This window comes from Schistocerca gregaria, chromosome 3, assembly GCF_023897955.1.
Source record: "Schistocerca gregaria isolate iqSchGreg1 chromosome 3, iqSchGreg1.2, whole genome shotgun sequence".
NCBI classification, from domain to species: domain Eukaryota; kingdom Metazoa; phylum Arthropoda; class Insecta; order Orthoptera; family Acrididae; genus Schistocerca; species Schistocerca gregaria.
The window spans coordinates 773,343,515-773,487,693 of record NC_064922.1 but is presented as its reverse complement, the minus strand read 5'-3'; the positions used below and the strand labels follow the sequence as shown (position 1 = coordinate 773,487,693).

General features: G+C 42.9%; 1 protein-coding gene across 1 annotated transcript; it reads right to left on the bottom strand.

Moving 5' to 3' along the window:
• Positions 1-24,640: 24,640 nt before the first annotated feature.
• LOC126354136 (keratin, type I cytoskeletal 9-like) lies at positions 24,641-140,564 on the bottom strand. The gene is made up of 10 exons (XM_050003533.1): positions 140,487-140,564; positions 115,075-115,226; positions 80,613-80,846; positions 77,082-77,180; positions 70,443-70,523; positions 66,397-66,489; positions 39,078-39,152; positions 36,140-36,256; positions 29,417-29,497; positions 24,641-26,109 (listed from the first exon to the last, which is right to left on the bottom strand). The coding sequence occupies exons 2-10, from the start codon at positions 115,219-115,221 to the stop codon at positions 25,909-25,911; spliced, it is 1,128 nt and encodes a 375-aa protein (XP_049859490.1). The 5' UTR covers positions 115,222-115,226; positions 140,487-140,564; the 3' UTR covers positions 24,641-25,908.
• Positions 140,565-144,179: the final 3,615 nt, after the last annotated feature.

Here is a 144,179-nt window from a genome sequence, read left to right as displayed (position 1 = left end):
GTGAAAATACGATAAGTAATGCTTCAGATTTCGACGTAGAATGGGATAGGAATGATGATGGAAATAGGATCACATTTGAGGAAGTGGAGAAAAAGGTCAATAGATTGCAGTGAAATGAAGCAGCTGGGGTGGATGAAATTAAGTCGGAACTCATCAAATACAATGGAATGACAGGTCTTAAATGGCTACACAGGATAATTGAAGTGGCCTGGGAGTCGGTACAGGTTCCATCAGACTGGACAAAAGCAGTAATCACATCAATCTTTAAACATGGAAACAGAAAAGATTGTAACAACTACAGAGGTACCTGTATCTCTTTAATCATCGTTGTGGGTAAAATCTTCTAAGATATTGTTGAAAGGAAAGTGCGAGTATTAGTTGAGGACAAATTGGATGAAAATCAGTGTGGGTTTAGGCCTCCTAGAGGTTGTCAGGACCAGATATTTAGCTTACGGCAATTAATGGAGAAGTGTTATGAATGGAACAGGGAATTGTATCTATGCTTTATAGATCTAGAAAAGGCATATGACCGGGTTAGCTTACGGCAAATAATGGAGAAGTGTTATGAATGGAACAGGGAATTGTATCTATGCTTTATATTTTGATGAGTTGCTCAATGTAGGTGAAAATACGATAAGTAATGCTTCAGATTTCGACGTAGAATGGGATAGGAATGATGATGGAAATAGGATCACATTTGAGGAAGTGGAGAAAAAGGTCAATAGATTGCAGTGAAATGAAGCAGCTGGGGTGGATGAAATTAAGTCGGAAATCATCAAATACAGTGGAATGTCAGGTCTTAAATGGCTACACAGGATAATTGAAGTGGCCTGGGAGTCGGTACAGGTTCCATCCGACTGGACAAAAGCAGTAATCACATCAATCTTTAAACATGGAAACAGAAAAGATTGTAACAACTACAGAGGTACCTGTATCTCTTTAATCATCGTTGTGGGTAAAATCTTCTAAGATATTGTTGAAAGGAAAGTGCGAGTATTAGTTGAGGACAAATTGGATGAAAATCAGTGTGGGTTTAGGCCTCCTAGAGGTTGTCAGGACCAGATATTTAGCTTACGGCAATTAATGGAGAAGTGTTATGAATGGAACAGGGAATTGTATCTATGCTTTATAGATCTAGAAAAGGCATATGACCGGGTTAGCTTACGGCAAATAATGGAGAAGTGTTATGAATGGAACAGGGAATTGTATCTATGCTTTATATTTTGATGAGTTGCTCAATGTAGGTGAAAATACGATAAGTAATGCTTCAGATTTCGACGTAGAATGGGATAGGAATGATGATGGAAATAGGATCACATTTGAGGAAGTGGAGAAAAAGGTCAATAGATTGCAGTGAAATGAAGCAGCTGGGGTGGATGAAATTAAGTCGGAAATCATCAAATACAGTGGAATGTCAGGTCTTAAATGGCTACACAGGATAATTGAAGTGGCCTGGGAGTCGGTACAGGTTCCATCCGACTGGACAAAAGCAGTAATCACATCAATCTTTAAACATGGAAACAGAAAAGATTGTAACAACTACAGAGGTACCTGTATCTCTTTAATCATCGTTGTGGGTAAAATCTTCTAAGATATTGTTGAAAGGAAAGTGAGAGTATTAGTTGAGGACAAATTGGATGAAAATCAGTGTGGGTTTAGGCCTCCTAGAGGTTGTCAGGACCAGATATTTAGCTTACGGCAAATAATGGAGAAGTGTTATGAATGGAACAGGGAATTGTATCTATGCTTTATAGATCTAGAAAAGGCATATGACCGGGTTCCTAGGAGGAAGTTATTGTCTGCTCTACGAGATTATGGAATAGGAGGGAAACTTTTTCAAGCAATTAAAGGTCTTTACATGGATAGTCAGGCAGCAGGTAGAGTTGACAGTAAATTGAGTTCATGGTTCAGAATAGTTTCAGGGGTAAGACAAGGCTGCAACCTGTCTCCACTGTTGTACATATTATTTATGGATCATATGTTGAAAACAATAGATTGGCTGGATGAGATTAAGATATGTGAACACAAAATAAGCAGTCTTGCATATACGGGAGACTTAGTTGTAATGGCAGATTCGATTGAAAGTTTGCAAAATAATGTCTCAGAGCTAGATTAGAAATGTAAGGACTATGGTATGAAGATTAGCATCTCCAAAACGAAAGTAATGTCAGTGTTAAAGAAATATAAACGGATTGAGTGCCAAATAGGAGGAACAAAGTTAGAACTGGAAGACGGTTTCAAGTACTGAGGATGCATATTCTCACAGGATGGCAACATAGTGAAAGAACCGGAAGCGAGGTGTAGCAAAGCTAATGCAGTGAGCGCTCAGCTACGATCTACTCTCTTCTGCAAGAAGGTAGTCAGTACCAAGACTAAGTTATCTGTGCACCGTTCAATCTTTAGACCAACATTGTTGTATGGGTCGAAAGCTGGGTGGATTCCGGTTACCTTATCAACAAGGTTGAGGTTGCGGATATGAAAGTAGCTAGGATGATTGCAGGTACTATTAGATGGGAACAATGGCAGGAGGGTGTCCACAATGAGGAAATCAAAGAAAAACTGGGAATGAACTCTATAGATGTAGCAGTCAGGGCGAACAGGCTTAGATGATGGGGTCATGTTATATGCATGGGAGAAGCAAGGTTACCCAAGAGACTCATGGGTTCAGCAGTAGAGGGTAGGAGGAGACGGGGCAGACCAAGTAGAAGGTACCTGGATTCGATTATGAATGATTTTGAAGTAATAGGTTAAACATCAGAAAAGTCACCAATGTTAGCACTGAATAGGGGGTCATGAAGGAATCTTATAAGGGAGGCTATGCTCCAGACTGAACGCTGAAAGGCATAATCAGTCTTAAATGATGATGATTCACTACCTGAATAATTTCTTTTATCTCATCGTACATTTCATCAATTTCTTCATCATCTGCAGAGTTAGTTGCCACATAAACTTGTACTACTGTAATAGGCGTGGTCTTCGTGTCTATCTTGGCCACAATAAAGCGTTCACAATGCTGTTTGTAGTAGCTTACCCGCACTCCTATATTTTTTAATCATTATTAAAGCTACTCCTGCATTACCCGTATTTGATTTTGTATTTATAGCCCTGTATTCACCAGACCAAAAGTCTTGTTCCTCCTGCCACCGAACTTCACTAATTCCCACTATATCTAGCTTTAACGTATCCATTTTCCTTTTTAAATTTTCTGACCTACCTGCCCGATTAAGGGATCTGACATTCCACTCTCCGATCCGAAGAACGCCAGTTTTCTTTCTCCTGATAACGACGTCCTCCTGAGTAGTCCCCGCCCAGAGATCCGAAAGAGGGACTATTTTACGTCTGTAATATTTTACCCAAGAGGACGCCATCATCATTTATCCACACAGTAAAGCTGCATGCCCTCGGGAAAAATTACGGCTGTAGTTTCCCCTTGCTTTCAGCCGTTCTTAGTACCAGCACAGCAAGGCCGTTTTGGTTAGTGTTACAAGGCCAGATCAGTCAATCATCCACACTGTTGCCACTGCAACTATTGAAAAAGCTGCTGCCCCTCTTCAGGAACCCACGTTTGTCTGGCCTCTCAACAGATACCCCTCCTTTGTGGTTGCACCTACGGTACGGGCATCTGTATCGTTGAGGCACGCAAGCCTCCTCACCAACGGCAAGGTGTATGGTTCATGAGGGGTGGGAGGCGTGACAATTGCCTTTTGGGCAAAGAGTTGAATCATTACGGTAACGGCTAAGTTTATAAGATGTTAGTGCGCTGACGTGGTTAAAGTATAGCGTCCATCGCATCACAGTCCTTAGATGACAGGGGCGAACGACGGCTGCAGAGATGTGTACGGGCGAATAATCGTGCAACTGTTGAGCAACTTACCGCCCAGATGAACCAAGGGGCTACCAACAATACACTATGTGAGCAAAAGTATCCGGACACCTGGCTGAAAATGACTTACAAATTCGTGGAGCCATCCGTCGGTAATGCTGGAATTCAATATATTGTCGGCCCACCCCCTGATGACAGCTTCCACTCTCGCAGGAATACATTCAATTAGGTCCTGGAAGGTTCGTGGGAAATGTCAGCCCATTCTTCACGGAGTGCTGCACTGAGGAAAGTTGTCGATGTCGGTCGGTGAGGCCTGTGCACGATGTCGACGTTCCAAAACATCGCAAAGGTGTTCTATAGGATTCAGGTCAGGTCTCTGTGCAGGCCAGTGCCTTACAGGGATGTTATTGTCATATAAGCACTCCACCGCAGGCCGTTCATTATGAAAAGGTGCTCGATCGTGTTGAAAGATGCAATCGCCATCTCCGAACTGCTCCTCAACAGTGGGACACAGGAAGGTGCTTAAAACATCAAGATGTCTGCCTCTTACACATTACAACCCCCTTCAACTGTTGACGGTCTCTGTCGGGTCTACAGACGAGGTCGGCCAGTATCGTTTGTGATGTACGCGTCCCTTCACGTTTCCACTTCACTATCACATCGGAAACAGTGGACGTATGACCCAAGTAAAACACCATCACCTGACCACATTCGAAGTCCGTGAGTTCCGCGGAGAGCCCAGTTCCGCTCTCCCACGGTGTCTAATGATTACAGAGGTCGCTGATATGGAGTACCTGGCAGTAGATGGCAGCCCAATGCACCTATTACGAAAAACTTATGTTTTTGTGTGTCTCCAGATACTTTTGATCACATACTGTATCTTCTCTCATATAGCCCGGCTGCAGGTGCCTGGGTTGTGCACCATGCTGACTGTTATTCATTGGCGACGAAGGCAGAATTCTGCATACCAGTAACACAAGTAGACGTCCACTGAGTGGTGACAGGTGTACTTTCCATATTAATCAGTTTTATGCTCCATCAGACAGAAGGTAGTCGACGTGTACGCCGTGAAATGTGTGAAAGGATGGTCCCCAGCCAGAGAATTGAGCGTTGTGGTCTGGGGGATGTTTACTTTGCATTCTCTGAGTCATTCAGAAACGCACAGTATATCAACTCAAGCATGCGTCTATCCTTGGGGTCCGTGTCCATCACTATTTTCAGTCTGTTTTTCTTTGGCACGATGGCACACAGCTCGCAGTGTACGTGCATGGTTCGAAGAGCACCACGATGAGTTATTTGTACTTCCCTGCTCACCAGTGTCCCTGGATTTAAAACCAAACCAGAGTATGTGGGGCCACCTCAGTCGAGCTGTTCGCGCCATGGATCCTCAGCTGATATACGCGCTTATCTGGCCGCGACTCTGATGTCGGCATGGCTTTGCATACACCACTTGGTACCTTCTAGAACCTCACTGATACTCTTCTTGCACGTCCCGCAGTGGTGTGAGTAGACACGCTATAATCGATAGTGAACTTGAGCGCGTTCTTTTCGTTTTGTGCACAGTATTTCGTCAACGCGTCCATCCGTCTTCTTTAGCACCGCTAGTTTTGCTGTTACGTGTACACGCTGCCTGGTCTCCAACCAAACTGTGAGTGTCGATCCTTTGACTCCGCCATTTACAGCCGAACTCGATTCCCGACGCCCACTGTGCTCTTGGGCGACCTTTTGTTTTTCTGAGCACGCAATGATATTCCGTGAAGCGCAAATTCACTCGGCGTTTTCCAACTCTCATGGATATAATAGCCGGTGAGATTTTAATAAATTGCCGGCCGCGGTGGTCTCGCGGTTCTAGGCGCGCAGTCCGGAACCGTGCGACTGCTACGGTCGCAGGTTCGAATCCTGCCTCGGGCATGGATGTGTGTGATGTCCTTAGGTTAGTTAGGTTTAAGTAGTTCTAAGTTCTAGGGGACTGATGACCACAGCAGTTGAGTCCCATAGTGCTCAGAGCCATTTGAACCATTTTAATAAATTGATGGTCGGACCCAAATTCTATTTAAAGTGTAACCCCCTCCCCACTGATTATTAGTGTTTTTGATATCTTAGTTTCGATAGAGTCCTTAATTATGCTATCCCACAAAGTTGGCGTTTGCTCCGCCATACTGGGCTCATCGTATTTCATTTCATTTCGTGATTACGGTGCTCGACGACAGCTTGTTTATTTGGCTGTTTTAGTGAGGTGAGTCGCTGATGTTCCTTGGACAATACTTACTTAAGACATGCCACTGTCGCATGGACTGAGGTACGTACACAGCTTTCGGTGATCTAGATTGCCTTTAACACTATTAGAAATACTTTTTATCTCAGTTGAAGGGAGCAAAATACACTGAATGCCATTTCCGTAGGAGTGTACCAATCTTCCTGGATACTGGGCCAGCATAAGTAAGATAAGCAACCTGAGATAAGCGATCTGAGCACCCATTCATTTGGAACACTAATTCTACGTGTTGTAATTTTTCGGCTAGGCTTTCCTGCTCTGAAAGTGTTCCAGCTCTTTGGCACTGACGGTCGCAGGTTCTAATCCTGCCTCGGGCAGGGATGTGTGTGATGTCCTTAGGTTAGTTAGGTTTAAGTAGTCCTAAGTTCTAGGGGTCTGATGACCTCAGAATTTAAATCCCATAGTGCTCAGAGCCATTCGAACCATTTTAATCTTTGGCACTGAGTTTATTTGTGACAGATGGTGTTGATTCGAGGCAAGAAATTGGAGTGCGTAGGATTTGTATATACACAGTGACTTAATAAACAGTGTCTGCTATTTCAATGTAAATAACGGTTGGTGTCCGGTTCTCACTTTACTATAGTCTCGCTGGCCATCACACCCACCAGAGTTGGAAAACGACGAGAGAATTCACGTTTCACGGAATATCAGTGAAAGCTCTGAACAACAACAGAGCATCGAAGGGCGTAGTGAACCTCGGGAATCGAACTTGGCTATAAATAGTGGCGGGAGACCAACAATAGCGCACAGTCTTGTTGGTGTCCAGGAAACGAAAATACGTTAACAGCAAACTTCGCAGCACCCGAAGGTAACGGCTGGGTAGGTCGACGAAATATTGTACGTAAAATGGAAACAATAACTTGGCAGAATATCCGGAAGCACATTATCAATCAACCGCGCACAGAAAACCTGAAACATCGCAAGGTATAACCTGTTTCGTAACCACAGTTCTCCAAAAAATCGATTCGTGTGAGCGATTCTACACTGTTCTGATGAAATACATTGGCAGAACGTTCCCTATATTGTCTTAATGCCAGGGGCACATACTCCTAGAATCACTTCTGTTTCAAACAATCCTGCTGGATGAACATTCGCAACTGAGCATTATAGCACAGGTTCTTTTTATTTTTCAGTAAATGGACCACGACCGGATTCGGGCTGTTATATGCCAATCGTAACTTTGTGCTACGACCCCGAGTGCAGCGGTGGACGAGTGCAAGACGCAGTGTATCATCAGTGAAGCAGTCTTTTCAGCCTCTACTCCTATTTCTGTTTCCCCCTACAAGATACCCCTTTATCCCCAATCTCATCTCACACTACGCAGAAACTCTATTCCCCTGCCTCACTACCCTCCATAAGTAGAGAGAGACAGCATTTAAGGATTAAGCTTTCATTTATCACCCATCTTTACCTTCATGTCAACAGACCATTGAAAAGTAGAAGCCTATTATCAGCAGTTCAAAATAACTTGAGACACTCTGTGCACATGTAATGGAGGACACTAACTATTGCCCCACTGCTGTTAGCCTGAGTTAATTTAACGTGGGAGAGGTATACTCTCAGGAAGTAACGGGCAATCAATAAATCAGGCTTCCTATTAGTTCATAAATTTACAACGATTTTTTACAACTTTTGTAATACACCTATGTTTTTCAGTTGTATGACAATCGCATGCTATTAGACGTTGACACAGTTATTAGATTGTACAACATTATAAATAATAATATAATAATTATATGTAATATATATATAATTATATAATATATAATTATATATATTTATAAATAATAATATAATAATTCCAATCCCAAAGAAAGCAGGTGTTGACAGATTTGAAAATTACCGAACTATTAGTTTAATAAGCCACAGCTCCAAAATACTAACGCAAATTCTTTACAGACGAATAGAAAAACTGGTAGAAGCCGACCTCGGCGAAGATCAGTTTGGATTCCGTAGAAATATTGGAACACGTGAGGCAATACTGATCCTACGACTTATCTTAAAAGCTAGATTAACGAAAGACAAACCTACGTTTCTAGCACTTGTAGACTTAGAGAAAGCTTTTGACAATGCTGAGTGAAATACTCTCTTTCAAATTCTGAAGATGTCAGTTGTAAAATACAGGGAGCGAAAGGCTATTTACAATTTGTACAGAAACCAGATGGCAGTTACAAGAGTCGAGGGACATGAAAGGGAAGCAGTGGTTGGGAAGGGAGGGAGACAGGGTTGTAGTCTCTCCTCGATGTTATTCAATCTGTATATTGAGCAAGCAGTGAAGGAAACAAAAGAAAAATTCGGATTTGGAATTAAACTCCATGGAGAAGAAATAAAAACATTGATGTTTGCCGATGACATTGTATTTCTGTCAGTGACAGCAAAGGACTAGGAAGAGCAGTTGAACGGAATGGACAGTGTCTTGAAAGGAGGATAAGAGATAAACATCAACAAAAGCAAAACAAGGATAATGGACTGTAGTCTAATTAAGTCGGGTGATGTTCAGGGAACCAGGTTGGGAAATGAGACACTTAAAGTAGTAAAGAAGTTTTGCTATTTGGGGAGCAAAATAACTGATGATGGTCGAAGTAGACAAGATATAGAATGTATACTTCATCAACACACACAACAATCCCAGCTCGCCTCCAACAACCCACTTCATTTTTCTGTCCCACAGTTCCATCCCATGAGTCTTTTAATGCCGTACTAGAGAACTGATGCAATGAAGGCCACCTCTACTAGAATTGCAGCAGCTCAAACACCAAAGTCGTCGGTAGCTTTACAACACCAACTGCATCACTACTGCTAACAACCGCGACCATTTCAAGGTCAGTCTGTTCAACAGATGAAGTTCTCTGCTTTTAGCCTTCTTCAATATTTTTATGTTACATTTACTGTACTCATTACCTGTATGGCTCAAGTGCAAATACTTAGCTGCAAGGAATAACAATAAACATAAAAATGTGGCAGCGTAGCGAAGATCTTGGGCATCAGACAGGAGCAGGCTTCACATACCCACTCACTAAATGTGGCAGTCACTTTTCTAATGTAAGGACTCGGCAATTACCTCCAATATTCTTTTAAAGTCTTCTATCTAATGCCATGACTGTCAAGAGGTCTTTTTTCGTTCCTTTTACTGTAACTTGGAACTAGTAAGCCTACATAAAACAATTCTTATTTAACTATGGTTTTATGTCCATCGTATACTAATATGTCTACTCAGTTGGAAAAAGTATGTAGTTTCATAACGGAAATATGAATTTTAATTGTTTTTCAGGAGCTAAAGCAAACGTTTAAAAGAATTGCCACAGAAAGAAACTCTTAGCTTGCTTTGAAATTTATGCTAAACATTAGATGGGTAGATCACATAATTAATGAGCAGGTATTGAATAGAATTGGGGAGAAGAGAAATTTGTGGCACAGCTTGATTAGAAGAAGCGATCGGTTGGTATGACATGTTCAGGGGCATCAAGGGATCACCAATTTAGTATTGGAGAGCAGCGTGGAGGATAAAAATCGTAGAGGGAGACCAAGAGATGAATACACTGAACAGATTCAAAAGTATGTAGGTTGCAGTAGGTACTGGGAGATGAAGAAGCTTGCACAGGATAGAGTAGCATGGAGAGCTGCATTTCTTTTTCGAACACCAGCTTCCCTACCCTAGACTGCTAAAGCATGTCTGTGCACTGAAACTCGACTCGTGGGTAACTGTTTAGAATCCTGAAGGTAGAAGACACTTCCATTGGTAGTATAGAGACAGGGCTGTAATATGCTCGTACTGCTTAAAGAGCAGAGCACTAGCTTGAGATAAAAGAAGGTGAGCGACACCCGCATCCAAACCGGATACACTGATGGCGCCGGCCGGAGTGGCCAAACGGTTCTAGGCACTACAGTCTAGAACAGCGTGACCGCTACGGTCGCAGGCTTGAATCCTGCCTCGGTCATGGATGTGTGTGCTGTCCTATAGTGCTCAGAGCCATTTGAACCAAGACGGCTGGCAGTTGATCTGGGACACCAGCCAATTCAGTCTAGTTTTTGGTCGGTTTAGGAAAATAATCAAAAACCGGGCTCGTCTCCAATCAGCTTCAGAAAATACGACACACAAACAGTTAACATATTGTGAGAAACACAAAAATTGCTGACATGATTCGCAGAGCGATTACGCATATCATTTCTCATGCCTATGTTAGCTGACTGTTGTGGCAACAGAAAAGGCATCTGGCCACAAGGTTAAATCAAATAAATATGCCAATTTTATTATTAAGCATTTCCTGCTCACCATAAAAAATGTTCAAGTGTGTGAGAATTTCTAAGAGACCAAACTGCTAAGGTCATCGGTCTCTAAACTTACACGCTACTTAAACTAATTTACGCTTAGTGTTAGTATAGACTGCACAGACACCCATGCCCGAGGGAGGACTCGAACCTCCGGCAGGAGGGGCTGTGCAACCTGCTCACTATACTTTGCACCCATATCCCACGTTAACTCCAAACTTCGCAGACGAATTCAGCGAGAACAGTCCATACGCCACTACTGTAATTTAATAGCTCGTATGTCGGATAGGGTAGCAAAGCTGAGAGTTTCCCTTGGTGCTACTCGAGATAAGAGGGCTACGTGCTAGCACCGGGTCTCAACCTAGTGTCTTATAAACACTACTCTGCAGAGCACCAGCATTCGTCACAATCATCTACGCAACACAGATACACACATGACGCTTCATAACAAGTCAAGAGGAAGTAACGATGACCGTTCGCCACTGGGATGTTATCTAGAGAAGCAATGGAAGATTTCGACTTCTGCCTCAAACGATCATTTTCGAGTACTGAACTGTCTTAACTTAGCTATAAGTCATGTTGCCCACGTTGCGGCGGTATAAAATGAAAAGGATTAATTTCAACTTCAAGTGATAACACATACAAGCTGAAACTTATAAGGGTAAGTAAATGTTATCTAACTTTAGAAAGTCTTAGCATTCCAAAAATTTTCATGAACCTTTTCCCCTCTGACAAGATTCTCACTTTCAAAGTACTAAATTCGTAAATGCCCATGTAAAACATCGTAAACATTATGTAGGTCGGTATCGCGCAAGGCCGCGCGGCGTAGCCCCTTGCCAAGATACATGCGGCTCCTCCCATCGGAAGGTCGATTCCTCCCCCGGGCATGGGTGTGTATGTTGTCCTTCGAATAAGTTTCTTTAAGTTAGAGTTCGTAGTATGTAAGCCTAAGGACATGCCCTCAATCCTTTGGTCCCATAGAACTTACCACAAATTTCCAATTTGTATCGCACAAGGACTGGAGTATTAAATCCCTTCTTTGAGATCTAAACGAGATGTCACTAACGTCACGTGTAAACAAAAGCATTTCATGCATTTTATGAATTATCAGAAGTGCTGTCACAAGTTATTACTGACTCAACAGATTCTATGGAACACAGTTTTCATAAACACAACATTTTTGAGAAGACGTATAACCTCACCATTTTATATCATTTATGCCGCTAAAATTGTTGATATTTTCAAACATTCTGCTTATGGGTAGTCCCAGGTTCAAGTGAAAATTTTGCATCTAACATGAAACTCCTAAGCGCAATAAAGTGATACATCAATACAAAGTGGCAATCGAATAAAATTTTGGTAGGTGGAGAGTGAAAGTTTTAGTTCCAGTGCTGAGATATTAATTTCAGAAGCTCAGATACTATTAGTAACTAACAAATTATAGCATTCATGGTACATAAGGCCTCTTTTTGAAATGACAGCCCTTCTTACGATTCACTGATGGTGACACATATAAGTCGCGTTGAACAAAACGGAAAAATATCTTTCGATACAGTTAACATCACTCCTCTTTTGTATTATATTCACACGATATCGCTTTAACCCTGCTAAAATTATTAAAAAAATTCATCGCTGTCACAAATTTACTGAAGAAGATGAAGAAGGACATATGTCTGGGATTCTGAGAAGATGCCATTAGAGGAATATACAATTCAAGTTGCTCTCATTTCCATTGAGTTTCAAGCCAATGAAAATCGTCGACCTATAAAATCTCGTGAAGAACCAGTCACTCAGTTTTTATACGGCAGACATGAATTTCTCTTAAAGCAGTCTCAGCAAAACATTAGGAAACGTTACATAGTCCGCCTCTAACTGTAAGTCAAACCACGTTATATATTGGTGACAGAAAATTTGAAAGAATAAGTGGTGTGCTGGAACTTATCTCCTTCCGTACTTAAAGGCGATTGATAAAGCAAAAAGTCTTCGTTCCCTTTCGGGCTATGCTAACCCAGCCGGGCAGAGATGGACTTCACGTGCAAGATATTTCAAAAAATACAATACAGCAACCCAACCGATGTAGCATACTGTGTAAAACCTTTGTAACCCGCAAGCAGTACCGCACATAACATCAGGACATTATTTCAGAACAAAGACTGTGCCGCATTATTAAATAATTATTATGAAGAACGATATCAAAGAATTACACAAAGTCAGTAAGAAGTGAATTACTGGTAAACAGAAGTAGAAACATTCATCTATATTTGCCTGTCACGGATACGACCATTCAGGTCGCCTCCATGGCTAAAGAAGCATCGGACGTTTCGTTCACTTTTTCGTAAATTTCTGTGCAATTTTTTGCTAATTCAGTACCTTTTAAGTATTGTACAAGTGATTAGCCAATTCTTTGAAAGCAAAAGTGGCTATGGTTCATGTTTTAGTCACGACTATGGCAATTTCAACGTATTTTAATGGCTTTTGTAGACAATCTACGTAAATAAGAGAAACAAGCCATCCTCAGGCTCCTCGACTCAGCCACTCTTGGGTCGTGGTTGTCGACATCTTGGCGCCTTAAACACTTTACTGAGCTGTTTGACTCCGTCGGCAAGTCACAGGGAGACTGAGATGCACGGATCTTTCTGCTCACGGTAGTTGTTGAGTTGTGCCATCACGTCTTACACAGGAACATGATAATTTGTGATTTGCGGGACATCTCTTCAGGTTTGTCATCAACTGACATTGCCACAAAATGTGCAAATGATAAAGTCATAACACAGTTATTCGTTATATTTTTTGCGGCCGCATGGAACATGTCGCACAGCACCTTCCAAATCAAACTGAGAAATGCACTGAATAATATGACATAGTCTGCCGGCACTGCTGGAAGCTGTAAGAAAATGTTAATTATTATTATGTTACCTCGCTTTATAGGCGAGGTGACTGCGATGCCTGAAATAAATATTTTTAAATGTGCCTCGTCTGCGTCCGTTACCCTCGCAGATTGGTTCAGCGGCTTCCGCTAAATTAAATGCTGAAAATGTCTAAATTATTTACGGGACGAATGGCTGGCAACTTTACAAATTATTTTAAAAACATATTTGGTCAAACTCTATATATTCAAACAAAAATGCATTAATTTTACACACCTTTTTACAACAACTCGCCTAATGCCGGATCTCAAGCTTCATGAAGAAGACATACTGCTAGCATACACATTTTCTTAACATGCGAGTGTTACTAGTAACGAACCCCAAAGAGGACAAAGAGATTATTACAATGCTTTTTACTATTTATACATGTACTGAATTGTCCTTTTTATCTGAGGCACAGATCATAATCACTAATTCATTTAACAAGATTTTCAAAGATAATAATATGTCATAGAATTAAAGTTAAAACATGCATAAGACATGAAATAATTATGAATGTTCTACGTAGACACATAGTACATTCGTGAAATGTTTACACAGTCTTGCTTTATTGCTTCACTTGGTCATGTTCATTCTTGTTTAAATAATTTCTCCTTCTCCGTGTGCGTTGCACAATATCGATACATGTTAACTGGCCTTACACACACGGAAAAAATTCTACCAGACGCTTTTTATGACGACTGGCCAGGAGACGCTTCAAGTGCTTGTTTAGTTACAGTTTTCTTAATGTTGACATTCACTTAAAGTTTCAATTGAATTAGAGGCGTAGCACTTAATAATGTTATTTGAGGGACAACGTCGTTAGAATGCGAACAATTGGAGAGTCAGAGCTCTTGCTGCGTCATCGCACCTGCTGCGCAAATAGGGACGGAGAGATGGCGTTGCGAGTTTTCACTCAGGTGATTCAGTACTTGCTACAACGGGAAACCATCTAAATATTTCTTCAAATGGTTCAAATGGCTCTGAGCACTATGGGACTCAACTGCTGTGGTCATTAGTCCCCTAGAACTTAGAACTGCTTAAACCTAACTAACATAAGGACATCACACACATCCATGCCCGAGGCAGGATTCGAACCTGCGACCGTAGCAGTCGCACGCTTCCGGACTGCGCGCCTAGAACCGCGAGACCACCGCGGCCGGTCTAAATATTGCACGTCCTGAGCAACTGTCAGGTACTAATTTTTATAACTAAACACGTACCTTTTCCTACACTCATTTAATAACTAACTGAAGAAGAAAGCTACATGGAAAAATTGAATAAAGTTATTATGTGAGTTAAGAAACACTGACAAGGAAATTCTAGAAAAGCCAACACAAATCAGTTATCTGAAGCTCTCACTTAAACGCCCCGGAATGTGTTACGCCTTTCACTGCCAGCTACACAACTATAATTTACTTTCTTGCGTCCAACGAACGAAATCTACTTCACGCTTGTTACTTAAATTTCTCTTTCGTAAATCGCATTCTGCCAGCCTAGATAGCCTCTACAGCATCAGCTAACCTGCTTCTCCCAGTTCTTCGACTTTACCTTATTCCATCACCCTCTTTTCTTATTTCCCTTTGTACAAATCCGTTACGTAACAACCTCACTATTGCAACACGATTCACGTTCGTTCACAAATAGCAAACTGTTGTCGTACTTCGTCCCAAAACTTCCACTTTTCGTTTACCAGGCGGGACGTTACACTACATGACAGTATTTATTGTATTTAGTTTTTTGTACCTGAGATTCACTGTGTCATCTCGCCGCCTTTGCAGCAAACGAAGGACAGTAGGATGTCTGACACTTGCAACATTCTCCTCTCTAAATGAACTTCTGAACTCTCCTCTGTTCTTTTTCGCTGTTCTAGCTGCACAAACCCTCTCTCAAATTGCAAGCAGTGAAAGGTGATGCCCCTTCGCAATTGAAATACCAAGTGCACCTTCACTAGACACTCAAAACACTAGAGATAGTGTAAATCTGCGAGAACACGATGGCGTTAGCTCAACTGAAAAATTGCTCAGCTATTTTATTCTTGCGGTACTGAAACATTCAATAAAAAAACCGTTATATGAGTACTAACTTTATAAGATGCTCTGCATTTATAAACGAATGAAGCGTCAATAAATGTGCAGGTGGACTTCTCGTTTTGTTTGAGAGATTCGTTTTTCATTAGTTAGTCCTATGTTCGATATCAAACGCTGATAGATACTTCTGAGAAAAAGAATATACGATGTTTAATTTTAAGTCAACATCGGTATCATTAAAATGAAGCATCATCTATGTTGTGCAGAAATAAAAAATGGAAACGTCCATGTCTTTGAAGAAGGAACTATCCAAACGTCTTGCTGAAGTTTTGTAGAAACACAACTTGAACTACAAATTAGAGTAGCTTGGTGTGAATTCGAGCACCACTACATGTCAAAAACAACGACGTTAAATCTGACTGTAAAGTAAAATCTTACTGTATTTTTCTTTCCTGAGTACGGAGGAAGATTCCTGAAAGTTGGCATCATTGTTATAAGCTTTAAAGCACTAGATTCAAAAGATTGTCTGTCACCACTACTGCCTGAAAACCACAGCCGTCTACAACCGCAGCAACACTGAGATGTTGCCATAGAAGTAGACAGTATCACATTCTGTGGCTAGTTAGTCGTCGTGGACGGACAAAGCAGCTACGCGGAGACATGTTTAACTCTCAGGGTTTTTCTCTCGCTGTGTGGACTAGGGGGTTCTATGTTCTGTTCTTAAAAGACTAAGTCTAATTTATAATGGCAACATGAAGAATTTTGGGAGTGGCATACAGATGGAGTTAAAATCAATTAGTAAGGAAAATATTAACTTCGTCAGTAGAATATTTTGTCGATTCATCTTTCTAAACCTGTCGCTAGTCAACCTTCGACAAATTACGACAGATGTAACCGGCCTGTTATTAAATGTTATCTACGGTTGCATTAGTAACTGGTGTAAACTATGGTGCTTGTAAACTATGCTGTTTATTGAAAATATGTCGTGATTTACTAAGATGTTATGGTATACCTGAGAGTACAACTTATTTTGTTGCTAGAGAAACAAGTAGCGGTTATATTCCTGTTTCTTACAACTGTTTGGCGGTTTCTTGTATTTGAAACGATTTCTGAGGTTAAGGTTAGGCAGGAATCTAAAAGCACAGCTTAAATTGTTGCTAGTGAAACGATTATTTATTAGAGAACTAATTGAAACACTGCCGTTTTCTGTAATTATTTTGCTGCTTTTATAATGAGGTACGTTTTTCTAGGATGCGGTTAGCCAGAAACCTAAGTGTACAGATCAACTTTCAGCGAATGAAACGAGTAGTGATCTTATTAATAATATTGTGTCTTACAAGTATTTGGCTGGTTTCTTCGTATGTGACATCGCAGAGACGCGGGGTATGTGAAATGGCTTGTTTTATAGCGGCCATGATGATGTTAGTGGTGTCTCACTGTTTTGGAGGAATCTGTATTTGTGATATGGTTTGTAGTACTTGTTCAGTCGATCTGGTCGAGTATTTACTAGTTATTGGTTATTCATTTGAATTTGGTTTTTGAGTTATTAGTTTTCGTTTGCAATTTGCTGGTATTTTTAAATTGAATGTTTACGTTCGTTGTCTGCATTATGATTTATGTGTGTGTGTGTGTGTGTGTGTGTGTGTGTGCGTTTGTCTGTCTGTGTCTGGGTGATGTTTTGCTGCCAGCTTTGATTAAGTTTTATTTAGAGAGGGATATCATTCGTAAGGTTGTTTTCACGACCTTTTTTTGTTTATTTTTTGATTCTCTTTGAAACAAAGATTTCAAATTGGGGTTGGGTGAGTTTCGTTTGGAAAAGGGGGGGGGGGGGGGTTATACCGATGTTAGTGTTTCACCTGTATATGGCTGTTTAAAATCGCAATCCTGATTTTTATCGTTCTGTGTGGAGTTTCTGGTATCGCTGTCTTCGTTAGAGCTGTACAGGGTAAGTCAGAAGACAAGGTAGATGCTTTGAGGGATATAGTAATAGTGATTCTGAACAAAAAACGTCATATGAACATATGTAATGCTCTTTACAATTTCTGAGAAACCTACGAAATCAATGCGGAACGGGAGAAATGCAGATCATAGAAAATGAAACATCGTGAGCTAATGTTTTGTTTAATTGCGTACATCTCCTCACAAAAGATTTGCAAAAATTCTAACGTCGATTGCAATGCATTTTTCAGCTTTTCTAAACAGCTGCTCTGTTGCTCATCTGAGCTCATTGCTACGGTTCTTTACTGGAGCACATGCACGTAAAATATGACCCAGTAGTTCCTCCTTTGTGTTCACTCTGCACTCGTAGACTTCGCTCTTAACTTTCGTAATACCACCTTTTGAAAAAATTGTAATCTCGTCCGTTTTCCTTAAACGATAAAAAGTTTTTTTTAGAAAAAGATATTTGTTTCTAATGAAATGTTGTACCAGGTTTCATAAAGTTCCGTCCGACTGGATAGGTGGGTGGTAACGCGCTGGCCCGGGCTACATTCTCGGCCGGCTTGGAGATTTTCTCCGCTCGGGGACTGTGTGTTGTGTTGTCCTCATCATCATTCCATTCTCATCACCAGCACACAAGTCGCCCAATGTGGCGTCGCCTGAAATAAGACTTGCACTTGGCGGCCGAGCTTCCCCAGTTGAGGCATCCCGGACAACGTTGCCAAGCGCTCATTTCCATTTTTCTAGTAAAGTTGTAAATTTTGTAGTGGCAGTCACAAAGTTGTTATTGAAAGTGCTTTGTTATTGCTAAGAGTGCGCTAAAAGGTATTTTCAAGTTCTGGACCGTAATTACGCATCTGTACCCCTTTAAAAAGTATGTTGTTAATATAAGTCTACAACAATTAAAGAATTTTTATTTTCTGAGGATGGGCCAAAGTAGCTCACCTCATCCCCGTTGGTAATGAGCGTTCTGTAAATTGCCTTGTGCTGCTGGGGTTAAGGCAACCCTGCCAACAGTAATCTAACGCAAAACGATCGTGTGGCCCCGGTGGCTAGGAAATTACTCCACTGCGATCGATCCAAAACCCAAGACACGTTTCAGTAAGGTACAGTGTCACGATGAGCTCTCATCTGCTGAAAGTATATACGACTTCAAATTGCCAATGAAATATCCTCCAAATATTCCGGTAACACATCAGGAAGGACATGAAGATAACGTACTCAAGACGATTATGTGAAACTATTGGACTGGTTTGTTGATCATCAGTAATATGGTAAATAAGGGCAACACTAAGTAGCCTAAGGTCACTTTAGTTATATTTGGGTGTGAATGCTGTAGAAGATGGACATGAGGCACATGTCCTTGATTTTCAAACAGTTGTACGTCGGATACCTTTAAGCGAAAGGTATTTCTTATCTTATTCAAACGTGTCGCTGCTTCAGCGTGCTCGTATCACACTTACTGTAGTCACACTCTTAGATACGAGTATATTTACAACGAAATCCCGAGAGTAAATAAATACACAGAAAAATAGATAAATATGTTCATTGGAAGTTTCTTGTTCAGAGCCACCAACACTATCACCCCTCGAACCACGTATCTTTCCTCCTCACTCACCCAGTATAGATTTAACAAAATATACGATTCTAATTTTGTATTTCTTGTATCTTTTGGTAGCTCTGGAATGATTTTAGTTTTAACTTCACTTGTTTAGTTCGTCCTCGCCCAAAAGCCCCCTAATTACAACGGCTATCCCGTTAGTTTCAATTCATTCGTTGTTTCAAATATTTCGCGTATTTTGATGTTTGTTTTTGATCATAATTGTCTGTCTTGGCGTCAGCATCTTGAAAGATGACTTTGAACAGTTCTTAAGTGTTGTCTATTGCTGTCTTAGTAACTCTTGTGAACTACTACGCTCACTCCAAATGAGACGCAATGTATCAAAGCAGAAGGGTGAATCGGGCCTTTTTTCTAACTCCTTAAAGCAGCATTTCGTTCCAATGGATAAGCTGAAATACCACACTGTTTAAAAATACTACGAACGCCTTAAAAAAAACAACAACAGAGCAAATTTCATCCACAGTTGGAGAATTCTAATAAGGACTCTGATCCTCCATATTTCACATTTAAGAAATAGATTGCTGTATTCAAAACTACAACCTAAAACACAGCAAGAAAGCGCACATCATGATAATGCATGGAGATTAAAGGCGTTTAGATTAGCTGATGTCGCAGGAAGAAGAAGTAGGGTACATTCTAAATGAAGAATTAACTATTGTCGAGTTTTGTGCAAGGTGAGTGCCACACTTTTGTATTCTAAACAAATGCGGGAACCATATTCGACAACTTTTCGAGCATTTTAATGTAATCCAACAGTGAGTATTCCATTATGTTACTACGGACAGTATATTAGTTTGTTGCTTCACCCCAGAAATGCAACAGTTGACTCAATGGTGTGAGGAAACCAGTAATCCTATACCACAAACGACGAAATAATTTTATGATTCGGGAGACATTTTCTCAGATATTTAAGAGAGAATCTTCTAGATAACTATCGAAAAGTACAAAAGTTTTCTAGATCAACTAGACAAAAAGCACACAAGATGTAGCCATGATGGCAGAAAACTGTCGTTTCTGCCATCTGTTTCTTTTTCCAATTATAGAATTTTCCAATTAATTCCATATACTGTTGTGCACCAGACTCATTTTAAAAATCATCTATCCCACTTGCTATCAAATACTTGGCTCCAATAGATACAGCATATTAGAGAAAAATGTTTCAGCAGTTCACACGTCGCTCTGATATCATCTTTTTTTTAAAATCATTTTATCGAGACAACAGAATTTTTCCCAAAGTTCTAATGTTTAATGGACCTTAAACCTCTTTAAACTGTTTCATAAATCTTATCATTATTTGATAACCTTAAATAGATTTTAGAGCCAAAAACCAAGTCCATTCAATTTAATAATGTTTTAAATCCTCTTTATCGTCTGCCTTCTACGTATTAACATATGCGAACCACAGCATATGCACGTGTTACATTTTCGATTTTGCTCTCCTTTTAGTGCAAGCTACTCGTCCTTTATGATCTGTTTTTGTATTTTCTGTTCAAGGTTTTTTCCTTAAGTTTAGTGTCCTTTATTCTCACCGATGTATCCAATGCTAATGAGGGATCTTCTTCATTTTTTCAAAGTCAAGCTACTTAACGATGACTTCTTTTCAGGTTTTATTTTAGTGGCCCGATTTCGTATTTAAGTAAAATCTGACAATAGTTTAACGTATCTCGTGATTGCTCTTGGTTGTATCTTATCGTACTCAAGTGTATGAGAAAAATGCTCTACTAAGAGCTTGATTGTAGATGATGTATTTTACGGATTTCGAATAAACGGGCAATCAGATATTTAAGTCATGGAAATACTTCATTAATTCAGAACATATACATCACACAGTCCTTCTCGCAGTAAAATTCTCGTTGTTTTGTAAAACTTGAGTCGTGATTATCGATAACCGAATCTGTTTCTTATATATAAGACAAATACTGAAACTTCCTGAGATACTGTAAATGTGTGCTCGATAGGGACAGGAAGATGGGATATTTGCCTTTCGTTTACGTGTGTTCTGCTGAATAAGCTTTAATTTTTTGTTTTTAGGTATCCATCCTTCTGCTCTCTAGCGTTTGTCGGCGAGATGCTCCTCTACATTTTCCATACAGAAAGCTTCGCATACGTACTGTCAGTATTTTTTCTTTAAATTATTTGTTCTTTCCTTTAGATATTGAATTAAGAATGAAAAGGAGCACTTCTTCTGTTACCGAAATGCAGCATATCTCGACAAAAATAAAATCCTTCACCTTGTTAACTTAAAACTCTATCTAAAGGTGAATTTCATTAAAACAAACAATATCTTCTAAATCGGGATAAATTTAAAGGGAAAGAAAATGTAAAATTAACGTCCTTTTGGCAGGCTGAGATATTTATCTAAACTTTTTGTTAGAAACTTAGTGTAATTGTTTAAAACGTAAGATAATGGAAAATGTAGATGTTGATTGGGTTTTTCTAGTGTGTTTATGAAGCTGAACTCTCACTAATTTCTGATTTTAAGTTGTTAACCTAGTGCTTTAGTAAGGATTGCGTATGTACTGGAGGAGAAACCCGGTATTTCTTTATAGCTGCGCGTCGATGCCCTCACCACGCTTAATGTTTATAACGTATCTCTTGAAGTATGTGTCGTACAATCATATGATATAGTATTGTAGGTGGATTCAGCTGCACGTGTGGACACTGTCTGTGACGTTTATAGTTAATAGAGTTAACAGCAAAGAAGTAATAGGTTTAACCGTCATGCGTTATGCGGCAGTTTTTCATGCATCTCAGTGCATAAAACTTCGTATCTCCTGAACAATGTGTCGTATGATAATGTTATTGTATATGTACAGTACAGTATATAATATAATAAAAATGCAAATAAAAATCATGTAGATATTGTCAGTAAACTGTATCGCTAACACGGTTAGCTAGTAAAGAAGTAATAAATCATAGCATCATGCCTCATGTGGTACTCTCAGTGCATGGACAGTGGAAAAGTAGCAAATCAGAAAAATTTTTCCTTTCATCACTTTTAGGAATAGTCAGAGAGAAAAAAATTCGGAAAGGTTGAAATTAAATGTAAAGTTTGTTGCAAGTGCTCCCATTATTGGATTAATAAATTCCGGGAATTCATGCGTCATGGGCTACGCTTCTACCTGGTTCTCACCCCCACAACGAGAGTCGCCTGACAGTAATGTACATGTGTAGCACGATTGGTTGAAATCGGCCCAGTGGTTTGGATGTGGCGCGCGAACGCGTACGTGGACGTGCGTACACACACACACACACACACACACACACACACACACACACACATTTTTATAACCTAGGTCGATTAATGATGAAACTTATTTTAGAAATTACATGAGAGACGTTGCTTTAGAATGTCAGGATTACGACTGATATTTGTCTTTCTTCTTGGACCTATCTCACTGTGTATATGTATATTTTGTTCCAGTTTCAGTTTTACTACTATTTTATACATCAATTCGGTGGCCGAATTACTTGACATTGACTGTATGAGGTATATATTTATTACTCAAAGCTTTACTATCCAACAGTGACATACGATGACATACGAAAAACTGTTAGCAGTTTCCATCTGTCTTTCCTTAGGTGCCCTAGAAACATATGCGCCTTGTTACATTATTGATTGTTACATAAGATTTGTAATTACAATCTAACCATGTTAATATTATCAGTTTTGTTAACGAAAATGCTGTAATGTTTTAGTAAATCAGCTTCCTATTCGTTACGTCTTGTTGTTGGTGAAATATCATATTTGCGCTCTGTTGCTCTGCTACTATCTTTGACTTGACTGTGGACTTAGGGCTCGTTAGTTGTAACCACTGCACGACAAGAAATAATTATTAATAAATAAGAAAAATTAAACGACAGATAATATATTGGTTTGGACCTGTTGTTGCTAATCAATTTTCTGTTGAAGTGTTTTATTATAGGATCATCACTGTGGTGCCCAATAATATGGCCCTCTGCTATTGCGAGGTTTTATATTCTTATACTAGGATGTCAGAGGTAATTAAGGAAGAAGAGACCTGCAGCTTATTCTTCGGAACAACAATTTATAGATCACCCAAAAGTCAGTATGGCTATAAGGAATACTATTATTAAAAAAATAAGATATAAAATTAATTTGAGCTACTGAGGTCTATAAATACTGATTAGCATGAAAAACGTAACTCACCTCTCCTATTTGTTTCAGCATTATCTGTACGTGATTTGACATTTCCAAAAACGTGAGAAAGTCACTTTGAATATATTTAATGCTGATGAACTGTAATGACTGTTTGTTTGCTATAAAGTTGTATGTCTGTAGTAATAGATCAGCACAGAACAAGATGGAAAGAGTGAATGGCATCCATTTCTTGAGCAGGCACAGCTTTTCTCTGAGTATTGGTTATGATAATACCTTGTGCACTATGACTTCCCTTGCCATTATCACACACATAATTGTGATGAATACCCACCCTCCTCTTCCTCTTAAGGTGCACATCACCTTGATAAACATGCTTTGGTATGTATATATCAGTTATTTTAGGTTTTCATATTGCTTCCAGGAAGTAAAATTGCAGTGATTCATCATATTTCAGGGGAAAATTTTCTATACGAGAAAACGTTTGACTGTATCCAGAAGTGTTACTGTTAACAAAGTAACCACCTTCAAGAATTTACATAAATGAGGGCAACTTGCTACATTTGTAATAATGGTAATCAGTATGATATACATACCTCATATTTGCTCTTTAAAATAAGTTTTATAGTCAATAACTGGAACTATTTGTTTTCTATTTCGCTCCTGCTTTATAATTTTTTGAGTATGTGATTTAATATCGGAGTCTTGAGTGCAGTGTTACTTTCAGCTCATCATACATCAAACTTTTTATAAATGATTTTGTCAGCTGCACATAAATGCAAATGCTATTCTATGAAGCAATATCAGAGAATGTATTCAGTTTATGATGTGTAGATTTGAAATTTTTGATGTCAGTTTCACAATAGGTAAATATGCCTATAGTGTGATGTATTGAGATTAAAGTGTATCAAACGGCTCACTTAAATTTGTCTAGTTGATTACTGGAATGAGACTAGCTTAAGGAACATTGACATATTTTCTTTTCATTGAAAGATAATGAGGAATCCGTTTTTATATGTTCATTACCATGATAGGAGCAAGAAGCTATGATTTCTTTTACAAAATTAGCAACGCCATTTTGCTATTTGCAGACGATGGAACCAAATTTTCGCTGTATAGTGTTGTACTCTCCTAATATAGAAATGTATATTATTGTAGGCTGTTTCATAATCTGTCCCCATTTCAAAATGTACTTCACAATGTTGTTAAAATGTTTCACCTATCATTGTTTTTATGTCATTAAAAACAGATCAGTCTATTCACTTTAGCTCTATAGAGTAATGGAAAATATGTTAAATTGACACTATGTACTGCTCGTGACTTAACATCTGTGAATTACAATTTTGTGAATTTCATGAACCCTTCAGCAATCTATTTCTTTACTACTTTCACTGTGGAAGTATGCACACTGCTTACAAAGAAAAAAAGCAAATTTAGAAATATTCAGTTATAAACTCAGTGAGAAACTTTGTTATAAAGAAGCACATTAAAAATATTGATTTTTAGGTTAACTGCAATACTTTGGTGTGTATACATTTCGTACGATTTATGTATGTATCTCAGATATATGGCAGATTTAGGAACCAGTAGTCAGATGAAAATCATTATTTTTGAAGATTCATGTAAGGTACGATATGGTATAAATGAAATAAAGGAGATAATATCACAATTTACATTTATTGACACTTTATGAATTTTAATACAAATCTTAAGTCTGCATCTCTCACAAGTAAGCGATATGTTTCAGAGTTTGTTAATAACAACAGTGAAACCCTTCAGGTAACTCACATTAAAATTTATAAAAAAAATCTGTCTCTAAAAAACCGAATGGTACTAGTCTGCAAATATAAAGACATACACTTACATGGAAAATCATAGAATTCAATACATGAAAAAAATGACAAAAATATCTTACAATATCATACAAAAATATGATTCTATTATACAAAGGGAACGAGATTATCACATACTGAGCCAGTTAATCACTGAGCAATATGTTTTAGAATCATGCACAGTTATTCAAAAATCAAGTGTCGGTCTGTTAGAACCAAGAAAGTGATTTGTATGTGAAAAACTTGCTTTTAGTAAGAAACCAGTGAGCAGCAAGTTAACAGACCAACACTCAATACATGAAACATATCATCTGTGCACAGACTACTTGAATCTGGAGGTGTATAGAGTGTGCGACAAACACACATGCTAATGCACCACTAACATCAATTTGTTATAACATGAGTGACATTAGTTTCGAGCTTATCCTTTGTCAAACAGGGGACACTAATAATCCTTTATGAAAAGAAAAATACCTCACAATGACAGATAAACCCTTCGTGGCCCAAACAAATCGTTTTCTAGCCAATAAAACAAATCTATGATTTCGTTGAGATTTAAGTGAGATATTCAGAGCTAGAATAAATGGTAACATAAATAACGCAAGGTATGAACTCGTCTTCATATGGGAAGTCTTCAGCCCATCCAGACGTCTGTAGATAAGCGCCTGTATGAAGATAAGCATGAGATGGAGAAATAAAATTTTAACAGAAAAGCTGTTTTATAGCTAGTATTAAACATCTGATAAACATCATGTTCATGAACATTATTGTAAAAATGATTCGATTTGTAGTGTAAGCACTCTTTTCTGCAAATGTGAAATAGATTTTGACCATTGAAAGCTGAATGTGATAAACTAAAGGAAATGAATGCGTTTAGTGTGATTTAGCCAGTCTGTAGAAGAGATGAATTTCAAGTAAAACAAGTACGAGGGTGTAAAGCAGTGCATGATGGTGATAGGTGAAACTGTGGTACGAAATAATGTCTAAAGGGCCGTGCAAGTTATCGGTGATCAGTGAAATTTGTAGACTGTCAAGGCAAGATGCCAATGGCGATGTGACGGCGCACTTTGTGCAGCCCTGAGGGATCCCTCTGCTTAGGGGTAGCCGCCACCGTCCAGAGAGATGCTGCCTCCAGCTGTGGCGCCTGCGCCCCCTGCTGACCCGCCGATACTTGCACCAGCGCTGGCGCCAGCACCACCGCCACCGCCGCCGCCCCCGCTGCTGGAACCGCTGATACCGCCCAGCAGTCCGCCCAACAGGTTCGACACGAGAGTCTTGAAGACCGAAAACTTTGCCTGCAATAAGAAGAGAAGGGCATATGGGACTCACGAAAGATTAAGGGGCACAAACACTGTAACTAACCGAATACCATTAATGCGACAATTACTTCTTCAGATATTCTATGACATTAGTAAATAGGCGTATCACTGTGGCTGCATTGAGTTCCCTACACGATCAAGTTCACGAGATGATTCTAATCGCGAATCTAATGCAGGGTGAAGAAAGAAAATTTGATAACGTCAGAAAGGGCTAGGGAACATCGAATCACAATCTGTTCCTCATAGTCGTAGGTGCGGGCATGAAACGACAGCCAGTTAATGACAGGCACGTTGAAGTCTGTCCGAAAAGCGAAAGTGTTTCGATGTGTCTAGCAGCGCGGTTACGTCTGACTAAGTCGCTTCTTTTAGAATGCAAGTTCATTCATGCTCTCCATGTATTAGCAAAAGTTAAACAGGTTTAACCAGCCATGGATATTAATTTAAAGTTTGCCTAGCTTTGACTGTTCAACTGAAATTATTTCTACAGCTAGTCTGATTAGTAACAGCACTTTATAGCATATCAGGTTGAAATTTCCTCATCTTTTAGTCTAATTATGAATTAATGCCTTCTTACGACCAACTTATACTTCTAGTGGAAGCGGAATGAACTCTACCTAGTTAACAACCAAATTGTAGTAATTCAAGATTAATGAGTGTAACGCTCGTTTCTGTCACAGAGCAACAAGTAAAACTAAATCGGACTGATACCAGAAGAGCGACTGCAATGCTCATTGCTTTCACAAAATAATGAGTCAATTATACTTGAACAATGGCCGCAAGTACATCGCCGACACAGTGAAGTTAAGCAGTCGGCTGTGCGACAGTTTATATTTATTTTTAGTGCGTCGCCTAATCAGGAAAAGTTGTCTTGACGAGTTAAAGAGTTTGTAATTTTACTCAAGGTTGCGTATAACAGGAGTTTATTAGCTTCATACGCTTCATAAACGAACAAAGAGCAAAATTATCTGAATATTCAACTAAACTCAAGAAGAACGGTGTTAACGCTGGGTAAGGTACCAAAACTCACCTGTAAGACTGCATGGATCTCACGAATTCGAAGCTAATGACTCCAAAATTACAGTTTACAATATATGAAATTTTCAACACGACCTGCGTATTAGAAATACAAATAAGGGAGCTGTTCTGCATAAGTATCACACTACCGCAGATTCTGAACTTACATTTCCTAAGGAGAACAAAGTCTGCCAAACAGCACCAGGTAGTCACTAGCAAGTGATCCCTCTCGAGCCTCTCCAGAAACTAGCCATCTGCCATTCCCTAACATTCTTACTCCTTCCCAATTCCACGTTTCTAAAACTCTGAATGTAGGGGGTGACTCTATGCTGTTGGCAACGTGCGATTGAAATTGTGGCGTCATCGTCTCGTAGCAACGTTTCGATGGAATGCGTCTCCATTATCTTAATCTTCGCCTGACAAGACGACGACGCTACTCGGCTGACAACCCGTGAAGACTTCATACATTCGCCGAGAAATCCTGCGCTCACATAACACATGTAACTTCTCTCCTTTTTTGAACAAGACGCTCATTTTAAGACCCGCATCTTCACGATGGGCTAGCCATCCACAACAAGGGTGCTGTCTAGAGCGATGCAATTCTACTGGCTGAACCAGATTTTTAGAGCGAATGCAACTGACCATCCCATGCTGGTTGGATGGTGCCACAGTGTTTTTCTTTAAGATATTCGCGATATTCACGCAGAAAGGCAAAAATGCATACTCAGTTATTCACTGGGGACTGTAGGGTGGCTGTGACTTTCATTGATCGCAAGGAGTGCAGGCACCAGCCGGCTTTCAAAAGGCGCGGAGCAAATCACAACCTGAGTCCTGTGAAAGCTGTCCATAGCCCCAAAGGAGGTGTTCTTCACCTGATGTGATTCATAGAATAGGCCACAGAGACGTTTCTAGCGACACACCATACCAACATGGAGTGTATGGAGACCTTTACAAACACACAATGGTTGTAATCTCACTAAACTAACTACGTCATAGCAATCAGAAAATAAATTAATAATGCTTAGTAGCACGTAACAGTAACGTCGCAAGACATTAGCTGGGGCATGTTACAAGGCATGCATCTTCACGCCCTCGTCACTGACTTGCTGTCGTTTTATGGTCATATTTCCGACCGTTGACTATCTACAAAATTTTGAACAATTCAGCTTCCGTTACCCAAATCTGACATTTTTTCTCTAACATATGTATCACGTTTCTGTCTGTTTATGAAATATGCCGCACATAGCAAAGATATTACAGATCTTTATAACAGTTAAATGTGTTTTGGAAAGAGTACAGTTTTTACTTATTTCGTACATGGTCCTACTAAATTAAGTTCCTATAATTTTTTTTTCCTTTATACAAAACTTTTACAATACAAAAATAAAATTCATTAGCACCACTATCTGAACCACAGAACATAAATTTTAATGTGACCCTTGGACAACTAGGGAAGTCGAACATGCTTTTATCTCCAATAGCAACTAATATCAAGCACATGGTGGTGTCACTTTACTATAATGGGAAAACAAAATACAGTATCTCAAGACTACTGACTTTTTATCATCAAGTTCATTTAATTTTTTCTCTTGAAAAATTCTGAAGTTTCTTTCAGAGGTGGAATCTAATCCTACTTTCCCCACACGTCTCTTTATAAACTGCACTTTGCTCAGTGACAGTTAATATAAATTGAGAATAGAATCTACAAAATATGTTTATCAAAATTATAGTGAAGAATGTAACGTTACATATGCTCTGGTTTTGTATAAGGAGAACCTTTAAAGGTGGAAAAATTTCCAGAACAGTACACTTCTGTACATTGTTCCTTTGAAATGATAACTATACTGCACAGGTATCATATTTTCCCTGGGTGGCATCTAGAGTCTGGGACAACAGCCACCATACTTCTCGGATCCACATTGTTAGACCTCCTACATCATTTCGTGCATTTTTGTTTTATAGTTACTTTAAGCACCAAATATTGATCTGAATATTTATTTTCGAGTAAAACCTAGCAAATAGGAACTAGAACAAAAACGTCTTGCCAACGAATTAGATTGCAGTCAGTATCAACAGAATACTCTTTCCATACAACTGCCTCAGCGTCCTAGGTTGTTAATTCTGTGTACCTCTCTACTCCGACACTTCACTCCCAGCCTGTCCTTTCTAAAATCCTCATTTCATTCTTTGACTGTCCGTTTAAGTTTCAACATTCAACATTACCCCTGCACATGAGAGAGATGAATTACAGTGTAAGGGCCTTACTTACCCTAAGTGCTCCAGACACGGAGTTGCTCAGGACATAGACGGGGTCATAGCCGCTGATACCCCTACCAATCAGGTCCTCGTACTGAAATCAGTATCACAATAAATGTTACAAACCGTGTTTACAGATTAAATTGTTAATAAAAATGGATACAATATAATTAACAACAAGAAAAAATACACAGACACACACACACACACACACACACACACACACACACACACACACACACACACATACACACACACCAAATGCAATTCCGTCAGTAGGTGAGACCGTTAGTAAACGAATTTCTCTATTTTTTCAGTGTCGTATAGTTATAGAGGGCTACGACAATAGCACAAAATAACTGCTTATCAGTTCTGACTAATGTTTCGTTAAGGTATGAGTCATTCAGACCTCTATATTACAACGTACCGATGGGAGGCATTCTTAAGTAAATCTTACCAAATATGCAGTGACGGCAATCAATTGCTTAGCGAGATGTCTTACTTTCCACAATATGTTTATACATCTGAGACTGATTTTTCCCTTAAGAAAACTGTATCTTGTCTTACGTATTACTTGAACTTCTTTGTTAAGAAAGAACGAGAGAAACAATCTCAAGAATCTGGTACTCTTGTCACAAAGTGAAGGAATTTGCTAAGAGTCGAAAGAAAACGTTGACCGATGGCGAGAAATATGAAAGCAGAGGTAGCCCATACTTGATTTCGCATTTGATACACAAGATGTAGACTGACGAGAGGTTTAACAGCCGTAGCGACACGTCCCCTTTCAAAAGTGATTTCACAAACTTTCTCCGCATATCTTTCTCTGCTCTCTTCCTGCTCGGTGCGCATGAGCAAGTTTGAGGGCCACTTTCGTCGGTTGTAAATTTCCACACGCAACGTCTGCGTTATTTTTTGAGCGATCTGTTAAAGAGGGAACCCGCGATAGTCAAATACTCTCTCCTCGTGGCCAATGCAATCGCTAAGAACTAAATTTAAAATGTGTCTTTGACCTCCCGTAATCTCGTCACCTCTACCGTTGCAAGTATAATCGTTAACAAAATACATCAAGCCCTTCTTTTTTCCATATGTTTGCAGCCTGTTACTGCTTTCTCGCAAAAATGCAACTGCTTTGATTATCACATGTAACATTTCGTTGACAGATTGCAGCAGGCGACTCTAGTGAGACTGGAGCTGTTTTGATTAAAATGGAGTTTAATATCGCGTAGACATCGAGCTGAATACCACGACTTTCGTTGGATGGGAGTGTGGAAGGAAATCGTTTGTGGCTTTCTTAAAGGCAATAGCCCTCGTTGAGAACTTCAAACATCCGTTTCTTCGGGTTTAAATGTTTTCTGGGATGTCTGGTTTATTGCAGTGTTCATCCGAAATTCACCGGAAAATCCCTTATCGAGTATCAGAGTCATTTCCGAAAACAATTCTCCGGAATACCTACCACAAAAACTCCCTGCAACCTTGTGGCTAGCATGGGACGACGAAGCGGAGCGTAAATTGCTTCCTGTAGTGAGAACACGCACTATTAAGAACCATGTGCAGTCATGTGAGATGTACAGGGGTACCATTATAAATCGTAGTAACTTCAGTGTGATTGTGGTATTTTAATAAAAGTATCATTTCTGTTTTTCTCACTGCGAATTCCTTTCTGCTACCTCCTATACTATACTTTATTATGCTCCACTACAGCAGCTAAGTTTAGTCCTAGTGACATTGACATATGTTACTTGAAAACAATTTATTTCCTCCTTACATTTTTCACACCTTTTTAGTATGCAGTAGCTACGCAGAGCTGAAAAGACTAGCACTGTACAAATTAGCGTGGAGAACTGCGTGGAATCAATGTACCGTCTGAATGCCACAACAGCGCCGTCAGTTATAAGCCTTACGCTTTAATGTGTCAGACACAAACGTAAACAAACGAGAACTTTCGACAGCCTGAGAGAAGGTGAGTGGTGAAGGAGACCAATGTCCGCCGTCTTCTCACAGAGCTGGCAGTCTGCTTCTGTGACTCGTGCTTCGGCGACAGGAGAAATGACGCACCATCACAGGGGTCGCCGATGCCTTTTGGTGTCATGGGAGGAAGGGTTGCATAATCCAAACTCGATATGATGGTCTAGCATTAGTCTCTTCACTCTTTCCAAAATCAGAAAGTAAAGAATTAACCACGCAAAGTGTAGCGAAGTACCCAAATCGTTCGGTAACGGCTAAGGCTCAAATGTTCGCTGAGCTTGACGATGTCACGATAAACGAGGCAGATCTCTACCGGTGCCTTGTCCAACCCCGTAATTCCCCCCCCCCCCCCCCCCCACCCGCCCCCTGTTAAAACCTCCAGGTTAGAGTGCCTCCACTACACAAGGACGAACTTGACTATACAGCTGTGGCTCTAGGCAATAGTCGATATTGAGTTCAAAGCGGAAAGCTGGCAACGGTCGCACTGCCGCGAGAAAACGTCTAATCTACTTTCTCCCGGAGGCAGCGACCACCGTGGATTGAGTCCGACGCATAGTGAAGGCCGGCTCACAATACGGAAAGTCCTCTCACTTCGACATAAGTGGCTCTCTTAAACTGTGACAGCGGACCGTCCGCGCCGGAACGTGTGGCTGGACTTACACTGGGCTCGCCTTTCTCCACAATCACTTCTCTTAGCTCACGGTGGAGAAAATTCTGACAGAGGGCAATTGTGGTGCCTCCCTTATTACCTATCATTTACAGCCAGCGCTCTTAGATATAAGGCGTTCGTCTGTTTCGCCATGAAGGCCACGATTTATTGAAGACACAACACATACCTTTGGCCCCACTGAGCTGTATGAAACAACTTCGGAAATTTTTTATGCACATACTAAAAAGGACAAAATTTCTGTGAAGAAAACTGCAAAACACATTGGTCTCTTGTCCTTAACATAGGCAACAAAGAAGCAGTTAAGAAAATGAAAGCCAGCCAGTGTGACCAAGCAGTTCTAGGCGCTTCAGTCTGGAACCGCGCGACCGCTGGGTTGCAATTTCGAATCTTGCCTCGGGAATGGCTGGATGTGATGTCCTTAGGTTAGTTAGGTTTAAGTAGTTCTGAGTTCTAGGGGACTGATGACCTCAGATGTTAAGTCCTATAGCGCTCAGAGCCTTTTTGAAGAAAATGGAAGAAATGTCCAGAATACAGATAAGCATGCGGCGTAGTTTTGTGACCGAAATTAAGAAACGTTTAGAATTGTCTAATAAATGATCAATGTGCTGGGCATACGATTTACGTCGAGGGTAAATGCAGCAAACAGAAAGCAAAGAAAGGTAGCGAAAAGACAGAGTAATCACTATGTGGAAACATCGTGTTATCAATTCACAATAAGTATGTGAAACAATTTTGATATTTATGAAGCATTTTTAACTGAACGTGCAGATATGAGACGCAGTCTTGAGTACGAGCAAAAGTCTCCATACAACATAACTGCTGCAGCGCAACCAAGTACTAAGAAGAAACTTGGGAGATATTTGCGCCAAATGAGTACACTATTACGTGCTAATTAAACGTGAGAAAAAAAGACGGGTAACTTTTAAAATATATTTTAGACAGTTACATTGAAAATTAAGGAGATAGTTAAAGCGCTAAATGAAGAGGTATTACAATAATACAGAGAAGACATAACCCCCTACCACATAATGTATCTTCTATGAGGTTTTTGCTAACAAATGAAGAACAGTTAAAATGCTACCAGAAGTAGCAGTAACGAGCAAAACTGGATATTTAGACAAAAATTACAATATCTAAACTGATCTTGAGGATTGTTGTGTGTAATAGATATGCAGACATGAAAGAGTACCACTAGAATCGGAGATATGGGGTCAATATAATACTAGCTAAAAGGTAAAGATGAAAGCTTCAAAATTTTCACAACCTTACGCGAAGTCAGGTAAAGGTTACGTAATGAAAGTTATAAGTGTTATATCAACGGCAGCAGAATGTGAATGTTTCTAATCTGTCAAAGTCCAACATTTACCGTACGCCGTAAAAATTTCGATTTAACTACCTTTTCTCTTTTAGGTATTGGGTTTAAAAACAGTTATGCAATATAAAACCATGTGTAGGATTTCTGGATTCCTAAAACCATTTTGTATATCAGATTTTGTGTTGTGGAATTGAGAAAAATAATTGTATTTTATTTGCTATTACTGAATGTCACACTGGCAGAAAAATCATAACTTAAAAAATGAAAGACGCTTTCCTAACAACAGTAATTAAAATGAAAATTTTCCCTAAATTATCAGTAGAAGAAGAAGCTTCACAGTATATTTGCTGTGGAATGGCTAATACTAAACAAACCTCACTCGTTGCTTCTTGGCACTCTTCGTACGAGGAAAGTAGCGGGAAAAACTATGGAAACGATACATTCTCAAGCTGTGATTTGCGTCGTCTTTGTTATCTTTTTATAGTAGTCCTGTTGTTAACCCTCAGGCTTAATACGAAAGAGACTGGATTCATTTATTGGTAAGATAATGACGAATCCAATTAACATCAGAATTCTTAAGTTTCAGTTTCACACAGTGTAATGGACACTACTATTGCGTTTAGAAATTATGTGAGAGTAAAATACGTCGATTTATGGTGGACAGAGTAAATATGGAAGATTAGGCTGCGTTATAAGTTGTTTGGTGGTAAAACACATGAAAGTGGTAACACAGTGTAGGCTCGCTGATACTGACGTATTAAGTTATCTTCCCGAAAAAACGTTCGTTCTTCTCCCCAGTTGACATCCTAGTTTCACGGGTTGTTGTGTCTTAAGTGTAATTAACTTAGACGGAGTGGACAAAAATAAGGAAACACAAATCAATACCATGCCTGATCCGGTGTCGGAAAAGGCCATTCAAAACAGTTATCAGTCTTCTCGGAATGCATAAATACAGGCCCTGTATGGTTTTCAAAGGAATAGTAAAACTTTCTTCCTGCAAAATAGTGGCAAGATCAGGTAGCGATGCTGGAGGTGGATAGCGACCTCGCACCGTTCTCTCCGAAGTAGATCTAGTGTTTAGGAGATCTTCATGTGTCATTAGATAGTCATTAAGTTCGACTCTTGGCAATTGATTTTCAGCGGTTTTCGTTCTCACCCATTCTTTTGACGACGCTTTCGTTTGTAACCATGTCAGTCCACTCTATTTTGACCGTTCTTCTACAACATAACATCTCGAAAGAATTTAATTCCTTCTCTTCCTCAGCCCTCAAAGTCTCAGTTTCGCAGCCACAACATGTCACACTCCAGAAATAGTCTCTGAGTAGAGCTTTTCTTGTTTTCAAGACTGGTGGTTTTTAGAGACCTTCGTATTCTTGATAGGTACAGTTTTTGATTGAGCAGTTCTGCATATGACTTCTCCTTTATTCTGTGCATTGTTGCTGAACTTAGTTCATAAATAATGCAACAAATTAACTCCCTCAAGCAGTTCGTTATCACTCTATATTCGGACTTTGGCTTCCTTTTCATTTTACATCCTTTTATATTATATCCGTCATTTTCGTATTATATCCTTGATGGCTTCAAAATCTGCAGCACTTTCAGGTAGGTAAGCTACATTATCAGCATTTCTATTCTTTAGTCATGTATTAGTACAACTCTGTGTGAGGCTTCTCTGACTCTTAAGTGCCTCTTTTATACATAGACTAAAAACAATGGCTGATAATGCACAATAATGTCGACTGCCTTTCCGTATCTGCACTACTTCTTGGTTTGTCTTCCATCAACAGCTCTTGCATTTTTGCAAAGGTTGCATGTTATTCTTCGATCTTTGTAGTCGATTCCGACATTTTCAAGACGAAATATTTTGTCCCATTTGACATTATCAACAGTTTTATCTTTGTCTGTGAAAGCTAGATATGTTCTTAGATTCCATTCCTCTTACTTTTCTACAGCTAATTTCAAAGATAACGTTACTTCGCTACCCCTGTTTTTTGGAATCCAAACTGATCCTCTGAGAGTATAGCTTCAACATTCTGCTAGATGCGATTTTCGAGAATTGTAATTATCGTTTTACATTCATGGAGAATTAGACTTAAGGACTTGTAGATATCACATATTATGCCATTTTTCTTCATGGGATTGCGATTCTTCAGACACGACATAATGAATCGAATGGCATTGTTGGCTGGGAGATCCATAGGGCTTGTTTGGCCACATGTTTGTAAACGATTTTGTTCTTCAGGACACAATGGCTGCTTCTCATACGATGTATGATTGATGGGAGTTAAGTGAATGTGTAGTGTGGCGTCATGTTTGTGTTGTATGATGAGGAACCACAGACGGTTGAACTCACTGCCGGCGCATAAACTATCTTTGTGGAATAGAACCAAGGGGACAACAAGGCTCTAGGTTTCCATCAGACAAACGTATCATCATCAACAGCGTCACATTTCCTCACTGCAATGAACACTGCAGAGAAATTTGGAATTCGATACAGAACTTTGATCGAGCGTTTGGTGATCAGCAACTTTATACTATCACCTCTTCTCCCTTGACGGCGAGATACTTTTGGCGAAAACTGCCTCCACCACCAGGATTTGAACTGACTACCCCGAGTGTAGCGCTGACGCACGGGTGTGCGTTGATGGGCTCGACCGCGAATGCGGTTTTCCAAATACCTGTGCCATGTTTTCGTCCCTCTCTCAGTCATGGTACTAGCGAAGGCGGATGTTTCAGTTAAAGTTGTCGACCATAACGTGAGTGGAGTGAAATGATGTTGCACGTACCGTTCCTGGAGCTGGAGGGGGTCCAGCTTGGGCCACGCCACCTCCAGAGCTGCTGCCGAACAGGCTGGACAGGAAGCTTCCGGAACCCGCTCCAGAGCCGCCTCCGCTGCTGTCACCCTGAAGACACAAAAACAAGGCACTGTACACATCTTTCAACTTTGTCAACACTTACTTTCTATGTTATGCTGAGGGGACTCTGATGCCGCAAAAGGGAAGACTCTTCGCCCGATTTTACCACAGCTTAACACACAAAAGATTCTGAAACTTCTTGACAGATTGAAAATGTTTGTTGGACCGACAGTAGAACTCGGGACCTTTGCCAGTCGCGGTAAGTGCTCTATCCTGCTGAGCTACCCAGGCTCAGAACTTGTCCGGGAAGTTTAATATCAACGCGCACTCCGCTGCAAAGTGAATACCTCATTCGGTAAACCAGATTCTAATTCTAAAGCAGGAGCTTGACGGTGCGAGATCAGTCCTTTATTACTTAGTTGAGAAAGTGTTAGAAGGAAAGGAAGATCACGTGATTATGTCTCCGATGGCAGGAGACGCAGGAGGGACTCGCTTTTTGAGCCATAGGTGTCTCGAGTTACAGTGAGTGCTCCCAGTGAGGGCCGAAAGAGGGCAACAACCCTCTGGTCGAAATGCTGTACATCACGCCTAGTTCCTGGAAGTAGTGAGAGATTCCTTTCACATTAGAGCGAAAATCTACGGTGAAACACCTCCCGGTGCTATTCAGCTACTAATAACGGCTAAACTTCTACCTAACTTTCTTTGTGTGATTGGCAAGTGGTTACTGAGCCAAAGCGCTAAATCATTGGTTTTGATATTGAAGTTACTTTTTATTGAACATCTGTTATGCGTTTTTAATTTTCCACATCGTTTTCCTTTCCGATCACCACACTATACAAGACATCTGAATGTAGAGAGTACGAAAACAATAGCGCTACTTTTAGAGAACTCCATCCCACGCCGAAACTTTGACGTTCGCCTTATGAGGCAGACAACATGGAGTCGGGTGTAAACCGTAATCTTCGGGCACATAACAGATATCTTGCTACTTGAGCCAACATCAGTGGCCACCTTGAAGTCTCATTCCAGGAAACATTGAGATCTTTTGTGTAATATTTGATACTTTCCCCCTCAACGAAAACCTTACCCACCTTCTGTACACTGAAATCACGTTTCTCAACAAAATATTAGAGGACACTGTCATAAAACATCAAAACTAAGTAAGTTTATAATCCATTTCCGTGACAGTTTAACTGATCATAGAAAGTAATCCCGCTTCAACAGCAATCATTTCACTGTACTGTTTAAGACTTCCCTGACGTAATAAATGTTACAGATGTTGTCGTGCGTTACATCAGAAGGTAAAGCTAAGATTCTGAGATATCTCTGCATAGCACCTTTACCCGTCATGCCATGTCAGGCGATGACGTCAGCTGTTGGTGGAAGTCTCTAGAAAATGTGTCACGGCGACAAGAAACGAACCTACGGTCTTTAGCTCTGGCTACCTGTCGATAGCAAAGATTATAGAAACACTGTGAAACAGAGCAATCGTTTGGGTTGCACAATCCAAAGTAGCGTGCGTCTCAATGCCTTTACTGGACCACCCTGTACAGTCTTCGTCGACTAGCTCGGCTTCTGGAGCCACGCTGAAAGTGTGTTCCACTTCTATGTTAACCAAGCAGTCATTTGTGCTGTTAAGGATAGCCACCAACAGTGAGGATCTTCATGAAACGATGTAATTTGACGAACTGTCACATAATCACAACATCAAAGATTTTGTTGATTTTTGTGCGCCATTATTAGTCGCTGTGCCTATGATAAGTAACAGCAAAATCACTTTTACTAAGTTCTTTGCCAGGATTCAGCGGTCTTCTCAATTATTATGTGATCTTTGTAAGAAATTTTAGTTGCTACTCAGCAGAACCTCAATATGAATGTTGTAGTAGACTACAAGTGTATTAAAGAAAGTTGCTTTTCTATTTTGTTTACATTTCCTCTCCGAAGTTGCTTCTTCCGATTTAATACGTCATCCATCGCTCCTGTCCTTCATTACTTATCTCCTGTGTTCTGCAGGCTTTATCGTTTGTACAAGTACGTCGCACGGATGTCATCCCGACTAATGGCTTCTTTATAGTGTAACACGCTAGCAAACTGGAGTTCATGTAAATGTTTAATATTATAGGGTACGTATGAACTATATTTTTCGGTTTACTCAAATTATTCTCCTAATGATCTCACATTCCGTAATTCGACAATTGATTTCTTGTTATTCAAGAATTCGGCATTATTGTTACAAGCATTGCCCCTCCTTTCCTCTCATTCATTTTTCTTATTAATAATTGTTTCGAGGGACAACAGTAAGACTCAGTTTTTAGCCTCTGCTTGCATTATTTCTCGCTTAATCATTTTCTTCTAAAGACCTGCTCCTTCTTTACTCTTGGTTAATTCTCCTCCTTTTCCAAATCTAGGTTAATGTATATTGGGTTCCTGTTTAATGAAACTGTTACACTCTCATTCTCTCTATGTTTCAACCAAGAGCTTACACATGATTTGAGCTAGGTGTGTGAAAAGGAGGAGGAACTTCAAATTAGTTCCGCGCTGTTTGTCAGCATTCAGTACAAGACCTGGTTTTATTTCAGCTAATTTTGTACTGATACGTCAGTCTGTCTGGCAGGGCAGAATGCAAGTTCCGTTCCATAAGTTTATTTTATTTTTTATTATTTATTTTTTATAGGAAGGGAAATGAGGCAGCTTCGGTTTCAGTAGTTTTACTGCTTCTTGAAACAATAGACATACGCATTTATTCTTTCTAATCGGTATTACTAAGGCTTCTACACCACATCTGTAACATATTATGACGTGTGCTTGAAAGTCAGTGTTGGCGTAGCTGTTGGGAGAACCTGAATCCGTCTGAACGCGTCGTACTCACCCCTGAGCTGGCTCCCAGAAGGCCAGATACAAGGCCCAGGATGTTGGAGCCACCGCCGCCGTCCTCAGAGTCGCCCTGCAACCGATCAGTTCTAAGAACGTGTCATAGTATTCTGGAGCAGCCGGGCAAAGGGCTAGAGGGATAAATGGAAGTGAAAAACACATGGTTTTTCGGTGGGGAAACAATGAAAAACCGATGTTGCAGCAGCTGAGGTGCTATAAGTGCTTTAGTGCAAAGCCATACATGATTGACGTCTATTAGTCATAACTATAGAAGTATTAGTCTGCGCTTAGAAACGAGGATTATAACAACAAGGTCTGCACAGTGTTTACAGAATTAAACAGGTTTCGACTCTGAGTACGAAATGCAAACGAATACATTTCCTCACATCTGTTTATTTGCCAGCTGTACTCAAAACGTTCTTGTAAATGTTTTCAAACGAAATTCAACTAATAAAAATTACCATACGAACTTGCAGTCAAGTGTATAAGGAAAGGGGCTAATACTGATACACATTAATGAATGTTGAGCTCAGTAGCGAGAAGGACACTAGTCTGATAAAGTTGAAGGCAATGAAAGAATGATACATGACACGGGTAAAAGTGTCATTAACTGAAAAGCCGACATCAAAGTTCTAGACGAAAAACTAAACAATTTATAGTCCTCTTTTTGTTAGAATATTGATGTTTTTTTTAATACTAATGCCTCTTACATTGCGCCCTCGGTACTTTCAGCAGAATAAAATTAATATTAAAAATATAAAAAAATAAAATTGAAAAGCAGTGATACATTTTCAGATTGTAGTCTTTATTAAAGTGTTCCGATAAATCATCAGTATCTACTGTTCCTGGTTTCATTACCAAATATTAGAGTTAAAGTTTGTGGACGACAAGCATCGTTATATACGAAATTATTCTACTAACAGACCTATCACGCAGCACTGCATATCCTCAGCCTGACAAAAATCGCGTAATATCTAGAATTTGAATACAACCTATTATTTTAAATGTACGGTTCATTGCACTACAATGCCACTTCCTTATATTCAACTATACCTGTAATTTCTGAACGTTATTCTATAAGCTAGATGAAAAGAATATCAAACGGATAACAAGAAAATATAGGTATTACTCTTTATATACATATGAACGAATAGGAGTTCCTTTAATTTGAGACAATAAATCCCTTCTTCGAAAAGCCTTTCCTTCTTTCGCATTCTCCAACATGACCAGGAACAACTACAAATAGTGTATGAATTGGAACTATAGGAATAAGCTTAACGAAACAAATGAAAATAAGGGAACAGAAAGATCGCAAGCTTTGGCGAAGTGACAGCACATGAAGTGTACAGACTACAGCTTCCAAGAAATAGTTTATGGTGAGCCGGAATCGAGTGCTTACAGTCGACGAAATTGTCTAAAATGACTTCAGAGCTATCATTCCTCCAACAACCGAATCTGAATATATACAGCCCAATTCTATTACTTACCTGGCCAGATACTGTTAGAATATATAAGACGTGTTATGCATGTATTAGCGACGTATTGTCTCGAATCCCACAACCAAAGCAGCTGACACCTCACATGCAAGACAGAATAACAAGTAACAGATTTCCTTCTCGCTTTATCGATAGGTTACTGACCTTCTTTGTAGTCGAGGCAAATGGAGACGAATTGTGTGATTTGTCTTTGTTACGTACCTGTGTCGATGGTTCTAAGTCTCACAGATGACACCCCACGTAGAACTCTGGAACAAGTTAGTATTGAAGTAGGTATTCGTTCAAAGCTAAAAAAGTTTCATCCACATAAATCATGCCTTAAACGTTACAATATTGAATCGGCGTGAAATCGGCCATGTTAAGTGCATTCCTGGCATGTCAATATCAGAAGATGAGAAGACCTAATCCAAATCAGTGCAAGAAAAAAAAAAAAAATTAAAAGCGTATCAGTGATCGTGAAAGGTGTGTAACACACTCGCAGCGCGCTGCACGGTGACGTCTGTGAGGTTGGAAACACTGGAAGTGCCAGAGCATCCGACCAGTGAAAGCGTCGGTGTCGCGGTGCTGTGATGGGTTCAATAATATTGTTTTTACCCTAGAGAGCGCCCCGATTAGTCCTGGTAACAGTCCCACGAGCGCTGGTCCGCTACCGCCTCCTCCGTCTCCGTCGCCGCCGCCGCTGCCCTGCTCCACAAACATCTGTTAGCTACTGGCTCAAGCAAAGACCAAATGTAGATCTCACCTGCCGTGCCGCCGCCACAAACCTTCGCCGCCATAACGTCACCTTATGCAAGGAAAACTGAACAAGAATCAAGTTGATTCAGTTGAAACGTCCCCTTACAAAAATTGTACAACACTGTGCTTAAACTGATATACAACAATTTTTTGCGCAACGCAATCTGACTTTCAGAAATCCCTACAAAAGAATGGCCCTGACTAACATTTACCTATACCTCACCAAAAATCTTCGGTACTCGAACTACTGCAATACATCGAGCACCACTACTGCCAGCTAAATAAAAGATTCAACCTACTGAAGGCACTAACTACTGATAGGCATAGTTAGCAAATTAAAGATTTTAATAGAGAACAAACAATGTATTTACCTTAATAGTCATAATATATATAGCAGTTCATGACATCCAGTCTTACAAATTTCAAAATTCCGCCATCTCTCTGCCCACGTCCACCAGTGCTGGCGGCTCACCTCCAACTGCGCAACGCTACGCACTGTTAACATCCAGCCGTCCAACACTACAATGGCGAGTATTACAACAATGCCAACCGGCCACTGACTGCACACGGCACAGCCTGTGATTTTCATACAGAGCACTACGTGGCGGCGGCTTTACCAATAAAAAAAACCTAAACAGCCTACTTACACAGTCTTTCCTCAAGTGACGTACACCTCCATTCACTAGAAGCACTGTTGCTGTTGTTAATATAATGGCCAACTCAGAGGGAGAAGCAGAATTGGCCCTAAAAGCTGCTGTTTAGTGACGGAAGAAATGCTTGCAAATATTGCAAGCGCCCCCCCCCCCTCCCCCATTTTGTTATCTCCAATCGTTCGCGAAATGGGAACCACAGTAAAAATCAAAAATGTTTTATTTGCAACATTTAGCTACACCTTCCAACCACTTCTTCATACATAGTCGCTGCTCAACTTAGACGTTTGTTGTAGCGTGTTGAGAACTTTCCGAATATTCTCTTCATGTAAAGCAGGCACCTGAGCTTCCCCCAATTCCCCAAGCTGATGTCCTACCCGCCAAAATCCTGTCCTCATAGCCAGCAGTTCGTGCGAACTAAGAGATGAAAATCAGAGGGAGCCAAGTCCTGGCTATCCGGTGGGTGATCAAACACTACGCAGCGAAAACGTGCAGCAGTTCCGTGGTTGCACCAGCAGTGTGTGGCTGAGCGTTGTAATGAAGGAGTAAACGCGTGACATTTACGGTTCGTTATGCTGGTTGTATGATATCAGGCTGAACCCGTCGGCAGGCAATTCAGATTTGGCGGTAGACTATTGTGTAAGCGTCTTTAAGTTTTCACTGTGCGCCAAGCACCGGAAAGTGTGAAATTACAAGAGAGGTACTGTGTAATTTTGAGAAAACACTTTCCGGAAAGAGTTGGACGACATATTACTTGCTACCACATAGATCTCGCTAAAGGACCAGAACAATAAAATACGAGAAATTAGAGCTAATACAGAATCTTACCGACCATCAGTCTTCCACACACCCTTTGCGAGCGGAACAGTGGTGCCAAAGTACTTTCCACCACATATCTTAAGTGTCTCGAGGAGTATGATGTGGGTACAGACACATACACACTGCTAACTATTTGTAAGTAAAAGGCGACGTACTTGCATTGTATCAAGTAATAATGCTTCTCCCCTTCCAATTCATAGATAACACGCGGGAATAATGATTGGTTAAATTACTTTCCGCGCCTTGTAATTACTTTAATCTTGTCACCGTGAGCCCTACACGATCGATACAGTAATTAAGTCACTCAAAATTTATTCTTGAATCTTTGTAAGTAGACTCGCGTGGGATCGCTGGTGTATCTCTTCATGTGTCTGCCTGTTCAGGTTGTTCAGCATATCTTTGACGCTCTCGCATGAGCGCAACAACCTGTGACAAATCGCGTTGCCACCCGTTGTATGTTCTAAATGAGGAAGTTCACTGTTATGGCATCCATTTATTGAGATCCATACTTGGTATATGAACTAGTGTTTAAAAAATAAAAGTCATATGCCAAGATTCTAGTTCTATCCCACGAACGGCATAACTGACATGGCCCATTTGAATGGACACTGCTTGTGTGTTAATGAGAGAATGATGTATTACTTCCTTCGAATCTCCGTGGTGCATTCCAAATTGTCTGCACAGCTCGCTCGGTACACTTACAAAAGTATTCAACTTCCTTGTTTATCTCTGAGGACGGAAATCGCACTTACATCAGTATCTTCGTCCACAGAGTGATAGCTGTAATTTTCTACCAGCAGAATTTTATGAACGTTGCACCAATTGTAAGAGTTTTCTAAGTTCGGTTGGGGAACTTGATTGATACAATATAAGATTGGTTCCTCCTGGTTCCTCATCCCGTCAGTTTACTTGCAGAGAAGACAGACTGATATGATGACATGCACGTAGCCTCTAGGGAAATATACACACGCCATCAAAAAACAAATGATTTTGAACTGGGCATGTAATGTGTGTTATACTGTCAGAATGTGTACACATTAGCCTGATGTTCGAGATGAACTGTGGCGGACTGATTCGTAAACGGGGGCGTCAGGTTTTGAGTGTCCGGCGGCACGGCAGCTGCGTCTCCCGCTAATGTTTACCCCTGAGAGAGTTCCCAGCAGTCCGGGTAGTAGATCCAGTAGATCTCCGCTGCCTCCGTCTCCTTCGCCGCCCTGTGGATAAAAGAAATCTTTTCAAACACCAAATTCCATGATAACATCGACCGGAACACTTCCTGCAGGTTCCCTCACCATATGCACTATCTAGTGTAGCATAGTTCCACACACAGTGGCAATAGCAGGTGTAGTTATGGTCTGCCACTTCTTTTGTGGTACAAGCGACGAGAAAGAGACCACACTATCAATAATAGTATTAACAACAACGAATTTGGAGTGGGGGATTATAATTTTATGGAGTTGCGTTTGTAAGTTCTGTCTTTAGGTTTGTGTTCTTTGCCTTGAATAGAAAACGGAAGGAAGTAATCGGGTGCCACGAGTAATGGTATACACATAGCGTCTTGTCAATAATATTATTGTTGCACGTGAGCCTAGTAGTGATTGCTTAGGTATGTTTCCATCTTGGAGGGAGTTACGAGGGGTCTATGACCTGTGAAGTCTACGGCGATCAGCAACGCTATTCACTTCTCTCTGACGGCATGGCGCATAACTGACAGCGCGTACACAGTCTCAGCTATTAAATTCAAAGCATGCAATTAGTCAAAACGATCCAGTATTATTGTATTTCATCGTCATAGATTAATAATTGAAATCAATCACAACAGCTTAACATCTAGGTGTTTTCATTCAAACCAATTTGGGAAGTACAACTACATAAATTTTGTGATTGAGAAGGCAGTATCTTTGCGATAACATTATTCGACACTGGTGCGTAACTTAAGTGCTTTATCACTTCATTGTGCTTGCAAGAGTAGGTGATACATAGGTTATGGTTACCATTGACAGTGATCCCAGAAGATCAGGCAACAGCGGCAGAATCGCACCACTGTCTATCGCTGAGCCGTTCTCACCCTGTACATAAACAAAAAACGATTCAAATACTGAAAATTTTCTGCCGAAGAGAAGGCTGCTTGAAACTAGACAAAAACACCATTCGTGCGAAGAACCCAATGTGCTTCAGAGAACAAATGAAAATTTTGTGGCGACTCAAATACATGAACATGCATATGTTCAACCGTAGTAGGTTTGTAGAACATGTGGCACCAGAGAGCATGTAGTGTTTGTGAGAAGACCAGAAACACACAGCTGTTCATATGTAAAGTTGGATGTAATTAGTGGTGCACAAAGTAAATGTTACAATGTCCTAACGCACTTACGTATCGGTTTTTGGTTCATAAAGTGCCGCAAGAAGAGTTTTATCTCAGTATGCATTTATTATTCATTAGCTACTTTCGAAATTTAAACAGATCGTTATCTTCCAGCTACTGAGTATAATTTCCTAGTCATGAAATTGACATTAATATATGTTAATGGACAGAAATTCCGATAGAGAAATGTATAATGCGTAATGAGCAACTGGCAGTTGCGGATAATTGATCGATCACAGAAGTTTCTCATGGTTAGCTCTGTGAAAAATTTCGGATGAGAATTAAAATATTTACCAAGAACATAGAGCTATGAAGGATAATGTCATATGACGGTCATACAATGTTTTCGTACTCTGAATTTGCGGTCCTCTGATGTTAGTAAGACGCTCGGAGCTATGGCGAACAATTGAAAGATTTGACGAAAAGCTTTAAAGGATGCCTCGTATCTGTTTGCATTAGTATCAGAGCTAATGTCACACAAACTAGACCTTTCATGACCAAAATTTCGTTTTTTAGCTTTATTTTGCTTTTTAATGACTTAAGTGTGCAACTTAAATGCTTTTTAAATTTTCTTTTTCGTTCTAATTAAAAGTATTGTTACATTTAATACATTCTTAATCATACGGCTACTAAACGTTATGACAGTTAAATCTGTTCTTTGATTCCAACGGTCCACGCGTCCCGTCTTGCATTCAGTACTCCCGATATTTATGTTGTAATGCTGTCTCTTTCAACAAAGCAATGTTACCTGTATTTGAAACCACGTTTTCCTCTCTCCTACTCTCACCAAGTCCTTTGGGACAATCGCTCGTAGACCATAGTCACTGTAGTGACAGTGTTAGAACAACATAATGGTCAATTCCCACAAAATCATAGTCTCGATATGAACTCTAACACTTCTATCGGACACACAAAATCTATAGTTACCTACCACAGCCTCCGTTATACACAGACTGTGTGCCATGCAAATATTTCTACGTCTCTTTAGTCACAAGACATGAGACAGAGGAATTTATATCGTAATGAAATGCAGGCACGTTGGAAATGTGTCGCTATGTTATTAGCATTTTGGTTATAGTTCCCTGAGTAACTAGCGCATCTTTAGTGAATATGAATGGTGAGCTGTGAATGAAGCCTTGTACCATAGAGAAGAATGTGATAAAAGCTTCGAAATTCAAACTTTTTATAATGCCATGTGCCTCAGAAGTTTCATGAAGGCTTCAGTCTATATTGGCTGCATTTGATTTATTTTGAAAATTTATCATACATCACCAGTTTCGGGTCTCATGCCTATTTATGTGACAACGTAAATTTCGTAACGTCACACGAGCAGACTTTAATACTTGTACCACACTCAGATGAGTGTGCATGATGCCGATAGCAAGATATCATCAGAACATATATTTGGTCTCAGTTGTTCAGTTGATACTGATATGGTTGGCGACCGTTTATTGCTGAACGACCGGAGGTGTACATATATTCGTAATGTTTCGGTGTGTCACTTAAACGGGAAAGAGGCCTGATATTAAAGCTGGGCACGAGACCCGAACTGCGCCGGCATAACAAAATAACAAATAAATCTTTTGCAGCATAGGTCGACTTTTATTTGTCAAAAATAAGGACCCTCAGGTTCGTATGAGTTGCAGATCATCGCCGGTGTGAAACATTTATAAGCTGCGTTTGTCACAGGGTTTCATGAAATCTCATGTGATGAAAAGAGGTGCAAATGTTGAAGACAAGTGAAAGAATAATGGTGCAAGTGCTAAGTGTCACGTGGCGTTATGTGCCGAAAGATGACCATCACTGTCTGTGAGTCCTCCTCCGTCAAAGACGTGCAAATGTGAAAATCGTAACGGTAGACTCATTACCCCTCCAAGGAGGCCGGGGAGCAGGTCCGGTATCAATGCCAGCAGAGGCCCTATGTCGCTCATGGTCGTGTTCCCGTCGCCCTGCATGTAGAAATTTTACGTTTGAGGGCGTCATTTTACATCTGATCGTGCTTAAGTGCAACACTGGGTGTTTGACATTTACCCCGATCAGCCCTTCCAGCACGTTAGGCAACAGCTCGAGCAGGCCGCCGATGTCGATTCCGGTGCCGTTCTCGCCGTCGCCCTGGGAGCACATTGATGACGTGGTGTTACGAGTGAAGTGTTACAGGTGATGTGGTGCGCTATTTCATGAGACAAAACCTGCTTACCCCAGAGAGTCCTCCCAGCAAGTCCGGAGCCAGCGCCAGCAGGTCCGCCAAGCCGCCGCCGCCGTCTCCGTCACCCTGGCGTCAGTCGGAACACACTGTGCGTTATACCGAGTATTCGATGTGTAAGGGGTGCCTGACATCTGCATGAGTGACCTCTTTAGCTGAAACACCTCACCGTTTCTGGGGACAGGCTTCCCGGACAGGCAACCACTTGCTTGACTAACGCGCGGCACTTCCGTACATCGTTTTGGGTCTGGCAATTTCTTATAAGACTTACAAACCCATACTGTCAAATATAAAGGGGGAGATCAAAACTGTTCGGTTCGAGGTCGTACTATCTGCACCACTCGCAATTAAAATTGCTACACCAAGTAGATAGCGTGCTACAGATGTGAAATTTAACCGACAGGAAGACGATGCTGTGATATGCAAATGATTAACTTTTCAGAGCATTCACACAAGCTTGGCGCAGGTGGTGACACCTACAACGTGCTGACATGAGGAAAGTTTCCAACCGATTTCTCATACACAAACAGCAGTTGACCGGCGTTGCCTGGTGAAACGTTGTCGTGATGCCTCATGTAAGGAGGAGAAACGCGTACCATCACGTTTCCGACTTTGATAAAGGTCGGATTGTAGCCTATCGCGATTGCGATTTATCGTATCGCGACATTGCTGCTGGCTTTGGTCGAGATATAATGCCTGTTAGCAGAATATGGAATCGGTGGGTTTAGGAGGGTAATACGGAACATCGTGCTGGATGCCAACGGCCTCGTATCCCTAGCAGCCGAGAATGCAGGCATCTTATCCGCATGACTGTAACGGATCGTGCAGCCGAGTCAACAGATGGGGCCGTTTGCAAGACAACAACCATCTGCACGAACAGTTCGACGACGTTTGCAGCAGCATGGACCATCAGCTCGGAGGCCATGGCTGCGGTTACCCTAGACGTTGCATCACAGACAGAAGTGCCTGCGATGGTGTACTCAACGACGAACCTGGTTGCACGAATGGCAAAACGTCATTTTTTTGGATGAACCCAGGTTCTATTTACAGTATCATGATGGTCGCTTCCGTGTTTGGCGTTATCGCACTGAACGCACATTGCAAGCATGCATTCCTCATCGCCATACTGGCGTATCACCCGGCGTAATTCTATGGGATGCCATTGGTTACACGTCTCGGTCACCTTTTGTTCGCATTGACGGCACTTTGAACAGTGGACGTTACATTTCAGATGTGTTACGACCCGTGGCTCTACTCTTCATTCGATCCCTGCGAATCTCTACATTTCAGCAGGATAATGCACAATCGCATGTTGCAGGTCGGGTACGGGCCTTTGTGGGTGCATAAAATGTTCGGCTGCTGCCCTGGCCAGCACATTCTCCAGATCTCTCAACCATTGAAAACGTGTTGTTAATGGTGGCCGAGCAACTGGCTTTTCGCAATACGCCAGTCACTACTCTTGATGAACTGTGGTATCGTGTTGTAGCTGCATGGGCAGCTTTACCTGTACACACAGTCCAAGCTCTGTTTGACTCAATGCCCGGGCGTATCATACCCGTTATTACGACCAGAGGTGGTTGTTCTGGGAACTGATTTCTCAGGATCTATCCACCCAAATTGCGTGAAAATGTAATCACAAGTCAGTTCTAGTATAAAATATTTTTCCAATGAATACCCGTTTATCGTCTGCATTTGTTCTTGGTGTAGCAATTTTAATGGCCAGTAGTGTAGAATCAGTATGCCAAACAGACAAAATCGCCGGGAACACCGAGGCACTCATGCAACCAATGCACCAGGTTGAAGATCCCCATTTGCTAAAACACCGTATTCTACTTCGTGAAGGAGACAGAAACTGTGTCTTGAGCGTCGTCATCCTACAGTAACCATTGACCCTTCAAGGTCTGTTTCAAGGGACCGATGGCGATATTATTGCAACGGTAGAGATCATAACTATAGGACGGGTGCTCGGGTGTCTTCCATTAAAGTTGGCCTAACTTATGCGCTACGACATTTGCGATATGGGGACATGTGTTATCATGAAGCAGCAACATCCCTTGTCGCAGTTTGCTACAGACATTCTGTCCCAAAACCATTTTTTTATTTCCGATGGATGTCTACCGGTGTTTGTCCTTCGGCAATAAAGAAGGTAATAACAGCACGTTGGCCTTGTTTTGATGCGTTTGGTAATAATGTCGTCATTGTTCACGTTTCCCCATTTAAAGTACGCTCGTCGGAAAGACACGAATGCCGCACTAGTCTCTTGTATACATGTCAGTGGTTACACAGCTGCGTCTGAGTTGCACCACGTTTCATATAACCTGCGGTAATGCCCTCAAACGGAAACTTTTTGATCCCCCTTGTAAATGCCAAGGAACTAAGTCTGTCATGTAAGTTAGAGGATGTGTGAGAGGGAGAAAGACGGGATCGGGCTTTAGCTGCTTAATCGTGCTCTCACGACACTACAAGAGCAAGCATCTAGTATATATACCATAATCGAAACCCAAAATAAAAGAGGCGTTTCCAGTTGATAATCGAATGCATACGACTACTGAACGAAAAACTGAAACTAATGCTTACAAGGGAAAAATTCCAGTGCGCCGCAAATTACTGTTAGTTCAACAATCGTTAAATTAGCTTAAAGTATGAAAACTACGTACGAAGATCTTGAAAAATCGTATTACTTTAAATTTTTATATAGTCATCGGATGTTTTAGATTTAAGGTCACATCCTCTTCTACGTAATATCTCAGGCAACAACAGAGATGTTCAGTTTACAGAAAACCAAGTGTGCCGAAACCACTTCCAAAATTATTTTACATCGGAAAAGAGTCATTGCCATTTGTCTCATCTGTGTCTTGTGACGTGGGTGTTTTTGACAAAGAGGTCACTCGAGAATAAGCTGTCACACAGTCTGACTGACGGAGTCCAGAGTTGATGAATCGTTCCTCCAAAATTTGGTAGAATTCTAGTGGTCTTCGTGATGCGAGAGCATTATCGAGTTAGTATCAGAGGAAAAAGATAAGTAATGATGTGTGTACGGCAAATACTGAGTGAGGTCTTATTCTCTAGTCTTCATAGTCATCATAAACCCGCAAAGAGATAGGTGTAATTGTTACTGTTGTTATGAGAATGTTAAAACGAAAGTAAGAAAGGGAGCAGAGAAAGCAGGAATGAGGATTATGATTTACCATACTGTCAACAGTGACCTGATCAGAGAATGACCCAGAACTTTGAGAAGACAAGGGAAGGGTAAGATATTCTTTGTGGCCTTTGAAGATAGCCGTCATCCATATTCCCCTTAGCGATTTAGGGAAACCATGGAAAACAGAAAATATATGACATGTACGTCTAATTTGTTAACCAATGTGATACAACCCGCAGTGCGAAGACTAGAGTGTTTCCATGTCTACACGGAGAGTATAACAGAGACGACTCCAGCAGTCGGGTATGTATGGAGAAGGGTTTTAATAAATTGGCGAAGGAACTACATGCGAGGTCCTACACAGTTTTAAGTCACTGGACTCACAGTGGGAAGGAGTGACGATTTAGATTTCCTGTTGTTACTGTTGGTAAATTCTGGCGTGATACCAAGTAGACCAAGGAAGATTTTCCTACCTTACTTGAGCCACTGGACGACTGGCTTGAAATTAAGTCATGGTTAAAGTAATATGAGCTCCACCGTTGATTCTTTTTACTTCCTGCAATGTTCACTGAGTCCAAGTCACCGAATTTGCACTGCCTGTCAGGCTGACAAATCATAGAAGCTCTGACATCACTGTGACACATCAAAATGCGATGCTGTTTCATCCTCTTCCAGTGTTCCACGGTAATTTTATTGAAAGTACTGGGCATGGTTGCTTCGGAAGAAAGTTGTTGTTATCTCACTGGGAAAGTATTCGCCGGTGTGGTTTGTCAGCAGAAGGCAGTCAGTGAGTCTCATTAGGAGGGGAGTTGAGTTTCGCTGAAGTAGCGCCGCAGCCCGACCCGTGCTTTTGCCGGCTGGAGGCGGTATATCTCCTTTCTGAGAGCAGAGGCCATCGTGCCATCACTGCCGTCCACAGAGAATAACTGAGCACGGCATTTTTGCCTTTTCTGTTTGGACACCAAAGGAAGGGACACATTGGTGCTGCCGCAGCACGTTGGGAAAATCAGTCGCCTTCACTCCAGAATTTCGATGTATCCACTCCAATGAGTCGCCCCAACTACCATGCTTGGCGCAAAGAGGGTGAACAATTAGTGGGATACTGCGTCAGGCCATTACCAACATCTCTTTTGTTAATGTGTATTCGTTACATTGGCGACAGTATGCGGAGGTGTTCCTTTTTTATGTTAGCAGCTGTGGGAAGAGGAAGACGTTTCTGGGTTATTCGTCTGTTTCAGTTGTGACAGCACGATCCATATTCTGAGAGTTCGCTGCTTACTTGTTCTATCACGCTGCTTGTGTTGCTTATTATAATTTTTTGTCTCATTGGCTCTCGTTAACTCTGAATTCGCAAACTGCCCAGAAGAGGAAATCTTACTGCTTTTTCTCCGTACTGGCTTCCACAAAATTTTCTGTATTTTCTATCCATGTTCCAGAGGACTGTGCTGTCTGGCAGTTTTATGTGAATTGTGAGTATCGTAAAGAGCAAATAAAAAACTTATATTCTCAGGCATGACTTAGATTTCAAAATCTCATAATTGTGCTACAACGTCTGCAACGTCCCCATGGTTAGGCGACGAATAAATAACAAATATAGCCTGTTGTGTCCCTAAGTTTGTTGTTCTCACCGTTACGGTGTTTCTGTATTGTACAGCGGCCAAACACAACCTACAGCTGTTCGAATTTAAAAACGCCCATCGAGTTTCAAAAGACAGAAAGCGTGTTTTGGGATAGGGAATGACGCTTGACTCAGCACAAGAGGGTAGTCATAACGTTCTGAATACGCCCTCAAAATAAAGTAAAGTCATGTAATACTTCAGGTGCATTTCTGCAGTCGTGGTACACGTGTAAACTCCCGCGCAGCAGTGCTAGAATGGCATGCTTTAGAAGAGAGAGAACCAAATATCACAGGCCACTGATAAAGTAGAGTATCGTGCGGTGATTCGTTTTCTATATCTGATGGAGAACAACGCTGCAACTATTCCTGCTGAGTTGTTGCAAGTGTACAGTAACAATGTGCCATCATATGACAGGTTGGGTAGGTGGCACAGACGCTAACATAGCTACTGTGTGGCGAAGCACTACCAGACAATCTCTGTGAAAAGAATTGGGAATTGCAAGAGAAGACCTTTATGCTCGAAGACAATAGAGATGATAAAATGTCAGCCATGGATCAGTTTTCAGCATCTTGCACGACATTGTGAACCTGACAAAGTTCACCGCCCACTGAGTTGTTTCTGACGCCCATTCAGAGAGACGCGGAAACGAGTCAGTACCCGTAAATGTTGCAGCAGCGTCAAAGCGGTGCACATAAGCCCTTCAGCCGCCAATTCATAATGAACTTCTATGACTCCGACACCCAGGGGCAAAGAAATTTCGACAACGATGAATCCAGACGTTTGAAATTCTTGCTTTGCTACTGTGTATCGGAGACACAACAGTTCATTATGAATTGGCGGCTAAAGGAGTGATCTGCAAGATGCTGCATTACGACATTGTGGACTTGATAAACTTCACCGCCCACTTCCTTCCTTCTCACACTCATTCAAGAAACGCGCCGAAACGTGACAGCAGCCGTAAATGTTACAGCAGTGCAGCAGTGTCAAGCTGGTCAAAAAAGGCAAAGGGCCATCCGTCCTCTAGCAAGGTGACACAGATATGTTTTAGGGGTCAGGCAATGCTAGTAACGGCGAACCATCCCGGGAGCACACTACGAAACTGTAGAGTAATTTTTGTTATGGCACCTATTAGTGATCTTTTTAGCACCAAACTGGAAAAACAGGTTGGAGAATGAGACTGAGGGAATGATGCGAGAGGATCAGACAGGTTTTACGGCTGGAGGGAGGGTCTGGCATGGAGCATATTTTTAGCTTTAGAGAAGTAAGTGAGAAGGCTTATCCTAAAGGGTCGGAATATACACCTAATATTTGTGAATCAAAATGCGTATGATTCTGTATACAACACAGCCTGATGGGTAGCGGTGCAGTATATGGGTATAGAAGTACGTCACCTATCCTATTTGGGACAGTGGAATCAGTCGTGCGGAGGAATGGGAATTGGGAATTGCTTTCCTGCATGAAACTATCTGCTTCTCAATATTACTCGTATTTGCCAATGATCAAGTACCGATAGCACGTAGCAGGGAGGATATCAGGTTTGTGATAAAAATGAATGAGAGTATCTGGTAGTGGGAGAAGACTGAAGGAATATAGCACTACTGATAGGAACTACTGCAGCAGTTTAGAAGCTCAAGCATTTGGGATACAGTATGCATACCTCGGAAAGTTGTGATGTAGGTGTGAAACCAGGAACTAACAGGCGGAAGGACAATTAAAATGTTAAATGGAGTTCTCTGGAGCCGCGACAGTACATTTAAAAAATATTCGTTGAACAGTAGTTGAGAGTATACTAACATGATGCAGAAAAATGGATCCTGGAGGGCAGCAGAGAAATACAGTCAGTTCAGATGGATGGAATAAGGGAGGCAGCCAGGATATCCAGAAAAGAGATCAGAAATCAGAGGGGAGAAGAAGTAAGGAAGTTACGGGGTAACGGATACGGAAGAACAAGTCGTTCTGTCGTGGTCTGGCCATGGGTGGAAATTGGAGCAACAGCTGTGGCAAAAAGTAATCCTAGGATGGTCGCCGCCGGAAGAAGGAAGCGCGGACGATCGAGAATAATATCTATCTTTGTGTTATGCTTTACGGCAGGTGTGGTCATGGTGGAAGCCTCCGCAGAGAGGTCCACCGCATGAGCGTCTAGGAATGTGATTTCAGTGGTGGTTTCTCGTTGTCTTCTACTGATGATGGTGAAATGATAATGAGGACAACACAACACCCAGTCCCTGGGCGAAGAAAATCCCCGACCCAGCCGGGAATCGAACCCGGGCCCCTTGGCGTAACAGACCACCACACTGGCCACTCAGCTATCTGGGAAGACAATAACATGGACAGCCGGAATAATTAGAATAACGATGAAGGCAGATCTGAGAGAGGTAGAGGCAATAATCGTAAATGCTGGCGAATGGGAACACAGGGAAACTGCTGAAGTGTGGAGAAGTCCTTAAAAGTAAGTAGCATGTTGACTCAAACAGTCATGAATAGAGGCTTATCAAGTCTCAAACTTCTTACGTTAAGCTGATTACTCGCCTTAAGATTAATACACGTCTGACACATATTTCAACACACAAATGAAGGACACCGAATGGCCAGACTGAGCCATACGCTATGTAGTATGTTACGGTGTTTACCATGGAGAGCCCCTGCAGCAGACTGGGCAGCGCTTCCAGCAGGGCGCCGCTGTCTCCGCCGCCGTCCGCACCCTGCCGTCGTCATGGTAACATGTTAGGCTGATCGGGCACACAAATAGCCTGCTCATCGAAACTCTTAATGACTCCGTGGCGGTATATAATTGTAAAACGTATTGTAAAAGGTTTTCCTACACTTCCAGTAGCGCAAAAATTCTAAAGAGCTTCGAATGTCAAAACAGAAATCTACAACCTTGCCCCCTGATTTTGATAATAAAAGATACTGGGATGAATTTCATTCACAAGTAGGGAATCCAATGTTGCAGACTTCCTTCTTTCCTTTCGGAGCTCTTAAGAATAGTTTATAACCATAAATACTGCAAATTAGTTACCAAAATCTTTCTTCTGATGCATTTCATCAACAGTATGTATCAAAACGAATGCAAAAATAATTTTGTTCCAGCTTTTGAAACTAAAACCACTCTAACTTTATACTCTAAGACCGTGCAATAGCTGTGTCTCTTTAAAAGGAACTGAGGAAGGTCGCATAAGAGGCAAGTAATTTGTACTATTATTGCTGGTCTGCCTGAAAAGCATAGAAGTTTCAGAAACAGAACGTAATATAAGTGAGGAAAGTAAGTGAAAGCAGAAAGTGTTTTAGTGAAGAAACCACGTCAAAAATGCGATTTAGTGGAATGACAAATATAACATGAAACGCGTCTTAGAGTTCTTTTTCTAAAGATTTCTGAAGAGTAATACACTCTGTGTGACAGTTGTACGACCACATTCGAACATGTTCTCAGCAAGCTTCAGGAGAAAGTAGGTCTCGTGTTGATTGTAACGTCTCCTTTCCTTTATATATTTGAGGCTGTTTAATCAATTCTAAGGTGGATTTGAAATGTTATTCGACATGCGATGCTGATAGTTAGTCGTCAGGCTATAAATTTACATTCGAAATAATTTGGTTATCAACATCATCCTTTGAGTCAAAGACGTGATAAAAGTACATGGAAATCCAGAAACGTATTTGCACATATTTATCCCAGTTAATGATCACAGATTTTCTGTCTGAGGTTATTACTTCCGTCATTAATAAAGGACCGAAGTGAATAGCCTGGTAAAATAAATTTGTAATCCGTAACTAGAATAAATATACATAACATTAGTTTTAATCCCAATATTGTTAGAGAGAGAAGTAGTACAAATTTCACAGGAATTTAAAGTATTGCGCAAGATATCAATAAATCGTCGGCACTCGACAACGGGTTATTACGCTAGTATCACTAAACAGTTAGGTGCCCTCATTAAATTGCAGCAAAGGAGGAGGAGAAGAAGAAGAAGAAGAGGAGAAAGAAAACGTTTTGTGCTATACAGAATGCTGCTACGTTGCAAAGCTTTAATGGAGGCTAAACACACGCACACATCATGAAAACAACACAGCCAGCGCATATCAACATGCAGAAAATTATCGTCAATTTAATCGTTGCCTCTGAATCTATCTGCATACGTAGATCGTGAATAGGAATGTGTGTTGAATACAAAACTGAAAAAGGAACACTAGGACTTAACTACAGTAACTGTCACCTGAACACAAAACATTGTATGTTTTCCCTACACAGGGAAGTCTGGTCATCATAATAAAAAAAATATAGAATTTGCACAGAAGGATTTAAGTGTCTATTTTTCTCGCTTGCTGTTTGACTGTTGAATGGTAGACAAATAGCCTGCATGTGGTTCGATGAACTCTGCGCCAGGAACTCAACTGCGAAATGTAGAGTTATCACGTCGATGTACATAAAGCAATTTTCAAGTCTGTAAGGAAATTGTAACTTGACTTTACATGTAATTTCGGAAGTAAACAAACGCATGCATCGGACACGTGCACGTTGAACTTCATCAGTGGAAATAGAAGTGTATGTTGTAAGCTTACCAAAGCGGGGAAAGAGTCTGCAGGTTACAGAATAAAACCAACAGCCCCTAATAATCGATTAATCTTTGATATAGAATCCGGTAACCATGGTAGCTAGAATATTTGCTACACTCTACAGGGGAGCAGTAGCTTTCTAAATACAGCCGACAAAAACGTTGTATTAATGACGTTACAAACGAATTATGGCGAATGAATATGGGTGAAAACCCGGCAAGCAAGTCGGCGTAGACAAAGCTGTAAAGGAAAGTAGTAAATTGCTGAAATTCATCGAGCAAGGATAGGCCTTGCACCGACGTGATACCTGAGAAGGGAACTTGTGCATTCCATGTAGTTTCGCAGGTAAACGAAAGGTTAAGATCGAGTGACAGGGAAAGAAGAAGCCTGCGATCGTGACAGTGTGCACGCGTTCTTTACGGAGTGGTCCTCCGGGATCGGTCCACTCCGTCAGTGCTGAGAGGTGCTGGAGAACCGGGAACAACTTTACCCCTGAGAGCGCGCCGAACAGGCCGGGAAGTAATTGCAGCAGCGCACCAACGTCGCTGCCGCCGCCTGCACCGCCGCCCTGAGGAAAACCGAGGTGAGTAATGCCGCCGCGCCAGTACGCTCTCCTGTGTGTTGACAAGTGAGTAATAATGGGTATTTACCCCTGAGAGGGAGCCCAGAAGCCCCGGCAGCAGAGGCAGTAGGCTGCTAATGTCGCTGCCGCCGCCCCCCTGGCCGCCCTGCGGGTCACACCGTCAGTTTCACAAGCGCTGTTGGCATACTTGTCAAATACACGTCAGTCTTCATACAGACACAAGTGTTAAAAAGGCATCGTTACCCCTGATAGAGATCCCAGCAGTCCCGGTAGCAGAGGTAGGAGGCTACTGATGTCGCTGCCGCCGCCACCCTCTCCGCCCTGTGGATAATACTGTGAGTGTCAGGGTCACTGTTGATAGGTGACTAAAGTTATACGTGTACGTGTGGTGCAGAGGACAACTTTACCCCAGAAAGAGCTCCCAGGAGGCCAGGAAGAAGCTGTAGGATGCTGCCGCTGTCACTGCCACCTCCGGATTGGTCCCCCTGTATAGCACGTGTATAATTAAGCACTCTTTCCTTCTCCTCGTCAGTAGACGTAACAGTGATGTAACGAATCTCGTCACTTTAAAGTGGCTTATAAACTGTAAAATAAACGAAAGGACTCTATCACTAAGCGTAAACGTAGGACAAAAAAATCTGTCACGGGAGACGTAATGCAAACTGCCGTGGCTCCATAGACAGCAGGCGCCAACGGCACCCCACACGACTTCCAAGTCGTTTGGGTTACCGCAGGCTCCGCCACTACGGAAACGTCGCCGCGGGAACTCTGAACTCTGGAAATCCGCAGCCCGACCAACGAGTTTCTGTGGACTCTGCCTCCACCTTCATGGACAGCACGCCACCTCCTCACTCTGGACTTGTGATCGGTGACATGCTGCCAAGGACTTAATAATTTTCACTATTTTGTTTTCATCACCGACAAGATAGTGCCAAGACTTTGTGTTTCTGTCCTTGCCGGACTTGGAACTTTTCAGTACCGTTTGATCGCCGGTACTTCTCCAGTGAATGACTGCAGTGAGATAGTTTGAAAGCGTTTTGTTTCCGCGACCTGAGCTAGGGTGCGGACTTTGTTTTCAGAACCAAGAAATAGGGATTTTGGTTTTTCACTGAACTTCATTAAAATTTCAAGATTTCCCTCATATTGCAAGATTATAGTGATTAATTCCACTTGTTAAAGAATTTAATTATTTACTTCTGTGTTTCAAGAACTTGTGTTTGCCATTGGAGAACTATTATTTTCTAGCTAGTTTACGGCAGGATTTTGTTTAATTTCTTATTTGAAGGAATTTTACTTCCATAATATATTGAGGATTTTGTTAAAGTTGTTTTTCAGATATAAACTTGTGTTACAGTGACTAGGTAACTAGTGTCTATCTCGGTGGAACCAGATGTATCACAAACATCGTCTAAAGCCAAATATAGCCCTCATAATCGCGTGAATTTGGCGGAAAACAGATTCCATTACTCTCTTAGAGTGTATCATATACGGCTGAATCCACTCACTGATGACTAGACACCGTAGAGCTGACAAAGTGCGTGTATGTTGGTTACTACATTTCATCTCCAGTTGAAATTACTCCCAAACATATTTTATGGGATTAAGAAGGTACTGGGGCCAGAGTGTATGGGGTGCAGCCTAGGCTAGAAAGCGCCATCTCGCTAGGGAAGTTGGTTATGGTGTTCCATAAGGAGATATTCGCTCTCAGAGTGAGCGCGGAGGAGAATCTATATACGAGCTACAAAGTTCGTAGCACCTACATTCTTTGTGACAGCTAAGCAGCTCTGAAATCTCGGTCAGCCACTGTAACGAGATCAAAGATCGCCACAGATTGTAATGAGTCCATTGAGAGGTAGACGACAACAATATGGTAAACCTGCAGCCGATAGTTGGAGACGCTGATATTACTGTTAAAGAACAACCTGATAAGGCTAGTCAGTTCATGGGCAATGACCTCATTTGGTGGACCAGAAACTTTACTATCCCTAAGGTGGTGATGAAATGTGAACTGTGTAGCTGAATCTTAGGAGACGACGCAGTACTTTCGTCTAAGACCCAGAAACAAATCAGGCAAGCAAATGATGTCGAAATCATGTTTAAAGAGAAGTTCTGTAAGACTAGGCTTGAACGGGGGAAGATTAAATTCATGGCAGGATTAATGACTGGCCATGGAAACTTCAAGAGACATCTGTACTGGATAGATACAAAAAAAGAAGCACTAAAGTTTGACCATGTAGCGTGTGAGAGGAAACCGCACCACATTTAATCTTCTAATGTGATGTATTGGTGGCCAAAAGACACAGAAAAATGGGTCAGCTTTCTTTAAGAGATTGTGGTCAACAAAGACCTAGTAAAGGGTCTTCTACTACTTTTCAGTGTTATTAGCCGGCTTTACTAGAATGACAGGGAGATATACCACACAATAAACTCAGTTTCGTCATGGGCAGGAGAGAGCTAACGCAACAGGCTGATTGACGTGTGATAGGGTACCTGAATCTACGTCAGACCAGGAATATATCCGTGAATACTTGTGAACACATTTGTTGTCGTCGCGAAAGGTGGCAGTATCCACAGCATACTCAGCATGAAGATATACGAGAGAGGGTTACATCTGTCAGCGAGAAATGTGAAACAAGCACACTGTTTCATATTCACGGTTAGGTGAATGAGTGGGACCAAGCCATGCTATCAGAAAACATCTCGTTTCGAAAACATCACCGTTCGCATACCTTGGGTTAAACTTCTAACTGGAGCTGCGACACATTCGAAAGCTTTCATATTCGAAAAGAGGCAAAATTACCATTTGTCCACATATCTCCAGTCAGCTAGTGTTGTTTCTGGAGTGCAGCAAGCCATCGAGTATTCACTACGCCGGGAAATTTCAAAATGGGGTATTGAAGAGATGTACCGCTGTCTAAAGTGCATATTTGCGAGGTACCCGTCTCGAAATGTCCGCTGCGTGGCTGCTCGGGAACGAGGTGAAATGGACATGCAGTTAATGAACAGCAGCAATTTATCTATGTTTCGAAACTGATTATCGCTGTCGAATGTGACGCCTGTCAAACTACCCCCGTCGGTTAGGATCTTTACGACCACCATACTTAGGCCGCGTTACAAGGCTGCGAGTGGTGTACTGTTTTCTTGTAGAAGCACTGGATGGTTCGTTTTTGATACATTAACGAAGTTCGTTTACAGAGTCGTCATGAGCAAGTCCAGAACCAATTTTCCTTAATTCCATTCCGTTAGTCTGAGATGTCAGCCCCTCATCTTACAGCCCAGGTTCCACAACAACCGATTGGCACATATAGAACCGCTTCACCATTTACGTGTTTACGGATCAGTCCACATGACCTCATGACTCAAATGGTTTTGGTGATCTTTGCGTGAACTTCAATGTTTGACAGTGATGTTTCGCAGAAGCATCTCATTCCTTGTGTATTGTCACCATAACGTCAGACCGCCGCCTTCGAAACTACCCCGTCTTAAACTCGATGTAAGTCTGGATACATAGAATTGTAAAAAATAGATAACTTCTCTTCTGAAAATTGAATGTTTGTTCCTTATTTTGTAATTGAGTTGTATAGTTTACAATCATTAATTTGGTAACCGTCAAACGCATCATCGCTGTCTTATTTGTTTGAGATTACGTAGTCCTGTAGCCCAAACTATGCTTTATGCAGTGTAGGGCTTAATCTTTCAGGATGTTGCAAAATAATGGCAGTTTAAAGTTCTTTCAGTGGCCGTGGTGTTTTAGTGGGTGGATCCGTAGACTCTGGCCCTTCAAGCCCAGGATTCAGTCACAAGTGGGCGTTGGGACTTTTACTCGTTCCATTCCCCCTAGGACCGTCACAGGCCTGCTGATCAAGGTGTCAATCTGAGTAGCGGGGATCCTTCCTGGCGATAAAGGGCGGCCGGGACACTGGATTCAGTCGCCCCTCCCCTTTGTAGTGCTGCGGCAGGAAGAAGGGCTACACCCTACCTGGAGTCAGGCCGTAAGTTGGCCACAGCCTCAAAAAAGTATGGTATTTTAGTGCAGTTTACGAAAATGTATCATACAGCAGTATTTGAGACCGGGGCGTGAGTGTGGATACACAAAAAAGAAACAAGTGTATCTTTGGTGGAGTTTCACATGACCGCCTCGTACCAACTGTACACGATCTAGGTGCCCTACAGCGCTCTAGAGCGACTCACGTGCTCTAGCAAGGAGATGAATGATATTTTGTCCTGCGAGATTACTAGAAAATACCACAAATAAGCCGCCGGGGCGGTCTCACCCAGTTAGAAAAACATTTACCCCAGACAGACCTCCGAGCAGTCCCGGGAGGAGCTGCAGAATGCTTCCACTGTCACTTCCTCCTCCTCCGGCATCCTGTCGTCCGTCCTGAGAAGAAAGCAATTACATATAGTGATGTGTTCAATCTGTACCAAGACCTCGGCGTATGAAGGCGAGAGTTGTTTACCCCAGAACTGGAGCCCAGCAGTCCAGGGAGGAGCTGGAGAATGCCACCGCTGTCGCTGCCGCCACCAACGTCATCCGGTTTCTTGTCTGCCTAGTGGACGCACGAAATTTCTAAAGAGTAACAAACATTTGCTTTATGGTAGCAGTACGTTAGTCGTGTGTACAAGTAAACACCTTACCTGCGGTCCAGATAGAATACCGAGTACCGCAAAGACAACGCGGAGCAGGCTCCCCACTAGGACGCCCTTGGCGGACGCCTTCTCAGGATCCTACGACGCAGGACGAGAGAGAGATGTATATAGCTTCAGCCCATCTGTCTGCAGATTGCCTTCGAGGTACTACCCAAAATTTGCGAGCATATTCCAGTAAATCAGAAGACTTACCCTACCTTTGTCACCTTCGTAGCAGCCCTTTCGCAACTGTATGTAGCTCTTCGAGCGAGGTCGTATTGCTGGAAGCTGTGGTCCATGTCTGCAGGCTAATCGCGTTCAAAGTTAGTAGCGGTTCCGTTCGAAGTTCATCTGCGAAGTCGTAACACCACCTTTTGAACATCAGTTTTTATTTCAGCGAACAGGAGGAAATCGTAATGGGCTGAACCAGGTGAGCTGGATGGAAGGGAGAGAGTTGTCCCGTGGTTTTTTGCTAGGAATTCCCTAACAATGAGAGAGGCGTACACGGGATGTTCCAGAAGTAATGAGATATTATAGAGCTCAGACTTTTCGTGGACTGACCACAGCACTCAGCAACAAAGGGAGAGTGCACTAACTAATTTAAATTAATACTTTTAACATCATATTCGGGTTATTCACAAAATTATCTCTCGAGTTGATTAATTTGTTATTTATGTTGTGGTGGGCAGGAGAGCCAACACCGTGTTGCTAGAGGAGGCCGAAAGGCACGCGTTTTAGCTCACGCAGGCTGGCGTGAGGTCTGGAACAGGACAATGAAATTAGTCTTCAGAAAAACGGACGTAGCTGGTGGAATACTTAACTTTAATCCATTAGAGAAGAACGTCGGCCGTGATGGTACATGATTCACAATATCAATAAAAACTGACAATGGCGCCTCGCTAGGTCGTAGCAAATGACGTAGCTGAAGGCTATGCTAAACTATCGTCTCGGCAAATGAGAGCGTATTTTGTCAGTGAACCATCGCTAGCAAAGTCGGCTGTACAACTGGGGCGAGTGCTAGGAAGTCTCTCTAGATCTGCCGTGTGGAGGCGCTCGGTCTGCAATCATTGATAGTGGCGACACGCGGGTCCGACGTATGCTACCGGACCGCGGCCGATTTAAAGGCTACCACCTAGCAAGTGTGGTGTCTGGCGGTGACACCACAATTTAAAAAGTCATCGTAATTAATCTTCAATTATTCGCCATCAGACTCATTTTTCGCGACCATTTGTGGTCTCCATTAGCTTGCCTAACCAGCGGACTATGGGCTCTTGCGAGTGGACGAATTTTCTGGGTCCTAATTTAACTAATTCTACAATAACGAAAGTTGACGAATACTTGCAGAGGTTATACAGCCATTAGTTTCAAATTTAGTCCACGGCTACTTGCCACGGTAGAACACCATAGCGCCCACCTCTTTCGCGGAAGTCGCCACACCTTCGGCAGTCCCATTCCCCAGGGCCGCGGGCTCTGTTCTCTGCACAGAGCAGCTAACGGTAACTGCAGCGCTGGTTAGGCTGGAAATACGGCGAAAGCCAAAATTTCGCGGGCTCGGCCGCAAAAGTGACGAAAGCGCCATGTTCGTCTACTTGACAAGTTGAACTTAGGTGAGCAGATACGAAGGTCGTAAGTTACGGACCAGCCGCCATCTTCGCGTCGGTGAGCATGCTTTGAGCAGCGTTTGCCGCCACTGACCGTTCCGCTCTCGAGGTTGCAGGTAACTAAGTTCATCTACGAGTTTACATTCAGTAGCGTTCGCAGTTATGCTCCTTATCATTCAGTATCCAATAGATAGGGAGCTATTTAAGGTGACGCCGGAATAGGTGTTTGAAATGCAGTGCTCGGGCTTTCGTTGTCGTTCATACTAGTAAAAAAATTCTCCATTTTCTCTGCCCTTGCGCTCTCGTAGTCTTTAAGTCTCGACCGTCTTCATTCAGTGCCTTCCATATGACTTGTTCGTCCTACAGCGAAAAGCAATAGAACCTGGCCTTCATAAGCTTATGGTTATACTTCCGTATCAGGCTACCTCGCCACTTCTTTATGTGTTATTTGAAGAACATTTTACCAGAAGAGACATTTTCTCTTTTGTGTAGCTTCCCTCTGTTGTCCTATCTATCACATTAATTAAACACAAACTGAACCGTTGCTAGAAGAGAATTAAATCGATACCAGCCACGGTCGGGACAGCATCCGACAGGTACGTGAAGGCTAACTCTACCACTTGCAGGGAAACAGAGAAGTCGTCTGTACAAGTTATTTTTGCCATTTGTCTTCAAATTAACCTTCATTAGTATTCACGCCTTCGTCCACAGCAGCCAACAACCACTGCAGTATGACTGGGTCGTTCATTCGAAGCAAATATGTCGAGTAAATGTAGTCTCTAAAATGGATACCTCAAGATCTAAACCCACTTGTTAATCTTCGCTGCTGTGAAACACCTCTTCTCTTACACTAGTGCTCATACCACATAAGATACTCATTTTAGAGCCCAAGTTAACTAGACAACTTTTTCTTGTTTTGGTCCATACTACCACCTCACCAAATATGGAAAGCAAAAAGCTTGCTCTAGAAGAGATTTGTTTCATAGTATCTAAGATTCAGATGCGCTCTTAGCTCTTGCCGCAAGCATTTTAGTTCCTCTATTTACTAGACGTTTTCGCTTTGATTTTTCTTGTCCTATCCTTGAATACTGATCATTCCTTCTGGGACACCCAGTATCAGCCTTATAGTGATGTACTTCCGGGTATATAGCCGAGTTGTTTTTTCCGTGTCCTGCACAATATTTCGAAGACCGACTGAGTCGTCTTCTTCAGGTGCTGCTAACTTAGCTGTTATCTATAGTCGCTGCCTGGACTCAAACCAACGTTGAGTCCAGGCAGAGAATGCACATAACAAAGTTCGCAGGAACTGAGGAACACGGCTTTATCGGCCTTCGAAATATTGTGCACTAAATGTGCACCCGAAAGCACACTATTTATCAGCTATGACGAAAAAATCTGAAAAATCACAACCTGTCTTGGTTCTTTCATGTGTGGAGCCGTTTCCGTCCAACAGGTTACGCAGTCCTCTCAAAACATTGCAGTAGAACTTCTCTGTGACTGTCTGAGCACATTAAAGAAATGCCTTCTAGACAATTCCGTGAATGTAAAATAAGAAAACATTACCATTTACTTGATTTTGCTGTGAAAGTGGAGCGTTTTCTTTGGCCGCTGCGAAGGTTGGTACATTGTTACACGATCGTAACCGTGCTCTCATAATTCATAGGCAGTTATAACCCAAGAAGGAAATTTCGATCATCTCGGACCGTTTGCAGTTCAGTGTACACTTCAACCCGAATGAACACTGCAATTTCGCTACAATGCGTTGACGTGTCCCTTACGAAATTTCAGTGATTTCGCAAACATCGTGGATTTTCTGCCTTCTGTTCTTATGGATCACTCCAAGCATTTTCGCCATCGTTCCCGGACCTGTGCATGATGACAGTCGGCCCGAATGTTTGCCATGCTCCACAGCTACCTTTAAATCGCTTAAGCCACATAAATGTTCTCTCTTCGCTAAAAGCTTGCTCACCAAAAGCTTCACTTAGCTTGCGTTGGTTTTCAGATGCATTTTTGATGAGCATAAAACCAAACTTAATGTAGATCCTTACTTCCTTCAAGTCAGCTATTTCTAAATTCGCAGACACTTTAGAATGCGATGTAAAGAAATCAGTAACAACTTCAGCAAAGATGCACTCACAATGTCGACAAGTGCCAGACTGGGTGCTGAAAGAAACAGATAGACGTGCCTAGCAGCGGGCGCTTGTACAGCTAATTCTTTGGGCGCAATGTTCAAATTGTCGCCAGGGTAGCCGAGAGCGCTCGTGAGCTGCTTCCTGGTTTCGGGTAGGTGCGCCGGCCCGGATCGAATCCGCCCAGCGGATTAACGACGACGGCCGATGTGCTGGCCAGCCTGGATGTGGTTTTTTGGCGGTTTTCCACATCCTACTAGGTGAATGCTGGGTTGCTCCCCACGTCCCGCCTCAGTTACATGACTTGCAAGCATTTGAAACACATCCACACTGTTCCAGGATTTACGCTGGATGCAGACAGCTGGGGTACACTCCTTCCGTCCCGGGGGGTATGGGGTGGCGGCACGAAGGGCATCCGGCCACCCCTTAAAATTAACCATGCCAATTCCGCACTTGACTCTGCGAACAATGCGGGATAAAGGCAATAGCAAAAGGAAGGAAGAAAGAAAGACAGAAAGAATATTCAAATTCTCGTAAATTTTGGGTAGCCCTCGTACTGCTCTGTAACTGTGTGGCTCGAGCTTACCGCTGAACTGGCGCCGAAGAGACCGACGACGAGCTGCAAGATACTCCCGCTGTCGCTGCCGCTGCCGCCGCCGTCCCTGCCGCCTGCTTTACTGTCTCCCTGGGGATTAGTGGGGTTAGTAGCCGACTCTACTGATAGTACTGGTAGTAGCGCAGTTATCTTACACTGTACACTAAGAGCAGCAAAAGCGCTAGCTAGCTGTTAGTTACCCCAGAGCTGGCGCCCAGTAGGCCCGGGAGTAGCTGCAGGATGGATCCACTGTCGCTGCCGCCGCCGCCTCCGGACGCGTCGTCGCCCCCGCTCTGGGAATAGGGGTTGCTGAGATCAGCCACGAGGTGTCGCTCGTGCCACAACGAGGGAAACACACTGAACAGTGATTGCCCTGGTCCCTACTTGTGTGGCACCCTTCACGTACTAGTACAGAGAGTGTGTACTATCATCCCAGATGGTTTGACTTTGAAGAGTGATCACGCAGTCCTGGTTCCAAACGTAACAGCCTTTTTCAGTATGAAGTATCACACTTCACCTTCCAGCTAGGTAGAAGAACCATTCCCACTTTCGTTGTGATCTAACATTCTCAACAAGCAAGCATAAATTGGCAACATCTGTCGTTACTCGCGAGTTTCCTATTCATAAGGGTCCTTCTCTGGAACCCTTATTAAAGCTCTTAAGTGTTTCCCACATGTGTTCCTTTCCTTTTCAGTCCTGAAGCATACTCAGTGGCCTGAAATACAAAACTGCATTTTCAACGTGCGCTTTCTAACTTGAACGTTAAGCGTGACGAATCAATGCTCCCAGCTTCAGAAGTAGGCAACTTCCACCGATAAGACATGACCTACATCAATACAGCTCCTAGGTGTCTCACATTAGATGGATAAAAAACAATCGTAAGATAAAGAGAGTTGAATATATAAGAGAAGGAACAGAAACTGCTCTGGTGGAAAGAGTGTCCATGTGAACATCAATTAAGAATATGAACTTAGCACACACACTCACAAGTTGTATATACTACAAGAAGAATCTTTTCAAGAAGCAAAATTAAGACATACCAGACAGTGATGCAACCTGAGAAGACACATCAGAAAGCATGACCTTTACACTAACAGGATTGATTTATAAGTTATAATGTCAGCAAAACATACTCAGAAGGAATTGGAGCAGTGAATGACAGGAGAAAGTTCGAATGAACAGATAAGGGGTCATCGTTAAGCGTCTGTAGGAGGATACAAGATGGCTTGGACAGAATTTATTGTTGGGATGATGAACGCGAGTTTGATCTAACTGTAGAAAAATGTAAGTTAAGGAAGATGAGTATAAAAAAACAAACCTGTAACGTTTGGATACAGCATTATCATTGTGCTGTTTGACACAGTCATGTCAATTAAATATGTAGGCAAAACACTGCAAAGCGGTATGAAATTTAACGAGCACCAAAGGACGATAGTAGGGAAGCTGAACGGTCGACGTCGGTTTATTGGAAGAATTACAGGGAAGTTTAGCAGATCTGTAAAGGAGACTGCTCGTAGAACAGTAGTGCGACCCATTCTTGACTACTGCTCGAGAGTGTGAGATCTACACCAGGTCTGATTAAAGGAAGACATCGAAGCAATTCAGAGGAGTACTGCTACGAATATTTGTTGCCGGCTGTTTCAGTAAGCACGTGAAAACCTACTGAGAAAATTTAGATAGGGGAATTTGAGGTTGACTGCAGAACCATTTTACTGTCGCCAACGTACATTTCGCGTAATGACCACAAAGATAAGATGAAAGAAATTGGGGCTCGTACGGAGTTATATACACAATCGTTCTTCCCCTGCTCCATCTGCGAGCATAAGAGGAAAGGAAATAAGTGGTAGTGTTACAAGATACCCTCCACCATGTGCGGTACTGTGGCTTGCGATGTAGGTATGTAGTAGTAGACGTAAGGGAGATAGCTTCTTGTGAAATTGAAAACACTCTACACCCTAAGGTACAAAAAGATCACGAAGAAATGAGAACACGAAGAGATTAGCACCAGAGCAATATTCAGGCAGTAAATTTTGAGAGACGTAGGTTCCCTGAAGAGAATGTCAGCGAGGATGAAAACAGACAGAATAGTGAAGAAGTTTGAAAGGTTGAGAATGAAACAATACTAAACAAGGATAAAGACCGGAAGAAAAACAGATAATCCAATGAATGTGGTCCACAGAGGGCCAGGAGGCTAGGAGAATAGATATATGATAACATTTTGGGAATACGTTTCGTTCCATAGTTAAGGCGCTACTCTTTACACGTACGTCAAGATAACTTTTGGCGCATGTGCACCTGGGATTATTAAATGTTATTAGTACCAAGCTATAAATGGTGTAAGGACAACACTTAAAAGTTTTTTTTATTTAGTCATAGTTCCGGGCCCATAAAAAGACCGCAAAATTTGTGTCGGTGACTGAAGAATTGAGAAAAAACACTAATGATCCGATTTCCTATGTGTAAACGTTTTACATTTATAATTTGAACTAATGCATCAAGACCCATGAAATTCCATAGCCAGTCCTCATTACTAAATCTTAAACCACAAATTAATTTCACACGGAGCGTATGAATGAATTATAGGCAACAAAATTTGCAGATGTACGCTGTAGAGTTCCTACGCCCTGCCTAGTCTCAGGGGCATAACCAATAATAAGAGACGGCTAAAGTCACCAGGAACTATCAGCAAAAGTTTTCCCCTTGAAGTGATCTACCATCTCTGCATCTTTTATAAAAAAGACATTGAAACAGCCCGTATAAGCATTGAAATTCATGGTGAAAACGTTCAGCACCTTTTCTTTTGCGCAGTGCTAGTAGTTTCAGTCACAGACCATTCTAAAGCTTAGATGCATAAATGGCAGGAATGTTATATCATGATGTAAACGATTACAAGTTGCTGTTGCAAACCAACCATAGTCAATAAAATTATCAGCAACATAATAATATTGTACCGAGAAGTTGTCACCGGAAGGCTTATTCATATCTTAAGTCAATAGTAGTTGTTGACTTTCGATGTTAATAAACCCTCTGGTGACCACTTCTCTGTACAATCATTATATCGCTAACATTTTTATTGACTATGGTTACTCTGCCACAGCAACTTGTAAATGCTTACATCATGGTATAACATTACTGACATTTAGGCGTGTTAAGCTTGAGAATAGTCTGTAACGGGATCCAGTAGCACTGTGCAAAATAAAAGTCATCTGAAGGTTTTCACCATGAATTTCAAGGATTATTTAGCAGTTGATTTTCGCCATGTATATTCATACATAAGCGAAATAGAGACGGATGTGGAATTATTCCTGACGCTGTAAGACTTGTCATATTATCGTATTCCTTAACGTAATTAGCGTTTTCCACAGATCCCTTTCCCTGTCGATTTTGCATTAAATCACTTCATTTGTTTTCGTTTTTCTAGTTTCCGTATCGTCCACGCTTTTCTTCGAGCAGTTTTGTACTACCATTGCACGTTCTCCAAAAATTCTCTCTCAATTTAAACTAGTACATTACTTTCAGTGAGTATATCTCTCTTTGCTTCAGCCAGCCTGTTCCTTATATTCACCGTGTTTTGCCCATCATCGATTATTTTGCTCCCAAGGTAGCATAATTCTCTTACTCCGTCTACTACACAGCCTCCATTTTTTGTAATAAGGATATCGGTATCTCATTCCTGCAACTCCCCATTATCCATGTCTTCCTTTGGCTACGTGTCAATCAATATTCCCTCCTCATTCGATGATTCATTCCTTTCGACTTCTTCTTCATTTTCACTGTGGACTGTGATGTCATCCGGGAATCTTAGCATTGCCTGAAAGTAGATGTGTGTGATCACTACAGACAACTACTGCCGTCTGCTGAGCACTACAACTGCTGACTGCGTCAGTATCATCAATACCGATCTTAACATAAACTGAAAGTTGTCAAAACATTATGAAAAAATATCGTCAAATACGGGTGTGATGGCCGCTCTTACGGTGCTTGTTCCTTCATATTTTGCACCTTCAGACTTCAAGATATTTCTTTCCGAATTATTTGTTGCACATATTCCAACCTCTGTATTTCCCACCTGCTTACACCCTCTACTTCTTCCTCCTCTACCATGGACATTATTTTCCGTTGTATTTTCATCTGTCCCTTCATCTAAATCTCCCCAAATCTGTAACAATATAAGCTTTGACTGGTCTCTGACGTCTATAGCCTGTGATATACTAACGTAAGTTTTGTGTGTGCCGAGGATAGTTACCCCTGAGCTGGAGCCGAGAAGGCTGGGCAGCAGCTGGAGGATGGAGCCACTGCCGCTGCCGCCGCCGCCGTCCGCCGAGTCCTGGCCAGGCACAGCACACAAGCTACAGGCCGCCCGCTCTACGTCTGCCCGCCTTCTGCTTGCCTGCCCTGAAGACGCCACCGGGCCGAAACGTCGTCACAATTCGACACGGCTCAATCTCTACTCTACACGCTTAGCTCTGTTCCATTCCAACCCCGTCACCCAACGGCTGAGAGCAGGTGAAATCTTTTTAACTGATTCTTATGCCTTTCCTATGATACTTGTAGTCTCGAAAATGGTAACAACTGTGAAATCGGTGATCCGAATTAAATATTTGTATCAGATTAACGGCACTATAGTGGTGAATATGATTACCACCTATTTGAAAACGAATATCTGTTTCGTATTGTTGGCACGGCAGGTCGTATACGAATATGCAAGGCAAAATCTTCCAGTACGCGTGGGTACACAAACGAGCTGTCTTTGTGGAAGCTACGAAAGCATAATGGTTACAAACTATCACTGAATTCAGCATGAAATATTGCCCTATAAGGGCCTAACAAAAAATTTCCCTTCGAAGGCCGTACAGTTCAGAATTGGTATGCCAATCAGGCTAGATCCCCGTGAGCAATGAAGCTATCATCGCACTGACGCACGGGGTTTGATAATAGGGTCACTTCAAGACCGTTTTTGTGGGCCTGAAGGTGAGACAACCACATGTAGAGACGGTTGGGCGGGTGCTCCATAGTCTTCCACTTGAGCTGATGCAACTTCTGCTGGACTCCCAGACCGAACAGCGTCCTTTGTCGAATCGGGACCAGCACGGAATCTGGCGCACCATTCCACAGGGGTGGTTTTCGACAGACATGCTGCCCCATATATAGTTTTCCTTCTCCAATGGATGTCAAACGGTGTTTGGTCTTTGGCAGCCGAGAAAATAATATCACGCTGGTCCTGTTTGCAAGCATTTGGTAATAACGTCGCATAGTTTACGTTCCCGCATTTAGCGCATGCTCGTCGGAAAGACACGAATGCCTCACTAATTCCTTTCCTACATATCGGTGCTTATATACCCGTATCGGAGTCACTTTAGCTTGCACATGTGCTCAAACTGAAACTTTTTCATGCCCCTTATAGTTAGTACAAACGTACCTGAAAGATAAAATTTGCGGTTAACTCCCCATCAAATGCGGCTCGAGCTACGCCAATGGAGCATGGCTGGGGTATGTGATAGACGCTTAATGAGGCACCGCCACATTTTTCTGCTGACGTAAGACTATACCTAACGCGCCAATATGGTCGAGCATGATCTGCTCCTTGGCCTTCAAGTTCACCTGATCTCAGTTCTCTTACTTTTCCTCTCCGGGCTTGCCTCAAATCTGAAATGTATAGCACTACCCTTAGTATTGCTGAAGACTGCAAAGAACATTATTGCGTCTGAATGCGGGGACGTCAAGTGGAACACCAACTTTAACGGTTAGATGCATACAGTAAATTACAACACGTACTATTCTGAAGTATGACGGCACAGGGTGCCCAAAAGTCCGTCAACATTTAAGTAAAGAGGTAAAAATTGACGCATATGCCAGAAATGACTTTTTTTTTGAATCATCAGTCTTCTGACTCGTTTGATATGGCCAGTCACGAATTCCTCTTGTATGCCAACTTCAGATTATCACTCACAAGCTACGACCGCCAATTATTTGTTGGATGTATTCCAATCTCTCTCTACAGTTTTTATCCTGCGTAATTCCATCTAGCACCATGGATGTTGTTCCCTGATGTCTTAAAATATATTCTATCATCCTCTCCCTTTTTATCTGTGCCGGTCGGGGTAGCCGAGCGGTTCTAGGCGCTACAGTCTGGAACCGCGGGACCGCTACGGTCGCAGGTTCGAATCCTGCCTCGGGCATGGATGTGTGTGATGTCCTTAGGTTAGTTAGGTTTAAGTAGTTCTAAGTTCTAGGCAACTGATGACCTTATAAGTTATGTCCCATAGTGCTCAGAGTCATTTGAACCATTTTGAACCTTCTTATCTGTGTCCTCCACACAGTCCTTTCCTCACCGATTCAGACGACAATCTCCTCGTTCCTTAGCTTATCAATCGACTTGATTTTCAACATTTCTGTTCCCGTTTTCCAACAGTCCATCTTTCGCTACCATACAACGCTGTGCTACAAAACTACATTCTCAGAAACTGCTTTGTCATGCCAAGGCCTACGTTTGACAATAGTAGATTTCTGTTCGCCAGGAATACCCTTTTTGTCAGTCTGGGGTTTTATTGGAATTAAAAATGAGTTCAACTGGCGAACAAACAGCGCTGGACATCAACATGCCAGCGAAGCAGCAGGAGAATCGTGTATAAAATGAGCTGAAATGAGAGAGGGGCCGCGCGGGATTAGCCGAGCGGTCTCAGGCCCTGCAGTCATGGACTGTGCGGCTGGTCCCGGCGGAGGTTCGAGTCCGCCCTCGGGCATGGGTGCGTCTGTGTGCTTGTCCTTAGGATAATTTAGGTTAAGTAGTGTGTAAGCTTAGGGACTGATGACCTTAGCAGTTAAGTCCCATAAGATTTCACACACACAGTGAGAGAGGGAGTCAGATGTCCAGCAGTAGCATCATACTGACTTTACCAGAAAAGGTATTCTTAGTAAAGATGTACTAATACAATGGAGAAGTCTCTATCGCAGCTTTATAATTCTATCACCGTAAGAAGTATATTCGAAGGGATAAAGGTCCTGTGACAGGTGTCGCTGTGAAGAAAACGATTAGGAAGCTCGAAGCTATCGATTGTTTAGACGGTAATTGGTTGTGGGGTTAGCTGAAGTTGCAAGTCTACCGTGATCGTCTGACATCATTAGGGATGCTGAGAGACAATATCCGACGGCAATTTCCCACCGTACCTACTAACTTGCTGTACGGTGTTGTTCACAATATTGTCCATCGACTAACAGGTACTGGTGATGAATGACACCCAACATGTGAAGCATTTGTTACAAAGACTATCGTCTTTTCTAAAAATCGATTGTTGTGCTGATTACTGTTTTGCATCATATGAAGCGCCGTCTGTGGATCGTTTTGTTCACTTTTTGTTAGTTTCAATGAAACTGGATGTCATTCCAAGCGTGTGTGTCAATTCTTACCTCTCTACCTACGTTATTCCGTGAAAAATTGAATTTTCATATGTCAACGGACTTTTGGGTCACACAGTATTTCTTGTTGAGGTAGGCTAATTAGATTTGTAGTAACTAGGAAAATATTACATACCGAAGTCAGTGACGGCTTGTGACCGTGTACACGCAGTTATCTCACAAACGACTCTGGGGCATTTTTGCATGTACCATCAAACATTTTCTTAGCAATCAATAACTTCACCAGTTTAATTGTATGGATGATAGTAATATTTTCTTCAGACTGCTCTTGAAATCTAAAGTTTATAAAATGTTCACGAAATATTATAATGCGCACGAGACTGCTAAAAAGTAATCTACTTATTTCATCATTACGTCATTTTACAGGAGCAAATGCATGGGCTGTTCTTCCTCGTTGAAGCACGCGTGGCTGGCACTATTTTATTTTGGTGTTCTAAAAGTATGGCTCTTTTCTCAGCTGCAAAATATACTGTTTGGCAACAAAACGGTGCACCTCTGCTCTAGGGTGACTATCAAATTATACTTTCATCAGCCACTACAACGGTTACAGTGGCTGAGACACTGTGGATTGGTTCTTTCTGCATAATCTAGCACCATGTTCTTAAAGAACGAAAAAATTGTTGCCCTGAACACTATGACGTCCAAATCAATTCCCAGTTCTTTTCCACCTGCGCAAGTGTTCAATATGTAATGACATTGCAGCCAGACATATTTATCCTGCTATAAACCGAAAACTGCAACCAAAGAACAATTTTCTCCTTTCTCTTCCTCCTTCGATATGGGAGTCTGAAAGGATGGACGAATTACAACAATATACTTTCTTTCGTTATTTAATTTATATACTTCTGTACGGTGCTAGGAGAAGGTAACATAACTAACGCGGAAGAGAAGTGAGCAGGGGAAGAGACACTGCCGGTGCGTGAACGGGGCTGGAACAGAGCACTCTCCAGAAACTTTTCTGTATTAACCAACCTACTTTAAAATTTCGTCAATGGCGTCTGTCAGAGCAGGCACTACTCCTCTTATTATTTACAAGGAAGAGCAACTATATGTACTGCTGTTTCACCGATATATAGAAACAAGCAACAGGAAGCCATTCGTTTATGATATGTTAATACATCTACAATTGTACACAATATACAGACAGTACTAGAAGAAAACTTCATACCACTTTTATTCCACTATGTGTAAATTAGCAATAGATAGATTTTTTTACTGAAAATATAACTACATTTTAAAAATTATACAGACAGTAATAGAAGAAAATACGATACCACTGCGATTACGGATACGGAAGCAGACATATCTAAAATCACCATTTATAAATCGGCAAGTACTTTTTATGAATAGTAGTATGATACAGAATAAGCATATTGAAAACTACAGTAATTACTACAGCTAAGTATTATTAAATTAAGCAAAGCGTTTCGTTAGTACTGTACAGACTAACGCACGACGATATCTACATTTTCCTATGCGAAATACTGTACAGATTTTAACATATTATGCAGATCGTCGAAAGGAAATCGTATATAGACAAAGCAAATATCAGAAAAGGAAATTTTGTTAGCGTTTCTTCCCGCCGAGAGATATGTACAGTTTAGAAAGAGTCAAAGATCTCAATCTCTAACGGAACTATGCGTGATGAATCCAAAGCACGGCTTCAGTGTTAGCGCAGGCTGTACACCAAGCAGTTCTTAAGTTACCACGTTTTCTCTGATGACAAATATCTTCAGAAGGCGAGTGTTGAAGACTTTGCTAACCTTTGACATTTTGAACCTCCACACATTTGTGTGTTGCACCATTACCTTAGAAACAGAAGAAACCAAGTCTGTACTCACGTGATGGTTTTCTGACACATAGGAGAATATTTCTCATGGACTCCGTTATCCAGCTAATACGTTGTAGTAGTACTCCATTTTCATACTCGTCGAAACAAGTATTTCTTCCCTGATGTGTTGGCCGGGGAATGGATAGGTTACGTTCTTGAAGGTCGGAGGATGCAGTTACGGTGCACGCAGTTACATACAGCGTAGAATAAAGAAACTGTATTGTGCTTCGGTATGAAATCTATGACTGAGTAACGGATATATTACTATCCGAATGGTTATTACTAGTCCTTGCCCTCAGCGCTCTGGTTTGAAACATGAGTCGCAAAACTGATTTTTTATAGACAATCCCGATCGATTTGTAACCATTCAGTAGTAACGTATCATTAATGAATGCAGGTTTTATCACAGGTTTTCACTGATTGAGATTCTAAGGCTTTTAACATCCGTGTTAATCAGATGTGTGTATCAAGAATTAACGGTACCAATAGGGAATTATCATTTACAGATTACTATTATTCCCTGCTACAGTGGCGCGTAGCGTCATGTTGGCTCAAACTAGAATCTAAATATGACGGGGTAACACGCTATCACTGCAAGAACAAAATAACATACTCGTCGCTTATTGAGACCGATTGTTTTTTCTTTTTAAGCGTCTGGGAAAAGGACTCATAATAAAAGTTTTAATCACAATTATTGGCTACACACTCCAATATGTCTTCGTCTTCATTACCATTGAAAGTTTGTGATGTGTGTAAATAACCGCTTTCAAAAGACCTTAAGTTGGCAAAGTGCCGAATTCAATACACAAAACGAAACGAATCTACTAACCCATTGGGTACCGGATTGACACAAATGCTTCTAAAATCGATTAACGTCTGACGACAGGTTATCAATTACCAAAAGACGTCATTTCTGTAGGATTTTCAGCTATTTATACCTAGACTGTTTCAACACACTACTTTATTTTTAGAATTCCGTGTGCAATGGCCTATTTTTATGTTGTAACGAGGGACGAGTCTGGTAAGAAAATGATTACTGAGTTTTGATGTATACTTTGTATTTCCTCCCAAGCAGTCTTCTTCAGACGTCTACACGAAGTAGGATTCTTAAGATAATGTCCCAAAGCTTTTGAAACTTGAGGAGTGACATCACGGAAATCTACGAGCTGCTACACGAAAAAATCTGTATTTGCATAGTTTAGTTTTTGGCGGACATTACGTGACCCAAGTCAATACACTGTTTACCTAGAATGTTGAAAATAGATTGACGTCAGGAAATATAATTGCAGCTATACTGACATTTAACAGTTTTGCCAGATATTATTCAGGTAGAGACTTAAGAGAAAAAAGCAGCTTCTGGTGTTCCCATGGTGTCGTTACTGTATTCAAAGTCTTACGCAGACAGTTTGTTTCAAGGTTCAGCTGGAGCTTTACTAGGGCTAAGATAACGTAGGGCTGTAAAGTGACGACAATGTTCGTGAAAGAGAGGCACAGAGTCCACTTTAACCAGTGCTGCTGGTGCCACGTCTAGCGTCGCTCTGCACCACTCGCCATTAAGTACAGAGAGTGGGCCAAACCAGTGTGGCCAGTGCGAGAGAGTCCTCGCTGCTCGTTCAGTGAGTGGCGGCCGGTACTCACCCCAGAGCTGGAACCGAGCAGGCTGGGCACCAGCTGCAGGATGCTGCCAGAGTCGCTGCCGCCTCCCGCACTCGCCGACGCACCTGCGCCTGCGCTAGCCTGCAACACGCCGGGGCGAACCTACTGTACACCTACCATCGACACCACAACTACCCTTTTTCTGCGGTTTCGGCTACGTTCGCTTTCGATACACGTACAGTACACATCTCCTCGTCCCCCTCTCTGGATCCACCCCCCCTTTTCTCTCTGCCCAACTCATCCTCCTACCCATATCTCACCATCTCCTCCTCTCTCATCTCTCTGTCCATCATCTCCTCTCCCTCTCTCTTTGTCCATCTTCTTCTTCCCTTTTCCCTGTCTATCTCTTTCTCCAAATGTCACTATCCAATTCCTGCTGCCCTATCTTCTCCTGCAACCCTTCCCCTCACAGTACCCACCTTCTCCTCCCCAACCTTCCTTATTCATCATATCCTGTCCCTCTCCCTAACCATCTCCTCTTGCCCAACTGCACCTATCCATCTCCTTTTCTCCCTTCCTTACCCTTCTCCTCCCTATCACCTCCATCTCTCTCTCTCCCTTCCCTGTCCTTCTCCTCCCCCTCTCTATCCCCTCCATCCCTCTCTCCCCTGTACTTCCAATTCTGCCACTTCTTTTGTGTCCATTCCCTTCTGCTATCCACCTGACCCTTCCTCAGATGTGCCTGTACATATGTGTAGTCCCTGCAAAACAGGTCGACACTACCCCCACACACATCTGTCACAGAGGGAAGTCTACAAGTCAGGGGCTAGAAACCACCCTTTTGTCGCTGAAGTATAGGCACTCATGCAAAGGAGGCCGATATTACTACATCATAATATTCCTTTTGTGCAGGGCAGCAATTGTTTGCTTGAGCTATAAGGTTCTAGCTCCCCCAGTGCTAACTTTCGTGAAATGTGCTGTATGTGTGTCAGATTTGCTTGAAATTGATCCACAGGTTTAGGGAGGGGATGCTAGACATACATACACACAGGGTACTTTATACAGAGTGTCCCAGAAATGTTACAAGGATTTCGAAAGTTTGTAGAGATTGTCTTGAGGAACAAATCCAGGACCGTTTCCAGAAACTTAATGAAACAAAAGAGATATGTTTTTGAATTACAATCGTTATAAAATTATCAAGGTAAAAGAATGACAGTGAAATTTAAAAAAAAAACAGTCGAATCTCACCGATTCAGTAACAAACTACAACTTGTTCATGAAGAAACACTTTCGAATAGGTAATTAACTGCAGCTTTCTCCGCTCAAAGCAAGACAATATGAACAAGTATTTCATCCATGAGTATCGTATATTTCTGATGTTGTCTTTTCTTATTACATTAGGCGATTTCGTCGACATGTAACAATTTAATATGTACTCTAATGATCTGCACTAGACTTTCTAATGCACGAATATTTTTGTAAATATAATTACTTTCGCTTCAAAAGCGAATGTGTTAACGATTGTGGCAGTTTGTAGCTGAGATGTAGCGGCAGTTGTGGAAATGGTTTCTTCTTTGTTGGCAGGTAGTTTTATTGCTTTTAAAATTTCAGTATCACGACTGAGTGGTTTTCCCCTCAACTATAGTTGTACATCTGGTACGTTAAAGAATATACGTATTACACTCCGTAACAGTTTTCTATTTTCCACATTCACTGATTTGACTGGAAGTACAGTGAAGAAAACTTTCTATTGTTGAGTACATATTCGACGGCTTTCTCCAAAACGTTAGGTGTTTTGCTGTTTATTATCCTTTAAAAAAAAAAAAGAAAAGAAAAGAAAGAGCCGAATGTCTTGTGACGCACAGATTCATACCTCCCAGAGTCCTCACGAAACTAAAGAAAGACAAAAGTGGTGTAATTTAAAAGTTAGTGCCTATTTTTATGACACTACATGTGCTCCCTACATAAAAACTAAGTTAAAAGTCCATACAAACGTTAATTTTCGCATTCGGCCGATATTGTTTCGGAAGTGTAGCTTTTTTTTCCGCTTGGAGAGCTGTTGCTGCAGTGATAACAAAAGCGAGCAGGAATGTCGCGAGTGTGTGCATTGGACTGTGGTGCAGTTTAGAAGACGGCATGTAGAGTCCTGGTCATTAAAATTGCTACACCACGAAGATGACGTGCTACAGACGCGAAATTTAACCGACAGGAAGAAGATTCTGTGATATGCAAATGATTAGCTTTTCAGAGCATTCACACAAGGGACGCGCCAGTGGCGACACCTTCAACGTACTCACACGAGGAAAGTTTCCAACAGATTTCTCATACACAAAAAGCCGTTGACCTGCGTTGCCTGGTGAAGCGTTGTTGTGATGTCTCGTGTAAGGAAGAGAAATGCGTACCATCACGTTTCCAACTTTTATAAAGGTCGGATTTTAGTCTAAAGGGATTGCGGTTTATCGTATCGCGACATTGCTGCTCGCGTTGGTCGAGATCCAATGACTGTTAGCAGAATATGGAATAGGTGGGTTCAGGAGGGTAATATGGAACGCAGTGCTGGATCCCAACGGCCTAGTATCACTAGCAGTTGGGATGACAGGCATCTTATCCGCATGGCTGTAACGGATCGTGCAGCCACGTCTCGATCCCTGAGTCAACAGATGGGGACGTTTGCAAGACAACAACCATCTGCACGAACAGTTGGAAGACGTTTGCAGCAGCACGGACTATCAGCTCGGAGACCATGGCTGCGGTTACCCTTGACGCTGCATCACAGAGAGGAGCGCCCAAGATGGTGTACTCAACGACGAACCTGGGTGCACGAATGACAAAACGTCATTTTTTCAGATGAATCCAGATTCTGTTTACAGCATCATGATGGTCGCATCCGTGTTTAGCGACATCGCGGTGAAAGCTCATTAGAAGCGTGTGTTCGTCGTCGCCATACTGACGTATCACCCGGCGTGGTGGTATAGGGTGCCAGTGGTTACATGTCTCTGTCACCTCTTGTTCGCATTGATGGCACTTTGAACAGTGGACGCTACATTTCAGATGTGTTACGACCCGTGGCTCTACCCTTCATTCGATCCCTGCGAAACCCTACATTTCAGCAGGATAATGCACGACCGCACGTTGCAGCTCCTGTAAGGGCCTTTCTGGATACAGAAGATGTTCGATTGCTCCCCTGGTCAGCACATTCTCTAGATCTCTCACCAATTGAAAACTTCTGGTCAATAGTGGCCGAGCAACTGGCTCGTCACAATTCGCCAGTCACTACTCTTGATGAACTGTCGTATCGTGTTGAAGATGCATGGGCAGCTGTACCTGTACACGCCATCCAAGCTCTGTTTGACTCAATACCTAGGCGTACATGGCCGTTATTACGGCCATAAGTGGTTGTTCTGGGTACTGATTTCTCAGGATCTAAGCACCCAAATTGCGTGAAAATGTAATCACATGTCAGTTCTAGTATAATATATTTGTCCAATGAATACCCATTTATGATCTGAATTTCTTCTTGGTGTAGCAATTGTAATGGCCAGTAGTGTAGTTGGAATGTGGAGTCAGCCATACCTGGCCGCCGCCGCCGCCCAGCAGCCCGCTGAGCAGGTCCACGGCTCGCTTGTCGCGCTGCATCAGCTCGCCGATGTGCCGCACGTCGCGCAGCGTCTTCTCGCGGTCTCCGCGGTCCTCCCGCAGCCTCTGCACCGCCTCACGCAGGATGTCGTCCTCGAACTGCTGCTCCATGCGCACCGCGCGGGCCGCCGCGCGCGCCAGCGACGCCCGTGCGATGTCCGACTCAAGGCTCTGCAACAAGGTCGTCAGTGTTGGCATTATTGACACTTGCTGGTCGTGTCCCCTCAAAGCACTGCAATATCTATAACCGAATTATTTGTGAGATATCAGTAAATATTAAAAAAGTGGATCTCTCGAAGTAAGATCTTTTGAAGTAAGCACGCGACGCTCAATGCTGTGTACCACGGAACGCGGTTACAGACTTGTTACCCTCCGTAATGCTTTTATTCATCCTATAACGACAGGACAATGGTTCTTTTATAAAATTTCGTCTTAATGCCATAAGTGAGCATTAATGGACGAATCATGGTTTTCCACATAAAATCTACGTCAGTCTTATAATGCCCCAAAACGGCGACACACGCCATTTCCTGTAAATAAAAAGGACTATGCAACATAGAGTATCTTGTTTCAAGAAATTCGTAGCCGGTTGCTGTGACAGACGCCCAGTATATAAGGGAAACAATTTTATTTTAAACTGGATATATGTATGATTGTATGTAAGTAGGCCTATGTTTGTTGCATGACTCCTCCTAGAACACTGAACCGATCTCAACCTAACTTGGTATATACAGGGTGTCCCAGCTATCTTTTCCACCCAAAATATCTCTGGAACAATAACAGCTATTGGATAACGACTTACACCGGTATCAATGTAGGGCTGGGGCCCATGGATTTACATTATTAGAAACATTCTTAAACAAAAGCATTTGTGTTTTCAACACAAACTTATGTTTTTTAAATGTATCTCCTATTTTTTTTCTTCAGCAGCCCATAGCATGACAAAGCACATACACAATGGCGTTGATTGTATCGCCATATTCCCATTACATTCCGAGATATTGATACGCGAAGTTGACGCTTGAAACACCCGACATGGGCTGCTAGCGCACGTCCTGAGGCTCAGGCGTGAACCCCATACTGCCCGTAATCGCGATGTGATTGACAAGTAAGTGTCCCTCTTGATAAGTATGGAGATGTGCTTGCACATGTCAATCACATCGCGATTACGGGCATTATGGGGTTCACGTCTGAGCCTCAGGACGTGCGCTAGCAGCCCATGTCGGGTGTTTCAAGCGTCAACTTCGCGTCTCAATATCTCGGGATGTAATGGGAATATGGAGATGGAATCAACGGCATTGTGTATGTGCTTTGTCATGCTATGGATTGCTGGAGGAAAAATATAAGAGGTCCATTTACAAAAACATAAGTTTGTGTTAAAAAGACAAATGCTTTCATTTTAGAATGTTTCCAAATATGTAAATTCATGGGCCCCAGCCCTACATTGATACCGGTGAAAGTCGTTTTCCAATAGCTGTTGTTCCAGAGATATTTTGGGTGGACAAGATAGCTGGGACACCCTGTATATCATTTGCTGTCTGGAAAGAATCGCTGTCGGAGGGAAATCACCTACTTATCGAAGAGAACTCGGCGTGGGGATGAAAAACCAGTGCAGTCCACGACGCGCGAATTCCCTTAATTTATTCATTCAACATTTGAGAATGAAAGTGCTTATCGACTTACAACATATTTTAGAAATTATTTTAAATCTTTATGAAACTTCCCTCCTTGACAACCCTCACACAATGAAGCGAAGGAAAAGTTTATCGCTCTATATATTTCCGCTGCTCATGCAGTAAAACTATTGCATGAGGCGTGACGTTTTAATTTATTACTTATTTACTATTAACTGTATTTGTAACACATTTTTGAAAATATCATATATAAAGTTTTGTATAATTGTACGATACATATTCCAGGAGATATAACGTCATAAATGCGTGAAATAATGCCAAATGACTTTTAAATTTGTTACTTCGTTACTACTAACTCTTCTCAGAACATATTTCGCAGACTCTAGCCGCATATACAGTACGTGATAGAAAGTGTCCGGACAACCCCAAAAACATACGTTTTTCATATTATGTGCATTGTGCTGCCACCTTCTGCCAGGTACTCCATATCAGCGAACCCAGTAGTCATTAAACATCATGACAGAGCAGAATGGGGCGCTCTGCGGAACTCACGGATTTCGAACGTAGTCAGGTGATTGGGTGTCACTTATGTAATACGTCTGTACGCGAGATTTCCCCACACCTAAACATTTCTAGGTCCACTGCTTCCGATGTGATAGTCAAGTCAAAGCGTGAAGTGACACTTAAGCACAAAAGCGTACAGGCCGACCTCGTCTGTTGACTGACAGAGACCGCCGACATTTGAAGAGGGTCGTAATGTGTAATAGGCAGACATCTATCCGGGCCATCACACAGGAATTCCACATAGCGTCAGGTTCCACTGCAAGTACTGTGACAGTTAGGTGGGAGATAAGAAAACTTGGATTTCATGGTCGAGCGGCTGCTCAAAAGCCACACATCACGACGGTAAATGCCAAGCGACGCCTCGCTTGGTGCACTGAGCGTAAACATTGGACGACTGAACAGTGTAAAAGCTTTGTGTGGAGTGACGAATCGCGGTACACAATGTGCCGATCTGGTGGCAGGGTGTAAGAATGGCTTAATGCCCGGTGAACATCATCTGCCAGGGTGAGTAGTGCCAACAGTAAAATCTCTAGGGAATTTCGGTATGCATTTTCGTTTTCACCCAAACACAGGGAGCGAAATGTTGGCTACAAATTGTAAAGAAACCAAATTACTTTTGTAAGAGTCAAAGGACAGAAGGGAAGCAGTAGAGGAGAAATGGGCGAGGCAGAGTTGTAGCTAGTCCCCAATGTCATTCAGTCTGTACGTTGTGGAAACCATGGAGATATTAGGAAAGGGGTTAAAGTTCAGTGGGAAGAAATAAAAACTTTATGGTTTGCCGATGTCATTGTAATTCCGTCAGAAAGGGCAAAGGACTAAGATAAACAGTTGAATGGAATATATGGTGTCTTGAAAAGAAGCCACACGGTGAATATCGATAAAAGTAAAAGAAAGACAAATGTTGTTGAATTAATTACACGGTGCTGAGTGAATTAGAGTAGAAAATGGTACACTAAAACTAGAAGACGAGATTTGTTATTTGGGCAAGAGAATAGATGATAATGGTAGAAGTATAGAGCCATAGTCCGCAAATGACCGACCGCGGTCCAGGTCAGGACTGAAAGGTCAAAACATGGACCGCCAAAAATAATTATTCAAATACGTTATTTAACAAATATTCTTCTGTACATAGCAATACATCTCAGAGCCACTCTCATCGATTTTTATAGTATTTTACAAGTAATTGCATGACTTATTTAAGTTCTTCTTTCCGCCGCAAGATGGATATCTTTGAAAAAGGCAATGAAGGCAAGAAATTTATTCACTTTCCAATAATTCTTCAATATGAAAACAGTTCTGTGATAGATATTGCAGTATTTTCAAATTTTATGTCAGACCTTAGGAAGGACTTTAGAGCAACATTTCAAGAATTCGCAGAGAAAGAAAAGTTTTCAAGAGTCCTAAAATCGTCTTTTGAATTTTTCCATCGGCAGAAGGGACTGATGTGGCTGTGAGGTTGTTCCGCCTTTCAAAGCCTTCACCCCAAATGGATATCACGGACTTGCAGGAAGGCATTTATTTCCAAACGTATAAAACTGTATCCGTACTAGAATTTAGTAGTAAACATATCCGAGAAAAATATAAAAATCGCGAAAAATAGTCATATACGCCGCTACCATGTTTGCCACCACATATATTTGAAGATGAATTTTTCGAAGAACCAAATCGTTCAAGATTAACGGCCACACATCTTATGGACACTATTCACAAGAGTTTCTCCCCGCCAGAATCTAACTTTAAAAAACTGGCTCAGAAACGCAAATGTAATTTCTCCTAATGATTTTTAATACAGTTATGCCTATCTATCGTAATCCATTTTTTTAGCGAAAATTAAAATAAATGTTAGTAACGGCTATGAATGTTCTTGTAATTTTTTTTAAATTTGGTCTACCTCCATTAAAATTTTCACTTGTTTCCAAGCCCCGCCCAAACTATGAATACTCAATAGCAAGAAAAGCATATCTTATAAAGAGACATTTATAAACACTAAACATAAATTCAAATGTTATGAAGCCTACTCTGAAGAGTTGAGCGTAGCCAGGCACAGAATCGAAACGAGGACTATAAACGGTTTGGAAGTTAAGAAAATAGAAGTTTCTGTAATTTGGTACAACAGGAGAATGTAGAAGATTAGAGACGTATCGGATAACTGCTGAGGAGATAATAGAATTTGGGAGATAATATATAGCACAATATAAGGCACCAACGAAGCGTCAATATGGTAATAGAGGAAAGCATATGTGGGTGTGGCCAGGGGACGGGGTTGGGGGAGGGGGGGGGGTGGAGGGGATTAAAGTTGTAGTGGAAGACCAAGAGTCGACTACAGTCAGCAGGTTCTAGTTCAGTGGATTCTAGTTCAGGAGGTTTCAGTAGTTGAGCAGAAAGGAAATTAAACTTCCTGGCAGATTGAAACTGTGTGCCGGACCGAGACTCGAACTCGGGACCTTTGCCTTTCGCGGGCAAGTGCTCTACCAACTGAGCTACCCAAGCACGACTCACGCCCCGTCCTCACAGCTTTATATCTGCCGTTGGAATTCGATTACTCGATAAATAGTACAATTCTCAAGGCTGTCAATTCAACTAAGTACCTCGGTGTAAAAATTACCAACAACTTCAGTTGGAAAGACCATATAGATAATATTGAGGGGAAGGCAAGCCAAAGGTTGCCTTTCATCGGCAGGACACTTAGAAGATGCAACAAGTCCACTAAAGAGACAGTTTACATTACACTCGTTCGTCCTCTGTTAGAATATTGCTCCGCGGTGTGGGATACTTACCAGGTGGGATTGACGGAGGACATCGAAAGGGTGCAAAAAAGGGCAGCTCGTTTTGTATTATCACGTAATAGGGGAGAGAGTGTTGCAGATATGATACGCGAGTTGGGATGGAAGTCATTACAGCAAAGACGTTTTTCGTCGCGGCGAGACCATTTTACGAAATTTCAGTCACCAACTTTCTCTTACGAATGCGAAAATATTTTGTTGAGCCCAACCTACATAGGTAGGAATGATCATCAAAATAAAATAAGAGAAATCAGAGCTCGCACAGAAAGGTTTAGGTGTTCGTTTTTCCCGCGCGCTATTCGGGGGTGGAGTGGTAGGGAGATAGTATGATTGTGGTTCGATGAACCCTCTGCCACGCACTTAAATGTGAATTGCAGAGTAATCATGTAGATGTAAATGTACCTCGTCTCCTACCTTCCAAACTTAACAGAAGCTCTCCTGCGAACCTTGCAGAACTAGCACTCCTGAAAGAAAGGGTATTGCGGAGACATGGCTTAGCCACAGCCTGGGGGATGTTTCCAGAATGAGATTTTCACTCTGCAGCGGAGTGTGCATTGATATGAAACTTCCTGGCAGATTAAAACTGTGTGCCGGACCGAGACTCCAACTCGGGGCAGAAGTAAAGGTGTGAGGACGGGGCGTGAGTCGTGCTTGGGTAGCTCAGTTGGTAGAGCACTTGCCCGCGAACGGCAGAGGTCCCGAGTTCGAGTCTCTGTCCGGCACACAGTTTTAATCGGCCAGGAAGTTTCATATCAGAGCACACTACGCTGCAGAGTGAAAATGTCGTTCCAGAAACGAAATGGCTTGCAAAAAGGCACACTTGCTTGGAGTGTTGCATCAACCAGAAATCGGACTGAAGACCACAACAACAACAACAAAATTCTTCGCCTCTGCATGTAGAGCACAGAATGCGAGACCAGTACCAGGGTGACCTGGTGCGGGCAGCGGCATGGTACCGCGGCGCGCCGTCTAGTGTTACGTCAGAGGCCGCTTTCACTGCCTGGGCGGTCGTTTGGCCCGGCCTCCACGCCCGTGCAACCCACGGCCTTCCTGCGGCCTTCCAGAAGACGTGTTCACACAGAGTGTAGCAGCAGCCTCCACTGACGCATCTCGACGCGCTCCGAATGCTCACTCGTGCACACAGACACACACACACACACACACACACACACACACACACACACATGAAATAACGCAGAACTACGAGACCTTGGACGCTAACACATGCGTTTGTAATGAAGCGACAGCAAACCTTAACAATGAAGAATATACACTATCTGATCAAAGGTACCTGTACACCCACAGGTAATGTGGCATTGACCACTAGATGTCACGAATGAGGATCCGCCAGAATAAAAGTATGCAAGGAATATTGTAAAGCCACTACAGAAGCAGTAACAACAGAGTGGGGCTGCCACGAGAGTTCAGTGACTTCGAACGAGGACTAGCAATTCGATATCACCTGTGTAATCAATCCATGGAGGACATTTAATCGCTTCTGAAGTTGCTTAAGTCCACTACTGGCTGCACGATTCTGAAGTGGAAACGCGAAGGGCTGGCCACAGCGAAACCAAAGTCAGGCAGACTTCATACAGTGGCCCATGGAGCACTGTGGAGAGATCTTCTCCGCTCAGGGAGTGGGTGTTGTGTTGTCCTTGTCATCATTATTTCATCCCCATCACGCAAGTGGATGTGTGTGATGTCCTTAGATCAGTTAGGTTTAAGTAGTTCTAAGTTCTAGGGGACTCATGACCTCAGATCTTAAGTCCCATAGTGCCAGAGCCATTTGATTTTTTTAAGTCTGCCCACACGGCATTTCCATTTCCAACGAAAGGAATCACTTATAATTGCAAACTACTACCTGCATAACAGCTAACACAGTGACTGTGCGAACATACTTAAGAGAATAGGCTACAACGATGAGCATTTGTTCATAAGCCACAGACTTTTGTAAGAATTGCTAAGCGACTGGACAGTGGAAACGAGTGTTTTAGAGTAATAAAATAACGGTATAAACTGGGGAAAACGATAGACGGAATCTCGCTTTCCCGAATGCCTGGAGAACGTTATCTGTTATCATGTGCAGTGACAATAGTGAAGTACGAAGGAGGTGGTATTAAAGTATGGGGTTTTTTAGTGGCTAGTGTGTGATCCCATTTCTGTGCTTAAGAAAATGCTTAAAGTGGAAAGGTATGAATACCTTTCAAAGAACTGTGTACTGCGTACAGTAGAGCAACATTAGAAGACGTTGTTTATGTCAACACGACAGTGCATCCAGGTATGAAGCAGCGTCTCCGAGGCAACAGTTTGTAGGCAACAACATTCCTGAACTGGACTAGAGTCCCCAGAGTCCAGATCAGAACCCAATGGAACACATTCGGGATGACTTATAACGAGGACTTCGATCCAAACTCTAGCGTCCAACATCAGTACCTTCTCTGATCTCAGCCCTTGAGGGAGAATGCGCTGCCATTCCTCCACAGACATTGAGTCACTTCAATGAAAGTGCTGCCAGCAGAGTTCAAGCTATCATAAAGGCGGAAGGTGGACAAAACCCACTTTCATGTCTATTACTACGTCTCAGGATACTTTTGATCATATAATGCATGTAAGCGTGAAAAGGTTCTAAATCCTGCACGGGTTCACACAAGTTTCTGATTCAATTGATTAATCACCAGAGAGTGAGATTGTGCCAAGATTTTGTCAATTATATTCATTCACTTGATAAACTGTTTATTCCTGGTTTCAGAGTTCGCCTCCCACAGTAACTGACAAATTATGATGCCGGTGTTTATTGGCCCCTGAAGGCAATGTAGCAAGTGAGACCTCATCACAGCATAAATTCTCAGTGCCTTTCAGTCTGTACGACAAACGTATCAATTACGTGATTCAGACCGCCCAATACGCCTTATAGCGTCATCCTCCTGCCCGCTATCATCTCATTGCTGAAGTCAAGGATAACGTGTCAGTGAGAAGTTGAGCGGCTGGAGGCGGTAAAAAATATCGAGGTCTATCAAACCGACGACACTGGCCTGGTAAAGTTCATTCGAACCACAGTGACGTCAGGAAGTGATTGCCCACCGGTTTGATGATTCACCAATATGTGAAGCCTGTTCAACACCACATTTGGTACAACATATTTTAAACACATGTGTTTCATTTGATGACAGAAGTGCAAACTTCTGCTTGGCTGGAGATCTCTTCACTACGTTGAGTGACAACGGCAACTGCGTAACACGCATTTCATAATACACTGACATGTTACACCCCCTACATAAATTATTTAGGGAAAGGATTCAGCGAGCTTTGAGTAGATGGATAGACCTCTGCTTTTATTATTATTATTATTATTATTAAGTAGTCAGTTTTCTATACACACACTAATCAGCGACATTAATGTGTCCACCGCGTATGTTCGAAGACAAAGTTCTATTACCATTCACAGACATTAAGTGACATCACTGGCGTGTCCGGAGGACACAGTCAACATTGCAGTCGTTGCAATGTGTAAATGTAGCGATTTTATGACTTACAAAAGGGTATTACTTCGGACCAAAGTTGGAAGCAATTCAGGAACCTTGCGCATGCCGCCTCTGTTTAAGTATACCGTGCATGGCAAAACAGCGCTGTTCAAAACCCGCACCGAGGCAATTGTGCTGTACTACAGGGTGAAAGCCGGCTGCGGAGATGTGAACGGGCAACTGACTGACCACATAAACCAAAGGACTATCAACACTGTCTCCTCAAGGATAGTTCAGCGAACGTTACTGCATATGTGCCTCAGCACCCACGGTGACTGCTGTTCATCTGCGGTGATGACTGCAATTTCACTCCAGTACCGCAACTACACGTCCACTAGGTGGCGAAAGGTTGCCTTTGCAGATGAATCGCGTTTTATGATCCATACGGCAAATTGCCGTTGAAGTATACGGCGTGAAAAAGCAAACACTCTGTGTACGTTATGGCCTGGGGAATTTTTTCGGCCAGCCGGGGCGGGGGGGGGGGGGGGGGGGGCGAGCGGTTCTAGGTGCTACAGTCTGGAGCCGCGCGACCGCTACGGTCGCAGGTTCGAATCCTGCTAAGGCATGGATGTGTGTGATGACCTTAGGTTAGTTAGATTTAAGTAGTTCTAAGTTCTAGGGGACTGATGACTACAGAAGTTAAGTCCCCATAGTGCTCAGAGCCATTTGAATTTGAATTTTTTCGTGGGATTTCCTTTCTTATTTCTTCATTCCGGAAGACACAATGTATTAAAACAAGTACACTGCTATCCTTGCGGGCAACGTTAACACAGCTCGAGGTTTAAAATACGTGGTTCACAGAGGAGGATCGCGGGTTTACCATACTTTTCTGGCCACCAAACTCTCCGGGTTTCAACGCAATCGAGAATCTGTGGGGCCACCTCTATCGGGGTGTTTGCGCCATTGAGCCTCAACCGAGAAATCTAGCAAAGCTGGTCGTGGCGCTGTCGTCGGCATGGCTCCACATCCCTGTCGGTACCCCCAGACCTCAATGACTCTTCCTGCATGTCCGAGCAGATAAAGGTAGTGATTCTCTTACAGGTTGTCACATTAATGTGACTGGACAGAGCCTGTATCTCGTGCGGTAGCGTTCTCGCTTCCCGCACCCGGGTTCCCGGGTTCGGTTCCCGGCGGGTTCATGGATTTTCTCTGCCTCGTGATGGCTGGGTGTTGTGTGATGTCCTTAGGTTAGTTAGGTTTAAGTAGTTCTAAGTTCTAGGGGGCTGATGACCTAAGATGTTAAGTCCCATAGTGCTAAGAGCCATTTGAACCATTTTTTTTTTTTTTTTTTTTTTTGACTGGGCAGAGTATCAAATGCAATGTGGCACTTAGACAGTTTTAAAAAAACTATTGGAAGATTTCAATACATATGAACCACATATATGTGTTCACATAGCCATTTCGCTTGTGAGAATCGATCTTTCAGATCACGAGATTTGTATGTCGACGTCTAGTAATGGCGTTGTTGAACGTGCTGATTAAAGTTATAAAGGAAACATATTATAGATTAATATTGGAAAATAAATATAAGCGTTCTCGCTTCCCGCGCCCGGGTTCCCGGGTTCGATTCCCGGCGGGGTCAGGGGCTTTCTCTGCCTCGTGATGCCTGGGTGTTGTGTGATCCCCCTAGGTTAGTTAGGTTTAAGTAGTTCTAGGGGACTGATGACCACAGAAGTTAAGTCCCAGAGTGCTCAGAGCCATATTGAACCTGACGCCCCCACGCATGCCCTGTGATCCCATCCCTTCTGCTTGTCAGCTTTTCCCATATATTACTTTCCTCGACGATTCTGCGGAGGACCTCGTCTTTCTTATCAGCCCCCTGATTTTCAAAATTTTCCTATAGCACCACATTCAAATACTTCATTTCTCTTGTGCTCGAGTTTTTCTACTGTCTATGATTCACTACCATACAATACTGTGCTCCAAGCGTACGTTCACAGAAATTTCTTCCTCAAATTTAGGCCTATGTTTGATAGTTCAGACGCACATAATTATAGACCTATAGCGTTGAGCTACCCAAGCACGACTCACGGCCCATCCTCAGAGCTTGGTAGAGCACCTGCCCGCCAAAGGCAAAGGTCTCGAGTTCGAGTCTCGGTCGGGCACACAGTTTTAATCTGCCAGGAAGTTTCACGTCAGCGCACACTCGGCTGCAGAGTGAAAATCTCATTCTGAAACTAATGGGACATGTTTCATACTCAATAATTATAATATTTTTGGAAAATGAAACTCTCCTCAATAAAAACCAAAATGGATTCCGCAAACAGAGATCCTGCCAAACGACGCTCAGGATGATTCCGTGTCCCTTGACTTGAGGAAGCATCGGACGCCCTTTAAGTCTGTTCGCAGATGATGCGGTTGTCTATAACAAAGTAGCAACGCCAGAAGGAAGTAACTGTTTGCAGAATGATTTCCAGAGAATGATAAATGGTGTAGGCTCTAGCAGTTGACCCTAAACGTAAATAAATGTAACATATTGCGCATGCGTAGGAAAAAGAAAATCCACCACGGTACAGCTACACTGTTGATGAAAAACCGATGGAAACAGAATCTACCATAAAATATCTAGGAGTAACTATCCACACAGACCTTAGGTGGAATGACCACTTAAAAGCAAATGGTGGGAAAAGCAGATGCCAGACTCACATTAATAGGATAATCTTAAGGAAATACAACTCATCCACGAAGGAAGCGACTTATAATGCGCTTGTTCGACCGATTCTTGAGTACTGTTCATCTATCTGGGGTCCCTGCCGGTTAGAACTGATAGAAGAGATTGAACAAATCCAATGAAGAGCGGCATGTTTCGTCACTGGATCATTTAGCCGGAACGAGAGCGTTACGGAGATACTGAGAAACTCCACTAGCAGACGTTACAAAAGCGGTGTTTTACATAATGGAGAGATTTACTGCTCAAATTTCGAAAGAACATTTTCCGTGAAGAATCGGACAACGTATTACATCCCCCGACATACGTTGCGCGTAATGACCGCGAGGAGAAAGGAGTTTGCTGAAACTGCGAACTTTTTTAATATTACATATTTTAGTTGTTCTACTGTAATTGAACCTGTGATAAGCATTAATTATCCAGTCTTACACGGCGTCTGTATCGTCTAAATACTGAAAGTTACTGAAAATGTAATCGGTACATAGAACCAAGCACTGAAATGTTAGTATAACCAGAGAGTGACTTCATAGGTAACACGACGAACAGACTGCAGTGAGGTTTCGTTTCGAATTTCGCTTTTTATTTGCGGTTTGCTGGGTTGTGGAGATTGCACAGCAGAGAAATGCGTTGTCACGAAAAAGGGGAAATAGGGTGACATAATTCTGTTGCGGAATTCCTTTCTACTTACGAGAACACGACGTAGTAGCCTTACTTTTTTCTCGGCGTTATGCACATACTCAATCCCATTACTGTACTGAACGAATATGCGAGTTCACTATTTAGCAATCAGTTGGTTGCATGAGTCAGCGTCCTGTGTTAGTAGTATGGTCTCGGATGCAAACCTGATGATACAAGTGTAAGTACATAGAAATGAATACTAATTTTACAATTAGACAGAGTTTTAATTACGTTTTCTCGATGTCTTTCCTGCTACGAAAAAATATATGTTTCAATATTAGTAGATGACGAAGGAGCACAAAGATAAATAATTACAGTGCAGTTTTCCATTGGCGGCGTGTTAAAAGGGCTGAATACATTAACAAGTATTTTTTGAATTACTCCACACCAACTGTCCTGACAATAATTCGGTTGCGTTGTTAACGCAGTACTTTACTCTGTAGCAGGCTGGACAGTGTTTAGATTATTGTTTTTATCGGAACAAGGATCAACAGTAAGTATGACAGCATATCATGTGTTGCAACTGTCAAAACTGTAAAATTATAATTTGTGAAACTACTGCAAAACGCTAACGTGATGATATCTTTTAATCATGTTATTGTTCATTGTCATCACGGTTTCATAGTTTTGATAGCAACGATATATTAGTGAGACGAACTATCGAACAACCACGGTAGTCCATGCCATCTGCTAACAAAGTAAGTTTAATTGTAAAATGGCCCCTATAAACATTTCAGAGGCAGTATTGGAGAGTTCCTGCCTTTAACACAGATTTCTCCCGCAGTTTCAGGTCCTCTGAACCACACACACAGACAATAATTTCTGAAGAGAGAATGTAAAATATTGCAAAATCTTGAAATTCGTAGAAAAGATGTAAGTAAAAGGGGAAGATTGGTAATACAAAATTACTACAATAACCAAAACAGAACAATATCTAATGATAAGTGATCCAATTGAAACTGAAATAGCGCTGAAGCTTGAGCTCGGCAAACGCGCAACTCGACGTGGACTACGCCTGACATTGAGAATTCAGAGATGCGTGAAGGCCACGCATGCTGGAGTCGGAGAATCTAAACGCCGATGTACTGAATCAAGTAGAACCGGATGCGTTCCTTGGGAACATCACGGCACGCCGTCTGCGTGAGAATCCACAAAGCACCTAACGTGCATGTCACACATCTTGACGAACCCTCCGCCACACACCGTCAGGTGGCTTGCGAAGTATGGATGTAGATGTAGATGTACGAGGTCCATTCAAGTTCTAAGGCCTCCAATTTTTTTTCTAATTAACTACTCACCCGAAATCGATGAAACTGGCGTTACTTCTCGACGTAATCGCCCTGCAGACGTACACATTTTTCACAACGCTCACGCCTTGATTCCATGGCAGCGGCGAAGGCTTCTTTAGGAGTTTGTTTTGACAACTGGGAAATCGCTGAGGCAATAGCAGCACGGCTGGTGAATGTGCGGCCACGGAGAGTGTCTTTCATTGTCGGAAAAAGCCAAAAGTCACTGGGAGCCAGGTTAGGTGAGTAGGGAGCATGAGGAATCACTTCAAAGTTGTTATCACGAAGAAACTGTTGCGTAACGTTAGTTCGATTTGCGGGTGCGTTTCCTTGGTGAAACAGCACACACGCAGCCCTTCCCGGACGTTTTTGTTGCAGTGCAGGAAGGAATTTGTTCTTCAAAACATTTTCGTAGGATGCACCTGTTACCGTAGTGCCCTTTGGAACGGAATGGGTAAGGATTACGCCCTCGCTGTCCCAGAACATGGACACCATCATTTTTTCAGCACTGGCGGTTAACCGAAATTTTTTTGATGGCGGTGAAATTGTGTGCTTCCATTGAGCTAACTGGCGCTTTGTTTCTGGATTGAGAAATGGCATCCACGTCTCATCCATTGTCACAACCGACGAAAAGGAAGTCCCCATTCATGCTGTCGTTGCGCGTCAACATTGCTTGACAACATGCCACACGGGCAGCGATGTGGACGTCCGTCAGCATTCGTGGCACCCACCTGGATGACACTTTTCGCATTTTCAGGTCGTCATGCAGGATTTTGTGCACAGAACCCAAAGAAATGCTAACTCTGGAGGCGATCTGTTCAACTGTCATTCGGCAATCCCCCAAAACAATTCTCTCCACTTTCTCGATCATGTCGTCAGACCGGCTTGTGCGAGTCCGAGTTTGTTTCTGTTTGTTGTCACACGATGTTCTGCCTTCATTAAACTGTCGCACACACGAACGCACTTTCGACACATCCATAACTGCATCACCACATGTCTCCTTCAACTGCCGATGAATTTCAATTGGTTTCACACTAAGCAAATTCAGAAAACGAATGATTGCACGCTGTTCAAGTAAGGAAAACGTCACCATTTTAAGTATTTAAAATAGTTCTCATTCTCGCCGCTGGCGGTAAAATTCCATCTGCCGTACGGTGCTGCCATCTCTGGGACGTATTGACAATGAACGCGGCTTCATTTTAAAACAATGCACATGTTTCTATCTCTTTCCAGTCCGGAGAAAAAAATCGGAGGCCTTAGAACTTGAATGCACCTTGTAGACCGTGTACCGAAGATATGTCAGATGTACCTGTCAGCCAGCGGCGAGTGGAAACTGTTTCTGTTTAAAGGAGAGTTGCATATTCGACGCCCCATATCCACGCTCACTGAACTGTAGAGTTTCTTGAAACTCCCTAAAGAAACGTTTATGGTTGATATGGTGCTCGATGTAGTGTAGTTGATATGGCGTGCTACATTCAGTGGTGCATCAAGCTGTTGTAACAGGCTGCCAGACATGTCGTCACCACTATAGTGTTGTAGCAGTTATGCGTGCATTTTATAAGCATGCTGTACAATTACATTCTCGGATCTAAGTTATCCGGACACTCATGTAATGTGCAATATACCACCAGATGTCAGGAGAGGTGTGCTAACGAATCCCTCAGTGACGTTTCAATTCTTCTAAAGCTGCCTAAGTCGAATTTTGCTGATGTGGGTATGAAGTGGACCTGTGGAGGAACAACAACAATCAAACGAAGACCAGACAGACCTCATATAATGATGGTCAGGGATCGGCGAGCATTGCAGACGGTGGCTGCAAAAAATCGCATGAAATCTCTTGAAGGGTCACTTGCGAGATTCAAAATGGTTCCAGGAGTCCAGCTACCACAACTGTATAAGGAGGTAAAAAGAATGGGATGCAATAATCTAACAGCTTCTCATAAGCCACACGTTTCTGTACCAATGATAATCGACGCTTGAGGTGTCGTAAAGATTGACACCATTGGACAGTGGGTGACTGGAAATGAGGAATTTGGAGTGAAATTACGCTGTATCATGTGGTAGTCCAATGTTAAGGTTTGGTTTTGGTGAATACGTAAGGTACGCAATCTGACAGCTTATGTAGTGCCAACAGGGAAGTACGAAGGAGGTGGTGTTGCGGTACGGGGATCTTTATTGGTGATTAGCCTGTGGTCTCCTTATGGCACTTACGGAGACATTAAATGCTGCAGCATATGAACAGATTTTACAGCGTTGTGTATTGCTTTCAACAGACGAACAGTTCGGAGGCGGTGGCTGTTTGAATCAGTAGGGCAATGCACCCTGTCATAAAGCAGCATCTGCGACGCAATGCTTTGTGGACAATAACACTCCTGAAATAGACTCACCTGTCCACAGCTCACGCTTGAAACCAATGGATAACCTTCGGGATGAGTTAGAACGTCCACTATGCCCCAGATCACGGCCTTCCCCACCACTAGGTTCTTGCAGAAGAATGGGCTGCCGTTCTTCCAGAGACGCTCAGACGCCACATTGAAAGTATCCCGAACAGAGTTGAAGCTTCTATAAATGCTAACGGTGAACACATCACACATTAATGTCCAATAGTAGATGCCCGCATACTTTTTATCGGTGGAATTAATCTCCCGCAGGAGACGCTAATAAAGCCGAACGTCATCTCTATTCTTAATAATGTTCTTTATTCCGTAAGGAAGAGAGCTGAAGGCATTTATAATTAGCCCCTGCATTTCAGCCGCGGTTACGAACAATTGCAGAGATTTTCTATGCGTTTTAGACGGCCAATCGAGCTACGATAGGATACTTGAGTGCTCGTCTCACCAGCAACGTATGCATGCACTAAGTAAACGAGGCTCTTGTTATCGTGGGAGATTGGACTGCCCACAGTATACTCATCATGAAGACGTAGACCAAAGGGCAACAAATGATCACAGAGAACTTTGAAATAAATATTCTGATTTATGCTCATGGTTACCATGTTTATTAATTCAGGCTTACTCATCAAGTGACCATATGATGTACATTCACTGAAATATTTCATGTAACCAGTTTCGTCAAGTAGTTGCGATCCTCAGGTGTACTTAATCCTTCCTACTTAAGAGACGCACAATTCGTCATATCATCGTAAACGTGATAAATCTCCTTTTCAAGTATTTACAATGTACCTCTATGGTTGCTTCGTCGAACTGCTTTATTGTCATTTGTACTTTTGGAATACAGTTCAGTACTGAATATTTATGAAAATTGAATGGCACAATGAACTAGTCACGGAGCAAACTTATAGCGAATGGTGAGTCATAGCATTAATTCTGTAATTCTGATTAGAGCTGTGAAAGTGGCGAATTGGTTCGTTCAGTCAACGTGCGAGTGTGTGTGTGTGTGTGTGTGTGTGTGTGTGTGTGTGTGTCCGTCACTGGTTACGCAATGCAAGAGGCCAGCCAGCTGTTAAGAAACACGAAAGATCATAAAAAAAATCTCAAGAAGTGGGTTACGCGAGCTGGAAAGCTGAACGAACAGGCGGCGAGAGGAAAGTGAAAAAAGGCAGCAAGGCTGTAAAGGTTGTCCACAGTTCGTTTACCCCGGTAAAAGTTGCCACCGCGGCGCGGGAACTGGTGTGGACAGCTTTGGACACGGCCCTGCTTCGATTTCGTTATTCACACGTGTGAAGTGGACACATCGTTCCCCTGTCTTTCTGGGCGAAAACGGCAGTGACTGATTCACCTTGCCCTGAAAAGAGCTTGCTAGCCCCTCTATGAAAGCACACACATCCTGAAAAAACACTTTGTAACAGTTTCAGAAACCATATAATCACCACCTCACAGAACTACGAATAACGAATAACAAAGACTTCTAGTTCACGCCTGGCACTCTGTTCAACACGTAAAACATAATAAGACAATAGTCAAATGCTGCCAGGTATCTCCACTTACACTTTACAGTAAGTCGTTTGGTAACTCCAATCAGATAGCATTACTTGTTCTCCTCTTATACTGACATGTGTGCATGTAATTATGGCTGAATACCTGTGGCGATACCCGGCCACTATTCTCCTGCTCTGAGGCTTCGAAATTTCTCATCATTTTTTTCTCGAATGTTGTTACATTATTTCGTTTCTCGGCGATCAAGTCAATTGCAACATACACTCCTGGAAATGGAAAAATGAACACATTGACACCGGTGTGTCAGACCCACCATACTTGCTCCGGACACTGCGAGAGGGCTGTACAAGCAATGATCACACGCACGGCACAGTGGACACACCAGGAACCGCGGTGTTGGCCGTCGAATGGCGCTAGCTGCGCAGCATTTGTGCACCACCGCCGTCAGTGTCAGCCAGTTTGCCGTGACATACGGAGCTCCATAGCAGTCTTCAACACTGGTAGCATGCCGCGACAGCGTGGACGTGAACCATATGTGCAGTTGACGGTATAGTGGGCATGCGGGAGGCCGGGTGGACGTACCGCCGAATTGCTCAACACGTGGGTCGTGAGGTCTCCACAGTACATCGATGTTGTCGCCAGTGGTCGGCGGAAGGTGCACGTGCCCGTCGACCTGGGACCGGACCGCAGCGACGCACGGATGCACGCCAAGACCGTAGGATCCTACGCAGTGCCGTAGGGGACCGCACCGCCACTTCCCAGCAAATTAGGGACACTGTTGCTCCTGGGGTATCGGCGAGGACCATTCGCAACCGTCTCCATGAAGCTGGGCTACGGTCCCGCACACCGTTAGGCCGTCTTCCGCTCACGCCCCAACATCGTGCAGCCCGCCTCCAGTGGTGTCGCGACAGGCGTAAATGGGTGGACGAATGGAGACGTGTCGTCTTCAGCCATGAGAGTCGCTTCTGCCTTGGTGCCAATGATGGTCGTATGCGTGTTTGGCGCCGTGCAGGTGAGCGCCACAATCAGGACTGCATACGACCGAGGCACACAGGGCCAACACCCAGCATCCTGGTGTGGGGAGCGATCTCCTACACTGGCCGTACACTTCTGGTGATCGTCGAGGGGACACTGAATAGTGCACGGTACATCCAAACCGTCATCGAACCCATCGTTCTACCATTCCTAGACCGGCAAGGGAACTTGCTGTTCCAACAGGACAATGCACGTCCGCATGTATCCCGTGCCACCCAACGTGCTCTAGAAGGTGTAAGTCAACTACCCTGGCCCGCAAGATCTCCAGATCTGTCCCCCATTGAGCATGTTTGGGACTGGATGAAGCGTCGTCTCACGCGGTCTGCACGTCCAGCACGAACGCTGGTCCAACTGAGGCGCCAGGTGGAAATGGCATGGCAAGCCGTTCCACAGGACTACATCCAGCATCTCTACGATCGTCTCCATGGGAGAATAGCAGCCTGCTTTGCTGCGAAAGGTGGATATACACTGTACTAGTGCCGACATTGTGCATGCTCTGTTGCCTGTGTCTATGTGCCTGTGGTTCTGTCAGTGTGATCATGTGATGTATCTGACCCCAGGAATGTGTCAATAAAGTTTCCCCTTCCTGTGACAATGAATTCACGGTGTTCTTATTTCAATTTCCAGGAGTGTATTTTTGTCGAAACACTTGTTCAAAACTTTATTTCGAGCAAGCGGTGATTTACAATCTACGTTACTTCCTTACTAAAACTAACAGTTTCGGTTAAACAATAGACCGTCACAAACCAACACAATCATCATACATCCATAAACATTGGTTATCAATAATCACGTAGTGTCTGATAAACGCTGCCCAAATATTGTCAGATCTCGATAAGGATTTCAAAAGAGGGTCAGTGATTGTCAGTTTGACTTAAATGTTAAAAATTCGAAACCAAGCACTTCACAAACTGAAAAACCGTAGTATCTTATAACTACAGTGTCGATGGGACACAGCTGCAATCCGACAACTCATCCGAATATGTAGGTGTAACACTTCGTAGGGATGTGAAATGGGAAGGTCACATAGGCTGAGTCGTAGAAAATCAGGTGGCAGATTTATTGGTAGTATACCAGAGAAATGCAATCAGTCTACATAGGACATACCGAGTGAGGTGGCGCAGTGGTAGCACACTGGACTCGCATTCAGGAGGACGACGGTTCAATCCCGCGTCCAGCCATCCTGATTTAGGTTTTTCGTGATTTTCCTAAATCGCTCCAGGTAAATGCTGGGATGGTTCCTTTGAAAGGGCACGGCCGACTTCCTTCCCGAGACCGATGACCTCGCTGTTTGGTCTCTTCCCCCAAACAACCCAACCCTACATAGGAGATAGCACGAGGGTGACGTCCCAGAACGCCATGCTTTTACACCAATATAGAAGAAGGCTGTAGCTACCTTTGAGCCAAACTAATACGTCGAATGGGAAGCAATTACGGGGTTTAGAAAAAGTTGTGCTTTAATTTTGTTGTGCAATGTAGTTGTAAAGTAGATTAAGGAGTCAGGCGCAGCGACCCGGTGAAGTAGCCAGTGGGGCATCGTTTCAGCTGGAAAGCCGCGTCCAAGGCGAGGAGGCGGCAGGCAGGGCTCCACGTGCGGCGTGGGAGATGCGGCCTCCGGACTACAAACGGCCGCATCAGTGCCCTAATGGGCGCTCTCGCCATACGTCATACAGCTTTCCCCGGGCTTTTGAATTGCTGATAGACGCAGACACATACTGGAGAGCCAAAGAGTTTTTCTCTTCAAAGCGCACAGTTGTCTTCTTTCTTCCTATTTCTCAATACCGCTGGGGTGGTAACACCAAGTCTCTGTCCTTAAACCGACCATTGCAACTTATGTTTCAAAACCAGTAGGAGTTCACTGCAGGGGTGCGTCTATTCCGCTGCCATCATAGTATATATCACATAGGAATCATGACAGTAAGATAAAAGAAATGAGAGCACTACAGAATACTGTACATTCGCTACCGGAGTATGTATGTAGAGTGGATGTAAATGTGGTGGTCTGAAGGACTTTGTTATTGCAAACGATATTGTCATACAATAGGGAACTGAGAACAACTAGCAATGAAAACATGAATTACTCATGACGTATGACAATGACGAGCGAAACATCTCAGAGAAAAAATTTCAAAATTTTGACCAACGGGAAAAACTTCCAAGAACCAAATAAATTTCACACATAATGTTGTAGTTCTTTTCCATCGAAAGACTTGTTTGACACAGCAAGGAACTGCAAACGATATCTTGCACAAAGAACGACAACACGTGGAATTCGAGGAAAGTTGACCATCTAAAGCAGTAGAAGAAATCCGTATAGAAGTCTATTCTCAGCTGTCGAAATAGGCGTGATAAAATCTACACAACTCGCTCTTCTCAGACCATTTTTACTTCCACTCATCTTTTTTGGTGTACGTTATCTCGTTTTCTTTGGAAATGTAATGTCACAGTTGGTAAAAAACTATGGTTTCAGCAAACATCGATACTAATTTCAGCAAGTAGCTGAACAAGAGATACGACAGATACTATCACCGTTGTAGTGAGAGAGGAATCTCTACGTAATCGTCGGGTCTCTCTTTAATTTACTGTGATTCTACTTCGAGACACTGATGTATGAAAAGTCATATGCCACTGAAAAATGTTATTTTAGGGTCCTTTAAAAAAACAGCTATCTCTTTGTACGACACGAATCTCTGAGAAACTACCGCACTGTTAATCGTTTCAATAAAACTGTTTCCGTAAGAGGAAGGTTTTTTGTGAAGAAACAAATATTCATTTCCAGTCATTAGTTCCCTATCTCGAAGTACCCTGTTTAGGATTCTTCGGTATCTGTATAACGTTGACTATAATGGTTTATCACGACCCATATACCACACATGCATTGAGACGACTTACATAAATGTACATTCAATTTAAGACCCCAAAACAAAAGAAACAAACAACAAACAACAATTGTTATCTGTACAATGTCAGAAAGAGTTTAAATAGAATAACGCTCTAACTAAATATCTCTCCTACCGTTAACCCAGCACGCCGAAGAAATAATTATGGAAACAAAAGGAGGGTTCGGGAGTGAGATTAAAAGTAAGGGTGAGAGAATGTCAGTGATAAAATACGCTGATAACATTGATGTCATCAATAAAAGTGAGGTTGAATCACATTACCTGTAGAGTAGCACACCCACTCTGACGAGTTCATAATATTTAGTAAACGAAGTAAGGAACTTTACCTTAGAAGCGAAACAACACATGACGAAGGAGGACAAAAACAGACTAGAATAGAGGGCATTCCTTGCTAAAAGAAACCTACTAGTTTCAATCACGGTCTTTAAAGAGAAGCAGAAATGTCTGAAAATTTATATCTGGGACAGAGCGTTATGTACTAGTGAGTCACGAACTTTGAAAAAACAGGAAAAGCAAAGAATCTAGGGGTTTGAATGTAGTGTTACAGAAGGGTGTCGAACACTAACTGGTAACAAAAAATGAAGTACTTTGCTTTATCAGCGAGGAAAAAAATGTGCAGAAGATACTGACTATGAAAAGGGGCAGAACAGTACTATATACATTTAGGTACCAGGTGAGAATTTCCATGTTACTAGAGCGAAGCACACGGCACAAATACTATAGGGGCAGACAGAGACTGAAATTCACCCAACAAATAATCACGTACCTCCGGTGTAAGTGTCACTCTGAGGTGAGTATTTTGGCACCTAAGAAGACTGATGGTACAAATTTCCCAGGTTATAGAATGGAACACATTGTACTGCGCAGCCCTGTCTTCATAATTGTCTCGTGCCCATTACAACAGTGCGATTCCTACAAGGACACGTTTCCTTCCCGGAGGTGGCTGCACATCGGACGCACTAACCCTTGCACACAGGGTGAGCATTTGCATTCAGGCAACGCGTGGTGGGTGCCCCGTAAGCCTGCTCAACAAGCGGACGACACGAAAGAGCCTCGAGCTGAGCACGGGCTCCCGTGACCCCCGACGTATTTGGACAGCGGCGCGTGATGAGACTCTTGACGGTCCCCTAGTAGCTGTAGCTGACAGCTCACCCAATGAGGCATATCCATAGCCGGTGTCTCGAGGTTGTCTTATGACACTGCCCGGTCACCTTCTATTGGACACGACAATCAGCTGTGCGGCACTGCTGCGAAGTAAGGAGATAGCCAGTTCGTACAGAGAGCTACACGAATTCCTTTAGAGCTACTGTACAACGATTCAGACCGTAAAGGTGTCTTACAGCTGATTCAATACCAAGCCAACGATGTGATATTCTGTTGGGAGCCAAGACACGCCGGAATGTGGGAACATGACGCCGCTGATTGAGCAAGCAAACAAGCTTGTAGTGTAGGTGCTGTGATTCCGTGCACCACCACGTCACTTCATTTTTGGACAAATGAGAAGACGCATGATTATAGATGGTGTACAACAAACTGCGGACATTGATATCGACCACGCGGGGATGGCGAATCTTATGCTAGCCACAACATGGCCGTGCGACTGCTACGGTCGCAGGTTCGAATCCTGCCTCGGGCTTGGATGTGTGTGATGTCCTTAGGTTAGTTGGGTTTAAGTAGTTCTAAGTTCTAGGGGACTAATGACCACAGCCGTTGAGTGCCATAGTGGTCAGAGCCATTTGAACCATTTGAACGACAACATGGAATGAAGTATTGCATGCGACACTGACCACTGACACAATTTCCTAGATGATTCACCAATATGAGAAGCTTGTGGAATACCATATTCGTTACAACACATTTGAACTACATTTTCTTCATATTCTCACATAAGAGCGTCACAAAATAGATCAGTGCGTGTCTTAGTACTGTTATTATTTATTGTTATGCAGACGTTCACCTGAATATGTAGGTATGAAACCGGTAGTGGTCTAAAAATAAAAAACTAAGTGAGCAGAACCTCAATTGGACCCAACTTGGAGATTATCAGGGTGGTTTTAGAAAAGGACGTTCATGTGCTGAACAGATCCTTAATTTGAAATCAGTATTAAGTCAAATTAAACTGTGGAATAAACAGTACGTAGTTGCTTTCGTTGACATCAAGAAATCATACGATTCAATCGACAGACATACTCTTATGAGAATTTTGCAGGAAATGAGCCTGGAACAGAAAACCCACAGCCTTATCCAAAAGACCCTGAGTAACATTAGGTCACGAATAAAGTTCAGGGAAACACTTTCAGAAAGCTTTGAGATAAAGACAGTAGTTAGACAGGAGATGGACGTTCACCGCTTCTCTTCAACTGTGCACTGGACAAGGTGATCAGAGAGTGGCGAAAGGAAATGGAAGTACCTGGGACACAAATGAAAGGAACAAGTAACAGACTGTTCAGCTTTCACAGATGATCTGGCACTTGTAGCAAGCTCAGTGGAAGTAGCAGTAATGCAGCTCAGTACAGGGTGGCAAGGTAAGACTTGAGTTGTCACTAAAAGAGACAAGGTACCTCACCAGCATCAGTGATACTCCCAGTGAACTACAGCAAATTGAGAAAATTGACAAATTAAAGAATCTAGGAGAATAGTTGGAACCTAATCTATCAGAAGGAACAGCACTAACAACTCGGATTAATAAGTTATAATTAGCTTATCGATTAACCAAGAGCACCTATAATAAAAAATTTCTATCTCGCAATTCTCGCCCTGAAGCCCTGTATGCCTGAGAATGCTTGAATCTGAACAGGAAAGGCCTGACAGATAAACTAGAGATTCACGAGAGGACGATCCTGAGAAAAATTGTGGGATCGGTCAAAACAGATGCTGTGTACAGAAGACAATCAAACCAGGAGCTATACAATCATACTGAGAAATCACAGAAGCAGCCAGGAAGAGACGTCTCGTTTTCAACGGACGTATCACAGAGATGGACCAAACAAGACTAACCAACAGACTTCTCAACTACTGGAAGAGCAGAAACACCATGACACCATGGCTGATAGAAGTCAAGAAAGACATCCAGGAACTGAACATAACTGAAAGTGACATTACAAACCGAGCACTTCTAGAAGGATACAAAAAGAAAAAGGTTTCAGGACAGATTACCCCTTAAAAAGAACGTCTACCACTGAACAAAGGACAGAAAGGAGAAACATAGCCAGAGAACGGGGGATTACTGGACAAATATCAAGCCCCTCTTCAGGCTGTAAAGCTGAATATCATGGTCCTTAGCTGGCCCATTCGAAAGAAGAAAGAAATAAATACAGTTGCCAATAAGGGCGCTGTTGGCCATGCTTTTGAGAGCCCTCAGTCGAATTTTATTATTATTAACTACAGCCATCTGACTTATATTACTGTATCTTGCATAATTATTCAGTGAGGAACACAGAATAAAAAATCGTGCAGCATAACGTATTTCTACAAGGCAGCACCTCATCGACTTCACCATTTTTTTTTCATTGTTCGGAGCCACTGGTGAGGTCATCTTTACGTTTCTTTTACTCTCTTACAAAGACGTTTCTTTGCTGCGTACTAGAGCAGCAAGAGCCTCCGTGAATTTGTATTGTACCATCAGCTTGTCTCCCGAGTTGTCGTTGGATTGCGTTTCCTTCTGAATGGCGACCGGAGCTACCACACGCTTCACGTCTACTGCTACATCTGCTCTCTAATATAGCTGCTCAATCCCTGACACCGAGAGACCAATTTCAAGAGGCAAAATAAAGACAAAATGCAATTCAAGTCTCCATACCTACTCCCAAAGCCGTTTTACCGAGTACGATGGGTAGTACATCACGAATTATCATCAAACCCGCCCTCAACCAATCCATCAATCTACCCGCTAACGATGCACAAGAAGATCAACTGCCGATAAAATGCCAGATGGGATCAAATATCCTCTGAGGGTCGGATTCTGAGTATTATGTATCCTGACACATCTTGTAATATGCATTCAGTAATCGTAACAGTAGGTATCCCGACATCCGCAAGGCTTCATTGGTAGTTGGATGAGCGTCTCATGAAACAATGGCACTGAGTAAACGAAGAGAGATAATGTCGAGACGACTCTTCTAATCTTACGTAGTAAGTACCCCGGATTAACAAGGATTCTCAATTACTGTTAGAACTAGTATTTTGTTAGCTGCTTCCTTTATGGATGAACTGCATTTTCTTACAGTTCCTGTACCTAAACTGATTCTCCCATAAGCCACTCCGAACCCACAGTGTTTCTATGTCGTCCTTCCGACTTCACTCGTCCTGAACTCTTTCTCATAGATACACTACCTGGAAGAAAATGCGAACAGCCAGAAGATACACTCAGATCACAATGTACACAACTGGCCATTAAAATTAGTACACTACGAAGATGCCGTGCTACAGACGCAAAATTTAACCGACAGGAAGAAGATGCTGTGTTATGCAAATGATTAGCTTTTCAGAGCATTCACACAAGGTTGGTGCCAGTGGCGACACATACAACGTGCTGGCATGAGGAAAGTTTTCAACCGATTCCTCATACACAAACAGCAGTTGACCGGCGTTCCCTGGTCAAACGGTGTTGTGATGCCTCGTGTAAGGAGGAGAAATGCGTACCATCACGTTTCCGACTTCGATAAAGGTCGGATTGTAGCCTATCGCGATTGCCGTTTATCGCAAAGCGACAGGGCTGCTCGAAGTGGTCAAGATACAATGACTGTTAGGAGAATATGGAAGTGGTGGGTTCAGGAGGGTAATACGGAACGCCGTACTGAATCCCAACGGCCTCGTTTCACTAGCAGGCGAGATGACAGGCATATTATCCGCATGGCTGTAACGGATCGTGCAGCCACGTCTAGATTCCTGAGTCAACAGATGGGGACGTTTGCAAGACAACAACCATCTGCACGAACAGTTCGACGACGTTTGCAGCAGCATGGACTATTAGCTCGGACACCATGACTGTGGTTACCCTTGACTCTGCATCACAGACAGGAGCGCCTGCGATGGTGCACCTGGGTGCACGAATGGCAAAACGTCATTTTCTCGGATGAATCCAGATTCTGGTTACTGCATCATGATAATCGCATCCGTGTTTGGCAACACCGGAGTGAAAGCGTATTGGAAGCGTGTACTCGTCATCGCCATACTGGCGTATTACCCGGCGTGATGGTGTGGGGTGCCATTGGTTACACACGTCTCGGTCCATGAGTCAACAGATGGGGACATTTGCAGGACAACAACCATCAGCAGCATGGACGATCAACTCGGAGACCATGACTGCGGTTACCCTTGACGTTGCATTACAGACAGAAGTGCCTGCGATGGTGTGCTCAACGACGAACCTGGGTGCACGAATGGCAAAACGTCATTTTTTCGGGTGAATCCAGGTTCTGTTTACAGCATCATGATTGTCGTGTCCGTGTTTGGTGACATCGCGGTGAACGCAAATTGGAAGCGCATATTCGTCATCACCATACTGGCGTATCACCCGGCGTGATGGTATGGGGTGCCATTGGTTACATGTCTCGGTCACCTCTTGTTCGCATTGACGGAAATTTGAACAGTTGACGCTACATTTCAGATGTGTTACGACCCGTGGCTCTACCCATCATTCGATCCCTGTGAAACCCTACATTTCAGCAGGATAATGTTGCATATTCTGTGCGGGCCTTTCTGGATACAGGAAATGTTCGACTGCTGCCCTGGCCAACACATTCTCTAGATCTCTCACCAATTGAAAACGTCTGGTCAATGGTGGCCGAGCAACTGGCTCGTCACAATACGCCTGTCACTACTCTTGATGAACTGTGGTATCGTGTTGAAGCTGCATGGGCAGCTGAAGCTGTACACGCCATTGAAGCTCAATGCCCAGGTTTATCAAGGCCGTTATTATAGCCAGAGGGGATTGTTCTGGATACTGTTTTCTCTGGATCTATGCAGCCAAATTGCGTGAAAATGTAATCACTTGTCAGTGCTACTATAATATATTTGCCCAATGAATACCCGTTTCTCATCTGCATTTCTTCTTGGTGTAGCAATTTTAATGGCCAGTATTGTATGTAGAGCACTGTCTGGTAGGCTTTGTTGATTTATGTGTTCAACAGCAAACAATGAATGGACATACTGCACGGCCATCTATCTACATTGGCAATATTCGCAAAGTAGAGAAGGGGCGGAGTAGCTATGATACTAAAATTGCGGAAACATGCTGTCACATCATTGTCCGGTGTTGAAATTACTGTAAAATTGATAAAATTGTTCACGCTATCAACTGTTGTACTTATTTTTACAGTACATCGGTGGTGCCTTTTCCATCCCATCCATCCACTGACAGGCTGTTGGTTACCACATAATGATTGACTGACAACGCTCATTTGAGTTGAGGAAAGAGTTTTGTGGATGGGTTACACCTTCCGGGGGTTGCTAGCACTGACCTAGGAGAAACGTCTGCTAGAAGAGTGTGTTATTTCACGTAATCTGCGCAAAATTTAAAAGACGTCACATAAGGTCTGTCATTCCTCACTTATATCTGTAGATGGCATTTCAGCATTCGCACGACGAGCCACACAACGTACCATCTCTTGAATTCCAGAACCGGTCGTCGTAGCCTAATGATTATTATTTTATTGTCTCTTTCAATCTACGCGTTTTCCAAGTAATTTTTTTTATGAATTACCTGAATGTGCTCTCAGTCTCCTTTAGTGTTTCACTTTAACTTTGATTAGAACACGTCTCTCAGTTAAAAATTTTGATTTCGTGTTGCATGTATAAAGGACAATGTTTCTTCTAATTATCTTCTTGCACGGATTAAAGATTTAAATTCCTTAACTTGACAAAGAAATCGAAATTTTCTCAGATCGCATTTCATTGGAGGTATCGGCTCTTCTGCTCCCTTGTTTTGAATTGGAGCACTATCTAAGAATACTGGCCCCAACTATTTGTGCTTCGTGTTGCTTCTTATTCTTCCCACATCTTGTTGTAGCCTATTCAGATCTGTCTCGTATTTGCTTTCCTCTTCATATGCAGTAACCTATAGTCTGATAAGAGACTAACAGATTTAAATTTTGCCATCTCTGTTCTTCTTGCCGGAAATTATGTTAGTATTCGACATTCATATCGCAGAACTACGTTATAGACTTCAAATACTGTCGCCGACCTTCTGTTTCCAATATCTTCTTAACTGTACCACACAAATACTGAAATATTAAGAACTTTCTACTGATATCAATGCATACATTTGTGGAAATATATGGTTATGCAATTATTTACCCTCTACTTTAAAGTATACACATCTTCTCGCTCTTCTTCTTCTTCTTCCTTCTTCTTCTTCTAAACAATACTTAATGTAGCTGAAACCGTTGTCACTCACTCCCTGTGCCCTCTTCATTTCTCGATAATTTCTGCATTTCAGTACTTCGAATATCTTATTTCTTGGCCTCCCCTTGGTGTTACCCACTAAAATTTTGGCTTCCGGTATGTCTGTTAGGAATTAATTGTGTCTCAAAGAATGTTCGAAAATTTTTGTCTGCCTTTTAGCGTAGTTGATATGAGATTTCTCTGCTCGTTGGTCTATTTCAGTGTATCTTCATTAGTTTTCTTTTGGTCCACTCGTTCTCGTTAGCCTTTCCGAAGTCACAACACAATATCTTCAACGGTGTGTGGTTAGGAAATGTTACCTAGAGTCCTCTTCCAAAACAGCGTCTTTGTGCCGGAGAACAAACGTTGGGCTTTTTCCTTCATGTGAAATGAGTGACATTTATTTCGCTATTCCGAGAAATAACGCTAAAATTACGTAGTTCACCGGCACAGCACAGCGGAGGAAGGCCCCTTTCACAGTAACAGCAAAAGAAAATAATAATTTGAAGTACGTATTACGTTCAGTTGTTCGCCTACGTAGCTGATTTACCAGTGCAGATGGCTGCCATGCGGAGGACCCTGATTCGACTCACGCAGTGCCAAAGATTTTTCGCATGGGAGGACTGGTACGGATGCGCTACTAAGCCTCTTGATACCAACTGACCAAGTAGTAGCGGCTGCGCAGTATAGAACGTGTGCAAAACGGCCGGAAGAGCGGTTTTCTGACCACGTGACTCTCCTCGCCGCATCCGCATAACTCTCAAAGCATAGGATGACACGACGGCCGATAGACATCCCTTGTACCTTCACGGTCAGGAGAGAAGCTCGCTATCACCCTCAACTTGTACCGAGATGGTTGGTAGCTGTAGCATGTGTAGCTGTCACCTCCCACACCACCAGAGAGGCACCAGGCGACGCTATTTGGCCACACACACGCACGCACGCACACGCACTCACACATTATGCACACACGTCCCGCGCATTGCTCAACGCCGCTACGGCGGGCGGTGGCCGACCGGCGCTTGTTGAGTCACCGCGCCAGCCGCTACACCCTTGCGCGCAAAACGTCGCCAGGCGATTATTTCTGCCAGGCGAGCGAGCCGCCGTGTCATGTCTCAGCTACAGCCGGCCGCCTGTTCCTTCCCGCTGACTGCCCAGAATGCACGGTAACAGTTACGTGCAGCTTTCTAACTAGCGTGTCCCCTCAAGTGCCGTAACTCCTGCAAGAACAGTATTCTGGAGACCACGGTTACGCCACAGCTCTTTGGATTGTCACGCAAACAGAACTGAATGAGCTTAAACACCGCTGTACGAAGCAGGGCCACGTATTACCACGGCTCCACCTGTTTTCTGTCTAATGAAGATGAGCTGCGGGATGCAGCTGTTTAGGCGCTAGACTCTCACTACCTTAGGGCTAAAATGGCTCTGAGCACTATGGGACTTAACATCTATGGTCATCAGTCCCCTAGAACTTAGAACTACTTAAACCTAACTAACCTAAGGACATCACACAACAGCCAGTCATCACGAGGCAGAGAAAATTCCTGACTCCGCCGGGAATCGAACCCGGGAACCCGGGCGTGGGAAGCTAGATCGCCACCGCACGACCACGAGATGGGGGCTACCTTATGGAAAAGTTCCGATCACAGACAAGGCATTCTATGCCATTGTGGGTAACAGCAATATAGTTCCCGATTTGGTCGCAGCTCACTTCTATCCCCATACTTCTCCAACTGAGCAAGTGTCTGTAGCCTGCACGTCGCCATCGACGATACATTAAACCTCAATCTCCCTTCTGATTCGTGTTTCTAATTGTGAACTTTTCTGCCCCTCCACTACCTTTCTGTAATTTGGATGAGAATTATCAAGGCCTACAAAGGCCTACATCTCAAACAGACCCCGCTGATCACTGGGTCAAGAAGAGTTAGAGAAAAATTAAGGTTGTAGACGGCCAACTCTTAAGTATCCATTGCGCACTATAGGAGCCACGGAAGCTATTCGGTTGGCTTCTCTCTCGTTGTTTCCTGTAAGGCGCAGCCTCTGCCTAACATGATTGATCTGTTACCGTATAGGGGCCGCAGATGGTGGTATGGACTTCAGCCAACAAAGAAGGTGCCGCAGGAAACAGACGTCTTGTGAAACAGGTCAGTGACTAGCCAAGCTACATTGAGTGAGTTAGTGCCGGTTCCTGACAACAGTGTAATGCACAGGATGGTTATAATTAATGTGCACCTACTCGCAGAGGTCCAGTGCTGGCTGTAATAATGGCATGGCAGTGAAACTTGGTAAATGTTGTAATGCGTTAAATGCGGAACTGATTTACGAAAAAAGGAATTAGTTCCAATTTTTGCCACCAAGTAAAATTCTGTGAATGCGAGAAAGACGTATAAAAAGGATCCGAATTTAATGGATTGCGAACGGGATGTGGGCAGAACAGAGGAAATAAGAGATTTTTTTATTATTAATCGCCACTTACACATTTGTTCAATATGAGCAACGAAGACGTGAAGATGCCAGATTTGCACGTGGTGGCGAAAATTGGAAGCAATTTTTTTCCGGAGTAAATCAGTTCCGCATTAACGCATTACCAAGTTTCTCTGCCATATCACGGTAATTACAACCCGCAATGGCCCTCTGTGAGCAGCTGTATTTTACTTATACTACACAGTACATCTAAGTATTCTAAAGTGTTTTATTTATTTCTTCCCGCGAGGGGAAATGAAAGGAGTGCACGCTGCACGTACGAAGTACAGTATAACGGACAAAGAGAGCATTTTTTCCCAAAATAAGCCTACGAGCATCAAATATAAGGGAAACTGTCGACAGTGGAGCACAGCATTGTATGGAAGTGAAACATGGAAAAGGACAGAATTAAAGTGTTTGAATTTTGGAGTTGCAGAAGAATCAAGTGGACTGGTAAGGAAAAGGAATCGACAAGGAGACGAATAAGTGCAAACCACTAACTAGAAGAAGGGATGGGGCTATAGGGCCTGTGTTAATACATCAGGGAATAACTTCCATGGAAGCAGAGACATCCGTAGAGAGCAAAATTTTCGGGGGAAGACGATGTCTGGAATACATATGACTGATAATTGATACTTTGAACGCAAGAGCTTTTCTGAGATATTCCAACAGAACAACGGAACAGTCATCATCAAAATACACACATCAAGAAAAATGTTTTGCATCATTTCGGTTCCGAGAGCTCCGCAACCTGTACAGAAAACTGGAATAGAGACCAACAAACATCATTTCCGCCTTTTTTATTGCTCATGAAAACCACACATTGCATGTTGTACCATCATACAGCGAGACCGTCAGGGGTGGTGGTCCAGACTGCTGTACACACCGGTACCTCTAATACCCAGTAGCAGGCCCTCTTGCATTGATGCGTGCCTGTAGTCGTAGTGGCATACTATCCACCAGTTCATCAAGGCACTGTTGGTCTAGATTGCCCCACTCCTCAACGGGGACTCGGTGCAGATCCCTAAGAGTGGTTGGTGGGTCACGTCAAGTCTATCCTGGGCATGTCGGATATGATTCATATCGGAAAAGCATGCTGACCACTCTAGTCGAGCGATGTCGTTATCCTGAAGGAAGTCATTCACGAGATGTACACGAAGGGGGCACGAATTTTCGTCCATGAAGACGAATGCCTCGCTAATATGATGCCGATATGGTAGCTGTATCGGTCGGAGGATGGCAGTCGTGTATCGTACAGTCGTTACGGGGCAATCCATGACCACCAGCGGTCCCACATAATGACATCCCAAAACATCAGGTAACCTTGCTGCACTCGCTGGACAGTGTGCCTAAGGCGTTCAGCCTGACCGGGTTGATTCCAAACATGTTTCCGACGATTGTGTGGTTGAAGGTATATGCGACACTCATCGGCGAAGCGAACGTGATGCCAATCCTGAGCGGTCCTTTCGGCATGTTGTTGGGCCCATTTATACCGTGTTACATGGTGTCGTGGTTGCCAAGATCGACCTCGGTGTTGACGTCGGGAGTGAAGTTGCGCATCATGCAGCCTATCGCGCACAGTTTAACTCTTAACACGACGTCCTGTGGCTGCACGAAAAGCAATATTCAATGATGTGGCGGTGCTGTCAGGATGCTTCCGAGCCATAATCCATAGGTAGCGGTTATGTAGTGCAGTAGTAGCCCTTGGACGGCCTGAGCGAGGCATGTTATCGACAGTTTCTATATCTCAGTATTTCCCCCATGTTCGAACAACATCGTTTTGGTTCACTCCGAGATGCCCGGACACTTGTTGAGAGCCCTTCATGGCACAAAATAACAATGCGGACGCGATCGAATCGCAGTATTGACCATCCAGGCATGATTGAACTACAGACAACTCGAGCCGTGTATCACTTTCCTGGTAGAATGACTGGAACTGATCGGCTATCGGACTTCTTCCGTCTAATAGGCGCTTCTGATGCGTGGTTGTTTGCATCTTTGGGCGGTTTAGTGAAATCTCTGAACAGTCAAAGGGACTGCGTCTCTGATACAATATCCACAGTCACCGTCTATAATCGGTAACTCTGGGAGCTTGGGTGATGCAAGACTTCCTTTGGTGTGTGTAGTTAGATGATGTTGTTGTTGTGGTCTTGAGTCTGATGCAACCCTGCGAGCAAGTCTACCCTGTGCAGGCCTCTTCATCTCTGCATAACTACCACAACATTCAATAAATAATAGGAAAGCTTGCATAAAAAAGAAAACTTCGGCAAAACTTGTACTTCTTTGTTATGTTACGGTGGTGTCCTAGAGTCATTATAAATTAGAGCTGGCACACCTGCCTCACGAAAGGGATGCTGGGAAACAAGTTTGCACCACCGTGGAGCTGCAGAGTGTAATTAGATTTCTGTAGTTGAAGGGTTGAAACCAATCGAAATTCACCGTCGGATGACAGTGCAAGATGCTGAAAATTGTTTCAGTCGAACACAGGTGTGGGAGTGGGCAGATACGTACAAACTGGGTAAAACAAAGTTTGAAGATTGGCCAGATGGGCTCTCTCTACGCAGTCTCGAAGAACAACGTTGCGAGAGTTGACGAGTTGATACGGGGGAAACAGGCTTATTACGGTGGGAGATATTGCAGCTATGACGAACATTAGTACCGAATCAGGTCATCATATTGTTCATAGCGTACTGATTTTGAAGAAAGTGTGTGTGATGCAAGTTACAACAGAGTTGACATCAGAAATGAAAGAATGGAAGGAAAGACCATGGACGAGTACAGCGAGACCTGATGTTCGTGTGATTGCCACCTCTTCCATACCTCACCCCCGCCCCCCTTTCCATGATTTGGCACTTTCAGAGCATCACATTTTCAACCCACTGAAAGTAGCTCTTAGTGGCTGAATTTTGGTAGGAACTCCGGGCAGTAGTGCATAACCGGTTACGTACATGCCCCCCCAAAATTTTTTTTTACATGGTATTGAGACGCTTGTCCAGCTCAAGGGGGAATACGTTGACATACAAATGTTGTACTCCATTTTCTAATAGATTCCTTCAAAAGATTTATTTTTACATTTTCTTATTGAATAACCCTTCTACATCCAATTGAAACTACTTAGTGTTGTAGATCCTTGGTCTCCCTCTAGAAACTTTACCCCACTAACTTACTTCCAATACCTAGCTGACGATTAAGCTTCAATTTCCTAATGCCGGAGGATGTTGCTTATCAAGCGATCCCTTAATTTTAGTCGAGTTGCGCATCAATTTTCTATTCTCCTGAATTCGACTCACTACCTCTTTATTACTTATCCGATCTAGCCACATAATATTCAGCATTATTCTGTGCCACCATACTTTAACAGCTTTGGCTCCCTTTTTATCTGAAATATTTGTCGTCTATGTTTCTCCGATGACATCCTCCTGAATAGTCCCCGCCAGAAGATGCGACTGTAGGACAGTTTTACATTCAGAATATTTTAGCCAACAGAACTTGTCGCCCCTAGAACCACTGACTATCTTGCTGACCTTCCTCTGGAACAATAAATTAGTGACGCCACTGTACAGATCCCTCTAACGAGGTAGCACTGACCTTGACGAGCTGCTGCTTGGCGGCCAGGATGGCGGGCTCGTCCCGTGCGAGCGCCTCCGTCTCGTCCTCGGGCACGGGCGCCGACAGAACGACGGCCGCTGAGCTCAGCGCGAGGGCCGCCACCAGCAGCCGAGTCCACGTCCTCATCCTGTCTGCAACACGCACAGGACGACACCGCTCAATGCACGGCCGAAGCTGAATGACTTAGTCCTGGCTCTAATTTTGCTGCAATGACTTCTACACTACTGGCCATTAAAATTGCTACACCAATAAGAAATGCAGATGATAAACGGGTATTCATTGGTCAAATATATTATACTAGAAATGACATGTGATTACATTTTCACTCAATTTGGGTGCATAGGTCCTGAGAAATCAGTATCCAGAACAACCACGTCTGGCCGTAATAACGACCTTGATACGCCTGGGCATTGAGTCAAACAGACCTTGGATGGCGTGTACAGGTACAGCTGCCCATGCAGGTTCAGCACGATACCACAGTTCATCAAGGGTAGTGATTGGCGTATTGTGACGAGCCAATTGCTCGGCCACCATTGACCAGACGTTTTCAGTTGATGACAGATCTAGAGAATGTGCTGGCCAGGGCAGCAGTCTAACATTTCCTGTATTCAGAAAGGCCAGTACAGGACCTGCAACATGCGGTTGTGTATTATCCTGATGGAATTTGGGGTTTCGCAGGGGTTGAATGAAGGGTAGAGCCTCGGGTCGTAACACATCTGAAATGGAACGTCCACTGTTCAAAGTGCCGTCAATGCGAACAAGAGGTGACCGAGACATGTAACCAATGGCACCCCATACCATCACGCCGGGTGATACGCCAGTATGGTGATGACGAATACGCGCTTCCAATTTGCGTTCACCGCGATGTCACCAAACACGGACACGACAATCATGATGCTGTAAACAGAACCTGGATTCATCCGAAAAAATGACGTTTTGCCATTCGTGCACCCAGGTTCGTCGTTGAGCACACCATCGCAGGCACTTCTGTCTGTGATGCAACGTCAAGGGTAACCGCAGTCATGGTCTCCGAGTTGATCGCCCATGCTGCTGATGGTTGTTGTCTTGCAAATGTCCCCATCTGTTGACTCATGGACCGAGACGTGGATGCACGATCCGTTACAGCCATGCGGATAAGATGCCTGTCATCTCTACTGCTAGTGATACAATGCCGTTTGGATCCAGCACGGCGTTCCGTATTACCCTCCTCAACCCACTGATTCCATGTTCTGCTAACAGTCATTGGATCTCGACCAACGCGAGCAGCAATGTCGCGATTCGATAAACCACATTCGCGATACGCCACGATACGACCTTCATCAAAGTCGGAAATGTGATGGTATTAATTTCTCCTCCTTACACGAGGCATCTAAACAACGTTTCACCAGCGAACGCCGGTCAACTGCTGTTTGTGTATGAGAAATCGGTGTGGAAACTATCCTGTTGTCAGCGCGTAGTAGGTGTCCCCGCCGGCGCCAACCTTGTGTGAATGCTCCGAAAAGATAATCATTTGCATATCACAGCATCTGCCTCTTGTAGGTTAAATTTCACGTCTGTGGCACATCGGCTTCGAGGTGTAGCAATTTTAATGGCCAGTAGTGTATCTAATTAAACATACACCACAGAAAAAAAGCAATTAATGTAGAATATTGAAATTTCTAGAATACATTTTGTCTAAGCAACGTATTTAATTGATTAATATTGCAAGATCACAGATTAAAGTAAGCGGCAGATATTCCATCGCAAATGTGAAATCCTGATACATTAATAATCGGTGTAACAGCCAGAATGTTGAACACAAGAATGCAAACGTGCATGCATTGTCTTGTGCAGGTACCGGATGTCAGTATGTGGGATGGAGTTCCATGCCCGTTGCACTTCGCCGATCAGTACAGTAACAGCTAATGCTGGTTGTGAATGACGCCGGAAATAATCGTCGGATGCCGTCCCATATGTGCTCGATTGGAGACAGATCTGGTGATCGAGCAGGACAATGCAACATGTCAACTCTCTGTAGTGCATGGGCTACAACAACGGTATGTGGGCGAGCGTTATCCCGTTGGAAAGCACCCCCTAGAACGCTATTCGTAAATTGCAGCACAACAGGTCAGATCACCCCACTGGCCTACAAATTTAGAATGAGGGTGCATGGGATAACCACGAAAGTACTCCTTCAATTGTACGAAAACGCACCCCAGAACGTACCTTCACATGCAGGTCCATTGTGTCTAGCCCACAGACGGCCTCCTTTTAAAAAACAGACGGCCATCACTGATACAGAGGCAGAACCAGCTTTCGTCAGAAAACACAACAGACCTCCACCCGCCACTCCAACGAGCTCTCGCTTGACACCACTGCAGTCGCAAATAGTGGTGGTTTGGGTCCAATGGAATGCACGCTATAGGGTGTCTGCCTCGGAGCTGTCCTTGAAGTAACGATTTTCCTGTGGTGACAACTGCGGCTCAAATTGCAGGGGCAGATGCAGTACTTCAGGCTAGGAAGATTTCAAATAAACCACACTCCGGTGCAGAATGAAAGATTCATCCCAGTGTTAACGAAATCTTGCAGCGTTCGTAGAGTTATAGGATTTCTCTCCATTGGGTATCGGTCTCTTCATTAATATTGATTGTGGTATAGTTTAGTCCACTTTCTAATTTTAGTGACGTGAGTTGGTATTTGGTGCTTTTATATTTTTTACAGATAGAATCTGTGGGATTTGCGAAGTCTTGGGCTTTTGTCCCATCCAAACAAGCTGTCAATTTGTAAAGTTTTGATGACTCAAAGAGTTATTTTACGAGGATCATTCAATAAGTAAACCAACACTTTTTTTCTGAAGGCAGATTACTTTTAGTCAGGATTCCAGTACATAGTATTTTTCCCCACACTTTTGGCTACAAAACCTATTTTTCAATATAATCTCTGTACAATGCGAAGGCCTTTACACCAAATTACTAGGATGGCCTGTAGGGCCGCATGGTACCATTCTACTGGTCGATGTCGGAGCCAACATCTTTCTGCGTAAAAGAACTCCGCATCATCAACTTACTGTTTCCCATAGAATGCGGAGTTCGTCCTTCACCGGGCCAAACAGATGGCAGTCGGATGGTGCGAGATACGGGTTGTAGGGGCACACACCTTTAAGTAATCCAACTGATGGACGATTGTGTCAGCACTACCAACAGTGACTTGCCATGGAGCAGCGAGGTGTTTGATTGTAATCCGTCCATCACCTCGAATGAGAGTGTGCGCACGTTCCAATACCTCAGGAGTCACAGCTGAGTACAGCTGGCTTGCATGCGGGAGATCGGACAGGCTTGTGCCACCTTACTGCGATGGTGACACACGCCCTGCCCAGCGTGCCAGGATGAGTGCTTCTGTGCACAGCCAGGTCTCCGTAGACTTTCTGCAAGTGCCCGTTAATGTCTGTGATGATCTTGTGTTCCGCCAAAAGATACAATGATAGCTTTTTGCTTGGAAGGCACCCTCGTTACAGACGCCGTTTTGAAGGCTACGTATAGCGCTGCCACCTGCAAGAACTTCTTGAAACTACAGGGGCCGAAGGGCGAATATTCCACATGTCCCACAATAAATTTCACATTTTTTTTAACCGAAATTGGCAAAGAAAAAAAAGTGTTACATTACTTATTGAGCATTCCTCGTATTTTGTGAAATCGTATACGTACCTTCTTAACAAATGTAATAGTCATATTAAAATTCTAAATCTTCATATGTTTCCACAAGGTGGTTGCTTGGAGTGGGTACACATCTGTATAAACCTTTTTGAGAAGACTAAGATCAATCAAACGCCAAACGTTTTTTGGGTATATTCGCAGTCTGATTTCGGGAACTTATTTTTCCATAGTAATTTCTGTACAATAAAAAACTTTGTTGTATCAGCAATGGAAGATGAAAGAAATACCTATAATTCATTCCTGTTTTTCAACAACATCTTCTTTGTCTTACGACATCAGGATATTGTTGTTGAGAAATCGAATAAAAAAAAGAGTAAATTTTCTGATGAGTTTGAGCTGCAGTTTCCGGTCATTCATGCCAATCGTGTAATCGAACAAAAATTGGCCTTTCCGCTTGTTATGTATAATTAGTAACAATTATCAACGTCTAGTGTCAACTGCCAGGTCCTACATCAAACTTTTGTCTCTTTCAGGTACTCCTGTATTTCGCTATCAGTAGATGAACATGTTACATTAACACATTAGTAACTGCATGCCTCACTATTTGAAGCAAAGGTTTGCATGTTAGCATCTCTCTTTCCAACTTCACAAACTGCTATGCCCGCCCGATAGAAAGGATGACGCAGCTGCCCATTTGTGAACTAAAAGTTTTAGTCGCGTTTAAATGTTGAAGAAATGTGTCACAGATCGAATAGTGTTGACGGCGTTAAATTTGCATGTAATCTCAAGATTTCGACGATAGAGGATTCCGTGGAAATTGAGGCTACACAAAAATCTACCTTGACTAGAAATCCGTTAATATCCATCCAAAAACGTCGCCCTGAAAATACCGTTCTCAAATTTAAATGTTTTACGTCACATTCCAAACGTTTACGAAATGTTATTTTTGTCTTTGTAGGCAACTTATCTACTTGTCTGTGATTTAAGTTACGTACCGTCATCCTCATGGGTTCTTCATTTCATTCACAAAACGCACTTTGTTATGATTTAACCAAGTCACAACTATCTTCACGATTGTAGCAGCTACGTAGCTTCTTATATGTGCAATTTTCACTGTTCATTGAATGTATGACTGAGGTCTCTGCAGGTGTAACAGACAAGGAATAAAGAAGGCAACCGTAGGAGGAATGTCGTAGTTTGCGGTCTCAGCGCAAAACTTCCGGGACGAGTTGAGCCACCTGACGTAACGAAAGCCTGGTGTTGCAGCTGCAGAGGTCATCGTCGAAAGCTATCCTCTGATTTGGGAGAACGACTACCGGCTCCTGTGTTGCGCAACCGATTACCTGCATCTCGATCGGCAGACAACTTTTCCTAAGTGGGCAGGTCTCGCATTTTTCCGGACCCTTTCACCACAGTACTTTCTGCTGAAAAAAGCCGTTGTTGCATAGACAACTCACAGATGCCTTCTCACGATTCCTGAGTCAACATTTCATTTCCTCACATGTTATTAGCCAGACTGGTGATGTAAAATATCAGTCGTACACAAGAGGTCAGATGTTGATAAGGGTCGGGATTCGCATTTGGTGAAAATGGGGACCAAATCCTTACCCATCTACCGCTATGTTTTCGAAGATTTCCTGTATTACGCAGCCGAATACCTAAAGATTGCTTTGACTACTGCCTTCTTTGGCCAGTGTATGTCATATATGTATCTAATTTTAGTGTCGCTGTTACAGCTCCTTTGACGAGAATGAGTAACTGAGAATGAGTCTGCGACGTTGAAAATAGCCGAATAATAATTAAATGCGAATAAATAAAATAAAAACAATGAAGAGTAGATGTGGAACTTATATTTCGAAAAGATAAAGAAATTTGTCAATTACGGGGCGGAGAATAAAGCTCTGCTTCTGGATTAGTGGAGAAGATCATGAAAAATCTGCCATAAACACAAAATTCATCAACTCATCGAGTATGAAAATTTTGTTAACACATATGTTAGAAGGGAAATCAAAAATTTCATGGGCACGAAATAACACAATATTTTCTCGGAATGTCGTACAGTGAATTAAAGGAGCCTGGTGCATGGCTGATCTAAAAATGCAATAAAGTCGTAAAAAAATGCATTGTTCTTGGAAGTTGATGTACAGAGTGGTGACGTAATTGGTTTGATGGCCTGAAAGACGATGATTGCTATGCAGACAGAATGTTTATTGCGAGATGCGCAGAAATGTCTTCGTTTCAAATAACGCCTTATTTACTGTTGCAGTTAGTCTCTAGGTGACATTAGTATATTTGCTTCATTTGCCGCAAAACCGTGGATTTACTGTGTGTTTAGAAGTAGACTTTCCAACGCCAGGATTGCTAAACTAGTGGCACCCAGTGCGCACACATTTTACGAGTAGTTTTCGTGGGTGTTTCATCTTAATTTGATGCAACGTTGTGACAGCCAATATTACTGTCTCTTTGTGTGAGAAATTATATCCTAGAAATCTTACAGCTACTCAAAAGATTTCCACCCCATATGGCTGTTGGCACTTACATTCATTGATCGTAATTAGTGATTCTGTGGCAGTAGAGCTTGAAACAACTCATTGTTCAAGAGCCATTTTGTGGATAACATGCTCTGACCTAAATTCTGCAGCCGTCAGTGTTTCTACGCTTATAAATTCTAAGGAAATTTTTCTGCAAAAACAAGTAGTTCAGGTACATATCATTAAAAGTGAAAATGGGAATAGTTGACTCAAACAGTATTGGGTATCCAAGTGCTTAGAAATTCATATAAAATGAAAGAAAAAGAAAAATATGTGAAGTCATACCTGAGGATACAAAAACATGTAGATTGTTTGGTACACGTTTCGACTTTGTCTGTGGATCGTGCAGATAAGGGATTAAGGGACCACTTCTTCTTCTTCTCTTTTCTTTTTTTTTCTCCTACCTTCACTTCTTTCATATGAAGAGAGTCTCTAGCAGGGTGCTCCTAAGTATGCTTGTGACGTGCATATCACCCATGGAACCGAGCGAGGTAGGGCAATGGTTAGCACGCTGGACTCGCATTCAAGAGGACGACGGTTCAATCCCGCGTCCGGCCATCCTGAATTAGGTTTTCCGTGATTTCCCTAAATCGCTTCAGGCAAATCTTGAAAGGGCACGGCCAACTTCCTTTCCCATCCTTCCCTAATCCGATGAGACCGATGACCTCGCAGTTCGGTCTCCTCCCTCAAGTCAACCCAACCCAACCTGCCCCCGAATAACGCAGTTCCGTCCTCGAAATGGCTTATTGTAGAAATACTGTGCCTTGAGCCAAACAGTGGGTTCGTGTTTAATGTATAACTGTGCAGTGTATATCTTACTATTCAAAACGTTGCGAACAAAGAAAAGGTGTGGAATGATTATAAGTGAAACTTGGCATTGAAGCCTGGTACCAGTCATCTTAAGGGTATTATTGTGGTTCATCCATTAATCGTTTCGCTAATGTTTGGATACTAATGATGAAAAGGTACAAAATTCAGTTACAATGGTATAATGTCACCTCATCTATTGATCTACGGAAAAACTAATGCAGATGGCAGTGGGGTTAGAACTTTAGTTTCAATGATTGTCGCCGACTCTTAACGATCTAGTGATCTCGGAACTGATTAAAATTTTGCTTAATTGGAAGTTATTTATTGAAAGAAATTTTTCTGAATGTTAGCAAGCATCTGTACATAATGGATTCTTTACTGACCGGAGTAGTGTTTGTAGGTGGGTGATGTTAGCTGGTAATCCGATTTATTTGGTTATACGTCCATGATGTGCTTGATACTAGTGTTTCCAAATATGTCACACAAAACTATAATAATTCGTAATCTTATAATGAAGAACATTTCAGTTTCATGGAAACTTAAGAGACTTTCTCGGTGATTTTCAGTCCGGCACTGTTTATATCCCGTTCAGCGTCCACTGTTTTACTGTTTTATGAACGTCGTCCACAGAGATGGATTCAATTCGTTGTATAGTTCTTCAGCTTTGGTTGGTTTCGTAACAATTGTTCCTCGATTACTTTCTCGTTCCAGTCTCGTGCAAGTGCAGAGCGTGTCTCTAATCAGAAATTTTCAGCTAGAGAGTTCGTCAGACAGTTGGTCACGCCCCGCTAAGCGCCACAGTTTCTTTTACAGCGGTTGCAGGTATTCTCTCTTTCGCTGCTCGCGTGAGTCATAGCGATGGGAATCATTTCTAGCCATCGGCATCGCTAGCAGACTAGTGGAAACGTGTAGCTTCTCGTATCTCTTCTGTATCTACTCCTAAGTTTCGCTATATTATTTACGTTCAGAACACACTGAAATAATCTAAGAAACAAAGCTTGGTGGACTGTGTAATTATTTCTTTGACATTAAATAAATACCAAGCAATAATACTTCCCCAATTTCAGCATAGATAGCCTTCAAAATTAATTAATGCTCTTCTGTACAATCAGTGCTGAAGTTCACAGGTAACACCTCCTCCCCGCTTCCCAGCCCTATCCCCTTACCTCTGTCCCTCACACACAGAGGCACACTTATCATTTGCTCTTTGCACTGAATAGGAGACTATAGCCAAGGACATTTGTCCCATAGCTTAAGTACGATAAGCGGAACAGAGAATTATTATTATTTTTTTTTTTTGGACTTTTCCAATCTTGAAGGTGTTGCAGCGACAGAAATCCATCGTCATATAAGTACTGATTCCGTCGAAATTTGCGTTTCACCTACAGGTAGAGAAAAATGGTGACCAGATCGGGAGCTTGTGACATGACACTCTCATTATCTAATTACGTGTGAGGCGTGGATGAAAAGCATTGTACAACGGATCTTGGCAAAGGTTGTCATACTTTGGTCCAGTGATACAAGCGATCAGAGGATACATCCCGCTTTTCAACAAATATCACGGAGAAAAAAGGTTGTGCAAATTTATTCCCACATCCAAAATTTAGTAGCAAAACAAGAGCTACAACTTCAAACCTTGTGCATCGGCACTCTGAATACGGCTATGCTTCCGTCCAGGTCAATACTGACAATATTAGAGTACTGGGGAAGGCGATCAATGAGTACACATTTTAACCGCCCAAGAAAATCCCAGCATCTAACGAAAACCATTGATGGTATTTTTTGACTAGAAGGGTCCGCTATATGGCAGAAAATTTTGATTACGACATATTTTGACTAGACGATTACGGTATACATCAGTTCACTCTATCTCTGAACGCAGTGCAGGAATGTTATCCTAAACAAAATACCAAAGACGAAACGATATGTAGCTCTGCGGTACGGACAACGTCTTCTCCTCAATACACAGCGCCCAAACGTAACTAAAAAAACAACGGACAGCGTTAGGTACTGGTCTGGAAATCACTTCCACATCCTATGCAAGGATCAGATTCATTACCGAGTGGTTTCCGTGGTTGTGAGATCTGAAGCAAGACGTTCGGCAGCTTCACTCTGAAGTAGACGAGCGTCAGTCTATCCACTTCTTATCGCCAGCCAGTGTCAGGAAACGGCGAACGTCTGGTGTCCTAGTGAGACAAATTTCTTAACAGTAGTGCAGATCACTTCAGAGATGATAAATTTTCAACTCTCGGTGGCTGCTTCGGGGTTACTGAAGTACATCTAACGCACCACGTCAGTGATGTGTGTTGAGAGTGAAATGTTGTTATTCAGTAGTTCAATATTCTTTCATTCTGGTCTGCTGTCTACTATGACGCAGCTTACTGAACATAACACGGTTTTTGAAAGTTGTGTTCCTGTTCGCGGTTTAGTTTTTGTGCGTAGCCAACATGTATAATGAGAGACTTAGAGTTTTTGAAAACAAAATGTTGTATTTTGGCGTTTTAAACGTACACGATATGTGAGCAATCATAAAATTCGCACGGTCTTAAGACAAGGTCACAGGATCAAAGGAGTATGTAACTCAGAATCTTTGTCTTTCTGATCATATTGCAACCAATCGCCGTAAGTGGAGTACAACGGAATGCTGGAAATAGAGACAAAGAGACAGAGACAGAGAGATAGACAGAGAGAGAGAGAGAGAGAGAGAGAGAGAGAGAGAGAGTGAGTGAGAAGGAAAGATAGACTTAACGGTCCGTTGTGGTCGCATTCATTAGAGGCCGGTCACTAACTAAAACGGATAAGGATGGAGAAGGAAATCAGCAGTAATATTGTTAAAAAACATTCTAACTCTTCTGTGATCTTAAGAAATCAAGGAAAATTTAGACGTAAAATGTCTTAAACCTGGCACAAGCTCTTCTTCCAATGCAAGCAGAGTTATAGCAGTATTATTATTCTCGTGATGAGGACTCAGTGAGTACAATCTATTCCTGAAAGTATTTGAATAATGAACTGTAAGCCCAGAACTGCAAGTACTGAGCGATCCTAAATGCTAACGTAGGTCACGAAAAATCGATACAAAATCGAAATGCCGAAGTGTTGCGTAATGAAAGATACATACCTTGCTGGCTCTATTTTGAGAGTACCAGCAGGAACGCTCAGTATTCAGTGACACAGCAGGAATGATTATCTCAAGCAAAATATTCCCCTTCCGAATTGTTTACAAGATGGAAGTCATTTAATGTTCAAGGATATTTGTTTCCCTATCATCAAGCAGCCAAGTTTACACATGTTGATAGTCATTAATGTGTTTTACAAATTATCAGTTGAAAAATACACACTTTTAAACACGAGGGAGTCTAACAAATAACCCAACAGATTTTTTGGTTTTATTCAAGATTTCCATACACCGTATTATCCCCCACTCTTTTGGCTACAAAACCCTATTTTTCAACATAATCTCCATGCAATGCGACTGCCTTACGCCACATTGCTGGGAAGGCCTGTATGTAGCCATTCTACTGGTCGCCATCGGTGCCAACATCTTACTGCATTAATAAATTCCTCACGATCCACGTACCACATACTGCGGAGTACATCCTTCCTTGGGCCAAACAGATGAAAGTTAGAAAGGGCGAGTACGGTTTGTAGAGTGGAAGAGGAAGAACTGTCCAATGAAGTTTTGTGAGCTCTTCTCGGGTAAGTTTGCACGACATTGTTACGATTATGACAGACGCCTATGTCAACGATTAACCGTGCGTTGTTCACCATCACGTCACCGTAGACATTCTGTAAGCACATATGAATATGTGCGGTACTCTAGTTTTTCGCCAAAAGAAAATCCATAAGAGCTCTTTGCTTGGAACGCAGCTCCGTGACAGACGCCCTTTTGAAGGTAACGTATAGCGCCGCCACCTGTCGCAACTTCATGAAACTATAGGTGCTGAAGCGGGAATATTCCACGACTTCCCACAACAAATTTGCATTTTTTCAACCGACATTGGCCGAGGAAAAAAAAAGTGTAGCATTTCTTATTGAAAATCTCTCGTACAAACAACGCCTCTAAGCATTATCGTACATGCCACATTACAGCCATTGTATTGTTCACATTAAAAGTTCGACTCTTCCACTGTCAACTTTAGTTCATTTCTGCACTGTTAGGAGACAATGTTGCATTTATTGTCAAAGTGCCTCTGCACATTCCCTAATGATGCGGCCAAGCAGTTCGTCTCTTGTATTCAACTTTCGTTTTTAAAACTCAGGCTTCATCCAACCCCATAAACAAAAATCGAATCGTGTTATGGTCTGGTGATCTTGGCGACCAGTTAATTGTACTGCCATGACAAATCCAGCAATAGGGGTAAGAGCTGTTGAGATTTCCCCTTGCACATCTGAGAAACGTGGAGCGGCTCCGTCGTGCAGGAAGTACATTGCAGTCCGCGTGCACAAAAGAACGTTGTGAATGTGTTCAGCAAACAAGTTTTCCAACCTAAGCAAGTAGTTTTGTCCCGTGATGCGGTCTTCTAATATGACTGCGTTTATCAACACATTACCCATCATGCCGCACCAAACAGAGACAGAAAAATGAACTTACAATTTGGTTTCCACTGTAGCGCGCGGATTTACCGGCTACCAAGGATGATTATTAGGTGTGTCGTTGATTCCATTCGATGTAAAAGTGGCTTAATTTCTGAATAGAATTCACTGAAGGAAATAACGATTGTCATTAACCAGTGACAAAATTCAAGTCCTGTGTGTTTTCGCCAACATGAAGAAAATTGTCGTGTGCTGGTTGTAAGACTACGCTGCACCATTTAAACGAGGTGTTGCAGTTCCTGCACAGATTGTTGTATTACACGTTCAGAAGATAAATGGGAGCTTGGAAGAATACCTGTTTCATGCATTGTGCTGAAAACTTCGGTAAACACCCTACAATTAGAGATGCGAGGTGCTGGAAAGCGCCCGTGGTACTCATTGACAGTATCGGCATTTTAACCTGCGTGTGTAAAAACACAGTTTAGCGTTGTTTCTCTTCAATAGGCTCTCAAGCCCTCGTACTGCTTCACTCAATACACAACACAGACAAGTGTGCGTTCAGTGGGTTGATTTAATGGCAGAAGGGCATCATGGCCAAAAAAGTTGAATTGAGCCAGGCAAGCTGGGCAAGAACAAGGAGGTTAGGTGGGTAAGACACACACGTGCGCGCCCTTAGCACAAAAACAAATGTACATTACATGTGTTCTACCCCGGATATAATTGGGAATAGGGCAAATCTCCACGCCAAGTTTTTTTGTTTCAAATACTTGTTCCTGTCATATCCTTCAATGTTGGCCATTTCTCCTGGAATACCTTGTATAATTCTACACCACACTCATTAACAACGAATGTTCTGCCTTTTTCAATACATCTTAACCTTAATGGATACAACAATATTGCAAGCACTGTTTCTTCCTGCAGAATGAGGTGACCTATCATACTTTGAGGTGGTCTGTCTTAGCGCTGAGAGAACTCATCATGTACAGAAAGATAATTATTGAACTATACGTAAAAACGTAAACGGCCACTACAGATATTTGGATTTAGATTATGACATGCTCGATATGCCTGTCATCAATGGCGATGTTGTGGCGCATACGAATAGCGAAACTCTGCATGATCTCCTCAAGTGTTGGAACATCGATCATGTCTTTGAACTCCTGAATGACTGTCTCCAGCTCATCATTGATTTAGCGGCTATTACCTTTGATATAGCCCCACAAAAAAGTGTCGCGTGTGTTCAAATCCGGAGAATATGGCGGCCAATCGAAGCCCATGCCAGTGGTCTCTGGGACGCAGAGCACAATGTGGTCCCCAGAGTGGTCCTCCAGGACATCAAACACTCTCCTGCTTCGTTGGTGTCGAGCTCCGCCTTGAATGAACCACGTCTTGTCGAAATCCGTGTCACTTTGGATAATGGGTATGAAATCATCTTCCAAAACCTTCAGGTATCGTTCGGTAGTCACCGTGTCATCTAGAAACATCGCACAGATTATTCGTTGGTGTCGAGCTCCGCCTTGAATGAACCACGTCTTGTCGAAATCAGAGTCACTTTGGATAATGGGTATGATATCATCTTCCAAAACCTTCAGGTATCGTTCGGTAGTCACCGTGCCATCTAGGAACATCGCACAGACTATTCCGTGATTGGACATTGCACATCACGGTCACCCGTTGAGCATGAAGAGACTCCTCGATCGCGAAATGCGCATTCTCTGTCCACTCGTTGCGCCAATGGTACTAATTGGCGAACCCATACAAATGAAAGTGGACTTCATCGCTAAATCAAACCGTACAGCGCATAGATTCTGGTAAACCTTTCGGGGTGTGAGACCGTGGTCCAAAAAACTCTTCAGTTCCTGACGTTTCGTCCATGACTGCGCTGGACATCTTCAGGCGCTCCTCCGCTGAGCCCGCTGTCCAGCGCAGCCCTGGAAGAAACGTCAGGAACAGAAGACTTTCTTGGACCACGACCTCGGATCCCGAAATGTTTATCAGCAGTTGTGTCATCCGGTCGTGAAAGCCTTCATTCTACGTACAGTGCATATTAATTCTCACCATGCCAACCGTGCCGTTTGAAACGTCCTAACTCAAACCGTTCAGAAGCTATGACGATTTTATTTCATATAGTTCGATAATTGTCACCCTGTACTTGTGGCCACGGCCGTTATTGGGTTTGTCACCATATGACTATTATGTACAGTGAAATGTACGAGAACTAAGATACGAACAAGCTTACGTCTTCTCATTAGCATTAGGATGTTCATCCGTAAAGTTATCCGTTGGTATTACCGTGACTACACCCTAGCCCCTTTCTACTTACACTCATGTGTTTATATCCTCCTAAGAAGCCATTTTTCTGCATTTTTGCGAAGGTTCTTCAAAAAATTTCGTTCCTGAATTTACATTAATAGTTTTGTTGCAGTTCAGCAGGACTGGATTTTCGTTCACAGGCTCGTTGTACCATTCGTTGGGATATACAGACGCATCGCTTTACAGTCACGTCTCGAATACCTATGTTGAAAATCCGGAGCACCTAATAGAATTATTGTTCTCTTGTTTTAACAGTTGCTATGCAATCTAGCTGGTTTACCTAGAGATTTACGCATATTTATTAGCCTCCTACATGACTTGTATGTCAAATAGGTATTATAATGACTGTAGTGACGTTCCTTGGCATGTGAGTAACATTACGAGGAATATCTAATAAACAAAAGCAACTCAGAATTCTGGCCTTCTATCGTTGATCTAAACCGACACCCATTTGAAATCCGACTGGATCCAGACAATAGTTCCACCTAAAAAGGTAACAAGACTTTGTATGTCTAAGATGTGGAGTAAGATTTCGCTGATTTTCTATGAACACGTTTGTTGTGCTGCTACGAGTACAACTCCGTTCGCCCGTAGAGTCGACTACAGATATGACTCATTCTCAATGCTCAGAGCGCCTCACCGACCACAACCTTCGCAATGCTGGCAGTGCCGCATACCTCAGCCGAAACGAGCTGCATGCCAAGTGTGAGTGAAAGCCTTAGCGAAGGATAACTTCGGATTCACGCACCTCCAGTACTTCTGACAGTAGGTAACTTGCACAAGTCTGTCTGGAGAATAGTAATTTCACAGTTAAATTTATCTCTCATCCGCGTCTTTCATATGTAGGTGAATGCTCCTCTCGAAGATGACTCTCCTACCTGTGTCTCAACCTCTGAAATTCATTTCTTAAACAGTAATATTCTTGAAGAATTAGATTTTCACTCTGCAGCGGAGTGTGCGCTGATATGAAACTTCCTGGCAGATTAAAACTGTGTGCCCGACCGAGACTCGAACTCGGGACCTTTGCCTTTCGCGAGCAAGATACAGTTTGGCTGCCAGCTTGCATTAACTTAATAATATTAGATTGGTGCATAAGTTCCTAGTGTTGCTTTGTATATATATTTGGAGATAATGAGTAGTGCAATGGACGCTAGAAAATCGAGTGCCAAGTGGAGAAAAAATCGAAAAATCTCCGAATACTCTTCTCTTTGACTTCAGTAGAGGGGTGACAGCAGCATAGAAAGCTAGATACTTTTGCGCCGTGTATGACAACAATGGCACAAAAGAGAGAACGGGAAGAAACTAGTTTTCTTGTTTGAAGGAGAACAGTTTTGACATCCGTGACTTCCCACGTTCAGTAAGACGTACAGGATTCCATGAAGATCTATTAAAGGCATTAATCCACGATGATTCATGTCAGTATAGACGATACCTTGCAGGTGTGATGAACTGTGATTATTCCACCATCGTGCGACACTTGCATGCAATGGGGAAGGTTCGAAATCGGACTGTATGGGCACCGCATGCTCTAAACCAAAATCACAAAAATGAGAGGGTGGCGATACGTACATCTCTTCTTGCTCCTCATCAATTTGCTCGTCAACAACTCCGACCATTCCTATCCAATATCGTTACTGGTGAAGCGAAATGGTGGGAGTGGTTGAGCGCAAAAAAGCAGGAATTCGTCGTATAAAGAACTGCCCGTATCCACAAAAGATAATGTTATGTATTTGGTGGAACAGGGCAGGCGGTGTACAACGAATGGCTTCCCTGAGGTGTAACTACCATTGCTGACATTTATCATGAACAACTGAGATCTCTTGCAGACGCAGTCCAAGAAAAACAACTAGAAAGACTGCGTGAAGTGACAGAAAAAACTATACAGCATTGGGCTGGGAAGTCATTCGGCACCCCTTATTCACCTGACATTGCACATCCAAATCTTCACCTTTTCCACCCTCCATGGAACAACCTTCAGGGAACTTCACGGAACCGGATTAAAATGCGCTCCGAATAGGGCTCGACGTGTTCTTCGCCTCCTGTATCATCATTTTGTTGGAAGAAATTTTAACTTTAAACAGGGATGTGTGACCGTAGTCTGAGCGTCATCACTACTCTACCGAATACCGGTGAAAAATTAGGATTCAAGGTTTCGTAGATCAGTACGATAGGGACCAACATCTCAAACGTGAGTCGTCGTAATTCGACAACTCTATCACTGAAGAATGTACTGATTACTATTAACGACATCTGTTGTGTCCCAGAGTCTACTACTGCGAGTGAGGACGTCAAGGGAATCGACTGTTTTCTCTGTTTTCTTCGTTTGCGTCAGTGTCGAGTTACTAGTAAATGTCGTTAGGCGACAGTAGTATCTAACACTAACAGGAAATCCACGGTACAATCACCCCACAAACACAGTGTCAATGTGTAGTGAAACTCCTCAATTTTTTTGTGTTAATTTCTAACTTTGCAGCAATGTTAGACACTTGGGGTTCTGCAATCCTAAACATGCCCTTGTCACAACTTCACCATTCATAATTATTGTTTCTTTCCGTGTTCTGAATCGCCACCATATTGCAAAGATGTTTCACATACAGTGATTGGTTGTCGAAGGTATCATATTCTTTGACTTGTTGAGAAAGCATGCCTGACAAGAGGTGCTTTGGGAGTAGAATTGAGAGCCAACAGAAACCCGTCGGGACCTCGTGGTCTCGGCGTGAGCCCTGTCTACAGCACACAAAACAGTCTAATCTGTTGCCGCCTTTGTTTCCATCTAGTATTCCGCGAATTGCTCTGGCTCTTTCTAGCGCGATTTTGCTATGAATGTCTAATGCAGAAACTTGCTTTGAAGTTTATTTCTGCTGGTCATTCTCATGCAACGAGCTACAATATCATGGAGAGTAAACGTCATGCATTTTGGCAGCATGGTGCAAAATTCACTTGCAACATTTTCAGGTCTTTACTGCTTGCCAGTGTGACCGAGCGGTTCTAGGTGCTTCAGTGTGGAACCTCGCGACGGCAACGGTCGCAGGTTCGAATCCTGCCTCGGGCATGGCTGTGTGTGATGTCCTTATGTTAGTTAGGTTTAAGTAGTTCTAAGTTCTAGGGGACTGGTGACCTCAGATGTTAGGTCCCATAGTGCTCAGAGCCATTTCAATCATTTGAACCATGTCTTTAATGTGCCTTACTTGTGAGTAGAAGTAACTTCCGTTGTTCAGTGAGGTAACTGCCTTTCGATGCACATGCTGCAGGATCGAGTTTTCTTAAATTTTTTTTTTTCAATAGGAGCCACGCTGAATGCAGCACACTCCTGTTTATTTAGCTAATTAAAAAAAATGGTTCAAATGGCTCTGAGGGCTATGGGACTTAACATCTATGGTCATCAGTCCCCTAGAACTTAGAACTACTTAAACTTAACTAAACTAAGGACATCACACAACACCCAGCCATCACGGGGCAGAGAAAATCCCTGACCCCGCCGGGAATCGAACCCGGGAGTGGGAAGCGAGAACACTACGGCACGACCACGACATGCGGGCAGCTAATTTCAACGTTTTCTGTTGTATCGACATTGCGATTCAGAATTAAAGGATTACTTTTTCGGCAATTCCCGGCTATTGAGACTTAAGTTTGAAATTCAAAAACATCGCGCCCTGCGCCATCGGACTCGGACTTTCGGAGGAAAAGGCCACAGCCCAGAAGTCGATGTCACGTGTAAGCTTGGTTAATGATGTCGCATTGGCACCACACTCCACCATAACTCTGTCCAACACCACAGTGGGCATGTCACATGTCATCACAGCCCCTCTTACCCAAATTTCGCACCTTCTTTCTGCGCCTCTGCGATATACGTCATAACAGCGATGCCCAGAGTTAAAAACCGCCGTTCAGCGCCGGCATGAAAGGACCGCACGGGGTGGCATAGAAGACGCCAGAGATACCACCCACTTCCCTAGTTCGTTGATTGTCATACTCTTACATTTCGTAGCCAATGGCCATAACAACAATTCGTAGTGCGATGAGCAACAAAAGACGTTTTCCCAGCCTCTGACACTGCTGACACTCTCCCCGAATTACACTGTGACGCTACTTACCCATTAAACGCGATCTGGCCCCTGTGAAATGCAGCGCAACCACAATTTTCGCTCCTGTGTATCGTCTGGAGCCATTAGGGGCCATTGAGCAACATTCGATGACGAGATCCGGAGTAGTGAAAGGGTGCTTATGGTTTTTCATCCCTCCTATTTCACGTCCACCTGTGGAGTAATCATGGGGGAGGGCGGACGGGTGCAGTACCTTGGGTCCCACCCACCTGCCTTTGTCGATCACTTTAAAAATGCGCATTTACAACCAGAATCCGTAAAGCGAATACCAGTCGTACGCAACTAGGTTACGTTGCAGTTCTTTCGCCGCTACACTGCTGCTCTGATAACAGGGCATCCGGAATCAGACACTATCGAAGGGTTGCCTGTTGCAAGCGCCTAGGCCTTCGTCACAGGTACTGTCTGTAAATGCACTTTTTAAAATTTTCAGTAAGGGTAGGCGTTTTACAGAACTGGGTGGAATTAGAAGCACCCTTTATGATTTTGTTCACGCATGTGTCAACGTTACATACCTCTATAACTACTCCACAAGAGGACGCCACAGTAGGAAACAAAATAGGAACTCTAAAGAAGCATAAGCACCGTTAGTTCCTCGGTGATCACTTACAAATTCCGTCGAATGGTTTCAGCCTGTACACGAGAGCGAAAACTGTGGACGTGCTGTTCTACAGTGGCGTCATATCACGTGTAATGGCTATGCAAACACAAATCTAATTAGAGATAGTTTGAAACGTGCGTGGGTGTCAGCTCGTGAAGAGTGTCTTCCTGTTGATCACCACACTGCAAACTGCCGTTTCCGACAGCAAAATATGTGGGAATCAACGAACCAGGAAAAGGGGTGGTTTCTTTGGGGGTCTTCATTCCACCCCCATCGGCCTTTTCCTGCAGTTGCTGAGCGGCGGTCTCTCTCATACATTTTCCTCGGCCACTCATAACAAAACCGGAAGATTTCAGTAGTGTGCGTCGCGATTCTAGTCTCCATCGTTGAGGGGCCAGAGTAGGGGCGAACTTTGGGTTAGAGGGGCTGTGCCGACCTTCCCACCGTGTGACAAGTCCACTCTGGCATTGGGCAGAAATGTGGAGAAGTTTGGCGCCAATGTGTCTTCAATAACCCATGTCAAATCAACTCCTGAGCTATGGGCTTCTCTCGAATACGTCGACATTTTGCTGTTTGAGGCGAGGTCGAGCCCGAGTGTGACATGCTTCTGCACCGCTACAGAGGAGAGTTTCACGCACCTTTGAGCCAAATTTCGAAGCGTCGCAATGGGTGGGAATTACGTGGTTTCGAAAATGTGATCCCTTAACTTTTTTTAACTGTGTAGAAACCTTCTTTGTTCAATTCTTTCTTATGTGTGGCCTCGTATGGCTCGTGGGGAACATATGGGCAGTTTTAGACTTTCTTGTACCGTTGATTATGATTTGATTTGAAATCACCGAAGTTAAGTTCTGCACTCAGCCTCCTGATGCCAAATGAGGAGCTACTAGACCGAATAGTAGCGGCTCCGGTCAAAGAAAACCATCGTAACGACCAGGAGAGCGGTGTGCTGACCACACGCCCCTCCTATCTGCATCTTCAATTGAGGATCACACGCCATCGGATGGTCCCGATGAGCCACTTGTGGCCTGAAGGCGCGGTGTTGTGCCACGTCCCTGGTGAGGTCATGTTTAAAGATATACTACTTACATGGCATTTCATGCATTCTGGACTCTGTGTTGCAGCGCACCCTTAAGTACGAACCCTCATCGATATTCTTCCTTCAGCAGGAAGGCACAGCTGTAGCAAGGAAACCTTTTGCTGTTCTTTCCATGCTTTACTAGTTTACGGGGAACAGTGTGTAGCTTCCAAGATTTCTAACTGTTTATCGTATCACGTTCCATGCGACTGCTTTGGATCTTTATGTTTTAGGTTTTACAGAGAAAGTTTATTACATAGTGCAACGCATGCACATTGCACACGATTCACCTATAAAACGAATCGTGTACAGGGCGGTCAGAAACAGTGTAAGAACCTTGTAAGGGTGTTGGAGGGTAGCTTGTGCTGAGAAATAATTCTTAAGAAAAAATTCGTTACGTTGCGCCGTTTCCGAGTTAGTTAGCATTGAAGTTAGCCAATCGGTCCGTTGTGCTTGCAAGTTCGAGCTGACCGAAACACACAAAGTCTGTTCTTCTCGCAGCGAATATCAAGAGTACTGAAACATTTTCCGTGCGCCCCACTCCTGAAACAAAAATTATTCCCCCCCCCTCCAACTGTAGCCCCCTCTTACTGACAGGAATAGAGGAAGATAGGAGAAAAGAATGTATAGACTTGCACTAAAATCGAAAGTTTTTCCTTACTAGTACTGCATACTTTCGAAGGAGAAGAGACACTCCGTCAATCACTATCTTGTTATCACAGCGAGTCAGTAACATATCGACGGGAGTTGCGGAGCTTTTATCACTTCATTTTAAATCTGGTTAACTATCGCTACTGAACACGCGCTAGAATTCTATTTCTAGCTGAGTCACTACCTTTGTAGTGACTCCGGCAGTCTGACCGAAATCGAGTGAACAGTACCAATGGCTGTGATTATCTGTGTCTTTCTACGGTCAATTTTGCATGGAACTGACCGGGTCGCCGCGCGGGATTAGCCGAGCGGTCTAGGCGCTGCAGTGATGGACTGTGCGGCTGGTCCCGGCGGAGGTTCGAGTGCTCCCTCGGGCATGGGTGTGTGTGTTTGTCCTTAGGATAATCTAGGTTAAGTAGTGTGTAAGCTTAGGGACTGATGACCTTAGCAGTTAAGTCCCATAAGATTTCACACACACACAACTGACGGCCACGTTCTCAAGCGGTTGTTGTCATTAGTGGTTGGTAATGTCAGGTAAGCAGCTAACCCTACTGGCGATCGGTGACAGGGGCTTTGTGATGGAATATTACTCGTCACCTGTCTCAGCACCCCGCTGCGGAAGAAGATGCCATGTGAAATAAGACAGCAAATTAGCTATGACTGAGCTTTCTAACTTGGTTCGTGGAAATGAGAATCTGACGCCAGCAATATTTGTTCATCAGCAGGCTTTTTATTAGTTAATGGGAACAGTTCGTTGAAAGCCGGCGCCCCCCTCATTTACCCTCTGTGCCCCCCCCCCCCCCCCCCCCACACTACGCACCCGTCACTTTGAGCTTAGCTTTTGCCTCGGCTTCCATAATTACTACCCACAATGTTCAATTTTTGTATCACTCTCTCTCTCTCGTGTAGTTTTAGGAAAGCTTGAATTTGGGCGCTCTGATTGGCTAACTTCAGTGCTTATTAACTCATAACACCGCAACGTATCAATATTTTTTTCTTAACAATTTTTTTTTGTCATGACAGGCTTCCCTGCAACACCCTTACAAGCTTCTTGGACTGTTTGTGACCACCCTGTAGACGGAAGAGAATGCCAGCTCAGAGTGACGGAAGCGGACCTGCAGACACGAGTGAGGGCGAGAGGAGTGCAGAGACGGTGCGGCGCTCAAACGGTCCGTGAAACGCTGGATGCTGCGCGCAGAGAAAGCCGCGCTGCTGGCCGGCAGGAAGAAAGTAAACAGCGGCCGAGTCGGCGCGCCGCGGCCCGGCGTAGCCTCCTTTTACTTTCAGCTGGCGAGCCGCCGGGCCGCCTATGCGTTCGTCCGCTCTCCCCGCAACAGCGCCATCTTCCCATTCGCCTCCCTCCGGCGTACATCTCGCCCAAATCCTCAAGTCGCGCTTCCCTCACTGGTCAGACAGAATACCTTGTTGCACGCAAATGAAAGACACACTGCTTGAGATACCTCACTTCACGATTAGTAAAATTGCTACGGAACTGAAACAGTTGCCCTGCGCAATATTACATCGATACGTGAGCAACAAAATTAAGCCGGCCGCTGTGGTCGAGTGTTTCTAGGCGCTTCAGTCCGAAAACGCGCTGCTGCTGCGGTCGCACTTTCGAATCCTGCCTCGGGCGTGGATGCGTGTGATGTCCTTAGGTTAGTTAGGTTTAAGTAGTTCTAAGTCTAGGGGACTGATGACGTCAGATGTTCAGTCCCATAGTGCTCAGAGCCATTTGGAGCATTTATTTTGAACTAAATTAACTTGTGTGCGGCTGGGCCATTAAAACTCTTGCCAAGCTCTCTCAAAACACCGACTGTGACATCTGCACAAGCTACTTTCAGACCGATGATGGAAGCACAGAAATGAATATTCTCATATAGGTACTGGTGAAAAAACGGAATTTCTGCAGTTACTTTTAGCCCAGCTCCTGAACTGCCGGCATGTAATTTCACCAGAACCGAAGAACTTCAAATAAGTATAAATTTCTCGGGAAGTAATGGTAAGTTTGCCTCAGGGCCAAGACATTTACTCGTTACTGATTTTGCAGTGCGGGAAAGAGAAATATATACTGCGAAACATTTTCAGGAGATGTTTCCCCACGACTCTTGTATATTTGAAAAATGTCATATTACTGCCGCTTGCTGCTGTAAAATGCTTTATTTAAACAGCCAGTTTCCATCGTCTGACCATCATTAGGTTCAGGTGCAGGTGAATACTTTCATGAACCCAATAATGGTCAGACGACTGAGACTGGTTGTATAGGCTAAATAAAATGTTTTACCAGCACCTCAAGGCAGTAATTTGACATTTTTCAAATATACTCAAACACTTTGAAACTGATGGCCACCATTCATATGCGTCGACATGGCAATTCCAGAAAATTGTATCGATTGTCTTCTGCTGCTTTAAGTGAGTACCTTCCTTCCCAGACTTTTGAAATGTAGACAAAGTGAATGGTAAAAGAAGGAAGGAAATTAGAGCTTAACGTCCCGTCGAGAGCGTTGTCATTAGAACAAGAGAACAAGCTGGGATTACGAAAGGGGGGCAGGAAAATCGGATATGCTCTGTTCCAAGCAAGCCTCCAGGCATTTGCCTGCACTGATTTTGGGAAATCACGGAAAGCGTAATTCTGACTGGCCGTATGGCAATCTGACCAGTCCTCCTCCTGAATGTGAGGCCAGTGTGGTAACCACTGCGTCACCTCGCTTGGTTATTTAAGCTTTAGACTGGTTGGAATTCTTGGTGACGCAATTGTCTCCAGAAGTTTTAACACAGTAATGTTGCAGCACAATAAGCGGTTGATGAACAAGGGAGGCAATGTAGTTAACAGAATAACATTTGAATAGTGCATCTGTTAGCATCAGTAATGATATATTCCCCAGTCGCTTCCCACAAATGGGCAGTCTACTGGAGCACCCTTACCCTCATTGGCCAAGAAGTAATTCATCTGCCCCTGGGATTCCATCCAGCTTTCTTCCGATCGAGCTTCGTGTGTGTGTGTGTGTGTGTGTGTGTGTGTGTGTGTGTGTGTGTGTGTTTATCGACTCAGGCTCATAGTACAAACACGAAGCCTCAACAAGGAATAAAACAATGCTTCTATTTTTAAAATTGTAGGAATCTGAGAAGTATTTGGCAAATTCATACAGGAACTGGATACACTGGCGTACGCAGACCATTATTTCTGGTTCTAATTTCATTACGAAATATCGGCACTTCGTTCCGAGACACGTAATACCGCGGAAAACTGCCGCTACCAGGGACGGTTACGCCGTGTTAAGCGGCCGTGAGACTGCACTGGTGAAAAGCGGAAAGCGGTCTCATCATTCCCTTAACGATAGAAAGCACGCGGAACGCGAAAGCAGAAGTGAGTAGGAACAGACGCCTGTGTCAGAGGCGCCAGTAATTTCTCCAGAGTCCCTTGAGCAACATGACAGACGCGGTGCTAATGACGGTAATGGGCGGCTTCAGTTTTGAGACGGCGACCCACTTGCCCCCAACCGCAAAGCAGCCCGATCCGGGCCCACCAGAAACGTTGCTCTACTGGATATGCTGCTGACCGCTATGTGGGTCACGGCACGCGGAAAATCGCTCCGTTTCTTGCTCAGAAGCGACAAACTCCAGCGGGAGACTTCACAAGAAATGCGTGGCGTACCGCAGAAAGCCTCGCGGCTGGACTCCCGGACGCGGACGTAGCATGACTAGTAAAGAAACAAACTGCTTCCTACAGACATCTCGACTTATAGCTAAACAATAAAATTAGAGAAATTCATGTTTTCACCGAGATGCACCGATCTACTGATGAAAAAAGGACGGAAACTAATTGTGCATGATATGCCCTCCACCAAACATTGTAAGACATTCGATGTATTGAAACAGAAAACTAAAGTAAACACAAATATATTTCTAAATTCGTGATGACACAATACAATAATGTTCTCTGGTTGTCACATCAAACATAAGGACATAAGGACGATTCTCATGACTAGCGTCAGAAAAAGTATCACGATTTGCGTAGCTCCAATTATCTTTCAGTGTTCTACGGTCTGCTGACACGAGAGTTGAACCACGGAAAAAACTGAAGTTTTCTGTTATTAGTTACCGTCTGACTCGCGCCCACTTCCCTTCCTCATTTTTATGGAACTTGTATCATCAGCAAAGACCCACACTCCAACTGACACTTCTAACGTGGGTCAAATCAGTACAAATATTACTAGTCAGTAATTACCTTGTTGACGGTCGATTTCAGACTGGCTTAGTGCGACCTTCGAAATATCCGTAGAGAAAAGTCTAAACGTAGCAACTTCTGATAATGATATTTTTGCGAAGTGTTGCGTTCCAAATCAGTCACTTTCACTCACATTGAATTCTTTGAACCTCAAGAATGAAACACTAACTACGATGAGCCGAAATGTCCTACACACACTCATGATAACCAGTCTAAATTACGTGTCTGAAGACATTCATTAGTAAGTAAAGTACCAGAAATAGATTTTTTATACGTAACAGATCCGAGCTTTTAGTAAACAAATTTCGTTGGTGATAGATATGTGAAGCATGCCCGTCGCGGAACTTGGTGTGTGTCAATAACTACATCGTTGTAGACATCGACTACAGATTTTGTGTCAGTGAACATACGATTGCAACAAAAAGAAGAGCGTGCGGTATATTACATGTAGGGTCATGGAGGAAACTTTACTTTCTCAAAGACTTGTCGACATTTGGAAATAAAAAATATCACTGTCTAAGAACTAGGTTTCTTGAGAGACGTGGAGTGGTAATGTTGCCAGCTCTAGCAAAAGTAGTTTCGGTATTGCTGACGATATTCGTGACAAATGTTTCGAACAGGTAAAACAGCACTTGTGTACTTATAGTATCAGAGCAGTCACGGTAGGATCTTGCAAGTACGTAATTTCATAAGCTGCTGTCGACACTGGGAGATAATACGTAACTCTGTCAAATAGCTGGGTATTCCGAAACAGGTAAAATTTAGTGTTTATAGCAAAAATAGTTTACACTATCAATACTGGTGAGGAATGTTTAGTAGAGATACAGCAGCACTCGTGCACGTGCGGTGCCAGAGTAGAAGAGTACGGCACCCTACTCGAGGCGGCTGCCGGCGCTCGAGAAAGCTGCCGGCGTACGTACCTGTCTGTGGCGCGAGGTGCGGTGCAGACGGAGGCCAGCAGGCGAGTGGAGGCGGCGCCGGCACATACCGCGCTATAACGCGGCGAAAGGGGGGAGGGGCGGGGGGAGGTGTCTCCGCAGCGCACTCCGCGAGGCACAACCCCGGCGTCCGGGAAACCCTCCCCGGTAATCAGCGGGTCCGCCCAGACACAACACGGCAAGTCATGCTACCGGTAACTAGGTCACAAAAATGACATCGCAAAACTGGAGGTACTCCAGAGTCACAAGGAAAACTCTGCCGCGTACGTTATCTTTGGTCAGTACATTACGTCACTTCTCTCTCTCTCTCTCTCTCTCTCCCTCCCCCCCTCTCTCTCTCTCTCTCTCTCTCTCTCTCTCTCTCTCTCTCCCCTCCCTCCCTCTATGTAAGTCCACTGTCTGGTCGATATAAACACGCTCATTTCTTAGCTGTATACATTCTGACCTTCTGCTGTTGTTGGTGGATGCTGTAGTGTGAAGTGACTGGCACATTTACACCTACACATTTCTTCACGGCATCTTCTTCCGCACTAGCAGCACTCGATTTTAGAGACCCGTGATGCAGCTGTGAGAAAAAAATGTTGCAACGAGTTGATTTAAACGTGGTGCAGTTATAACCTAACGCCACAACCACCGGAGCTCGTCGAGGCTGCCATACACAGCTAGAGGAACCACCAGCCTCCGGTGGTTTCTCCCAGCGCACTGCAGTGGAAATCAGTATAAAGACATCGGTATTTTTAGGGAAATTAGCATTATCAGCTGGAACTATTGTGCGCAGTGTATAAGCAATAGTATGAGATACAGTATACTGACAAATGTAGCCAAATGGTATCGTATTTGATGTCTATAGTACAGTATATAACAAGAAATCAACGATTCAGTTGGTGCAGGGTGGAACTCAGTATAAGGGCACTCTGGTCTATCTGGTGGTTGTGTGTCAATATGTGCCTCTGCAGACGGTGCGATACAAGAAACCGTTGGTGACAGTACGTGTTGTGTACATACACCACGATTCTGACAATGCCACATGGGAAACCGTTAACATGAGATGAAAAAGCAAAACTTGTTGAGTATATGGAAATGGGACTCTCTAATCGTGAAATAGCCAAGACGTTCAGCTGTTCAAGTACACTGATTGATAATTTCGTTAGATTGGGCACATGGCATGGAGATAACGTAAAATATGGACAGAACGTAAAATATGGACTAAGTAGAAAACTAATTGAGGCATCGAAACGGTTCCTTTTGCTCAAAGCAGGGGTCACTAAACGTTATTCTTCTCAACTTTTATTTGATTTACAGTTGCCAGTAACTGCTAGACCTGCACGACAAATTTTGTCAAATGATATACATCCTATATTCAAGAAGCGATTGCAAACGGCTCTGAGCACTATTCCACTTAAGTTCATTGTTATTGGCATGATCTGAGAACAGAGCTGCTTCTAAGAACGAGCAGAAATTTTGGTGATGGAAGAGTTATGATTTTGGCAACTTTCTGCGCTACAGGCATGTCACGCATTGCTTCCCTGAACACTACAATCATCTCTAACAAGTACAATAAGATGCTAGAGATAATAATAATCAAAATGGACGAGGATCTGGGGACGAAAATCTAATGTTTCCGCAAGATAACGCACCTGTGGATGTTTCTGCTACAACAGAAGAGTGGTTTGAGGATAAAGATATCGATGTTTGGCCCTGGTCTGTACTAGTCTGGTTATGGACCCCGTGAAAAACCTTTGAGGAATACTTGCATAGCATGTTTATTGCAGTGGAAGGCAATTTGAGGCCGTATGTGAGGTGAAAAGAGCGATATGAGAAGAGTGGCTGATAATTTCACTACAAGAACTACAGATTCTGACAAAACCGGTGCCGCAGAGGCTCTGAGCACTATGGGACAACATCTGTGGTCATCCGTCTCCTAGAAAGTAGAACTACTTAAACCTAACTAACCTAAGGACATCATACACATCCATGCCCGAGGCAGGATTCGAACCTGCGACCGTAGCAGTCGCGCGGTTCCGGACTGAGCGCCTAAACCGCTAGACCACCGCGGCCGGCCGGGTGCAACAGAATGGAGGTTGGATAAAATACTAGTAATGCAATAACACAACAGGGTAGTGAGTGTGTTTATACCAATTTCCACCCAGGAAACGCCAACGCCTCGTTTTGTTACACGCGTTATGAAAGAAACTTCGTAATTTCGTCATGCATGTTTAAGTCTTCTAAGTATCTTTAGCCTTGGGTTAGCTACCGATGGGTCTTTTTCAGTCTTCTTAGGGTGATGTCAGAGTGATGTCAAGGTGATGTCTCTGGGTTTCCTGACTGGATGTTCTTCATGGTCTTATATTCCTTTAGAAGACTCTTCATTTGTTGCATTGTAGCTCTAGCGACTTAGTTTCCCAGTGAAATACGATGACGGTCTCCGAAGTGAGTAGATTGCTTGCATAGAGGGTCAATATATTTTGGACCAGTGGTTCCTTCACACGAATCTTTGGACACCATGTTGCTTCTTGTTCTCCTGGACCCCTACAGATTCTGCTACATAGATGAATAAAATTTGCTTTCCTAGTCGTTGTAAGAGGAAGTGAATGACTGACACTGTAATAAGCCAACAGCATTCAGTGATGATCAAATCGTTATACATACACAAGGGAAGTCTCTTTCAGTCGAAGGATTGTTGTCTTCATGTTATCACGGATACGACGGGCACACAGGCGTAGTTACTACACACTTTCGTTGTCATTCTCACATTCTTCCAAGTTTTTCCATAACATAAGGAAAAACAAGAAAAGACAGGTAACTCGAAAAATGTAAAGACGCGCAGAATATTAGAAAGTATATGTTCGCAAATTTCTTTTCTTATTAATAAAAAATTAAAAATATATACGACCAAAGACCATTTAATATTCTGCACAGATACAATGGGTGACTGTGTCCTTTAGTGTGATGTCACGTTTCATCAAACGGAAGACAGATAACGAAATTGAGTTGGCTGACTGGTTTAATGATTAAAGGGACCAAAGCATGAGGTCATCAGTCTCGACTGAGTTTATAGGACCTGTAGGTTTACAATAAATACAAATGGCCTGGTAGATAACGCCGGAAGTTCCATGAGGATTTTCACAGATGATGCTGTGGTATACAGAGAGGTCGCGATGTTAGAAAATTGTAATGCAGAGGATCGACGTTTGGTGCGGGTATTGGTAAGTGACCCTCAGCGTAAACAAATATAGCGTATTGCTAAAACATAGACACAAAGACCCGTGACCATATGGTTACACAGTTGCAGAGCAATCACTGGCAGCTGCTACGTTTATTAAATATCTCTGAGTATGCACACAGAGCGATTTGAAGTTTAATCATCACTTGAACTGAATTGCAGGTAAGGCAGATGGCGAACAGAGATTCATTGGAAGCATCTTCAGGAAATGTAGTCCATCAAAAAAGGAAGTAGCTTACAAAATACACGTTCGATCAGTACTTGAATTTTGCTCATCAGTATGGGATCCATAACAGGCAGGACTTATAGACGAAATATAAAAGATTCAAAGAAGAGCAGCACGTTTCGTTGCACTTTCATTTACAGAGCGCGAAGCGTCACAGAGGTTATCAACGAACTCCAGTGGCAGATGTAAAGAGAAGCGTCCTGAATCACGTTGTGGTTTACTGTTA

Coding starts and splice junctions, on each gene's coding strand:
- LOC126354136 (XM_050003533.1), bottom strand. CDS start 115,221: ATGAGGACGTGGACTCGGCTGCTGGTGGCGGCCCTCGCGCTGAGCTCA. Junction 80,847..115,074: donor CCAAGCAGCAGCTCGTCAAG/GTCAGTGCTACC, acceptor ACCTTGTTGCAG/AGCCTTGAGTCGGACATCGC. Junction 70,524..77,081: donor TGCTCGGTTCCAGCTCTGGG/GTGAGTACCGGC, acceptor GTGCCTGGCCAG/GACTCGGCGGACGGCGGCGG.